Below are 144,179 nucleotides of genomic sequence, written 5' to 3' on the forward strand. Positions count from 1 at the left end.
TGCCTTCCGACCTGAGGGGCTCATCTTCCAGCGTCATATCTTTCTGCCTTTTGTACTGTCCATAGGATTTTCATGGCAAAGATACTGGAGTGGGTTGCCATTTCCTTCTCCAGTGGATCACGTTTTGTTCGAACTCTCTGCTATGACCTTTCCGTCTTGGGTGGCCCTGCACGGCATAGCTCATAGCTTCATTGAATTATGCAAGCCCCTTCGCCACGACAAGGCAGTAATCTATGAAGGGGAGGGCAGGAATAGGTCCTTTTAAACATATTGGCTGCCATCTAGTGGCCAGCAGTATAAGTAGCTGTGTAGAAGCCTTGGTTTCTAGTTCTGTTCCTGTTCTACAATAAAGCAATGTTCCTGTTTGAACCCTCTCATCTCGCCTCCTGCTTGCAAGAACTCCAGTACACAACAGATATGATAACTGAAAAAGGACTAAAAGGGTGGTTGAAGGATTTTTTTTTAAACTAAAGAAGCAAGTTGGATAATAAGTTTGTTAATTTCTATTGTAAAGAAGGTTGGAAATCTTCTCTATTTCTGACTTTTGTTCTCTCGGTTATTTTTCTTTTTTCTATTTCTTTCTTTTGTTCTTGTTTCTTGTACTTTTTCCTCTACTCTTTATTTCTTATTCTTCTATTTTGAAATTTTGGATTTGTCTTTTATTATTTGAAAAAAAAATCTTTAATAAAAATATTATAAGCTATCATATTTTGGTCTGGCTCACCAATCAGCAGACATGCACCCATTGATTTGTATTAAAGAGTAGGCTAAAATACCTTTCCTTCCCCAACCTTATCTTGTTGCTTCTTCCTTTCCACATCTTGGGGTGTGTGTGAAAGCCCTAACAAGCAGGCATATACATAGAATGAAGGCTACTGCTAAGCTTGTAAGCCGCCCTGAGTCTTCGGAGAAGGGCGGGATATAAATGTAATAAAAATAAAAAATAAATAAAAAAATCTAGGTCTACTAACTAAAAGGAGAAATGGGCTTAAAATGACTAACCAACACATATTTTGCTTTTTGCTCTTGGATGTTCCTTTCTGTAAAATTTGCCCAAGCCAATGATAACTTCAACATAACAACAGTTGGATGTAGTTTTGTCTATTAATTGTAATGTTAAGTGTTGGTGCTAAATTTTAATGTTAAGATAATGTTAAGGATCTATGGAAGCATATGTAGCTGACATGTATGTGTTTGTAAGGATCTATGGAAGCATATGTAGCTGACATGTATGTGTTTGTATGCAGACCCTCTCTTATTCTGCTGCAACATGTGGATGTGATTAAGGATGCATTCCCAGCCTGGTATGTTAGACCTCATGTTTACTTGGAAATAAAACAGGCAGTTATTCTCTATAAAAGGAAAGAAGGTTCTTTGTGGTATTAACAGAATGAACTGAAAAGTTCCTTTCCCTTCCTTTCTCAGATCCAAACAAAAAGAAGCCAGACCAGGTTTTTCAGAAAAAAAAATATTTTGTGGCCTTGATCTTTCATAATGCTTTTTAACATGGTCATATGCCAAACTCTGTTTGTATTTTGTTCATTCACTGAGCAGTTTGTAAATAAAAAGGTAACTTAAATCCTATTAAGGCTTGGGCATTTTCCTTTAACAATACCGACTGTTTGGCATTGTAAATAGTCACTGCTCAGATATGATGTTTGAGTAACTTTGTATTATTCCTTTTATGTTGTCCATGAGTAAAAGAGGGGTTTTTTTATACTACCAAATCCCCAACTTGTTTGTACAAAAGAAGAACAAAGTTAAAAGCAAACAAACAGAAACCACTGAGTCTTTTGTCAGGGAATTCCTAAGAGAAAGATCTACTTAGAGTCCTAGCTATGAAAAGAAGACGAGACCACAGATATATTCTTCAGGTTATATGTCAACATATATAACCACTCACAAGGAGGGATGAGCAGCCCTTCCAGCAACAATCTTAAAGGAAGTTAAAAAAAACCCCAAACATCACAATGTTCACTGTGACTGTGTAAACCAGGGTTTCCCAGCCTTGGCAGCTTTAAGATGCTTCAACTCCCAGAATTTGCCAACCGCTAAAGTTGGGAAACCCTGGTGTAATCAAAACTCACCTCTTTTAAAATGTGCTTTGCAGTGGACATTAAAAAAAAAAGAAGCAGAGCTTTGATCATACTTTTAATCATACTTGATCTTAACTTTTTTGACCACCCAGGCAGATATCTTTGCAGCTGTTCCCCTTTCCAAGTCAAGTTGAGCATGCCAGTATGGAGATTGCTGCTTCATTGACATCAGCACTTCCCCTTGTAATAGAGAGCAGCTGCTTCTTGCTCCTGTAAATATGCTCAGAAAGGCTTTGAAAGATCAACCTGTATGTGCAGGTCTTCCTAGGTTATATTTCCCTGATCAACAAATGTACTCTACTCTTATTTTTTCAAAAGCAACATATGAAAGTGCATCCATCCCGGCTAAAGACCTGAAGGTTCACTTTGAATGCATACGTAATCAATCAACTATACAAGGAGTAGGCCACCTTGGCTCTTTTATGACTCGTAGCCTTCAACTCCCAGAGTTCCTGAGCCAGCCATGCTGGCTCAGGAATTCTGGGAGTTGAAGTCCACGAGTCATAAAAGAGCCAAGGTGGCCTACCCCTGAACTATACTGTTTACTGCTGTTATCGGTAGCATTTTATTATTTTGATTATGTGCCATCAAATTGCTTTCAATGCTTAGTGATCACATAGACTGATTGCATGAAAACCTGTCCTAACCTGGTCCATCAGATCTTAAGATAGTATATTCCTTGAGGTTGAAGGTTCATTCTCCGAGCTTGTGGGTTGGTTTCCAAATATTTTGTTACCAGGCTAAGTAACATCTTCAGTGGTTGTTGAGGAGATGTCTTCTGTTTATAAGGGCTTCAGGTGTGGGTGTGTCAGTGAGGGACTTGTGATGGGTCAGGTGATAAAACACATCACAAGACCCTCACTCGACACACCCACACCTGAAGCCCTTATAAATAGAACAACACTGACACTGACATCCCCTAAACTCCGCTGAAGTTGTTACCTAGCTTGGTAACGAAATGTTTGGAAACCAACCCACAAGTTTGGAGAACGAACCTTCACCCTCATTTTACACTTGAGCTACAAATATTTGCCACTATTGCAAAGTATATTCATTGCCACTGTAGCCGAGTCTCTCCATCTTGCTGCTAGTCATCCTCTTTCCTTTCCTTCCATGCTTCTTGAGAGAGATAGTTCTTTATATAATACGTCTGAAGTAGCATAATTTGAGTCTGATCATTTGTAGTTTGACTGAAAAATCTGGGTTGATTTGCTCAATAGCTTGTTTTATTTATTGCCCATGGTATCGTCAACATTTGAAAGTGCTGATAGTCCTATTCTGCTTCTTCAAAGTCCAACTTTCTTTCCATAGAGTGCCACAGGGAAAACCAAGGCTTGTATGATTCCGATCTTATTGGATTATTGTTTCCTCATTAGAGCCAGTATTGTAATGCTTTGTGCTGTTAGCTGTTTTGAGCTTGGGAGAGGTAGATTATCGTGAGCATATGCCTTTGCTTTCACATCTCAGCTGCCTTAATGCCACTTTTTCTGTGATAGAATTTGATCTTAATGGTCCATTGTCTCCCCAGATTTCCCAGGTGAATGCTTCAATAATGCCTGTTCTTCATTGTAATGAAATCAAATGGCCGGAGTTTTATTTATTTATGGTGGCAGCATTTATAACCTTACCTCCTTAGACCAAGCTCAGCTATCAAAATATTAGTTTAGGTTTTTTTTCAATTCAAATAGATTCCTTTGTGCATGAAACTAACTAAAAATAGGAAACCCTCTTCAGGGTGTACTGATAAATCCAGGGCTTTTTTTCTCATAGAACGCTCAGAACGGAGTTCCGGCACCTTTTTTGGATGGAACCTTGTAGGGTAGGCAAGGCAGGTTGTATGTCACGTGTGAGTTCCGGCACCTTTTTCTTTTACAAAAAAAGCACTGGATAAATCAAAAAATTCTCTTCCACCTCCCATTTCAACAGCTGGTCCAAAGGACAGGAGTAAGTGTGATTTGAAGAAGCAGGCAGGGGAAATACATTTTGGGTATTTTATATAAATATGTAAACATATTTGTGTATGTTATTTATTCATTTTTTTTGTTCATGTTTTCTTTTTACCAGTTTCTACTATTTCCTAGCACAGTTAACACTTTCTGTTATACAAGTTACTGGTGGAAATTAGGCTCTTAACAGTTAAGAGATATTATGGAAGAAGAATAGTTTAACAGGTGTTATAAAATATTGCTGGTGAGAAAAAGACATAAAAGTTCAATTTTTTAGAAGGAGGCACTTACCAGTATCATTGTATTCTACTTTTTTTTTTAAAATCCCATTTATATCCCGCCCTTCTCCGAAGACTCAGGGCGGCTTACAATCTAAAGCACAATGTGCTTAGCAATAGCCTTCATTCTATGTATATACCTGCTTATTAGGGCTTTCGGGGGCCTCCAGTGGCATTTTTACAAAGTCAGCTTATTGCCCCCAACAATCTGGGTCCTCATTTTACCTACCTCGGAAGGATGGAAGGCTGAGTCAACCTTGAGCCTGGTGGGACTCGAACCTGCACTAATTGCAGGCAGCTGGTGTTACTTAAGGAGGCATTAGCCCACTGCTCCACCAAGGCTCTAAAGATGGTATTGACATACTTAAAGATGGTACTGACATGGTGTAGGCATTGTTGCATATATCTCTGCATTATTAATATTTTTCAACTGTTGGCAATGTGCTGAACAAGCCTGAGGGCAGATAAACATTCCCCCATTTCCTCAAGTCAAGTTGGACTTTGGAAATAACAAAGAAAATTAAAGAGGTGGAAAAAACCAGGAAAATAGAAAAGGAGATAGGAAATGGATGGATCTTGGGAAAGATAGAAGGATGTACATATTGTGGAGAAGAAGCAAAAGTACAAGAAGCTACAATCTACATCACAATATTGTGCTGGGTTTATCTAAAAGACTAAGAGGGTTATGTCCCTCTGGAACCTTTGTCTTAGATTCAGCGAGAAGAAAGTGACAAAGGCAGATGATGGCTTCATTTTTCTTAAAAGGAATATTTTTAAAAGTTGCATTGGTATGTACAGTGTTAGAATCATACTTATCAATCAGTTTTATAGGTCTTGTGTTTTTTTAGATATTTTGACAAGAAATTAAAAGAAATCAGGATAGATTATATGAGGTAATCCTGAGAATAATAGCATTGCACAGAGTACTCCTGTCTACCCCTGCAAATTAAAAAAAAATCGTGTGCATCTCTAAACTTAAGCTCAATATTTTAGAGAAAAGGTACATTTGCTGATGTTCCTTAGGATCAGCTGTGGTTTGCTACTTTCTCTTTATCTCTGAGATTCTGTCTCCTCCTTCCATTTTACAAATTAAAGGAAAAAAATATTTTACAACCTGTTACCCCTAAATGTATTACATTTCAACTGTCCCAAAGGAGCTTTTCAAGAGGCAACTGAACTTTCTTGTTTTCCTTTGACGATGTTTTGCTTCTCATCCAAGAAGCTTCGTCAGTTCTGAAGAAAAACAAGAAAGTCCAGTTGCCTCCTGAAAAAGCACCTTTGGGACAACCATGACCTGGATGACTGAGAATCACCACAGACATCTACTCAATATAGGATGAGTAGAATGGAATAGTTGAAATCTTTGGAGAATGCCTGGGAAGGTTGCTTTAGCCTATATTGATATTTAAGTTATCCACTGAAATGTTACAAAGGAGAAGAGGATGTGGTGATATTTGCAAGTCTTGCCTACTACTGAAAAGGACAATTTTCTTCCCGTAGAAAGTAGCGAGCAATCATCTGCATTAACAATAATCTGCAATCAGGTTGCATTAACAGAGGGATAGAATCAAGATCACATGAAGTATTATTATTAATACTACTTTACAATGCCTTGGTAGGAGTTGGAATATTGCAGTTGGAATACTGCACCCAGTTTTGGTCACCACGATGTAAAAAAGATGTTGAGACTCTAGCAAGAGTACAATGAAGAGCAACAAAGATTTTCAGGGGGCTGGAAGCTAAAACATATAAGGAACGGTGGCTGGAATTGGGTATGTATAGTTCAGACATGTCAAACACAAGGCCCGGGGGCCGGATCCGGCCCACCAAAGTGGTTTCATGTGGCCTGCGAAGCCATTCTGGAAACAGTGAGGGAATGGCCCCCACTGCCTTGGCCCTGGCCCAGAGACCCTCCTTCTGCCAGAGACCCTCAGATCTGTCCCACTCCTGCCCAGGCCCCCATAGGCACCCTTGATGTGAACATTGTAGAGCTGGCCATGCCCACCCAGTAGGCCATACGCACTCTAGCCACGCCCACCCAGTAGGCCACGCCCACCCTGGCCATACCCACCTGGCCCCTTGAGGGCAACCACAATGCTGATGCGGCCCTCAATGAAGGTGGGTATGGCCAGGGTGGGCGTGGCCTACTGGGTGGGCGTGGTATAGTTTAATGAAGAGAAGGACTAGGGGTGACATGATAGCAAGTGTTCCAATATCTCAGGAGTTGCCACAAAGAAGAGAGAGTCAACCTATTCTCCAAAGTGCCTGAAGCAACAGATGGAAACTAATCAAGGAGAGTAGCAACCTAGAACCAAGGAGAAACTTCCTGACAGTTAGAACAATTAACCAGTGGAACAACCTGCCTCCAGAAGCAGTGAATGTTCCAACACTGGAAGTTTTTAAGAAGAGATTGGACAGCCATTTGTCTGAAATGGTATAGGGTTTCCTGCCTGAGTAGGGGTTTGGACTAGATGACCTCCAAGATCCCTTCCAACATTATTAATTATTATTATTATTATTATTATTATTATTATTATTATTATTATTATTATTATTATTATTATTATCATCATCATCATCATCATCATCATCATCATCATCATCATCATCATCTTGTGGATGATACTCAAAGAGTGGGATCTTGGCAGTAATGCTTTCTTTGGAAGCTTTTCCCATTGCCATTTTCCAGATTGCTGGTTACTCTTGGACTGAATTGGGTTCCAGTCTTTGAGCTGTAAGCAAATTAGCACTTGAACCCCCAAACCTGAAGAAAGCCCTACAATGCCAACAATATTTGTGCTGTAAATTCAGGTGAGGACAGGGGGACAACTGGCATTTTTGAACATAGGTTTAGATGTCAATATTGTACAAATGGCACAAATTACATGTCATGATTTGACTAATGTAACTTGCATGGTTTGAGCTAGTGATCTTTGAACAGTGAAATATACACAGCTGTGTCTGGAAAAAGCAACAGAATCAGATGTAAACTAATTTTTTGCATGGTTTCTGCTTGTATTATATGGCAGATCAATTTTCTTAAAAGCAACCATTAGCCCTAGTATTAAATGGCAGGAAGCACACAAACTCTCCTCTGTCTCTGGAAGGGTGGGAACAGCTGGCATGTTATGGCAACACACATGTGTCAATAGTTTTTGTCTCATAATTGCCTTTCTCCATGTGTGTGCCATTAGGTATCAGATTGTTTGGACATACTCCATTTCGATTGACTGGGACCACCATGTCTTTTCTTAAAACAAAAACCCTTGTCTCCTTTTCTTTTAAATTCACAGCAGTACAATAACAATCTCCAGATGTCTGGAGAAAGACAAGTGCACTGGGTCATTTAATGTCCTCCACCCTGTACTTGAATGAATTAAAGGAAACATCCCAGTGGAAGGGAGCAAACATTAGCCTGATGTCTCTTCTAGTGCCATAAAAGCTGGCAATAGTTTTATGAGCCTGCCTCTGACAGTGCTGTATGAGAAGTAATGCATGGGAACTGTCATAATATGAGACTGAAGGAATCTAAGTGATTTCATTCCATAGTTGTATAAGGAGTATTTCCTGTTTCACAGAGATATAGAGCTGTTAATGCACCCTCATCAAGCTTTTGGTAATTATGAATCCCCCCCTACCTCTCTTTATTAATAAGTAGTTAGTGCCTAAACTTCAGAACTCTCCATTGCTGCTACATCCAGCATTTCTTTAGACGAGTGGTGATGTTCAAGTGGTCAGTGATCAAATGCAATTACCTTTTCTTCAGCTGGATAAAGCATTAAAGAGGGGATGCAGGAAATAAAATCCCCTTCAACTTAAGCTTAACTGGTGATTACATAGCTCTTCCTTGCCACAGTTTTCTTCTGGAATGTTTGTCAACCTCAAGCCTAGCCTACAGCCCTTGGGGCTTCCCAGTGATTTTATATCTGAGTACTAGCCAACTTATTTTTTTCATCATGTGGCAGGGTGAACGATGTGGCAGCATAGGGTAGGGTTTCTTAATGAAAGAAAGAGCTTATAAAGGAGAATATTTGTAGCTCAGCATTGACATGGTGTTCTCTGAGCTTGCTTGTTTTCTTGCAGATGTTTCATTAACCAAACTAGGTAACATCATCATTGCTAATAAGGAGTGCAGTTTACTGTCAGTTTATGTTCTGGGGCACAGGTGTCAAACTTGATCAGGTCACATGATGTATCATGATGTATTGTGATGTTTTTTTCCTTAGCAGAGCTGGGATGGGCATGGCCTGAAGCAATATTCTTTTTGATACGTTTTAGTATCAGATCTTGCTTGACCTCAAGATGCTACAAAACCCAATCCAGAACATTCCTTTTATAAAAAATATTTGGAGATTCCTAAAACCATGAAAAAGTTTCCAAACACTTATGACCTCCGTTTTAATACCCAATGTATTTAACATCTGTTATAGAAAGTGAAACAGAGCGAGAGTTATATATTGGCTGTAAAAGGTTAGGCATTTGATGAAATGTACACTGATTTCTGTTTCTAGAGTTCATGTTTCTTTTGTTTTAAAAAATATGAAATAAAATGCAAGTTTCTCTTTGTTATTTGTAAATGTCTAGCCAGAGGGGAGAAAAATTCCTCAGAGACTGTGCTTGTCTTTTTACATTTGTTTCTAGCTTTTAGTTATCAGCAAAGTATACGGGCAGACAAAGTGATATATTGAATGTTAGGGATAATCTCATTTTCTGCCATAGAATGACAGAACCACTAGAGATTGTAAAATGAAGTCACTCCAGGGAGAATATCACTATTTGCTTCCATTTTTTTTCATCTCTCTCTACCATGAGTTCATTTATTCACTGATGCTTCTGATCTCAATCAGATGTTCTTTTTCCTTAAACACCAACCACCTAATCACCCCAAAGGTAGCTGGAATATGGGCCAAAAAATGAAGAACAGGTAGTCCTCAGCTTACAACCATTTTTTAGCTACTGTTTTGAAGTTACAATGGCACTGAAACAAAATGACTTACAACTCACAATTACAACCATCGTCGCATCCCTACGTGTGATCATGATTTGGGCTCTTGGCAACCCAGGTCATGTGATCGCCTTTTGTAGCCCTCTCAGCTGGCTTCCAGCAATGAAGTAGGCTGGATTTCCCTAATGACTGCATGTCTCACTTAAGAACTGCAGTGATTTGTTTAACAACCATGGCAGAAAAGAGTTGTAAAATAAGGTGTGACTCACTTAACAACCGTCTTGCTTAGCAATAGAAATTCTGGTCTCAATTGTGGTTTTAAACCTAGGCCTATTTTTTATTATTATTTTTTAATTATTATTTTAATTCCATTTATATCCCGCCCTTCTCCGAAGACTCAGGGCGGCTTACAAGCTTAGCAGTAGCCTTCATTCTATGTATATGCCTGCTTATTAGGGCTTTCACACACACCCCAAGCGGCATTATTACAAAGTCAGCTTAATTGCCCCCAACAATCTGGGTCCTCATTTTACCTACCTGGGAAGGATGGAAGGCTGAGTCAACCTTGAGCCTGGTGGGATGCGAACCTGCACTAATTGCAGGCAGCTGGTGTTACTTAAGGAGGCATTAGCCCACTGCTCCACCAAGGCTCTTGCTGCTGGTTGAAGTTTGCTGCTTTAAATGGGTCTGAATGGATAAGTCAAGTGGCTATTCCATTGTTACTGCTACCTTTTGCATAGAGTGTCACAATATATGTTGTCTAGGTCAGAATCCAATTAGCGTATGTTGGGGAGCACCTCTGGGCAACAATTTGATGGGCTATTTTCAGTTGGAAGAGATAGCTTTAGCTCATACAGAAACTCAAACAGGGTGTTTGAAGATAAGGAGTAAGACCACCAGCTTGCTTTGCAAATATATAAAAGAAAAACAGCTGGAGGACCTGGGTTTGGCTAGTCTAAAGAAAAGAAGAAATACAGGAGACATGATAGCAGTATCCCAGTATTTGAGGAGCTGCTACAAAGAAGAGGGGGCCACGTTATTCTCCCAAGCACCAGAGGGCAGGACAAGAAACAATGGTTGGAAACTGATCAGAGAGAGAAGCAACCTGGAATTAAGGAGAACCTTCCTAACAGTGAGGACAATTAACCAGTGGAATAGCTTGCCCCCAGAAATCGTGGGCGTTCCATCACTGGAGGTTTTTAAGAAGAGACTGAACAATCACTTATCTGAAATGGTATAGATTCTCCTGCTTGAGCAGGGGGCTGCACTAGAAGACATCCAAGGTCCCTTCCAGCTCTATTCTATTCTATTCTATTCTATTCTATTCTATTCTATTCTATTCTATTCTATTCTATTCTATTCTATTCTATTCTATTCTATTCTATTCTATTCTATTCTATTCTATTCTATTCTATTCTATTCTATTCTATTCTATTCTATTCATTTTAGCAATAGCTCATGAGCATGGCCTATGAGAGATATGTTGGCTAATGAATGTGCCAATTCTTACACTTCCAGAAATAATATTACAGCCATCTTTTTACTAGCTGCTGAATTAAATAGGGTCAAAACTGTGAATATCTATACCTAATTAACAGTTTTTTTAAAAAAAAAATATTAAAACACTATTCTTTTCCAAATTAATATTTGTTTTCCAGAATCTTTGTTTTGGAATCTGCTTTACAGACATGATTCCAGGTGATGGGATGTAGAAAAAGGATGCTGGAAAACTTCATATTAAGATACTACTCATAAAATGGGTCTATAAAATCATGTTCAAGGTGTTCAAGACCTGCTTGAATGAATACTTTCATTCTAATCCATAAGCTGCCTTGCCTGTCTTTTATGAAAATACAAGGAAGTTTTTAAATTTTATTTTTCTCTCTGTATGTTTTGAAGGGAAATATTTGTTGCAACATAAACTTTCACTTTTCTAATAAAATACCCTGAATGGCACAATTAAAGAATTAGTGTTTCTGAAATATTGCCTGCGTACCATACACGAAAACATTTAGCACATGTAACTACTGCACTAGTTGATCTGCAAAGCAAATTGACATTCTTGGATAATAGATCTCTATTAGAGCTTTAATTGTAGCCAGAAAAATCTGGAAAAAACTTAACATAAATTTAAAGAATGAAACAATTGAGAATTAGGATATATTTGCATATTCATCTATCAGACATGAGAGGACAATTCATATTGTGAATTTATTTTAATGTAATATCATTGCTCCAAGTATCATTTTAAGTAACTGATCTACTACTACCTTTGCTATGCAGCTGCCTGCAATTAGTGCAGGTTCGCATCCCACCAGGCTCAAGGTTGACTCAGCCTTCCACCCTTCCGAGGTAGGTAAAATGAGGACCCAGATTGTTGGGGGCAATAAGCTGACTTTGTAATAATGCTGCTTGGGGGGGGGGTGAAAGCCCTAATAAAGCAGACATATACATAGAATGAAGGCTATTGCTAAGCACATTGATTTGTGCTTAGATTGTAAGCCGCCCTGAGTCTTCGGAGAAGGGCGGGATATAAATGGGATTAAAAAAAAATAAAAAAATCCCAAGGCGGCATACAATATATAGCCGTGGGCCGGCAGTTTGACCCCCCCCCCCCTGGGCTAGAGGTTCTGGCTTACTCCTATAAGTTTCTCCTATTCTCATCTTTAATAAGATTAGATTTCTCTAGATAGTATAAATAAGGTGCCCCTGACTTTGAGGACTACCAGTATCCCAGCTTTGCAAGGATACTACTTCACCCAAGATGCTAGTGTCCAAAGGAAGAATGGATATTTCCTCATCAGGAACAATGGTTCTTTTTACCTATTCCAAAAGGCAACTCTGAATGAAACTTCAGTCTGCAGTGGTCAATATGAAACAGATGTAGCATTTATATCTTTGCTATTGATTGAATTCTGCTATGCCAATTAGTTAATTTGGCCCAAGAACAATTTACCCTGCAGGCTGCAGTTCTATGGAATAAATCTGTTGTTGGATTAGAATATTTACTTAGTGTTTTCCTTCTATGCTGTGAAGAATGAAATTTCAGGAGCCTAAGATCCCCATTGAACATTAGCTAAAACAGGCATGTCAAACTTGCGATGTCACGTGATGTCGCATGACGTATCGTGACTTTTTCCCCATTGCCGGCAATGGGGAGGGTGCGGTTTCGTCGTGATGCATCCGGCCCATGGGCCAGCAGTTTGACATGCCTGAGCTAAAACAACCCAAGAGTGTGATAAGTGATCTGCGCTGACCTTGTGTGTACTGAATAACAAGCAGATGGCATGCTTTTAAAACTCTGCCTATCTCTAAGTCATGGATTTAAGAAAATAGGAAATTGCTTTCTGTTAAGGCATCTTTGTTTACTGAGGTTAATACAGATTGGCAATGGCAAATCAGAGTTTGGGTATGATTCTTCCAGCCTTGGAATTGAACTTAGAACTTTTTGTAAGTAAAAAAATGTGCTCTGACACTGGGTTAGATATAGATGTCTTCCAAACCACACATGAATGGAGGAAAAAACCCTAACAATTGTTTGATGAGGTAGCACAATAGAACATTTCTTCACACACTTTCATCCTAATTTTCTCCTATCATCATACACATAGCCTACTAGGTTTATATGAGGAAAGGTTATAGTCTAGAATTTCAACTATTGTTGCTTTCTCTCATCTCAAATATGAGTGCAACCATACATTGTACTCAGTCTTAAGTAGTTTAGCTACCATTTAGTATGTTATGTGAACCCATCTTCTGTTATGGCTTAACAATATAGTATTGTGCCAATTGAGCCAAATGTACCTTATTCAAATCACCATTAAGAAAATTTGATTTACCACAAAGTGCAATCCAAATCAACAAGTAAGATACTGTAACTCTTAATGTGCTGCAAACAGAGTGAGAATATGTTGGTGAAACTGAATTTAACCACTTTTACAGATATTTTAACTCTCCAGCAGCTCTTGGAAAAGGGAGAAGGGAGCGGAAGAGAATTCACCCTCTTCAGGTATAAAGCACGACATTTTACAATATAAGACGATATTTAAGGTAGCAAGGTAAAGTACATGTTAGCTTCTTCATTATATGGTAATTTGTACTCAGATTTATACAATTCAGCAACAGATTATGAAACTAATATGTGTGTGCTTGCCTTCAAGTTCTCACTTACAGTGGGATGAATAACATTTTTTAATAAATATGTAAGGAATGCTTATGTTAATGTTGGATGTATGATGGCTGGGGAACTGGATGTATATGCCCTTTTTTAGTCAGATGATGTGCTGATGGTTGAGATCATTTATGATTTGCAGGAAGCATTAGGTTATATGATTCAGTGAGAGGTATGGATCATAACAATCTACCAGATCAAGGTGATTGTGACAAGGAAATGAATGACTGCAAGTTATATATAAGTGGTGAAAGAGTAGAGCATCTAGATAAAATGTTTGTTTACCTTGGTATAAATTTTACTAAATATGAAAAAATTTAAATTGTGCAAATATTGGTAGAATGCGTAGCACGTGAGAAGAAGAAATCTTTGTTAAAATGTGGAGACAATGCATACATGCGCATGCTGCTTCAACTTACGACAATTCATTTATGACTGCCTCAGAAAAAAAAATGACTTGCAACTCATGCTCAAATTTACAACTATAGTACAACCCCTACAGCCATGTGTTCACAGTTTGGGTGCTTAAAAACCAGCTTGCATTTTCAATGGTTGCAGTATCTTGTGATCACATCATTGCAATTGGTGACCTTCCCAGCCAGCTTCCAACCAGAAAAGTCAATCGGAGAAGCCAGTTACTTAACAATAATGTGATTCACTTAATGACCACATGAAATGGTCATAAAATCATGACCAGTTAGGACAGGCATGTCAAACTGCCAGGCCGCAGGCCAGATGCATCATACTGAAACTGTGCCTACCCCATTGCCGGCAATGGGGAAAAAGTCACAATACGTCATGTGACGTTATGTGATGTCGCGAGTTTGACATGCCTGAATTAGGATGAATCGCTTGATGACTGCATCACTTACAGATCGAAATTCTGGTTTTAAGTTGAGGACTTCCTGTAGTTTGTTACCTGAAAGTGAGTGATACATGTGGGGAAACATAAAGCGAAATTGAAAATGAAATGGGAATAGGGTTTTAAGTAGGTGGAGTAAAAATGTATAGCAAGGTTCAAGAATGAATAGGTGATGACTGAATGTAGATTTTAAAAAGTGAGTGACTCGTATGAACAAGGCATGTAACAATATTATCTAACAGCAAAGTCAGAGTGTAAAGGGAAATTTAAAGTACCTCACTCATTAAGAAGTTATTTAATTACAATTTACTATACTCACTTTTGTTCTATCCACTGGAGCTTTCTTAGGAATAACTGGCAACATTTCAAACAACTTTCATTTTAATTTTTTATTGAACACTTTATACTGAAGCATTTAGATACATTTCCATGGCTTGTCAGTTAATTTTTTGGGAAAAAAAATATTAGATACATTAAGCTCTATAGTTTAGACAATACAAAGTACACACATACACACACACACACACACACACACACCCATATGTAAATGCAGAAGCAACAAGCCAACTCCGAGTCTCATTCTATTTGCATTTCCCAGTGAAAGAAAAAAAAATGAGAGCCCTGTGTTCCATTACTGATAAACCTGAAATGACATCAAAGATGCATAATCAGGTTGCTTCTGGCATCATGGACCTTAACATCTCTTGCATATAGCCACAATGCTATGGAGTGCAATTCCTAGAACATGATGCCAGAGCAACCTTTGTGATCTGCCTCAATCCACTTTAGAAAAGCCATTTATTTACTTTTAAAACCTGCAGTGATGCAAAAAGATTAGCAGATGACTTTAATGAAGTTTCCTTGGCATGAACGTTGCAACCTGCTGGTCATAACACAGATGAGTGTGCCCTGTGTGCTTCTTTGTTCTCATTCTGTCTTAAACAATGGCTTGCAAATTCTTTGTATTTCGATTGATAGACCTTCCATATCCATGAGAACCATAACTGGAAGAAAATTGCATAGGCGTAAGGAGGAATGCCAGTCAGTGGATACCAACAACTGGGTGGAAGGTAGAAATCCAATGAGTATTATACTAATCCTATTCCCTTTGGAAATTAATCACAAATGTACTTTCTGACCTGTGATTGAAGAAAAGCTCATTCCTCTAAACACACACAGCTGCAAAGTTCCCCTGCCACAAATACTTAAACTTCCGAAAATTTATTATAGAACTTATATCTCATCAATATACAAAAGCTATTAGGCACAGTCCAGAATGCATTTAGTATTTCACCAAAATAAAAAGCCACATAATTATCCAGTTCCCAGCATCCCACTGACAATTAGATAAAAAAAATCCATAAAGTTTAATAGCAATCTTTTCAACTGTAATATTTTACAATTGCATTGGACTATTAATCCCTGTTATCCCCATTGACCTTGTTGGTTGGGGACAAGGAGAAATATAATTTTAGTACTTCCAGAGACATCCTGTTGGAATAGATAAATTACAAACACTAAAACTAGGGGAAATGATAGTCTGGCTGATCCTTACAGGATATAGGAAGGCAACCTGTTGTGGTCTCCACTCTCACAAATCACCAATATGACCAATGATCAGAAGTAGAACAGCTGCATATCAACTAAATTATACATTAAGTTACCTAAAGTAAAACACAGAAGAAATAAAGAAGAATCATAATCAGATTCTCCTGTATATTGAGATTCATTTTACTAGCCACTAATGGCAGTCAATGACTATTAATAATGCTCCATGATAAACAGCACTTCAAAAAACATGGTATGTACCTGAACAATGGCCTCTTTTGTAGGAAAGGAAGGTCAAATTGGTTTAAGCTACTTCTGCTTAACTGATTTAGCATTCAGATTTTTCTACCTAAGGATAGACTTCTGCAGGACTTTTTTTCAAATGCCCATCGCTCATAGGCCTTCTCTTCCAATTTACAGGAATACACTAAAGTTAGCTTTTTGCAGATGATCCTACCACATTAACACCCATGTTAGTTACTTACTGCCCCGAGTGTCAAATATAGATTTAAGAGACATTGAGATGCAGTTCTGTTAACATGTATGAGATGCCTACATAACTGAACTGAACACACTTTCTTAAAGAGACACACACTTCATAAATGCCCACGGAGTTCTGTTGTATATACTGTGTACATTGAAAGACACAAAAGTTTTGTATCTGCAAGAGGTGTCTTCACTAATTTTTTGGAGATGCTTATATTAGGTGAACAGTATAGGACAAACAGGACAAATCTCTAATTCCCATAAAAGGTTTAAGTTCTGATTTGTTTTCAAACACACAAAAATGTTAATATATGTGTCTAAAACCAAACAGATATTTTCCAGTTTTCTATCTTAATTCCTTTTATCGCATTAAAGATTTCTATGAATTGTCATTACTAATTGAGCAAATCTAATGTTATTTAACAAACAAATGCTTTTCTGTTTGCTAATGAAGTATCCATTATTTATAGTAAAGGGCCTTAGTATTAGTTGAAACAGCAAACCTAGCCAATATAAACTTGTTGCTAATCCTAGTAGAATTAATTGGCTAGCTTTTAGAATTTCAAAGTATTCTTACCAAGAAACCCAATATTTTTTTTGCATGCACTCACTTGCTATAAATATAGCCCATTACTATTTTGTTTTCTGAAAAGTTCTTACTGTTAAAGCCAAAAAAGCCCTATTACAAATATTAGGAAGAACGAGTTTTACTGCCCATTTCAAAATCTATGATGGGATGCAGCAATTGAAAATTTAATATTAATATTCTCTACATACATGTTAAATTCTCTTCTCCTTCCAGATGTAATACAAACACAACTACTCTCATTGTTGACCATTAGGTGGCTGGGGTGGCAATAGCAAAATTCAATCCCATTGGGAAGGTTTCAAGCAATTTTATTTAGGGGCTACACAAAACAATGCTGATATTCATGTGTTTAATGGTGACCTGTGTGAACCGATCCTATTGCCACAACTGTTCGACAATGGGGTAGGGAGAAGTTGTCAAGAATATCTAAGCTGATTTTATGTGATTACTTGTTCCTAGTCTATGAAAGCAATGTTGTGTACTCAATGCCTCCAGAGCACTAATATGCTGAGATTTATTAGCCTTTACTCCCGCTGTGTGGCTGTTGTCAAAAAGACCACTCCACATAGGAGTTTTCTAAATGGACTAAAGTGAAGTATTTTCATCTGTTTGCTGTCCCCAATGAGAAAAAAAAATGGTGGGACAGAAAAAAAAATCATGAAAACACTGAATGCATGTATAACCCAGAAAGCTCATCAAAGATATATTTTGCTTTAATTCTACTTCTAGATAGCATTTTTTAAAGAAAAATAATCCATTATAACCTATATTTTTTTCAGTGATCCTTCACAAGCTATTCTGCTTTCAGCTTCTTTAAGCTGTCAAACCACTTCTTATATAATCTATTTTTCAAACAGTAATCATGTTTCTTGGAGGCAATGTGTTATAACACAGAGAGAAGGGAAATCCTTCTCTTGCAGATATTGGTGGTTCTGTTTCCCCACTATATCATTCAATCTATATTTTTAAAACTACTCATTTGTGGGCAATGATTTTGTGATATTCAGTTTAGAAATATAGTCCTTTGGTTACAAAAAAGAAGCAGCAAAACCTAGCAGCACAATGATAATTGTGTGTGTGTGTGTGTGTGTGTGTGTACCTCCTGGAGTAGTTGTCTTTGTAATATACCAAAGTTGAAATAATTTAACATAATGGGGCCTAGTTTTTTGTACGTTTAATGTCTTTCCTGAAAGGCCTAGAACATTCCATTCCTCTATTCTTCTCCTATTGCATTATCATTTCCCATCTCATTTCCTGTAACTACTTGATTGCAATTAACCTTAGTGATATAAATCCTTAGGATGCAACTTCTTTGGCTTAAAACCTCCCCACCAATGAGTCTGTTCCAAGTCAGAACACACAAAAACATCAGCATTGAAATGACACCCAGTTTAAGGGAGCTTGTTTTTACTGCAAGAGGTACACCACACGCTGGCTGCATCCAGGATGAAGGGTTTGCCAGCCAGCAAGGTCTCACATTCCAGGCAGATGAAATGCTGTTTGTGCCAGGTAAGGCCTTCAGTTTGCAGGTAGTCATCAGAAAATATCATCTGTAAAAGTAAACAAGTCCATTTATCATTCCTTTCCTGAATGTCTTCATTATGAAAACATACAGAGAGATACAAACACAATGCTGTTGACAAGCCAACAGTGTAAAGAGTGCACCCATGCTACTTAGCTTTGCACAGAAAATAAATATTTACACATTCCTATAAAGAGCAGAGTTCTGGTCCAACCAAGCTGCAGAGCAAGTTTACATTTATTTCTAAGCATTGTTTAAAACAAATGCTTGAAAAATACCTTTCGCTAGGAGACTTTTTGAATTCACTGAAATATATTGTGTTCTTTATATAATATGTATCTCAAGCAGGAATTAAGTCCCAGGAAAACCAAGTTTGCTAATCTATTCTCACATGTATTTTATGCCTTTTCCAAATTCTATTTCCTTCTCTTTACAGCAGTCCATTGCTCACTACACAGAGTTCCTTTTTGAAATAGTAGCTACTATACCATAATTCAGGAAGCTCAGTATGCTGTATATTGTTCTTCCTATAGAAGCCTACAAAGGAGCTGTTAGTGAGCTTTACAGCATGATAAGAATAAAGCCAAATCTCTCTGATCATAGTTAACATTAAACGTTACCCAACTCTTAACTATCACAGTGCAATGGTGAACATGTAAAAAATTGGCTAGGCCAAAGCTAGTCTCAGGCATATATACTATACGGGTGTCAAGAATGTCCAAAGAAAAAGGAACCATTTCATCAGCTGCTGTGAGAGAGAAAAAAATATATGAACAAACACAGCCAAGGACTGCTTATTGTACTGAGCAGATATCTGATTGATTTTCAAGATCCTTTCAACTCTACAATGGGTCAACCGGCAGAGGAAATAGGGTGCAGAAAGGATATTTTTAAAAGATACAAATTTACCTTTTTGTAGCTAGGTTTTTTTAAAAAAAATCCCCTACAATCTAGCATGTGGGATTTAGCATTTATTTAGTAATATGAAATATGTTCAATTTGTTTATTTTTTTTCTTATTTCCCATATCTCACTTTACGTCATATAATTCTGGCTCTGAAAATAGATGTCATGATTGTGAGCTCTGGCAAAAATTAAGCTTGGATTCTGGATGGCTATTCCTTTATAGAAAAGCAGGACTCCTCAGAGATTTTCAAAGAATGAGAAACCGAGCCCCATTTGCAAGCCTAGATTTTGATAAATTATTTTAAAAAGAAACATGGAGATGGAAGAACTATAAACTCAGGTAGATCAGCTGGGGCATTTTCTGAAGGATGCATTTATGTGATAAATAACATTTATGATGACAGATTTGAGAGGTACAAGAATGCTTATTGGAAATATATTGCTGTAAAACATTTAACTGTATATGTACTTCATATCAGGCTCAAGGGACCAATTTGGAAGGAATAAAAAAAAATTATCCCTGGAGTCGCTTTAGTAAGATCAATACAAACTAAATAGTCTATGTCCACATATTAGTTTTAAGGGGACGGAGGAGGAGAAAGTAAGCTAATTCTACCACAAGCTTAGAGCAGTTCTTTTAGAAATAGGATAAGACAGGAATAGAAGGCAAACAGCATGGAGTTGTCGGTTTGCTACCTCTAACTTGGCTGCAGCTCCTGGGGTAACTTACTTCTGAATGGCAGCAGATTACAGAATCTCTCTACCCTCCCTCCTTGTAAAAATGAAACCTGTTTTAGCCTTTTTAAGCTTAACTTCAAACAAAATACATGTATTTGGCATCATGGTATAAAATAAACATGCCGGGAAATTCACTTATAATCCAAACATTTCCCAGAAGAAATGAGCAAAAGATCATCCCATTGATCACCAGATATAAAAACACTCTGCACACTTTTAATTCCTTTTTGGCAAATCAACACGGGTCCTGCTTAAAAGGGAAAGGAGAGAAAAGATGTTGGATAAATGTCTGACTCCTTGCAGCTGTTTAGACCATCTCACAATAGGGTCCAAGGCAGACAAGAGATGGATACCCATTTTCACAGTAATTGTACCTCATCACAAGCTGCACAGCGTGGCTTTATACTGTCACAGTAATGGCGTCCACACCAGATGGCTCCATTGTTCCAGAAGTAGATCAAGTCAACAAGTGGTTCAGAGCACTTAGAGCACACAAAACATGCTGGATGCCACTGGTGATTGTAGCCCGCTCGGTCTGCGTACACTACTGGAAACTCAGCAGGTAACAGCTGCTTGCAGAAGTCACAGCACTAGGAAAGAAATCAAAGTCACATAATAATGAATCTCTCTCAATCAGCTTACAGCCAAACACACCACCATTTGCTCTTCTCCAGAGATTTTCCATTCAGGTGGCTAGAAAAGCCCAACAGAGGCTTCACTTTCTTAGGGTCTTGCGGAAGAACAGGGTAGAACAACAGCTAATGACCCTCTTTTACCGGTCTACTATAGAGAGCGTCCTCTCGTATGGTATTGTGGTTTGGTATGCTGGTCTGACAGCCACGGACAGGAAAGTATTACAGAGGGTAGTGAGCACAGCACAAGACATTGTGGGCTGTTCCCTGACACCACTGGATGACATCGCCAGGGCTCGTTGCCTTGGAAGAGTGAGGAAGATTCTCAGGGATGGCTCACACCCTGGACGGTATCTCTTTATACCGTCTATAGGAATATAGCCAGCTGTACCAACAGGCTGAAAAATAGCTTTTATCCGTGGGCTGTTAGGCTTTTAAATGGGACATAATCTTATGCAGAATTGACTTGGGAGGCCGGTGTGTGGTGTAGCTGGTTCACATGGTGTGGTAGGATGGAGGGTTTGTTGTCACTGTGTGTTGGGGGGAGAGAGCACGGGGGGGGAGGCTCAGCTAATCTCAATGTACACACATGTTGTACTTTGACAATAAAGGTTTATTATGTGTAGGTGTAGCATTTATAAGGTTGCCCAACTAAAAAATAAATCTACTTTATATCATTAAAAAAAACCAGCCCAATACAGAAAATGGTGAAGCAAATATAATAATTTAAAATGAAAAGGGAATTCTGCTGAGCTGGGCTCAAACACTCAGGAAACATTCTCTTCTGTTTAACTTTTAGAACTGAATACATTAATATACCCAAAGTGGAACATTCACAAGCCAGCCTCAGTATATAAATGTGCTAAATGTGTCAGTTTAATATGTAAACCTGTCATCGGTTGCTAGGCATATTAATCGCTCAGTGGTATTAAAGGTGATCAGCAACAGTGCAGACATTGTCCTTGAAGTTTTTCAATGCTGATATAACCCCCAGCAACCTCAACAGGTATGGCTAATGGCAGAGGCTGTTTGGAGAGGTAATTCAGCAGCATGTGAAAGGCTATAGATTCTTCCTGTTATACATAGTATATTTTGAGTGATTTCCCTAGTAGATGACAGCATGGTGGCCTGCCCCATGATAACAAGTAAAAGGTCTCTCTCTCTCTTTTTTTAGTTTTAAACACAAATGAAAACAAAATAAACATCCATTCAGTGAAATGGACTTCTCCCTTATATCATTTTTGTGGAAACATTCTGAGATGCTCTGCAAAAACATATGGTTCTGATGTTCAGAAATGAGTTTCCTAAGTAAAAATAAAATAGTTGTGAAATCATCTCTGATAATATTGGATTTAGCAAAAAAAGAAATATAAATGGATAGCTACTTTAGAGCAGCATAATGAATGGCATAGGAAAGATATAGTAACTATAGCTCACATTTCTCTTTAATACCAGAAGTAACAATAATTTTACTCTGTTGGCTTTCTATACATTGATTTACGATTTTGGTAAAAGGCACAGTAAACTATAACATGCCAGATACTAAGTGAAATGAGCCACATATCAATTTCTTACATAAGTGATTCAGAATGATTTATCTGTATTAAGTCACAGGGAAACAAAAGATTATGTGGTTTTATTTCCTTTTGGACAGGGCTTATATAATGCATCACAGTTTTTACTTCATGTGTGCATTTTGGAGTCTTGATAATCTATAACTATTCTATGACAGCCTAAAAATGCATTTGATTTCAGTGCCCCAAATTCCCTTCAGTTTCTTAACTTTGTCAACTTTAAGATGTATGGACTTCAGTTCCCAGAATTCCCCTAACCAGCCACGTCTTAAAGTTGCTAAGTTTGAGAAACACTGAGCTAGAGTGTGATTTTCTTACCATGGCAATCTTTCAGCACAGATATACCTCTGGGAGCAACAGAACCATAGTTTACAGTAGTTATGGCAGGCAGATTTAGCAGCAGCACCTCACAGCCCTTACGTTCTCTCTCTGCTATTCCTTTTCTTGCTCATTCTCCATTCTGACATTCCCTTTTCATCCTTTCCCTTGCTGTCCTCCAAGCTGGTTTGAAGCAGCTTTCGGGGGGAGCTGCATGAAATTAGACTAAGGACCACAAATTGCCCACTCCTTGTTTGCCAGGGCCCAATCTAAACTTCTCATAAGGCCTCAAGAAAGGCCACATATTTTAAATATTTCCATACAATTAAACTCTTTTGCTTTAGGACAGCTACTAAGAATGGAAAATCATGGTTGCTAAAGGAGAAAGGACTAGATCAGATGTTGTGAAGGCTTAGCTAAGGAAAATACTTCCTTCCTAGGCTAAAGATCAAGTCAAAGTAAGCTTGGATCAAAACTGTACAGGAAGGCTGTACTGTTCTCTTTACCTGCCAACTCCTTAGTCAATAGATGCAGACAACCCAAACTCATCCCAAACAGCCTGTGCCTATCTCCAACAGTGAAGGGACACAGAAAACATCCTGCAGCCAAGAAGGCTCCACACAATTTGCACTACTCAGGTGACCCTAAGGACACAGGTAATACCTCCAAATGGCCTCATTGACTCTTTAAAACACAGGTGTCAAACTTGATTGTGTTCACATGATGTATTGTGATGTATTGCAACGTTTTTTGCTTTTGCGGAGCTGAGGTGGGCATAGCCTGTACATGGCGCATCCGGCCCGCAGGCCACCAGCCCTACTCTAAAAGAATGGAGGTGACTGGCTGTCTGCAAGGAATATAAATCCTTCCATTCCCCACCATCCAGTCAGAGCTGAAGAAGCTTCTTGGATGAGAAGCGAAATGTCTTCAAAGAAAAACAAGAAAGTCTAGTTGCCTCCTGGAAAAGCACCTTTGGGACAACCATGATCTGGATGACTGAGAATCTCAGTAGTCCTTGGTCAGTACTGACAAGACTTTCATTTTGTTTCAGAGGAAATGAAAATATTTTCTTCAGAAAAATCTTCTGCCCACAACATCCTCTTTTCATAGGAAGTTAAACTTGGCCTATGATGGAGTGTCTCAGTCAATTTGTTGTTCTTTTTGCTGTTAAAGCCCAGAGTAAATTTCTCCAGAAAAATACCAGGGTGGCCAATACATGTCTTTCCTTAAACCATTAGAAGCCTGCAATCAACAGCAAGGCTTCTTGTAATGGTTTGGATTGTTACTACTTCAGGAAAAAACAACAACAACTTTAAAATAAATGAGAAAGATTTATCCAGTCAGTGAACAAATGGTGACAAGAGATATAAAAGTTATTTGGACATTTTATCTCCTTGCAGTGTTAAATCAAGATCCACATTCCAAGAAGATTAATGGAGTCACATGGCTTATGGTCCCAGACTCCATGTACTCACCTCTCAGCTTTATCCCCAGAGTCCCACTAATATTTTCTACTAAATTCTAATTCTAAACACAAGAAAATGGAAAAGTACAATAACAGAACAATTACAAGGAAAGAAAGAAAAGAAGGGAGGGAGGGAGCGAGGGAGGGAGCGAGGGAGAGATAAATAAATAAATAAATAAATAAATAAATAAATAAATAAATAAATAAATAAATAAATAAATAAATAAATAAATAAATAAATAAATAAATTTTTGGAGTGCATAACGTCAGGTCATAATCACTAAAAAGTAGGCAATTGCTGGAGGCCCGCTCGATTACCTTTTTGTCATGTTAGAAAGGAAATACTTGAACATTATACTGTAAGTTATCAAATATAAACACAATATAAACACAAGGTGGAGAACCACTTAGCAGACAACAATCCGAGGCAAGTGTGGCAGGGACTGCAGCACTTAACGAACTACAAGGGCAGTACGAGGAGCATGGTTAACACTGATGCCTCGTTGGCTGAGGAGCTGAATATTTTCTTCGCTCGCTACAAAGTGAAAAGACCAGATCCCGTAGCCTCTGCTGGCCGGCCTTCTGATTTTCAGCAACTCACCCTATCTGAAGACCAAGTGACAACTGTATTGAAGGCTGTGAATCCCAGCAAAGCCACAGGCCCAGATGGGGTGCTGGGGATAGTGGTCAGGAATTGTGCCAATCAATTAGCAGGGGTCCTGACAAGGATTTTTAACATCTCCTTGCAAACAGCATGTGTACCATCATGCTTGAAAGCAGCTACTATTGTCCCAGTCTGCAAGAAAACTGCAGTTGAGTGCCTGAATGACTACAGACCTGTTGCATTAATGTCTGTAGTCATGAAATGCTTCAAAAGACTGGTTCTCCAACATCTCAGGACATGCCTCCCATTGGATTTCGATAAACATCAATTTGCCTATAGGGGGAACAGGTCGACAGACGATGCCATAGCTACTGCTTTACACTCTGTAGCAAGTCATCTTGAGAAACCTAGAAGCTATGTCAGGATGCTTTTTGTTGATTATAGCTCGGCTTTCAACACCATTTTGCCGGGAATTCTCATCAAGAAGCTGACTGACTTGAAATTTTCCCCCTCCATCTGCAATTGCTTTCAAGACTTTCTTAGGGACCAGTTACAAACAGTGAGGGTCGGGTCTGCTTTGTCCACTCCCCTGAAGCTTTGCACTGGCTCGCCACAGGGCTGTGTGCTTAGCCCCTACCTGTACTCTTTGTACACATATGACTGTGTATCATCCGATCCATCTACTGCAATAATTAAGTTCGCAGATGATACTACTGTGGTGGGTCTTATTACAGGTGAGGATGAGACAGCATACAGGGCAGAGGTACAAAAACTATCCATATGGTGTTGTAACAACAACTTGCACCTGAACATCGGCAAGATGAAGAAGATGGTGCTAGACTTCTGGAGGAAAAAGGAGGAACCTGCCCCAGTTTACATCGGGGAGGACTGTGTGGAGAGAGTTTCCTCCTTTAAATTTCTGGGAGTCTACCTCTGCGAAGATCTGACCTGGAAAGTTAATACAACCCAGGTGGCCAGAAAGGCCTAACAGAGACTTCAATTTCTCAGGGTCTTGTGGAAGGGTAGAACAACGGCTTATAACCCTCTTTTACCGGTCTACTATAGAGAGCGTCCTTTCATATGGTATTGTGGTTTGGTATGCTGGTCTGACAGCCGTGGATAGGAAAGTATTACAGAGGGTGGTGAGCACAGCACAAGACATTGTGGGCTGTCCCCTGACACCACTGGATGACATCGCCAGGGCTCGCTCCCTTGGAAGAGTGAGGAAGATTCTCATGGATGACTCACACCCTGGACGGTATCTCTTTACTCTCCTACCATTGGGTAGGAGATATAGGAGTATAGCCAGCCGTACCAACAAGCTGAAGAACAGCTTTTATCCATGGGCTGTTAGGCTTTTGAATGGGAAATAATTTTATAAACTTTATGCATAATTGACTTGCAAAGCCAGTGTGTTGTGCAATTAGCTCACATGGTGTAATAAGATGGAGGGTTTGTGTCACTGTAAGTTGGGGGTGGGGGCATGAAGAGAGGCTCAGCCAATCTCAGTGTATACATGGTTGTACTTTGACAATAAAGGTTCATTCAAAAAGGTTTAACCTGATTGACTAAGGTATATTTCAAAGCTTCCATTTTAAAGACTATGAAAGACTATGATTTGTTTTTTAAGAGACATGCAGACAAGTACAACCTATGATTTCAAGATCTGGCATTAGGATTTGCATTTACTTTGTTATGCCAGGAAAACTTAAGCCATTGTGGTTAAACAAGTGCTGACATGTTTAGTTACTTTTTACTGGATGGCTCTTGGCTTAAAAGTGCACTGGAATAAGAAGAAACACCAGTTAGTTGCTTAGTACTGAATATACTATTTATTCAAGACAATAATGATTAAACTTCATGTTTTTGCCAAATAACTGAATCAAGATAATTTTTAATGTCTAGCTGATTGTATATCCCAAAATGCACTCTGCATGGGAGCTGTTTGTCACCTTTAAGCCTGGGGCCTGCATCTAGGTTATTTGAAAGAACATCTTTTCCAAGTTATATCTACCTGACCCACCAGAGTGGAGAGGCAGGGTATGCTACTGGTTCCCTCTCTTAAAAAGGTCCATCCGGTAGAACCAATAAGGGCCTTTTCCACAATGACTCCCTTCCCGTGGAACATCATACTTGCCAAAATAAGATTGGCCCCCACTTTGACACTCTTTTGAAACCTTTAAGACATACTATAGCTTTGCCAATGAGCCAGGGGATACCAGGGTGATATGGAGCCCATCAAGTGGTTGGTTTGATTGTTGTTACCAGGGGGACGGTGATTTATTGGGGTTTGTATTGAGCTTTTATTCTTGTAAGTTGCTTGGAGTCACTTTGACTTAGATAGCAGCAATAGCAATAGCCCTTAGAGTTATGTACCACTTCACAGTGCTTTCCAGCCCTCTCTAAGTGGTTTACAGAGTCAGCCTGGTGCCCCCAACAACTTGGGTCCTCATTTTACTGACCTCGGAAGGATGGAAGGCTGAGTCAACCATGAGCCTGGTGAGATTCAAACTGCCAAATTGCAGGCAGCCAGCAGTCAGTACTGCATGGTAACCACTGTGCCACCACGGCTCATAATTGGCCATATACATTTTCTAAATAGATCAATAAAAGATGAAATCATCCCAAGTAGCTCAGTTTATGTCCAGGAAGTTTCAGGAGCTGGTTCCTCTTATATCAGCCTCTTTGCTCCCTAAGAACTGATGGAAAGTCTTTCCTTTGGGCTCGTCATACGTGTTTAGCACACAACAGAAAGAGACATTTGATGTCTTCCCCACTTGGAAGAGCTTTCTCAGTGTTGGCATTCAAAGCTGAACTTCCCTGACTTAGGAGGTCACATTTACACCATCTCAGTGGCTTTTCTGCCAACAAGTGACTTTCCTCCAAAGGCAGCACAACTGTTAGAAAATATAATGTGCTGCTTCTGACTGCTTTATAATTTGCATAAGGAAATTTTTTGTTTGATTTTTTGTTTTGTTTTTTATACATTTTAATTTGGGTATTATTTTAAATACTGGAAAGCTGCCCTGAGTAATCCTTAAAGCATTTGATAGGAAAAAATAGAAATCTTTTTAAGTATGCATGGAATGTACGTATATATGAACATATAAACAAACAGCCTTAGTATATGGCTTAAAAGCAAGCTTTTACCTCAACCTATGCTCTAACAGTTATTGGAAATCTAGAGGAGATTGGCAGACAACTATCAAGTCCAGACTTGTAGGCTAGACTGGGGAGTTGAAAAAACAACAACTTGGAACAGGAATAGCCAAATGCTTCTGTATCGTTGCCAAGAAAGTTGCACTAAAGTCATCAAGAGTTGAGCTCAGATTGAAGGAGGCTTTACTTTTATCTTCCATATTACTGTATTGGAGCAGGGCAGAAAAAGAGTTCCCTTGGCCAAACTAGAAAGCTAAGAATTTTGGGTTGCTTAAATTTAAGCATTAATAGAATTCTATTCCTCACTTTGGGAACCCAGTCTATTTTGCTTCTTCAGCAACAATAATTACTTGTTATTTACATATACAGTAGTTAACTGATAAATTTTGACTAGGAACCGCCCAGAGATGGTTATAAAAGGGGTGGCTATACAAATGTTTTAAACAAATGAATTAGAAAATCCTGGTCTTACTTCAAGAGTTACCCTTGAAATTCCTTATCTATCAAAAAAAAAAGAACATTGTGTAGAATTTATGTGATGCCCTACACTGAGGTTAAAATCCAGAAGATAGCAAGGGCTTCATTAAGGATGTTTTGGAATGTAAAACCCGTTTCATCAAAAACAAGAACTATTTTGTCTGTAGCTTTAGACGGCTGTTCAGCAATAACATAACTTTGTGCTATAAAATGTTGGCACTTCTCACAAAATTCCAGCATTGTTCTGATAGATAAAGAGTATCCGAATGAGAAGTATAAACAAGTCTAAGAAAATGATGGAAAGTTTAATACAGTGTTGATTTCTACTAAGAATTTCAAAAGTTTTAAAAAATTACAAAAATATAAGGATCCCTGTAGAATTGGGCTGGAATTTATAAATCAGATTATACTTTGATATAGTAATAAAGATGTATAAATGAATGCCAATAAAAATACACACAGCCTTAAATGTCTAAATGAATGCATGAGACAAGTCTCAAAATGCTTAATGTTGTTTTCTTAGAATGCAAAAACTCTTCAGTGGAAGCTGTACAATTACTTTTTAAATGAAGTTAGGCTTTCCACTGATGTTTGTAGAATACTAAGTAAAGTTTTAAATCTCCTAGAAAGTAAACACCCGCAGATACATATTTACTTGAGGGATGATTTTGTAGTCAGAATTATTTCATCATGCCATGATGGTATTCACAAACACTTTTAATAAAAGCCTCTGCCACTAGTAAGTTTTTATTTCCTGAGGTGATGCAGCCTTTCCTAAAACTGAGCTGCTGCTATAACAACATGTAATGTAGACTAAGAAAAATATGTTTCTCCAAACCAACCAGCAAGCAAGCCCAAACCTCTCTTTGTGCTCTGGGGAAGAGCAATGCCAAAACCTATGCAGCAGATTACAATCATGTATTTCCTATCTGTCTCTCTGCTCATAGCTTTTCTATTTGAATAAAATGTATATTGTAGGTTTTTCTGGATTCCTTTCTCTCCATAGGTCTTGAATACATAATTCTTCTATCCTTTTTGAGAACGCTTTAGGTAGTATTATTTCCTCCTTTTCTCCCTTGCTTATGGCTTTTGTCGTCCAAAGTCGCATCTGCTATTGCATTAAAGTCTCCCATTATACAAAGATTTTGGTAATTTAAGTCCAGTATTTTCTTGTGTAGTTGTGTCTCTCTGCTCATAGCTTTTAAATCACGTTGGGAGAATTCTGGGAGATGAAGTCCACATATATTAAAGTTGCTGAGGTTGAAATACTGATTTAAATGACAAGGGGAAAAAAGAATCCTCTTATAGACTGCTGTTTTTGGAAATGGCTATTTTGAAAGTGGTACCTAACTCAGGGGTAGGCAACCTTGGCTCTTTTATGACTCGTGGACTTCTGGGAGTTGACACTTGGAAGATCAAAAAGCAGTTCAGATGATCTCTGTATTATTTCCATCTACCAAAGTGCTTCAGGGATATTCTCTCTCTCTCTCTCTCTCTCTCTCTCTCTCTCTCTCTCTCTCTCTCTCTCTCTCTCTCTCTCTCTCTCTCTCTCTCTCTCTCTTCTCTCTCTTCTCTCTCTCTCTTCCTCTTCTCTCTCTCTCTCTCTCTTCCATTCATTTTATATGCCTGCCCAAAATGTGACTCTAAGTGGGTACAATAGCAATAATAAAATAGCAATATAAAATATCTATGATTAAAAGAATTAATATTAGGTTTAGAAAGCTAAGAGAAAGCATTAGATATTACAAACAGTGGAAACTCTCCATCATCTCACCGTTCCCTTAATATTCCCTGGCCTATTAACACAGCAAAGTTTTGACGGAGTTGAGGAAGTTTGATAGGGATGAGGTCAATCTCACACTGCAGGAGGGGGGGAGTTGATGTTCCACAGGGTGGGTTCAAGGCAGAAGAGGACCCATAACATTGCTCTTCTGCCAGACCTGAGCAGGAAAAGGCAGTCCTCCAAATAACCAGGCTCTGTGCCAGGAAGGGATTTTATAGAATGTCTTTCTAAGGCTGAACTCTACAATATTTTTGCTTTGTTTATTTCAGCACCTCTTCTAGCAGTCACTTCATGTCTAATATGTCTGCTGTTGGATTTTTACCATTTGTACTGGCAGCATTATTGTCTTCATTGTTCATGACTAATATGTTTGTGAACTAATTAGGCTTAAACTTTGGGTGCAATTACATGTATCTAAAAGAATTTGGTAGCAGCTCTGTAGCATACCTGAATCCACATACCTTCTGTATTCCCTAAACTAAGTGAGGGTTGCTTCCCCGCCGTCTTGAAAGAGGCGGTGGTGAGGCCTCTCCTCAAGAAGCCTGCCTTGGACCCAGCTGTATTAAACAACTTTCGTCCTGTCTCCAACCTTCGCTTTCTTGCGAAGGTTGTTGAGAGTGTGGTGGCGCATCAGCTCCCTCTGGTCCTGGATGAAGCGGATTATCTAGACCCGTACCAATCGGGTTTCAGGCCCGGGCACAGCACGGAGACGGCATTGGTCGCGCTGGTGAATGATCTCTGGAGGGCTCGGGACAGGGGATATTCCTCTGTTCTAGTCCTATTAGACCTCTCGGCGGCTTTCGATACCATCGACCATGGTATCTTGCTGCGGCGTCTCAGGGGATTGGGAGTGGGAGGCACAGTTTTACAGTGGTTCTCCTCCTATCTCCGGGGACGTTCGCAGTCGGTGTTGGCAGGAGGGCAGAGGTCGACCGCGAGGTCTCTCATTTGTGGAGTTCCTCAGGGGTCGGTCCTCTCGCCTCTCCTGTTCAACATCTACATGAAACCGCTGGGTGAGATCATTCGTGGCTTTGGAGTTGGGTATCATCAGTACGCTGATGATACCCAACTTTTCCTTTCGACCCCAAACCACCCCAGTGATGCCCTCAACGTGATGTCCCGGTGCCTGGAGGCGGTTCGGGTCTGGATGGGGAGGAACAGACTCCAGCTCAACCCCGACAAGACTGAGTGGCTCTGCATACCTTCATCCCGGGTTTATTCGGATGTTCCACCTCTGGCTATGGGGGGTGAACTATTACCCCCCGTAGATAGGGCTCGCAACTTGGGAGTCCTCCTAGATTCACGGCTCACCCTGGAAGACCATATAGGAGCTGTGACTAGGGGGGCCTTCGCCCAGGTTCGCCTGGTGCGCCAGTTGCGGCCCTATCTTAGCCGGGATGATTTGTGCACGGTCACTCATGCGCTCGTGTCCTCTCGTCTAGACTACTGCAACGCTCTCTACATGGGGCTGCCCTTGAGGACCACCCGGAAGCTCCAACTGGTACAGAATGCAGCCGCAAGAGTTGTGTTGGGAGTCTCCCGATACTCCCACGTTACACCGCTGCTCCGTGAGCTGCATTGGTTGCCAGTTGTCTTCCGGGTGAGATTCAAGGTACTGGTAACAGTGTTTAAAGCCCTTCATGGCATGGGGCCGGAGTACCTTAGGGAACATCTGCTGCCGGCATCAAGCTCCCTGCGCCCTGTGCGTTCCCACAGAGAGGGCCTCCTCAGGGTGCCACCGATCAGAGAATGTCGATTGGTGGTCCCCAGGGGGAGATCCTTCTCTGTGGGCGCTCCGGAGCTGTGGAATCAGCTACCGGTAGAGCTCCGGATGGCGCCCGATCTTCGCTCCTTTCGTCGCGATCTCAAGACGTTTCTGTTTGTTCAAGCCGGCCTAGCCTGATGGGGATTGGTGGGGTTTTTAGTCTTGTGTTTTAATTTTAACTTGGTGTTTTAGAACTTGATTCCAACTGTTTTAATATGGGCAATTATTTAATCTTGTTTTAACGTTTGTATTTAGTATTTTATTCTGCCCTGTGAACCGCCCTGAGTCCTCAGGGAGAAGGGCGGTATATAAATATTATTAAATTAAATTAAATTAAAGCTATTTGCGGCCTTTGTATCTACCCCTGTTCACCATCTTTCAATAAAGTAAGATTTGATAGGATTTTATGTATTTCATATTTGAATATCCATGCTACATCCATTAATTATATACTTTTTTTTTTAAAAAAAGCATTTTCCCCAAACTCTGAAACACTGTGTTGAGGACTTACCAAGTCCTGCCCTTTTGATAGATGGCCCAATGTGCCATTGGTTGAAGCTGCTTCCTTACTTGCTGGAGTATTTTTATCAGATGGCTTTCCTTCTTCTTTGGTAGCTCCCCCTTGACCCAGCAGTGCAACTTCTCCAACTCCAAGAGCATTGTCTTTATACTGCTTAATAAACTCTTCCATCAACTTGATTTCATTCTCCGAAAGGCCCCGACAATGGGAAGGGTCCTGATCATAAAGAGGAAGTTGCCTCATCAACCTTCTACGACGGTAAAAAGCACCTTCTGTGCCAGCCACGGGTTGCATTTCCTTTGAAATCAAACTCATATATTGGGTTGCCTGAAGAAATTGGAGAAATACAAATTCAGGATAAAGAGGCACACAATTACAGCCTTGAAAAAGCAGAGCAAGCCTTTACCCTCTAGGGTTGAGTGCAAAGTCATTGCATCTCCGCTGTGGTTTGAGCAGCCATTTTCTGTTCAGCAGCCCAAATACCTGGAGTTTCTTCCCTTCTGTCCAACCGCCGGGACATTAAGTACTCTGTTCACGCGTATTCAGAACAGAAACAATAGGAGGGTGGTTTTTTATGAAGACAACTGGGTTAACAATGCAGTTAATACTTTCAGCATAAATACTCTAACATCTAGACATAATAAAACATGCAACAGGTAGTCCTCTACCTAAGCTTGTAAGCCGCCCTGAGTCTTCGGAGAAGGGCGGGATATAAATGTAATAAAAATAAATAAATAAAATAAAAACTGACCCCGAAATTTGCATTGCTAAGCAGGACAGTTACTAAGTGAAGTTTGGTCCATTTTACCATCTTTCTTGCCACAGTTGATAGATGAATCACTGTAGCTGTTAAGTTAGTATCACAGTTGTTAAGTGAATCTTGACTTTGCTTGACAGAAGGTCACAAAAGGTCACATGACCATGGGGATGTTGCAATGATCCTACATGTGAAAAAGTCATAAGCCCCCTTTTTTTCCCCAGTGCTGCTATAACTTGAAACCGTCACTAAATAAATGGTTGTAAGAGGAACCACCTGTATAATGAATATTATATACTGAGTCTAGGTATTTGGGCAAGTGAAGGTAAAAGAAGGCTTGGCATATCCTTTGTTACCTTGCCACAAGGAATCAAATACTTTGATACAGATCCCGTTAGGAAAATGTTGAATAAGACCGAATTTCCTCTTTTCAACTAAAGCAGAGGTAGAATCATGGAATGAGTTGGATTCAGATGCAGGGACCACAGAATCTGGGAAACCAAGCTTTGGCTACCAGGAAACTTAAGCTAACTGTTTCCATGAGAGTGAATTTTATATTTATAATCAAACTCAAATATTTAAATTTTAATAAGCTTTTTAGTGGCTGTTTACCAAAAGCAATCAAAACCTGTATGTTTGATGTGGTCTGCATGTGTCATATTTTTCTGGAATGAAATAGAAACATGGACCACAACCATTTTTAAGGCTACCTCTCTTGCTATTCTCCATCTGAGGGTAACATACCATTCTCCTGCCAGTTGTTGAAAATGCAAATAGTTTGGCTCTGCCTTAGCATGACATTCTACAAAGACAACACATTTTTGAAAGGCCCAGTACTAAAAAAATGGGGAAAAAATAGTAAAAATTTCAGTCTCTCTGACTTTTTTTTTTGAATCTCTAGTGTCTAGCAAATATTAATTATGAGCCTGGGGACATGCTTCCTATTTATGATAGATTACTTTCGAATGGTTGCCAACATTTAGCTGGCTAAAAGCCATTAAAAGCAAGTTTGCTCTAATAGTTAATCACCAGCTGCCCTGCCTTATAAATTCCCTGTGGTGCACAAATAATACTGGTGAGATATTAATGGTTATCACTTAATACTCAGAATTCTGGGAAATGAAGTCCCAGCACATCTGAAGAGGGTTAAATTAGAAAAGGCTACTTCATCTTTGCTTCTCCAGCACCTTCCTTTTTTAATGCAAATTAATGGAAAACTTGATGGCTACCAACAATAAAGGACAATTATTATTTTTAATTCAAGTACTTAGTCCAATGCTATAAGAGAAACAGATATTAATATTTGATTTGGATACTCTTTTTCTATCGCAACAAGAACAGTTTATCAGTAAACATGAATTATTTAGTTGGTTATTTATAGTGCCACCTATCTTACCTAAGTGACTTTGGATGGCTTACATAATTAAAACAATAATTAGGAATAAAGCAAAATAAATCCCATTTAAACCAATTAAAGCAGTTAATTAAAAAAATAAATTACTAACAGTGCAACCAACCAGCATCGCTGGATCTCCAAGTCTTAAGAGACTTCCTGAGGGCCAGCAACATTTAGGTTAATCTAATCTCATGTATATGTTTGGTGTATGTGCATGTGTGTGCAAGTCTGAAACCTGATTGAAAGGGGTCCAGATAATCTGCTTCATCCAGGATTCTTTGAAGCTGTTGCATGACCACCTTTTCAACAACCTTCCCTAAAATGGGAAGGCTGGATATTGGATCAAAGTTGCTGAATACAGCTGGAGCCAGTGAGGGCTTCCTTGAGAGGCAGAGGAACAACCCCACCTCAAAGCTAGGATCCATCTGAATGTCATCTCCTGGGAGGCCTTTATCAACCGGGAGGGGCATGGATCTCAACACCATGAACAGATGGCTAAATGCAGAGTCATGAGGACCGGTCCATTTTATCAGGCCCAACAGTCCTCCCAGATAACAAACAAGGCAATTCTCCATGAATGTCCATAGGACTTGCACCAAGACTGGTGTCCAATTGAGAGTGAATACAAGCAATTTTATCAAATAGAAGCCCTGCTTTTTCTTCTGTGTGAACCTATAGATGAACCTCTTTATCCAAGGTGACTGAAATAATGGTGAAGAGATATTGACGTTTTGCCACCCTTACTGTCACAAAGTAGACTTGTTTAGTCAAGTTCTCTCCTTGTTGAACACCAGCATTGTTCTAACTGTCTTATAACCCTTTTCATTTCCCTCATTTTCTGGGAATTGTGAGATCCATGGAAAATAAAAAGCTGCATTGGCATAAACTAATCTAAAGCCACGGCCACCCTCCCATTCCAGAGTGGGTATCAACTAACCTTGGCTACACCATGTTACAGACCATCAGAAACAACCCCCACTTCTCTTGGACTCCATCTGTGTCCATCAGTTGCTGAGGGTGGAACAATTGAAAAGGTCCCACCTCTCTGCCATGAGGTGCAGTGCCAGACAATCTCATGGCTACCAGAGAGTAGCCTGACCATATCAGCAGAGCTACAGATAGCTCCCCTAATCCTACATGATCTTACCTTCACTTGAACAAGAGAACCAGATCAGGTGTGTGACCACTGTCATGAGTCAGGCCCTAAATGACCCAGGACAGGTCCATGGTGGTCATGAACTGTTCAGTAGCCTTAGACCAGGGGTCTTCAAACTTGGCCCTTTTATGACTTGTGGACTTCAACTCCCAGAATTCCTCACCAGGCACTCTCACTGAGGAATTCTGGGAGTTTAAGTCCACAAGTCATAAAGGGGCCAAGTTTAAAGACCCCTGCCTTAGACCTACAGAAGCCAGACTGAAGTCTTCTAGAACCATAAGCCTGAGAAACTCTATGGGCAACCCAGAAGTGGTGTCAAGGAGCTCAATCAGAGAAGTCGCTATGTAGCAGGAAGGTTACTAGCACCAATCTCAACTGATCCCTAGAGTCCAACTTAATAAATTATGTTTCACGTCTGGTGACCTGTGGAATAATATCTCTGAGAACCATACAAGATGGTAACCCTATTGCTAATCTCGAATCTTGATTGATGCCACACCTGAAACCCAGCTACATTTATAAGAGCCTTGGTGGAGCAGTGGGCTAATGCCTCCTTAAGTAACACCAGCTGCCTGCAATTAGTGCAGGTTCGCATCCCACCAGGCTCAAGGTTGACTCAGCCTTCCATCCTTCCGAGGTAGGTAAAATGAGGACCCAGATTGTTGGGGGCAATTAAGCTGACTTTGTAATAATGCCGCTTGGGGTGTGTGTGAAAGCCCTAATAAGCAGGCATATACATAGAATGAAGGCTACTGCTAAGCTTGTAAGCCGCCCTGAGTCTTCGGAGAAGGGCGGGATATAAATGGAATTAAAATAAAAAAAAATAAGAGGGAAACATCCCTTTCTGAACCAAGTGAGACATCAGTAGTACATGCCAAGTCAGCCCTCATCTGTGATGAAATTACAGATGAGAGACATCTTATTATAGTGTGACCTGGCATTCAGTAGCTACAACTGAATGACACTGCAGATTAATTCACAGAGATAACAGGGTAATTAATTCTAAATTAACATTTAGGAGAAGCTGTTGTTGGCACAGCTGATGGATCAGGATTGAAAAAACAGGGACATTTCTGTTTTTGCAGTGCAAATTATTCAGAGGCAGCCAGTTGGCCAGCCACTGTTTTTAGAAGAAAGGCTTCCAAATGTATTAATTCAATTTATTTCCATCTTGCTCAGCATCTGTCAATGAACTATAGAAAGATTTTTTTTAATATAAACCAGTACTTGCTTGAGGTTTCACTATATGTGGATTTCAAGCCTTTAAACCAGAGACCTGCTGCCCAAATATCAGTACAATATGCACACTATATAGCTACATCAACAAAAATAATTGTGGAAGAGTTCAACATGGATAAGGAAGCAATTTTTGTTCACTATATCTGGTAAGTTAATAGGAAAGAGTGATGGATTTCAATGCAGAAAACCTGAATCTACCAGCTTAGAGCAGGGATGGGCAATTAATTTTTCTAGGGGCCACATGAGAAACTAGGACTGTTATGGAAGGATGAACCAATGTTGCCTGATTTGATGTCCTCAGTCACCTCAATTCCTCAGGCTGCTCCAGGAGAGGGGTGAGCATTGCACAAGTGCAGAAAAGTGCTTTCTCTTTTCTCCTTCCTGTGGCTGCCAGCTGACTGAAGGAACATAGAGCTACTGTGCAGAACTGGACTCAATTTATCTTCTTCTCCTGCCCCTGGGGTGAACTTACTTGCATTTGATTTCTAATTTCCAACTGACCTCATGTGAGCCAGACACTGAGGGCCAAAGAGTCAGATGTAGCCAGGTCTTGCTTAGAGAGAAGTTAAGGCATCAGGCTGGAAACAAGGAGAATATGAGTTCTATCCGTAGGTATAAATCAGCTTGGTGACCTTCAGCTACTTTCTCTCAGCCCTAGAGTATGGAAGCAATGGCAAGTCACTTCCCAGACAATATTGCTAAGAAAATTACAGGAACTGGTCCAGGAAGTAATCAGGAATCGACACTGAATGGAAGGGGCCATACACACACACACACACACACACACACACACACACACACACACACACACACACGGGAATAGCTTAAAGCAGGGGTACCAAACCCCCGGTCCATGGATCAGTTCCAGGCTGCAGCATGCCAACAACCAGTCTGCACAAACAAGCAAAGCCCCATCCTCGAGATGCAGGCAGCACACAAAACCATGCCCCCTCTGGTCCTCTGGCTTAAAGCATTGTTGGAGGCCTTTGATAAGAAATACTTGTTCACAGTAGGAGTGCAGGGAGCACTTTCAGGGCCACACCCAGCATAGTAATGAAAGAAAGCCAAATTAGGGAGATTTCTCCCCTTCCCCCCACACCTGTGGTATCTGACCTTGATGCCGACAATAAAATTGAGGGACTTGTCCCTGTTTGGCACAGCATCTGCCACAAGCTTAGAAGACACACTTTCTCTCACATACAGCAGGGGTTATATCCAAGATAGTACCAGCACACCATCCACTGCCTCCATGATACATGAGGCATGCTATTCAGCTTTAAAACAATATTGTAATAAAAATCCCACAATTTCTATAGTGCTTTTGATAAAATGTTTAAAAAGTGTTCCCATGCAACTCAGTACTATCTGTGCATAAACACTGAGTGTTTTTTCCAGCAGTTTCAAGTACAATTGAAACTGTATGGTTCTGCATGTAATTGTATTTGTTGCGTATTCAGTTCTTTAGGCAGTAAGTGAGATGTTTCAAACAGGAACTGGTTTATTCAGAAGTTAACAAGAACAGAAGCAAAGCAATAGCTGCTGCGCAGCTATTTATGCAGTTGGCCACTAGTCGGCAGCCAATAGGTTTGAAGGAGGCATTCCCCACCTCAACCTACGGCTCCACCCTTGTAGATAGCCAGTCTGGCCCAGACAGTAACCGTTACCCCATACATACAATAAGGAGCAGCAGTGACATGATAGCAGTGTTCCAGTATCTCAGGGGCTATCACAAAGAAGAGGGAGTCAAGCTGTTCTCCAAAGCGCCTGAGAGCAGGACAAGAAGCAACGGATGGAAACTAGTCAAGGAGAGAAGCAACCTAGAACTAAGGAGAAACTTCCTGACAGTTAGAACAATTAACCAGTGGAACAACCTGCCTCCAGAGGTGGTGAATGCTCCAACACTGGAGGTTTTTAAGAAGAGACTGGACAGCCATTTGCCTGAAATGGTATAGGGTTTTCTGCCTGAGCAGGGGGTTGGACTAGATGACCTCCAAGGTCCCTTCCAACTTTATATTATTATTATTATTATTATTATTATTATTATTATTATTATTATTATTATTATTATTATTATTATTATTATTATTATTATTATTATTATTATTATATGTGAAATTAACCCAGCATTCAAGCCAATACATTACAGTATGGAACAAAACTTTTGAGGTTTAGTATGAAAAGGATATGCCTGACTCCAGTACAATTCCGCTATAAATGAAGGCTCTAGAATAAATAAAAAAATACTACTATAGTTAGACTTAGTTTTAAAATTTTGAAATTTTGGAGAAACTGCATACATATTTAGACTGGGTTCACAGAAAATGAAAACCATGACGATTTGAGTGCTTTCAGGTTATCATGGTGTGCAAGTCCAGCCATGGTACTTTTTAAACCATGGTTCAGAGTCAGCAGGTTCTGTACGTCTGTCCAGTTACATGCTAAGGCTTAGTGTGATTGTGACTATGGGCAAAAGCTTTTCCATTGTTGTTTAATCAGAAGATTATACTAATGAAAAGTTATTTTTAATGACAATTTGATCCTTACTAGCTCTATAGTTTACAATGTGCACTACACCAAGGTAGAAAGCCAATTGCCTGTTAGCTAGCATGGTTATGAAGCTTATGAAGATGTTGGGCACTATAATTTAGCAATATCTGGATATTTTCACTCCTGCCCTACAGGTTTGGAAAATGTTGTGAGGTTCACAGGGACTGATAGCTACATAGGAATGATCTCCCAGAATGTTCTGCAATAATTAGAAATTCTGGAAGTAGTCAAGTTAATCTGGATAAGGCCTCCACAAATCTGGACAAAGTTTTCTCTAAACTATGAAGGCCACAAATAACTAATTGTGTTGTTTTAGCTGTTAACTGCCTCAGTAGGAAACTTTTAAACAGATGTTGGCAAATCAAACACATCATTCCTGAATGAAACTCACTACAACAAATTATAATCTAGCCATTTTAGGTTGTGTGAAATCCTATAGCCTGCAAGCAAATGCACATGCACACCACACACTATTTCCATTGAAGACTTACCTTCCCATCAAAATCTAACACTAATACAAATCATTCCTAGCAGGCTCATTGTGCTATTTGGTACTTTTAGCAATGAGGAATGAGGAATAAACACTCATTGGGGCAATAAATACTTTATCTCTTTCCTTCACTAGAGGAAGGAATCATCATACCAAGCAAAATATTTAGTCTTTCCTTTCAATATTTAGTCAAACGTAATATTCTAATCCATATTTGAATAGTGAATGTCTATTTTCTGCCAATTAGAAAATGTTATAAACATATTTTAATTGGAATACTTATAAAGCATGTTTCACTAAAATGCTGTTTAGGAAGTTTTCTTTATGTAAGATTTCTATGTAATCAACTATTAAATAGGCTAGACCAGAATTTTTCACACTTTTTTCAAGCCATGGAATCTTTTAGCAAAAAGACAAAAATTCCTGAGTTGCCTCATCAAGAGACAAAACTTTAGCAATTGAAAATTGGAAAGGTTTGAGTAAACTTTTTAAATGTTTGCTCTCAGTTTCTCATAGAATCCCACCAAGTTCTTGCACTACTCAGAATTCCATGAAACAATTTGAAAAACCCTGGGCTATATGACAAAAACAACATATTATAACTCCTAAGACCAATTATTTGATCCAAGTACAGTAGCTACAACTTGGAAAAGGGATGTCTGTTGATTTTTATACTAAGTTGCATCGCACTTGAATCCTACTGAAAATATGGAACATAAAACATATTTTTCTTCTTAAACGTTGGCTTCCTCATGCATGAACAAACAGTTCTCTTTTATTGAACATATTTTTCTTCAGCTACTCTTGGAATATCAATTACTTGACTTGTAACACAGTTCATACAGAAACCTTATAGTTTATCTACTCTTGTCACTTTCACTTTGGCTGCACAATATATTACAGATCTTGTACAGATTTTTATTTCCAAGTATTATACTTGCAAATGTATTCTAACACTGATTTATTACCTTTAAATCTATGTGCTGTAGGCTGAATTCCTGCACAGATTTAGTTGACTTTGTGCACCATAAAATATAGGATTTACTTTTGAATATACTCATATTGCACTGCTTTGCTAGATACTCAAACCAAGAGCTACTTTACAGGTTGTAAAATCATTCTATGGTAAAAACAAATTTCTGTGCTATACTAATTCATTACGCAATACCTTTCACTGAAAGGTTGTAGACAAGAATGACAAAAAGGCAAAAATGATACCTGAAAAGTAAACTACTGTAGTCACTTTTTGGGTTGTTTGTTTTAATGTCCCTGTCATTTAGACAGCAATTTTTATAAATACAACCTTTGTTTCCTAATTTATGCCTGTTTATTTTGTGTTTACATTCTCAATACTGCCTTCCTTAGACATATTAATTACTACCTAGGGCAGTCTTTCCCATCCTGGTGCCTTCCAGATGTTCAACTACATTCCCATATTTCCTAGCCAGAATATTTACGAGACAGAACTTATAAGAGTCATGCTCCAACACATCTGGAGAACATTCAGTAGCAAAAGGCAGCTTCTCTCTTAATAATTAAAAAGGATTTCTAGTAAATTGTCTTATGACAAAGAAAGGAATACTTGTCCTGTTAAGCTCCCCTTTGATGGTATGGAAGACAGAGAGCTTCCTGGTCTGATGCACTTCAAACGAGTTGGATGTTAATTCTCACGCTCCCAAGCCACGAATAAAAATCCAAAGTACTGTAACTGAAAGACAGCAGGTTGGGAATACTGGAAAAAAATCGTCTTCCTCCCACCTCCATTTTTTCATTGCCATGAAATTTTAAAAAAATGTTATTTTCTGCTCTGTTAAAAACCAAGGCGTATGCTACTTTCTTACGAAATATTACAATAGCTAACGTAATTCAATGAAACCTTGAGAATGAAAAGTTTCATCAATGTACATAACAACTGCAGCGTTACTTGATTGTTGAAGTTCACTCACATGAGACTTGCAACATAAAAACCAATCTCCTCCCCAAATCAGTCTATTCAACAATGAATCTACTATTACAAGGGGAGAAAGATATGAGAAAAATGTTTATAATAAGCAGGAGACAATTAAAATTCTCACAAAATGCTGATGCACAGAAATGCATTCTAGAGATACAGAGACTTTATGGAAGTCTTTCAAAAAACCATTCCAACAGCTACTGGGAATACACTTTTCCAAATGGTCAGAAAGTGAGTTGCATCTGGAAGATTGAGTTTAGGCTTGGTAGTGAAGAATGAAAACTAAGGTGGTCAGGTCTGATATAAATATAAAGGCAGTAACCTATAGAATTTGCAAAAGATTTGTTTGCTACCAGAAAGAAAGGAAGGAAATGAAGCAGTAATTGAATATGTAACAGATATGTAATGTTGCTTTGGCACTCTGTAGTGGCCAATATAGCATTTTGAAAAGTGATGGTTTCAGTAGTACATACAGACCAGTTTCCAATGAATTCTAAATCCTCTCTTTTTAATTTCAAAAGAAAGCCTTGTAGCTAAATGACATGAGTCTCATTATTGTAAACAGACAGCTTTTGTGCTCGACAACAACTATTTTGCTTTTTAATTTTATTCTGAATCAGACACATGCTTTTATGCTTTTTAGAAAATATACATAATCAGACCTGAAAATGCACACCAGAATTATGCCAGTCAATATTTCAAGTAGATAACAAAAGCTGAAGCCTTGCATTAAACTTTCCAATTGTCTCTAATTGTATCACCACTACTCTATTTAAATTGGATGCTCACAAATAAGTATACAGGCATTTAAGCTCATTACTCCAAGGTACAAAGAATTGTTTTCTGTTGTTTTGTATCAACATTGTACATATAGTTTCATGACCTATGGTATGAATAAGACAAGATCAATATTATTAAACAGGTAATAAGACAATTATGAATGTTCTACAGTATTGTCAAATGACTTAATATTCATATATTTCTACTTATTTCATGTAGTACAGAGCCCCCCCTCCCCCCTGAATTACATTAGTTAAATCTTGGACTAATTTCACAATGCAATCTCATCCTTTTTTTCCTTCAAGTGTAATGGAAATACTTGGGATGGGGACATGCTACCAGAGGCTGACAGATATCTCAAGAATCCCAGTTTCATTCCTTTCCAGTGACAATGAACTTGCAGAGTTGAGATGAACTGTAATTTTATAAGGTCATCCAAAGCAACTCTAGAATAATCTTTCTTATATAAGTTGATGTTCTGTGATTGTCATCACTCTATATTGGTACTACAGCCCCTTGATATTACCCACTTAAAAAAACTGGTCATGGATAAGTTGTGTCTCCTTACTTCAAACTGGTGACTAAACAAAATATCATACTTTACTTCTAAATCACATTGTTCATTCAAGCAAAAAATCATAAAAACCACAGCTGTCTTAAGAGCCCAAGGAAGCTAAGTCCCCACTGTTCCTTCTCCTTTGAGATAGGACATTTTGAAATCCAAAATATAAATTTAAAGTAGGCCAATCCATGTAGTTTGCTAGATTTGGATTTTAGACTTCATTTTTTATTGCTTAAAGAAGCTGGATAAGGAGTCCTGAATGGTCCAATAGACCTGCTTTGAAATAGTATTCACTCTAGGTATACCAGCTTTCCCTTGTAGGAAACAAGAATCAGTCACAAATATCTTCCTGTAGTGGTCAATTTAATATAATAATATTAATATAAAAATGCTGTAAAAATATAACAGAAAGATGGAGGCTATGGAAAGAGGCACTGGAATTTAGTAAGCATAGTTCTATAGCTAAAATGGCAGGTATTGCACTCTAATAATAATAATTGGGAGAAAAGTTATCAGCCTTAGCATAATTTCCACTTTGTGGGTGTAATTCTCATAAAGGCATAAAGGTGACCAGGCTTGCACTGTGCTGTGTAATTTACAGACTGTAAATATAATACTAAGCATTTTCCTTGTTCTACAAATTACAAGGCACTGGTTACTTGATATCACTGCAGTAGGTGTTTATCTTTGTTCCAGTCTATTGCTGCTTACTGTGAGCACAATGGGCTTTGTAATAATAAAGGCCAAGTACTGCCATTTTAGAGTTATTTAATCTAGTCAGCACAATATGATGTGTAATATAATCCCTCTTTTAGTTCCTTAGGAAGGCTTTAGGCAGACGTAAGGGCAAGTTCAGACTTAATTTGCATCAACACAAGGTTAAAATCTATGGTTCAACTTATTTGTGTGAAAGTGGAGGAAAAAGAGTTTTTGTACTTTTTAGTGTTTGTGTTTGGATGAAGAAAATAAATAAAAAATAAACCACTGACTCCAGTTTTCATATAAATATAACTCTGTAAGTAAACATATTAACTGGTGTTTTCAAACAGGTGAACAATCTGCATGAATCATTTTTTCTTCAGAAAACTATGTTGCCAACTGTTTTTACTTTTTTATTTTTAGCATTATTCTTCAATAACAAGTTTAATTTACTGTAAGTTTATATTGTCTAAAGAAGCTTTCCTAAAGAATAGGGAAATTTACCACACTCAAATATGTTTGGTTTTACTTGGCTTTAGTGATATTAATAATGCATTCCTTTGGAAAAACTATTTAATTTCAAAGCAAACATATTTGGGTCTTTGAAAAGTCCTAATTATATGATACTAAATACCATTTTTCTTCCAAAATGGCCACGTTTGCATAACAAATTTGGCTTGGTTATTGAATTAACCCAATTCCTAGGCTTGTATAATATACTGGATCTTAAGGAAGCAAGCTGGATTCACTTAACATTCCAAGCAAAAGGAACCAAGGAAAAAGAAGAAAAGGAACTAAGGTTTAGCATGTAGCACAAATGCAGCTGCATTTGACTCGGTTTAGCTGGTTAAGGGTGTCGTGTGAATGAAACTTCATCAACCATACAAATTTAGCCTGTTGGGAAAGGCAGAGCCAATGTTAGCTTTTCTTTTTTTGTGACCTTCCGAAATTTGGTGGAGAAACAGAAAAATGCAGGGAGCTCTTTGATGGCCAATGAAGGGATGGGCTACGGCAGGGGTAGGCAACCTCGGCTCTTTTATGACTCATAGACGAGTTGAAGTCCATGAGTCATAAAAGAGCCGAGGTTGTCTACCCCTGGGCTAGGGGCCTCAGGAAGCCCCAGAGAACAGTGCCTCCCTATTTGCCTTCTGGCATCATCTCTTTGAATCGACTGCCTAGTGGCTATGCAACCTTGTTCTTTACTAACCCGTTACTCTATCTGAAAGGCATCACATTCTCTTCCCAGCCTTGAGCACATTTTCTTACCAGTTTCTGAGTCAATCCAGGTGGAGCCCATTCATACGTAACAGTGTCAAAAGTTGGATCTTTCCGAGATACTATAGGATTAGTGATAATCATGCGGTTCCTTTTATAGATGCGGATTCCATCGCCTCCTTTTACCCGAGCAGTGAGTGAAGAATATTTTGAATCAGCAAGCAAGCGGCCAATTTTCCGATCATCTTCTGCATCAGAGCTCAGGCTGTGATCTTCCTGGCTGCATTTGCATGACTTGCATATTTTCCTGTGGGAGACAAATGAGGTCATATTTTGATATAAGCCCTCACAGGTATGTGCTCTTTTGGTGGCTCAAGGGTGAACCTTAGAATAAACAGCCAAGGTTATAAATCAAAATGGATTATGACATAGAACAAAAGATCTTTCTGGTCAAATGCTATCCAGAAGGAAAAAGCTTTAATGAGGATGAACAGAATTTGCAATGGTGTAGAACATAAGACTATAAAAAGCCACACTGTCGAAGCCTTGGAGAAAGAGCCTTCAATGACCGAAGCTCCGAGATTTACACAATGGAAAGCATTCAGTGATTAATCAATAGCACGCATGTGCGGGGGAACCTTTACCTTTTTATATTAAACACTCAGTGGCACACAGGAAATATGGAAATGTAGAATTTTGTAGCATTCTAATTAAGTAAATAAAATGGGTGAGTTTCTTGTTTCCAATTATAAAAACAGATTGGTATGAATGGGCCCTTCTTGCAGTCTTAATGCCTACATCAGAGCATGCCAGCAGGGGAATTCTGGGAGTTGAAGTCCACACATCTTAAAATTAAGGTTGATAAACATTGGCCTACACAGAATCCTATGCTTTCAGCTATAACATTAATAAAAGCAAATGGGGCTTAAGTGGAGTGTCCACATAGTGAACATTCCAGTATTAAAATGCTATACAAATCAGGTCAATGGAAGTGTGAGAAATAACAAAGGTATAGAATTGTATTCATCATAAAGCAACAGGATATGTATTTTTGTTTTTTTGCAGCTGTCACCAGTTAAGGCACTATTCCTAGTCCCTAAAATTGGCTGCCAAGGGTTGCCCAGTAGTAGGTAGGGCTACTTCCGGATCTGTTTTGGCTTTGAAGAATACCTGGCAAAAATGTATTCACTCAAGTTGTCAGAGTTTATATTTTTCAACAGTACGAGCAAGATATCCAAATCCTAACAGGTGAATGGCAAAACCTAAATAAAGCCAAAGAAAAGTGCTTGATGCTGATTTCTAAAATAGGGAAGGTTACTTTGGGCCACAGCTAAAAATTTGGAGGCAAAACACAGTGATTCAACACTGATTTTTTTCATTGAGAGAAATAGTATGTACACTGAGCCTCTGCTAGGTTCATCATGTTTTTTCATTAATTATCCCCCCCAAATTAAATGTCATCTTTGCATTTCACTGCCATACCCTTTGCAGTACTCAGAAATCAATTTTTATTTTTCTTATATAGCCAGCAGCTGCAAAAGGTAGCTTGTATCAAAGCTCACAGTTCAACGAAAATATCTGACAAGTAAAACTTGACCAGACTAGTGCTGGTAAGAAATAGATATACAGCCAAACAATACAGAATATTGTGCATTGTGTAAAATAGTTTGTGATGCAACAAATGGGATGCCTACTTAGGAATGAGAAAAAACAAAAAGCATTATTTAAAACATAAACCCCATTTAATTTATATAGGTCAAAGGTCTTGAATTCAGGTTTTTTTTACTTCCTGAATAATTAAATCTGTTGCTTTCAACCTGCGTTTTTAGTGTGAGATAGCTAATGCCTCATAAAGAAGCAATGTGATGTCTATGTTTCTAAAAGAACCAAGATTTTGTTCATTAATACTTTATCCCAATTTCAGTTTACATGAACAATTATCATATTTTATTCAATTTTTATGTAAATAGGGGAATGGTGGACCTGTTAAGGTACAGAATGACTCCTCAGCTCTAAATAGTTCTAGATTTAGATCTAGCACAATACAGGCAGGGCTCATTTGAGAACATTCATGTTAAATATTTTATAGCAAGTGGCAGCTTCTGGCTGATTCTGTCTGAACTTGAAAGCTAAATAGCCTGGGGAAATTCTAGGAACTGAAATGTATACATCTTATAGATCTACACACGTTGCTGAAATTGAGAAACACTTATCCAGAGAATACTTAATTTGCTAATTTGGCTTATATACTGCTAAATCAGCAAATACTCCCAGGTGTTTACAACTATGAACAACTAAGGATACTACCAATAACCCTACAACAGAAAAAAATAAGGAAGGAAGAAACACTTAGCATAACAGCAACAATGTTTCTCAAAGACCTAACAAAGGTCTTCAGTCTTAACCATTGTCTGAAAATCACCAATGATGTTGATGATCTAATTTTAGGGGAGAAGCTATTACCTACGGGAGCACCTACTGCCAGCATCAACATCCCTCTGTCCTGTACGCTCCCACAGAGAGGGCCTCCTCAGGGTACCACCGGTCAGAGAATGTCGGCTGGTGACCCCCAGGGGGAGAGCATTCTCGGTGGGTGCACCAATCCTTTGGAACCGCTTACCAGCTGAACTCCGGATGGCCCCCGACCTTCGCTCCTTCTGGCGTGATCTAAAAACTTATCTATTCCAACAAGCCGGCCTGGCCTGATGGATTTGGGTTTTAAAATTATTTATCTAATGTATTCTTATTTTATTGCTCTGTACACCACCCTGAGTCCTCCGGGAGAAGGGCGGTATATAAATCAAATAAATAAATAAATAAATAAATAAATAAATTACACAGGTGTGGGCCACCATAGAAAATCATTGCCTCTGGGCACTATTCCACTAAACTTGCATAAACTATGGATTTGAAATACATCCCAGAGAGGACATGGTTTGATTTTATGTGAAAAAGATACTCCTGGAATTAGGCTAGTCTGAAATAATCTGGTTTTCCCCTCTAATTTTTGAGACCCAGAAGAAATAGCATCTTATTTTCTTTAGCTTGGTATGCTGTGTGAACACAACCACTGTTTCATGGGAACTTGGATAATTACAGCATACTCAGTATATATATATATTTAAAAATCATAGCTTATCAGAATGTATTAACCCAAAGAATATCAGTGATAAGAGTTTCCTGGTTCTATTAGGGATTGTTGAATTTTCTTAACAGCTGTGTATTTTTATTTGTTGTAGTTGTGATTGTAACTGTGTTAATTTTTACTTTAAATATAGTTCATTACCCAGATGAGATGGACAGCTGGCTACATAATTTGATTGATTGATTGATTGAGTATGCTTTAGAATGGAAGGGCTGTGTGTCCATTTTAGTTTCTGTTTTGTCTACTATGGCTTTCCAGGAAACCTAGTTGTAGACCACAGAATTATATCATCCCAAAAATAGTTAAGAAGCTATTAATTCTATCTCAAGCCTTGGGCAGAGTTATTTGCAACTCTAATTATTATATATATATATATATATATATATATATATATATATATATATATATATATATATATATATATATATATACTGTATATATAGTAAGGTAAAGGTAAAGGTTCCCCCGCACATGCGTGCTAGTCGTTTCCGACTCTAGGGGCCGGTGCTCATCTCCGTTTCATAGCCGAAGAGCCAGCGTTTGTCCGAAGACGTCTCCGTGGTCATGTGGCTGGCATGACTAGACGCCAAAGGCGCACGGAACGCTGTTACCTTCCCACCATAGTGGTCCCTATTTTTCTACTTGCATTTTTACGTGCTTTCGAACTGCTAGGTGGGCAGAAGCTGGGACGAGTAACAGGCGCTCACTCTGTTATGCGGCACTCGGGATTCGACCCGCCAAACTGCCGACCTTCTGATCGACAAGCTCAGCGTCCTAACCCACTGAGCCACCGCGTCCCATATATATATATATATATATATATATATATATATATATATATATATATATATATATATATATATATATATATATAATATTCATTGACCTCTCAGATACCCTGTAGCAAAATGTGTGGCCAATAAATTAGACAGACAGACAGACATACATACTTTTGGGAGGACTGACTCTATACCTAGGTGCTGAATGTTATTGTTCTAATCTACTCTGAGCTATGAGCATCTCAAAATAAAGTGTTTGAGAGTAAAACATATATTAAGCAGCAACAAATTTACAGAATACTCAGCATGCATTTGAGAAACTGAGATCCGCACAATGTTTTATAATCTTTTCAAAATTAGAAAGAGAAGACCATAACTTTTCAGATTTTGCACCTGGCAGTTCATTTAATTAACAGATGGTAATATCATTAAACATTATTTTGGGTTCATTATAACCATAACATTAGTGCTGCTGAACATGTGTTTTGCTATGGGAAGAATAATGTATTGGCAGTACAGCTAGCTGCATATGGAATCAACATGTCCAATGATTCCAATCTAGATTTTAGTTTCTTTAGAAGCTTTACTGAAACCATATTTTAGTACATATGGTTGGGAATGGGAATAATTTTATATGAAATGAAGCTCATCTTTTTTTCAATAATGGGCTCACAAGGAAGAAATTCAAATTTTAGGGTATTTTTTCATGATTTCTTGTTAGTTATAACTGAAATCTGGAGGAATCTGTATCCGAATAACTCTCACGGATAAAGAAGAATCATGATTCACATTGGATGAAAGGTTTTTTTAAATTTTATTAAAGATTATGTTAAACAGATAAAAGTAATAAAACTATGTAATACAGAAAAACTACAAAAAAAAAAGGAAAGAAAGAGGCCACTTGCAAATTTTCAAATTATTCCCGTGGGAGTGAAGGCTTCAGGGAATGTGACATTTTTAAAGATGACATCACCGCTGAAAGCCTGGCATCCTTTGACAGAACTATCTGAGCTCCTACCCACAATTGGAAATGCCAGAAGTCAGAGATACACAATTATATAAGCCAGCCTTTTGACAAAGAATGTAACAACTCAAGTGCAGTGAATGAAAAATTAGCAGCATAATGCTACTTATCTAGAAAATTGACAAAGGGCACAATGCAGTTTCGTAGCCCTGCTACATTGATCTGGAGTTCAATATACTGGGGAAAAAAAACCTATACTAGTTCCAGTCTGGTATACAGTGTATTAAAGTTAATAAGTCCATTAGTGGGGGAAAGTGGCAAGAAGGTGACAAGCAACAGGGAGAAAGCAGAACTATTTAACTCATTTTTTGCATCTGTCTTTACACAAAGGGGGGGGGGGAAACAGTCCAACCTATCAAAAACAGTGCCGTAAAAAAACAGAATAGAAACACAAGTTAAGATAGGCAAGAAAACGGTAAGTGAGCACCTGTCCAGCCTAGATGAGTTCAAATCATCAGGACCAGATGGATTACACCCCAAGGTTCCCAAGGAACTGGCAGATGTGATCTCAGAACCACTGAACTATATTTTTCAAAGATCCTGGAGCACTGGGAACTACTAGAGGACTGGAAAAGAGCTGATGTAGTTCCCATCTTCAAAGAAGGGAAAAAATAGATCCAGGAAACTACAGACCTATCAGCCTGACCTCAATACCTGGGAAGATTCTGGAAAAGATAATCAAACAATAAATCAGTGAACACCTAGAGGCAAACAAAGTCATTCCAAAAAGCCAACATGGATTTGTCGAAGACAGATCATGCCAGACAAATCTTATTGCATTCTTTGACCAAGTGACAAACTTAATGAACTAGAGGAATGCTGTGGATATAATTTACTTGGACTTCAGTAAGGCATTTGATAAAGTAGATCACAACCTACTGCTTGATAAGATAGAAAAATGTGGGTTAGACAGCATCACCAACAGATGGATTCGTAGCTGACTGACCAGCCATACTAAGTGTGTGGTTCTCAATGGAACTGCATCTACATGGAGGGAAGTGTGTAGTGTGGTGCCCCAGGGCTCTGTTCTGGGCCCAGTGCTCTTCAACATCTTCATCAATGATTTGGACGAGGGGATAGATGGGGAACTCATCAAATTTGCAGATGACAAAAAGCTCGTAGGAATAGCCAACACACCAGAAGACAGGCTTAAGATACAGGAGTATCTGGACAGACATGAACACTGGGCGCTATCTAACGAAATGAAATTCAGTGGTGAAAAAAGTAAGGTTCTACATTTAGGCAGGAAAAACCAAATGGTACCTTGCTCAATAGTAGTAACTATGAGAGGGATCTTGGAGTCCTAGTGGACACTCATTTAAATATGAGCCAGCAGTGTACTGCAGCTGCCAAAAGAATCAACACAGTGCTAGGCTGCATTAACAGAGGGATAGAATCAAGATCACGTGAAGTATTAATACCACTTTACAATGCCTTGGTAAGGCCACACTTGGAATACTGCATTCAGTTTTGGTCACCACGATGTAAAAAAGATGTTGAGAAAGAGTACAGAGAAGAGCAACAAAGATGATTAGGGGACTGGAGGCTAAAACATATAAGGAACGGTTGCTGGAATTGGGTATGTCTAGTTTAATGAAGAGAAGGGTGAGGGGTGACATGATAGCAGTGTTCCAATATCTCAGGGGCTGCCACAAAGAAGAGGGAGTCAAGCTATTCTCCAAAGCACCTGAAAGCAGGACAAGAAGCAATGGATGGAAACTAATCAAGGAGAGAAGCAACCTAGAACTAAGGAGAAACTTCCTGGCAGAACAATTAAGCAGTGGAACAACCTGCCTCCAGAAGCAGTGAATTCTCCAACACTGGAGGTTTTTAAGAAGAGACTGGACAGCCATTTGTCTGAAATGGTATAGGGTTTCCTGCCTGAGGAGGGTGTTGGACTAGATGACCTCCAAGGTCCCTTCCAACTTTTTATTATTATTATTATTATTATTATTATTATTATTATTATTATTATTATTATTATTATTATTATTATTATTATTATTGCAATGAAAGGTCATATCTCTAAATAAAGTGTGATTGTAGAAGTTTCCATTATCTGAATGGTGAAAGTAAAAGATTTCAATGCAAATTTGCATCTTGAATAGGGGCTGTTTTATTCTATTTCAGTGACTGAGAATAAAGACAGATGGATTATTGCCAGTTTTACAAGGAAATTTACACATACACTGTCTATATTGCTTCTAATAGGATTTTTTAAAAACTAGAGATTCTACTAGGCACTTATTGGTAATATGTGTCTAAGTATATTTCTCTAGTTTTGACTTAATGGAAGTGAAATCCAGTAGATTTGAATGTAGGCATGCATGATCTCAACTGTAAACATGGTATTCATATGTTCTTAATGTCTATATTATAACATGTCATGTTCTGCATTTGTGAGCAGGATGAAGACATTTAAGACATGCAATGTAGGGTGAATTCAATCATCCAATTCAAAATTTTAGAAAAGTAATGAATTAACCAGCCAAATTTTGACACCACTATTTTTACATTGCAAATCCATCTACCTACAAAAGCATTGAGATTACTAAAGCAAATTTGATAGAAAAGGAAAAGGCAAGCCAACAATACCCCTTTCTTTGATAGTAATGCATTCCACTAGTATTCTTGCTAACTTATAATCAGGAGTCACCTTTTTCAACTTTTAAATATTATCATAAAACATGCAGCTCACTCTATCAAATGCACATCCTTTTAATAAAATGTATTAGAGGGAAATGATTGTTGTCACAACAGACTAATACAAATCTCATCCCACAGTTTCTATCCTAAAGAGCAAATGATATTTGTTCATTTACAGTTGCCTTGAACACAAACTAAATGAGGACAGAAAATAAGAGCAAAAGTAGTAAAAATCTTTACCTCCAAGAATGTGGTTCAAAACCAGCACACTTTTCTCTGCATTTCAAACAAGGCACACCTCTTCCTGATGGTTGATGGGTAATTGAGACCTAAAGAGAAGAATATTTTTAAATTTATCTTTATTCACTTATACTAGGCTTAATACACATTACTACTAATACACACACAATATTAAAAACATAATGGAAAGAGCAGCTGTAACTGGTCTACTGAAGAGCAAGTTTAATTCAACATAATTAATCAGAGGTAGGCTCCATCCAGTATGGTGCTCTGACCAGACATGTCAAACACAAGGCCTGGGGGCCAGATCCGGCCCGTGAAGTGGTTTCATGCGGCCCGCGAAGCCATCCTGGAAACAGTGAGGGAACGGTCCCCACTGCTTTGGCCCTGGCCCAGAGACCCTCCTCCTGCCAGAGACCCTCAGTTCTGTCCCACTCCTGCCCAGGCCCCCATAGTCACCCTTGATGTGAACGATATAGAGCTGGCCATGCCCACCCAGTAGGCCATACACACTTTAGCCATGCCCACCCAGTAGGCCACGCCCACCCAGGCCACACCCACCCGGCCCCCTGAGGGCAACCGCAATGCTGACGCGGCCCTCAATGAAATTGAGTTTGACACCCCTGCTAGACAAATGACTGGCTTGATAGCTATACAGCAGGTTTCTGTAGCTACTTCACTCCTGGATGAGAAAAGGGGTGGCATGGAATCATCCTGAAGCTTCTTGGACAACATTTCTTGGCTTGGGGAAGGTGTGTATGTGAATATTTAGTGAATTTCTTCTCCCTGGTAAGTTTGCCGAAGAAGAGGATTCACATCATGGCCGCCCAACCGATGTTGTCCAAAGATGCCTCTATTTTAACTTCATGCTTTGCAATGTTTTTTCTTTTCTTTTCTTTTTACTTTTTACATGTTAATTGCTGGCTGTGTGATGGAATTTAAATACTTTCCCTCCTCATGGAGGCTAATCGATTTAATAACCCCAGAGGAGTATATTGAAATAAGGAGTACCTTTTCTGTATGGAAAAGACAAATGGCAACAAGGTGGTTTTTTTCAAATTACTGAGAAAATAAGTTACTGATTTAACTATACTGAACTTCTACCAAAAAGACTGTATACAGTTATTGACTTGAAAAAAAAACTTTATAACTTTATTCTATTTCTTATGCACTCTGCATTCAATTTGCAGCTTTCTACGTTAAAAGCTTAGAAACCTTCCCCCCCCCCCTCTGCTCTCTGAGTTTGTATACCAACACTATTTCTCTGCTTAGTTTTGCTTTTGGAACTGCTTATCTGACCTTGAAAATGGAACAATGCATTCTTGCCTGCTTTTCTGCTCCAGCAACCGGTTATAAGAGAGGATATTTGCAAAAATGCCTTCTAAGAAGGAACTGAAAGAATTAAAACATGACTCGGAGGAGCCCAGCACCAAATTCCTAATGGAAATGTTTGAGAAAAGGTTTTCTATGCTATATGACACAATAAAAGAGATGAATGAAAAATCCGATAAAAATTTTGAATTATTAGAATCAGAGTTAAAAAAAAAAACCTAAAGAAGATGTTAAAAACATACAGATGAGAATGGATGACACAGACACAAGACCTTCTTAACCAACATTACTTATAGGATTTGAAGCAGAAGATATTTTTTCTGTGCCTCAGAGGAATTCCTGAGCAAATTCGCAATTTAAGTGATGTAATTTAAACAGAAATGACTAAGAATTAGACAAGATTTACAGAATAAATTCAGCACATGCAGACAAAAGACAACTGCCAAGAGATGTTATGATCCAATCTATAAAAAAAAATCTATTAAAGAGCAAGTAATTCAGAAACATTACCACCAGAGATTTAACATTTCTGGAAAAGAGGGGCAAATATTCAGAGAAATTCCAATTACAATATTAAGGAAATGCAAAGAATATTTTTTCCTGACAGATCTCCTGAAACAAAATAATATTCCCTTTCGCTGGGATAAGCCGGAAGGGGTTATCATTACCTTTAGAAATCAATGGTATAGACTAAATTCAGTCCTTAAACCACAAGATCTTTTGGGGGAAAATGGATTGGAATACATTATTTTTCAAAAGATAAAGATAAGAAAGAAAAGGATAAAAAGAGGTTTTACATAGGCTGTGGTGATGGGGGCTTCAGCTGGAATCCCTGGATTTCCTCTTTGTAACAGATGGATTGCAAGATTTTGACATGAAATGTCAGTAGGGAAAATTCCCCACAATATTTCACTATTGGAAAAAAGTGAACCATGATATGTTTGCAAGAAACTCATATTAAAGAGACTGATAAAAAGTATTTAACAAATAACATCTTGGGTCTGGAATTTATTTCTGCTAACTCAAAAGAAAAAAAAATAATGGGAGAGTTTTGTATATAAAACCCCAACTACATACACATTTATTGTTTGCTGATGATCAAGGCAGGTATGTAATTGTGCAAATTGAATTACAGAGAATAAAATCTATTGTCTTGGGATTATACACCTCACATCAAGAAAAAGCCAAGTTTTTTTTAAACATCTGTCTGAACATTTACTTTCCTATTTATTTATTTTTTTGATACTGGTGTGTAATTGAAGACTACAACTCCACAACTGATAAAGGAATTAAACACAAGGGAAACTACCCCAATCTTCTTTTTTTGAGCTGACTGATACTTTACGTTTGGTTGATATTTGGGAATGTAAAAATGGACTAACAAAAGACTTTACCTTCTTTTCAGAAAGACACAAATCCTTTTCTAGAATTGATATGATTTGGATTACAAAACATCTGCTTTACAAAGCAACTAAAGCTATTATTCTTCCAAAAACTTTTGCTGACCATAATTCAGTGTCTTTGCATGTTAAATTTGGTCCTCAATCTTTTAAATGGAGATTAAATGAGTCTGTTTTGCAGAAACCACAGATTGTTAAAGAATGTAATCAAGTACTTCAGACTATTTTAATAATAATTTAGATAAGGGAACCAATTTGACAACAGTTTGGGATGCTTGTAAGACTGTGATATGAGGACATTTTATACGATGCAATACAGCAATTAAGAGGAAGATGGATGAAAAAAAATACCACCAGAGATTTAACATTTTTGGAAAGAGGGACAAATATTCATTCCAATTACAATATTAAGGAAACAAAAAATTAAAATGAAGGAGAGGGAACTCCAGAATTCACCAAAAGATCCTAACATACTTAATCAACTAAAATTATTGCAACAACAAATTTCTTTGTTGACTGTTTCAGATATTGGAAAGAAACTTAAATATACAAAACAACTTTTTTTGAACATATAAATAAACCAGGTAGGGGGTTGGCATACAAACTAAGAAAACAGTCAGAAAAGAAGATGATTAATCAAAGGTAGATGAACTGTTGCTGCTGGCCCATACACGTCCCTTAGCCTTATTTCAAAATTCTCTGTAAATGAAGAATTCAACTCTCTTGTAAATACTATATTTCCTTCCATGAAACCTGCTGGGTACATCTGGACAACAAATTTTGCTGTTTTGGCTGCTTAATGTAAACATGAATAAAACTTTACCTTGCAGTTTTCAATTCCTTCAGCATGGTGGATATGATGTCCTTAAGCATGATGTCTGAATCCAAGGCATATTGTAGGTGAACATGAGCCATGATCTGACATACATGATTTATTACAAAATTCCAGTTACTATTAGGTAGAAATGGAAATTGTTGTGGATTTGCATACCCTGCTTATCCACAAAACCATCAATAGTTTAAAGAGAGAAAAGTTTATGTAGATTTACTCTTAATCATTTCCATCACCTTTTCCATATAGAACTTTCACTGTAATATACTCAGTAAGCTTGTTCAAGGAAACTTTCCAATTCTGCAGGAAGAAAATGTGTTTCTTAATGGGCCATATACATATTGAGCACAGAGAAGGATTTATTAAAGTGTAGCAAAAGCTAAACAATTACTTTGGGTAGAGGGTAGGAATATTTTAGGGTTTCTGGATTTATGTTATCTTATATTTGAAACCCAAAATCAACAAGTTCCAAGTGAAAGAATAATTCTATATACCTTTATATTTAAAGTACAGAATGGCTTTGAAAAAAGTTCAGGCTAAGGGATGTTGTAGTACTATCTGAATGAATTGCCTAGCTTTTACTCTTGCATATGCCAGAAATATGTGTGTGTGTGTGTGTGTGTGTGTGTGTGTGTGTGTGTGTGTGTGAAGTATTTGTCAAGTCTTTTGAATACACCTTGCTAATTAAATCTTTCTTCCCTGTTTTGGCCTAACTCAAGGCTATCCACAGGATATAGTCACAACTTATGACAGCTCATTATTTGTGTAAATTATTCAAATTGCTAATAAAGAATTTAGGGAGTGTGTGTGTGTGTGTGTCTGTCTGTCTGTCTGTCTGTGTAAATTTTTTTTGGATTGCTAACAAAGAATTAAAGGGAGACTGATACGATCATTTCAAACTTATTTGTTCTCATCAGTCAGCCATACCCTTCTGAGATTCGAACCTGGGCCAACTGCATCTTAAGCAGTTGTTTTAACCCCTAGGCCACAGGTTCTCTCTCTCTCTTTGTTAGCTGAGAAGCAAGGGAGATATTTGTTAAATGTTTGTTAAGCATTCAGAATACACTTGCTTGGTCCCAGACACGGGACAAATCTTATTTCCTGTTTCAGCCTAGCCTAAGGTGATCTACAGGCAGTTGCCACAGCAGTGGCAGCTCATATTTGTGTAATTTTTTTGGCTTGCTAACAAAGATTTGTCCCGTGTCTGGGACCAAGCAAGTGTATTCTGAATGCTTAACAAACATTTAACACACACACACACACACACACTGTATATCTGTTTCTGCAATATAATTTGAATGGAGCAATTGTTCTGTAGCTGTTATTTTTTAAAACACTGATCAAAATTTCTTGCAATTCATGGAAAATATCTAGAGAGCTATCCCAAGAATCTAAATCTACCTAATATTCTCCCCTCCCTTGATTTTTCCCACAAGCTGTATCTGGAAATAGCAAAAACATGGGATATGCTCTAGCTTACAGTATTATCCCACACATTTTATGACAGAGAGTTCAAAAACCTAAAACCATTAAATGTCATATCAATGGTTATGGATTTTTTTTTCATTTGTAAAGTTTGAAACACATGATTGAAAATCCAAAAACCAAGCCATGATTTATATTAGTTTGAGTTATAAAAGTAGCAATGTCTAGTCTTGGAAACCCACACATAACAGATCCACAATATAACAAGTGCAATGTTAAAAACTTGATAAATGTCAAGTGTTCACATCCATACCCTGATTTCCTATCCTTTAAGATGTCCTAAAAGTTAGTTTTATAATACTGGTCTGGTTTTTCTTGATGGGATGATAGATGATTTGTCCTATAAAGAAACCTATAAAAGTTGAAATCAATTTTAACTTGTTGAAGAACAGAGGCCGCTTTGAGTTTATTTGGAGCAAGTGTTTTGACCATTGTCTCTAAACTGGAAGACATTCTTGCTTTTGATCATTTTCTGCAGATTAAGTGTGACAGTGTATTCAAAGAAAGGAAAAATGTACTGGGAGAGCCAAAAGTTGAGCTGTACCAAAAGGAAACACTGTAGAGAAAAGAATACCATAGAATAATCCCATAATTATCAGCCTTGTCATCACCTTATTCCCCACCCAAGGAATTTTTGTAGATGCCAAAAATCTAAAGATCAGATCTTCAGATCTGGCAAGTAACTCTGCTTGTTGAAGATCCTAATCAGAAAGGTTCCAGTTTAATGTTTTTTTTCTTTTCTTTCTATCCTTTATTTTTTTTGCTGTTTTTTAAAGAAAACCAGCAAAATAAGTACTATGCATTTATGCTTCTGTGGAGATTGCCAATATAGGTACCAGTCAGCATACACACCAAATACTCTACTACCATTCTGGTACTCCTAGCTCATTGTGGTGGAGACCCAACCAATGTTCACATTCCCAAGTGAGATTGTATTCTGCATGGATTTTGAATCTTAATCATGTATGGTTCTAAACAGCTTGCCATATGAGCACACTCTTCAGACCTTTTACTTGGTGCTCAGAAGATGCAGCCCAGGCTTTACAATGAAATGGTTTTATGTGTAGAGCTAAGTCAAGACTTATTTAACAATAGTTTGTCAAATAAATCACAGATAGCCGGGTTCATCCTTGTGACTTAACATAAAGTGGTTTATGTGCTTTTGATGTAGCACAAAAAAAGCAAATGCAACCATCTAGTTGCGGATACATGTTGGCAATATTTAAGACAATACTCTGATAACATTAGGAGGACAGGCTTTAAAATCTGTAGAACAATTCAACTATCTTGGTAAAAGCATCATGGATACAGATGGGGGAACAGAAGTGGATGTGAAATACTGAATAGGCAAAGCAACTGCTGTCTTCCAACAAATGTGCTCAGTATGGACCACCACAAACACAGCAATCAAGATCAGATTATTTAATGTCATTGTCATACTGACGGACATCTACACCGGTGAGATAACAAGAATTATTCATCAGATTAATGTTTTTCAACAATGTTCCCTTCGTATCTTATATCAGGGCCATGTCACAAATGAGGAAAGAAGTTATTCCCAGAGACTGTCTGAGATATTGACAAGAACAAAGAGTGTACTTTGCTGGACAAGTGTTCCGCATCAGTGAGCAATGTCCAGCAAAGATCATGATAAATTGGATACCACCAGATGGTCATAGAAAAAGAGGACGGCCAAAGAATATCTGGCACCAAACATTTCAGGAAAACTAAAAAAAAAACACATTAATCTTAAATGGAAGGATGCAGAGACTGTAGTTGTGGATTGAGAACTGTGGAGAACACTTGTAGCCCAACCTGCTTAGCACAGGATGTTAAAAAAAATCTAGTTTGATGACATTTGGACAGAAGAACAGAACTGGATGGAATTCTCATTACCATTTGAACTTAGCTCAGTGCTCTGTTATTTTTAATTTCCCATCATTACACAAAAATGAATTGTCCACAGGAATGTTAATATACACTGAGTTCAGTGTGTCAATCTAGTAATCATCTTGTTCTTTTCTAAGGATTCAGATCAGTAAATTCCTCCTTATTTCAAACTAGGCATTTCCTGATCATAAGAGTTTATTAAGTTGTGGAGGAGCCTCCTAGACCGAGTCATGGGTGCACCATCATTGGAGGTTTTCACACAAAGTTAGGACAACCATTTGTCTGGCATAGGATGAAAATTCCTGGCCTAGATAGGGAGTTGGAATAGAAGACTTCTAAGGTCCCTTCCAACCCTATGATTCTATGTTCTCCTGCTTATTATGAAGAATTATAAACATTTGTAACATAATTGGTAAAGATTGGGTAAACTAGAGATCAAACCCATTTTGCTTTCATATTATGGTTATGATTATGGTTTATTCATTACGGTTCATTCTACTGATATATTCTTTTTAATATTGTAGCTGTACAAGGACCTTCTGAAACATTTGTATAATGTAAGTAAACACTACTACTTTTCAGAAAATATTCCTTTGTTATATCTTTTGACAGCAGAGACATCACCTTGCCGACAGAGGTGTATATAGTCAAAGCTATGGTTTTCCCAGTAGTAATGTATAGCTATGAAAGTTGGACCATAAGGAAGGCTGAGCGGAGGAGATGAATTGATGCTTGTGAATTGTGATGCTGGATAAGACTTTTAAAGTCCCTTGGATTGCAAGGAGATCAAATTGGTCAATCTTAAAGGAAATCAACCCTGACTGCTCTTTGGAAGGAGAGTTATTAAAGCTGCAACTCAAATACATTGACCACCAAATGAGAAGAAAGGACTCATTGTAAAAGACCCCGATGTTAGGAAAGATTGAAGGCAAAAAGAGAAAGTTGAGAGGGTTCAATATTGTCATCAACACAGTAAGCTTGGGTATGAGCAGGTTCTGGGAGATTGATAGGGAAGACAGGGGAACCTGGCATGCTGTGATCCACGGGGCTGTGAAGAATCAGACATGTCTTGACAACTGAACAACAACAAACTATCTTTTGACATAGTATAGGAGACACTATATTAGACAAAAACATGTTCTTCCTTAGTATCTTGAATATGAATTTCAGAAAGTATTTTTTCACAGATGATAAATATTATCTTAACTGAGTGCTTGCACACCAAATACAGCAGAGGGGATGGTTTAAGGAGTTGGCAAAGGTTGCAAAACCTAGATTTAAAACCAACCCCTACTCTCAATGCTATCTGCCAAATATTCTCTTTGCAAACAAGTCCTTGTCTACATTCAGAATATTTTATAAAAACCTGCTGTGCAGAAATACAGATCTCTAAATTGTGTTCTGAAGTCTCATAATTGTTATTGGCAAACTTTAAGGAAATGAGGGAGTAACTGAAAAGATAAATTTGACCCAGGGAAAACACAATTCAGAAGACAAAGAAGAAATGGAGATTCTTATCCTTTGAGTTTTGCCAGTTCTGCCAACGTAAAAGTATTCATTGAGGTCTAACTGAATGAAATATCAAGTTTGGTTTTACGCACAAACTTATAATCCCCTTAGATAAATTTAGATATCTGGTACCTGGAGGATGAGAGGAAGACAAACAAATTGTAACATGAATTTTCCTTATTTTACAAATCAATATTTTATGTGCTATTTCTGCCAATATAGTCGTGACCAGATACACAAATATAGGCCAACCCTAGCTAAAACTACAGGCTATGTTGAATGGTAACTTTATGACCTAGAAAAGAAGTTAAAGGAACCAGCCATAACTCAGTGGTACACATCACTGGCATGCATAGTACATGAAACCTGCATGTTCAGGTATAGGTTGAGAACCTCATTGGTCAGAAAATGAACCCCTCGAGGTGAAATCAATGACAATACTTAGTTAGAGGGACATTGGTGTGGCAAAGATGGGTGGAACTGGCTCATCAGAGTCAACTGTTAAATTTTCTGGAATTTCACTGGTTTGATGAGAGCAAAGCTGAGCCACATTGCTGGGATGCCAATCAGCTGTTCAGATAACCATGCCAGCAGCACAGCATGGTGAGAGTAATGGAGTCAGCAGTGATAATAGTGAGATGTGAAAGCATTGCAATATGGGGTTTGGTTTTGGTGGTCAGCTGATAAATTATTATTAAACCTTTACCAGCACACGACTGTAGAGAGGTCACCACTTACTAGGTTTAGTGAATAGATCATTCCCCTTAGTGAATAAATACTTCGTTTAGCCACGGTTGCTTCTAATCATACATGTTTTGTTGGGTTTCTAATCTGTCTAAAACTTAAAAGTGCAATAGGCAGCCACACAAAATGCTTTTGACAGATGTGCTCATTTATGTGTAGCTCAGAAGTACAAAAAAGAGAAGATTTTGGTTGGGAATAAGATGATGAGAAAGTCAGGACATTATAAAAATGTCAAATTAAGCATGATGCAAAGCAAATGGAAAAGGAAAAAAAAATCCTGCTTTATTATGTTTGAACCCAGAGTCACCCAATGAAATTGAATGGTGGAAGAATCAGAACAAAAAGGGAATGCATTTTCGCACAACACATGTGGAATGTGTTGTTAGTGGTTCCAACTTGGCTGGCTTTTAAAAATATACCAGACAAAGTCCTGGAGGAGGGAAATTAATGAAGGATGAGGCTATCAGTGGCTATTAGCCAAGATGGCTGTATATTTCTGGGATGGAACACAAGCAAAAGAAAACTATTGCCCTCATGTAGTCCTTATGCACATGAATGCAGTTCATTGTAAATGTATCTCATTGGCCACTGGCAGTTGTTTCTTATTTTTAATTTGTTTAATTGTACATCAGAAGTGCAATCTAGAAGAAACATCTTCAATCTATGATTTTCCAATTATTTGAGGATTGCAACTTCCAGAATTTTATGCCATTCTGGCCAGGAATTCTTGGAACTGTCATTTCAATATATCTGGATAACATCAGACAGATAAGACTGCACAAGTCAATTTAAATGGTTCATTTGCAAATAAAAAATACAAGAGAAGGGAGGAAAAGCTGATTTAAACATAGCCTTCAAAACAATTTTAGAAAGAATAAGATCAAATTTCTTGTGGTTTTTTTTTTGTAGGTATTTTGATTCCAGACTATGAACAAATATGTTGGTTTGTGCTGCTAAATTGACATGCAGCTGTTAGGACTTCCATTTCTTAGAACTTAATTGCTAGCATAACAAATTGGACTCGTAATGTCAAAAGCAATGTAATAGTAGAGGTTTTTGCAGAATAAAGTTCTTTTTCAGATTTTTCAAAGAGTTACAGAGAGGTCTGAATTCTCTCATCTCCCAATTGCTGAACACATTAGCAGAAACTAACAGACCCCCCACAGACAGATACTCCACCCTTGTGGTAGTTTGAATGAATCAATACACTATTCCTAACATGAAGCAATCAACTTGAAACAGATTCAGAATGTGTTATTATAATCATGATTTTCTAGAATCTCTAAATCCAGTTGGTGTTTCTTTTGATGAATGGCTTGCCATAGTCAATTGCTAAACCTCTTGACTGAAAGGATTCCCAAGGCACGTATCAGAGACAGATGAATTCATTCCAAAGTCCACCATTATGCAGAGCACGTCCATCAAAATCCTGCTGACAGATTAAGGCAACTCAGGCATAAACTATAAGGGCAATAAAAGGAAAGTCAATCATTCATACAAGTTTGTGTGCTGTGGCTTTCCATAGCACAAGGAAAGACTTGGAAACAAGTGTTTTATTTTTCCCTTTGGCAACTGGACCATGGACATTTCTTTCAAGAGAATAAAACTCCAATTTACTTTTATGTGTAGCACTATTTGAAACTTGAATTTACCTACCGTCTCTTTTTCTAGCTACCCCAATAATAATAATAATAGATGCAATGCCCAATCAAGGTGTTGCTGATTCCACATTTTGGGTGCTCTTTATTGAACGTTAAATGGACTAAATTAAAGAAAGATAAATTAAAGATGGGGTGTGTGTGATGGCTCAATGGTTAAAGACACTGAGCTTGTCAGCTGGAAAGCTGATAGCTCAGGTTTGAGACTGTGCAACAGGGTGAGCTCCTGTTCCTTGCTCCAGCTCCTGCCCACGTAGCATGCGAATAAAAGTAGATTAATAAATACTACTTTGGTGGGAAGGTAGCAGCATTCTGTGCACCTTTGGCATATAGCCAAGCTGGTCACATGACCACAGAATATGTCTTCAGACAATGTGGCTCCCTTGGCCAAGAAACAGAGATGAGCACCGTGTCCTTCAGTGAGACACAACTGGACAGGGAAAACTTTACCTTTAAAAGGTACTTTTTCAAAAGGCAACTGGACCTGTTTTTTGTGTGTTTTTTTTTGCTTCCATTCTTCCATCCTCCACCATTCAGTCAGAACTGAAGAAGCTTCTTATATGAGAAGCAAAATGTCTTCAAGAAAAACCAAAGTCCAGCTGCCTTTTGAAAAAGCATCTTTGGGACAACCATGACCTGGATGACTGCGAATCTCCATAGACTCTACCTTTAAATACTGAACTTCCATCCAACATAAATACCAGCACTTCTGCTTATGCCATATCTATTGGCATTCTGGCTTTAATGCAAGGATTAAAGGCATAGTTTGGTGTAGTGGTGAAGGTGTTGGCCTAGAACCCAGGAAACTGTGAGTTCTAGTCCTGCCTTAAGTCTGAAAGTTGGCTGGGTGACTTTGGGCCCAACACACCTCACAGGGTTGTTTTGGGGAAAATGAGGAAGCCTAAGGTATGTTTTCTGCATTGGGTTACTTATAAAGCAATAAAGGCAGGATACAAAACTAGTAAATAAATACAATTAAATAAAAACAAATAGTTTATCCCCTTATTGCTGTACTCTTTATAGCAACTTGCTACATGTAAATAAAGAGGCTTCTTGGTTAACAAAGCTGCAATAGATTACAGTTGGCTTTTTTATAGTCTAAATTGTGTTACCCAGCATATTTCAGCAGATAAATTATACCGATTTTTTTTAAAAAAACAAAACATCAGTGATGAGCTGGCAGGATTAGGAAACTCACAAAATCAAATCTCTTAAGCAAAAGAAAAGTTACTAGACTTTCAATGACTCCATGGCAAATTAGAACATTCCTGAAACAGCTACCGTATGTCTGTTGTCCTAAAACAGGAGACCTTTGTCTACAGTCTATCCTTGCTTGAACCTCTCCCTGTATTAATGAATACAGGGCACAGTGCTACAGTTTGCTTTGATTCCAAGGTGAAAAATATGGCAGACCAAGTCTGGATAAAAAGTCAACAGCTTGCTCAAAGCTTCACTCACCGGGAGGAACAAAACCGGAGCAAATATTTGAGGTGCAAACAGTTTCACCATACAATAATTTCATTCACTCCTAGAGCTTCATTCTGGCAAAAACTGTAGAGAATATTGTGAATAGAGCTGAAAATGCTGTGGGAATACTGGAGGAAAAAAAACCAAACACCTCTTAGTATAACCCTCCTCTCTCTTTTCAACCCAGGAGAAAAACGTGTATAGTTTCCACAGAAGAAAGTTTTGCAAACAGAATTTTAAAATGCCGTTCTAAAATTTCCCATCCCATTGATAGGTATACACAGGAGATGGTACTGATGAGAGAGGGGAAGGGAGAAAGACAATCCAGACAAATGTTTGGAATTACAATAGTGTATGCTAAAAGATAGGACAGCAAAAAATGGGTTGGTAGGTATCGTTTCATAGACATACCGATTTTTGACACTTCTTCAATGTGTAAGACAACAAATCCCACACTGAGGAGTTTAACAACAGAAAGGTAGAACTTGATATCTTATCTCAGTAGGTTTTGAAATACTACATTTATGAATCTCATAGTGCTGAATGATTATTTGACACTTCTTCCAAGTTATTGCACAAAACAACTTATGCATACTAACTCTGCACATACTTACTAAGTAGTTGCCTTACTCTAAATATCAAATACCTAGTTTGGTCAGCATAATGTTTGCAGGTATGATGTATTAAGATCTTCTCTCCATGGTAGGATAGAATTAAGAAAACGTTTCAAATAATGAACCTTCTTTTGTTCACAGTAATCTATATTCCATAAGTATTTGTCAATGCTAGGAGTGGGCAATTTTTAAATTATTCAAATTAAATTAACTTTTAAAAATTAAATTACATTTAATTCCTAGAGCTCTAACAACCAGCACAATAGGTTTTGGTTCATGGTTCTTCTTGCAGTCCTTTGAAAATCTACCATTTATTATCTCAAGCCACTAAAACCTGCCCCAGTCTTTGCTATCCCTACCCAAGGAAAACAACTGATTTGATTCAATTATGTATTTTAAACTAAATCTTTTTATTTTGTTTAATACTCTCCATTTTGTTAATAACAGTTAAAAGTCCCATTACCAGAAACATTAAGAGCCTTGGTGGAGCAGTGGGCTAATGCCTCCTTAAGTAACACCAGCTGCCTGCAATTAGTGCAGGTTCGCATCCCACCAGGCTCAAGGTTGACTCAGCCTTCCATCCTCCCGAGGTAGGTAAAATGAGGACCCAGATTGTTGGGGGCAATGAAGCTGACTTTGTAATAATGCCACTGGGGGGGTGTATGAAAGCCCTAATAAGCAGGCATATACATAGAATGAAGGCTACTGCTAAGCTTGTAAGCCGCCCTGAGTCTTCGGAGAAGGGCGGGATATAAATGGATTTTTTAAAAAAAAATTATTTTGATACCAGAAGCATTTTATTTTTGATATAGTCAAATTCTTGCTATCTGCACTAATCAAATATCTTGTAAAATTCAATAGATTGATAAATTGAAATCTGTTAAATATGCTTAAGCAAATTCAAAACTTCTGACCTCTGATATTAAAATTGCAGATTAAATAGAAAACTTAAAATTATGAAATTACATTTTAACTCTACAATATGTGATATAAAACAGGCCAATACAAGTGAAACAAACCAACTTCTGGCATGTTATATTTGGTATGTTATAGCAATATTTACCCTGTACAATCCTCAAGAATTTTTTATGTATTGTTGATAAAGCAGTTCATTCCCAAGAATTAAATATAGTGCTTTCTTTTTCTTTGTGTGTATGCGCACAAGTCCACAATCTTAGCATATTGTTCCACAGCCTATTTTTGCTATGTGTTTAGAACTGCACACTGTACACAAAAACAGTTTGAAACTGAGAGCATAATGGATAAACTCCACTAAATTTTAAACATTTACACAAGTACCATAAATTTTCAGTACCAGTTCCTATAATTTTGTGGAGAATATATGAATGCTTAGATCACTTCTACTCCAGATTAATTTTTAGCCTGTTAAAATACGCCAGATAAGTGTTTATGCACTGACTACACCAATATTTCTCATTGTGAACAACTGGAAATTAAATTCACAGCTGATTCCTTAATAATGAATAAATGTAATGGGCTGATGTGATAGCTATGTTGCAGCAAACACTACAGAATACAAAAACAGATATTCCAACTGGAACAATTTTGTATAGAGATGCAAAATATGGTTCACTCCTATAAATATTGTTTAGGAGCATTTGATTCGTTAACAGTCTAGGAGGCAAAGCAAGCTACAATCTGGTCACCACAGTAATTCTGGCCACTCCTGCTCACTGCTAGCACAAGAAAACCAAAGCTCAGATAGCTGCCAAATGTCCTTCAATGTGACAAAGTCATAACAATGCAACAGTCTCTGCAAATACTGTAGTCTTCTAAGAGCAAATACTTGGCAGGATGCCCTTTCCAACTACAATGTGTGAATTCACGATAAGGGGGAAAAGCAGTTTTTAAAAATAGAGCTGGGAGAATTTTCCAGTAACTGGATTTAAATGGATATTTTGAAAAAAGGATCCTGGGCACTAATCAGAAAACAGAAAGTTAATACAGGATAGATTTTAACTTGCTGGTAGCAATTCATTTCTCAAGTGATATGTGCCGTTTTGAAAAAAAACTCCCCAGTTTTTCTGTGAACACTTCTATGCGTGCTGCAATCGGTTTTGCTTTTCTTAATACACTTCAGTGAGACAGGCATTGTTACTTTTGGGAATTCTAATTGGACAGAGTGAATGCTTTCTTTTTCTTGCTTGATAGCTGTAACTGCATTAACTTCTATTAGGAAATTCTACACTAATAACTTCTTTTGTTGCTGTATGTAGTATTTCAGGCCAGGGGACCCATTTAGAATTTTCAAAACATATTTCTGGCTTGTGATATGAGACAGTAAAAGAGTCGGATTGCTCACAACACCTCTTCTACCTTCTCAAGGTGATTTTATTTCTGACTTTTTCCCCCTTGAAGGCAGGTTCTGGCTGTAATGATTACTTAACAATGCCTAACTTACTAAGCGTAATGTATAACTAATACATTCCATAAAATGATAGTGTCAATGCTGCTAACATCAAATGTTATTGCTTGACATGAGATGAAGGAGTAGCTATTTTATATGTTAAACTAGTGTATTGCTTTAAGACCTGTGTATTGTTTTAGTTTAAAAAGGTGGGGGGAGGGAAGAGTAGAAATGCACTTTCAAGGCCACTTGACTCTCTAAAGAAGATAAGATTTGGCGGTTCTTCTAATGGAAGAGAAACTGATTCTTTAAATTATGGTAATTGGAGAATATGATTAATGACAGAATTAGAAAGGTGGAGAATTGTGTTTAATATATATATATATATATATATATATATATATATATATATATATATATATATATATATATATATATATATATATATATATATATATATATATATATATATGTGGATCTTTGGTTATTCGGGTTTTTCCCCGCGTAGAACTAAAGGTGTAGGGGCGACGTTTCGACGGAATCCCATCCGTCATCATCAGGCTGGTGGCTTCTGCTTCCTTCTTCTGGGGGAAGCATGTGGCTGTTTGTTCCTCTTTTTTAAACTGCCAGAGGGGGTGTGTTCTGTGGGTGGAGATGTGCTCTGATTGGGTGGGGGAGTGTGTTCTGATTGGGTGGGAGTGTGTTTTGAATGGTGGGTGTGTTCTGATTGGGTGGGTGTGTGTTTTGAGTGGATGGGCTGGTCTCAGCTGCCAGCCTGAGACCTGAGTTGGTGAGTTGTGCTGCTTTTGTTCGGCTTCGTGTTTGTGGTGGTGCCATGTTTTTATAGTGGGTGTCAGTTTGCTTATTGTGTGGTTTGGAGGGGTTTAAAGTGGCTGATGTTGCAGCTGTAGTTAGGTTTCTGTTTTGTGGTTGTGCCTTGTTATCATTGTGGGTTCGGATTTGCTTTTTGAATGGTTGTGTGGTGGTGATGTCATGTGGTGTTATCATGAGTTTGGGTCTATCATTCTTGGTGGTTGGGACTCGTCTGTCAATCAAGGCGGGTTTCCAAATGGTTGGTAGGCGAGAGGTATCATCTCGTTTGTTTATGCTGTGGGGGCGTTTTTCTATCTCAATGGCTTCTCTGATTATTCTGTTGTTAAAATGTTCAATTTTGGCGATAGTTTTGGTTTTTTTAAAATCAATTTCATGTCCCGTGGCTTCAAAGTGTTGGACCAGGGATGAAGTTTGTTCTCCTTTTCTGAGTGAGTTTTTGTGCTCTTCAATGCGTGCACTTATTCTTCTGTTGGTCTGTCCGATGTATGTGGTGGGGCAGGTGGTGCATGGGATTTTGTATACTCCTTGGTTTTCTAAGCCAATTATGTCCTTGGGGTTTCTTAGGATGGTGGATATTTTTCTGTCTGTGTAGAATGCTGTTTTGATGTTGTGTTTTTGGAGGACCTTGCTGATTCTGTCTGTGGTCCCTTTTAAGTATGGGAGGAGGGCTTTGCCATTTTCTTGTTCTCTGTCTTGGGTTTTTGTGGGTGTGTCTCTTCGGATTAAGTTGGTAATCATGTTTCTTTGGAATCCATTGGCTGTTAGTACATTAGTGAGAGTGTGTAGTTCGGTTTTTTGGTGTTGTTTGTCAGCTAGGTGTTTTGTTCTGGAGATGAGTGTCTTGGCTACGGAGTTGATCTGTGCTGGGTGGTGGTGTGAGAGTGCATTCAGATAGCGGTTTGTGTGTGTTTTTTTATGGTAGATAGTGTGTCCTAGGGAGCCGTTGGATTTCTTGTAGACTAAGACATCAAGGAAGGGAAGTTGATTGTTAGCTTCTGTTTCCATGGTGAATTGTATTTTGGGGTGTAGGCTATTGAGGTGTGTGAGGAAGTCATCCAGTTTTTCTTTGCTGTGTGGCCAGATTACGAAGGTGTCATCTACGTATCTGAGCCAGAGTTTGGGTTTGTGGTTGGATTTTTCTAGAGCGAGGGTTTCAAAGTGTTCCATGTAGAGGTTTGCGATGACAGGTGAAAGGGGTGATCCCATGGGTGCTCCTTCCATTTGTTTGTATCTTTGTCCATTGTAGATGAAGTATGTGTTAGATAGGCAGTGGTTGGGCAGATCTAGGATGTGTTTTGGGGGGTTGTATTTATTTAGGATAGCTGTCAAGGCTTCTTTGATTGGCACTTGGGTGAAGAGGGATACGACATCGAAGCTCACAAGTAGGTCACAGGGCTGTAAGTTTAGTTTACTTATGATCTCTATGAATTGGAATGAATCTTGTACGTGTGAGGTGATGGAATTTGCGTAAGGCTGTAGTTATTTGGCAAGAAATTTGGCTAGATTTTGTAGAGGTGAGCCTATGGAGCTGACTATGGGTCTGAGTGGGGTTCCTTCTTTGTGTATCTTGGGCAGACCATAGAGCTTAGGACATCTGGATGATTTTTCTCTGGGAATGATTGTTTTCTGGATCTCTTCACTGATGGGGGTGGCTTTTATTTTGGATTTTGTGGTTTTTTCCAGGTAGGTGGTGGGATCTGTCTTGAGGAGTTTGTATGTGGAGTCTCGGAGTAGGTTGGATAATTTGGTATGGTAGTCAGATGAGTTCATTACCACCGTGGCGTTGCCTTTGTCTGCTGGCAGAATGATTATGCTGGTGTCATTTTTTAGGTTAAGTAGTGCTGTCTGTTCCTCTTTGGGTAAGTTGCTTTTGGGTGGTTTGCTGGTGCAGAGGATGTTGGTAACTTCGAGTCTGATTTTGTTGGCGTCATCAGGGTTAATTTTGGTCAGGCTGGATTCGACTCCGCATATAATGGTTTCCGTGGGAATGTGTTTGGGAGCGACTGCAAAATTAAATCCTTTAGACAGGACGTTGGTTTCGGCTTTGGTGAGAATCCTATCTGAGATGTTGTGCACAGTTTGTTTCATGTGTTGCTGTGAGAGAGGAGGGGTTTGTTTCTGGCGTTCCTTTAGTCTTCGGAGTTTATTGGTGTGTGTGTCTGTTTTGTAGGCAGTCTCTGTTTCAGCTCTCCAGACAGCGATTTGTTTGAATTTGTCCCAAAGTGTGGGGTGGATCTTGTTGCTGAGTTTGAGGTGAAGTGTGAGGAGGTCTCTGTTGATTCGGTCCAGGAGGAATCTTTTTGTGTGGAGTTCATTTCTGATTAGGGCCAGTTCAGTTCTTATCAGGATGCGTTTGATGGCTGCAGAGTTGGAGTGGAATTTCAATTGGAAGGATGTGGGGATTAAATTTTGGTCTCGGCAGTTGCGTAGGAATGTGAGGTCACACAGAATGGAAGCTCTTCGTACTTCGAGTTTTTCATAGGTCCTAGTTAGCTGGTGGATTTCCTCCCCGTAGAGGTAAGATATTTGTTTTCTGAAATTTTCGCGGGTGTTCGTATGTGGATCTTTGGTTATTCGGGTTTTTCCCCGCGTAGAACTAAAGGTGTAGGGGCGACGTTTCGACGGAATCCCATCCGTCATCATCAGGCTGGTGGCTTCTGCTTCCTTCTTCTGGGAGAAGCATGTGGCTGTTTGTTCCTCTTTTTTAAACTGCCAGAGGGGGTGTGTTCTGTGGGTGGAGATGTGCTCTGATTGGGTGGGGGAGTAAGTGTGTTCTGATTGGGTGGGAGTGTGTTTTGAATGGTGGGTGTGTTCTCATTGGGTGGGGGTGTGTTTTGAGTGGATGGGCTGGTCTCAGCTGCCAGCCTGAGACCTGAGTTGGTGAGTTGTGCTGCTTTTGTTTGGCTTCGTGTTTGTGGTGGTGCCATGTTTTTATAGTGGGTGTCAGTTTGCTTATTGTGTGGTTTGGAGGGGTTTAAAGTGGCTGATGTTGCAGCTGTAGTTAGGTTTCTGTTTTGTGGTTGTGCCTTGTTATCATTGTGGGTTTGGATTTGCTTTTTGAATGGTTGTGTGGTGGTGATGTCATGTGGTGTTATCATGAGTTTGGGTCTATCATTCTTGGTGGTTGGGACTCGTCTGTCAATCAAGGCGGGTTTCCAAATGGTTGGTAGGCGAGAGGTATCATCTCGTTTGTTTATGCTGTGGGGGCGTTTTTCTATCTCAATGGCTTCTCTGATTATTCTGTTGTTAAAATGTTCAATTTTGGCGATAGTTTTGGTTTTTTTAAAATCAATTTCATGTCCCGTGGCTTCAAAGTGTTGGACCAGGGATGAAGTTTGTTCTCCTTTTCTGAGTGAGTTTTTGTGCTCTTCAATGCGTGCACTTATTCTTCTGTTGGTCTGTCCGATGTATGTGGTGGGGCAGGTGGTGCATGGGATTTCGTATACTCCTTGGTTTTCTAAGCCAATTATGTCCTTGGGGTTTCTTAGGATGGTGGATATTTTTCTGTCTGTGTAGAATGCTGTTTTGATGTTGTGTTTTTGGAGGACCTTTCTGATTCTGTCTGTGGTCCCTTTTAAGTATGGGAGGAGGGCTTTGCCATTTTCTTGTTCTCTGTCTTGGGTTTTTGTGGGTGTGTCTCTTCGGATTAAGTTGGTAATCATGTTTCTTTGGAATCCATTGGCGTCGCCCCTACACCTTTAGTTCTACGCGGGGAAAAACCCGAATAACCAAAGATCCACATACGAACACCCGCGAAAACCTCAGAAAACATATATATATATATATATATATATATATATATATATATATATATATATATATATATATATATATATATATATAATTCCATTTATATCCCGCCCTTCTCCGAAGACTCAGGGCAGCTTACAAGCTTATTGTGCAAGGGGAGGAGATTTCAGATTCCAGCTTCCTTCGAGCAAGCATTTGCCGGTGTATTAGGCTGAATAAAGGACTTTTAAGGTAAACAATGCCTCAGAGTCACTTGAAAAGCCCATAGGTCGGAAACTTGACAGATAGTTTTTAAAAGTCTGGCTGTGAAGGCTTTTTCTCCCAAGTTCAACTTATGTACCAGACTTTGGAGAAGGATATTATTATTTGTAGTTCTGTCTTCAACAAATTGCTTTACCTTGAATTTTGAATAACTCACCTGCATATAATGAAAAATTCAGCTGCTAAATAGATCTTTTAAAAAGAAGTGTTGTTTTACTGTGAACTATTAGTTCAATATATAGCATTCACCAACATGGTTTCCAGATGTATTAGATCTTTAATTTGCAGAACTTAAAGTGAACATATTGCCTGGGAATTCTATGAGTTGAACTTCAAAACAGCTGGAGAACATCAGGCCATTTTTAGTACAATGGTTCATGAAGGCCCTATACACCCAGACCGAAACCTCATTTTTCTATTCCACAGAAACTAGTATTTGGGGTGATTACCTGTCACCCAAATAAAGCATAGCTAGTATTATCATTTCAAGTGATAAGCAAATCCAAACATTTAATAGCTGGCCTTTTAATTTAGGATTAAAAACTTAGCACAACCCACTTTTTTGAAAAGGCAGAACGAAAAGCTCTATTTAATGCATTTTTCAGCAAATGCCACTTTCATCTGGCAACTGGAAGGAAGGTTTACTGGCAAGAAACCATTTTTTCCAAGTTTGTGGTCCTATAGTATAAAGCAAGGACATATTCTATTACTATATACTGATCACAAATATGTACTTTAAAATTTATATATTTTATTAAAAATGAAAAAAAAGCTAAAGGAGTCTCTGTGGATTTTACTTCATTAGTCATTGCTGTACTATACTACTAAAATACTATTAAACTATAATCTTTTGAGACTCTAGAAACAGTGCAGAGAAGAGCAACAAAGATGATTAGGGGACTGGAGGCTAAAAGATATAAAGAATGTTTGCTGAAATTGGGTATGTCTAGTTCAGGGGTAGGCAACCTTGGCTCTTTTATGACTCATGGACTTCAACTCCCAGAATTCCTGAGCCAGCCATACTCAAGTGTGTGGTTCTCAATGGAACTGCATCTACATGAAGGGAAGTGTGTAGTGGGATGCCCCAGGGCTCTGTTCTGGGCCCAGTGCTCTTCAACATCTTCATCAATGATTTGGATAAGACACCAAGCTGGCAAGAATAGCCAATACTCCAGAAGACAGGCTTAAGATACAGGAGGATCTGGACAGACATGAACAATGGGCGCTATCTAACAAAATGAAATTCAATGGTGAAAAAGTAAGGTTCTATATTTAGGCAGGAAAAACCAAATGGTACCTTGCTCAATAGTAGTAACTGTGAGAGGGATCTTGGAGTCCTAGTGGACACTCATTTAAATATGAGCCAGCAGTGTGCTGCAGCTGCCAAAAAAATCTACACAATGCTAGGCTGCATTAACAGAGGGATAGAATCAAGATCACGTGAAGTATTAACACCAATTTACAACGCCTTGGTAAGGCCACACTTGGAATACTGCATCCAGTTTTGGTCACCACAATGTCAAAAAGATGTTGAGACTCTAGAAATAATACAGAGAAGAGCAACAAAGATGATTGGGGGACTGGAGGCTAAAACATATAAGGAACGGTTGCTGGAATTGGGTATGTCTAGTTTAATGAAGAGATGGACAAGTGGGGACATGATAGCAGTGTTCCAAAATCTCAGGGGCTGCCACAAAGAAGAGAAAGTCAAGCTATTTTCCAAAGTGCCTGAAGGCAGGACAAGAAGCAACGGATGGAAATTAATCAAGGAGAGAAGCAACCTAGAACTAAGGAGAAACTTACTAACAGTGAGAACTATTAATCAGTGGAACAACTTGCCACCAGAAATTGTGAATGCTCCAACACTGGACGTTTTTAGGAAGAGAGTGGATAATCATAGGATTTCCTGCCTGAGCAGGGTTTGGACTAGAAGACCTCCAAGGTTCCTTCCAATTCTGTCATTCTATTCTGACATACAATAGAATAGAGCTGGAAGCTACTTTTGGGTCTTCTAGTCCAGCCACCTATACCATCCCAGACAAGTGACTGTCCAGGCTCTTCTTAAAAACCTCCAGTGATTGGCTTCTGGTTCCGGAATTTTGGTGCTCCCAGATGTGCAAGAGATTCGCTCCTCATGTCGCCTGGATTTCTTCATCGAGGGCCCCCTGTAAAGGAGTCAAAAGTTCCCTAGAGGGGCAATGAGCAGGGGAGAGGTCTCTCCACTTGGCGGTAGAAGGGTGGCAGCCCTCCTGTTGGCTTGGAACTACTCTCTGAACCTAAGAAGAAAAGATCAGCCACTCCCATGGTCCATCATTTAGCCATTTCCTGCCGAAGCCAAAAGCACAACAAAGCACTTGAAAGCACTTGAAAACTGGGTGAGGATTGCCTTCTTGTCTTCCTAATTGTCTACTTTCCCTGTCAAAAGCTTCTTGATTTTGCTTCCCCCTGCGAGGAGAGAGGGAAGGGATTTTTCCCCCCACCCTCCTTAAGAGCGGCCTTTGTCTACATTGGGAGAGAAAAGAAACAGCCTTCTACTAAATTATACTGATTTATTGGACTAACTGCCTTTCTACTTTTGGCCCAAAGTTCCTATATTTACAGAAATGGACTATTCTACCTATTAGTCTAAAAAAGAGGACAAAAAAAAGAAATAAATAAAAAGATACTGTCTTTTGAAGTACTCTGAGGATATCTAGTGAATACTATTGGCAAACAAACGTGCTCATATTTTTGACTGACCTTGGCATTAAGATAAAAACCTGAAACAGCTGGAGATGAATTTGGCTTAGACTTGTGGAGGTGGACTCTTACTGATTTTTGTTTGAAAAATAGCCTCCACCAAGGACTATTTATAATTATTACAAAATGGAGAAGGATCAGCCACTAACCTTGCTTGATTATAACCTCATACTTGAAACAATCTACAGAGTCACTGAGATGTCTATCTCCAGATTTAATAATTTACATGCCAACCTTAAGTCACAAATTGAAACCCAGACTGCATCTAAAGAATTTACACTTCAGAATATAATAAAATTGGAAGATATTACTATTGAGACAGAGGAATATAAGCAACAACTATCCAAAGAATCGACAACTTTAAAAGTACAAGAAACTATCACTATGGCAAATAGCCTTAAGGACCAACAACATACTATGGGAAAACCTGATGTCCAAGATAGTGATGTTAACATAGAGGACATGGAAGATCAACAAAGAACGTTTCCTGAAAGCCTGGATAGCCAAGCATTAATTTCAAAATTGGATAAGACTCTCTATTTAAAGCAGATGAACCCAGACGGAAGAGGAATCCAGACCGAACTGAAGATAAAGTTTTTAGAGCAAATACAGTCTAGAACTAATAGGGCAACAACATAATGATAACAAATGGTTTGGCTTTTCTGGACCACTGATGGCTAGATAGCCTCCTTTGATTCAAATAATATATATTGGAGCGAAGGGAGACCTATCTGGCAATTCAAAGGCCTTGGTTTGGAAACCTGATTGGCAAAAAATTAAGCCCGAGTTAGATTTAAAAAGTGAGTTCTTATAGAACCATTAAAGGTTATCCTTTTAGTAATCAGTGATCTATCAGGATCTAAAATAGAAAATGTTTATGTTTTAGATATTATGATTTGTGCACTGACATAATGGAAATTTGGTTTATAGATCCCACGTTTGATGTTAAAAGACATTTGATAATTCTGTTCAAAAATTAAGAATTAGCTAAAATTTAAAACAGAATCTGGTTGTGTATAAATAGTTCTAGATTGATAAACATAGGCTATGGTCCTATCAGTAACGTGTGATGTATTAGGATGTGAAACAGATGATGTTTATTAGGTAGAACATAGCTACTCAGCCACTGTGTACATGTTAGATGCTATAGTTTCCATTTAAATAATAATAATAAGTAAGTTGGAAGGGACCTTGGAGGTCATCTAGTCCGACCCCTTGCACAGGCAGGAAACCCTATACCATTTCAGGCAAATGGCTGTCCAGTCTCCTCTTAAAAACTTCCAGTGTTGGAGCATTCACCACTTCTGGAGGCAGGTTGTTCCACTAGTTAATAGTTCTGTCAGGAAGTTTCTCCTTAATTCTAGGTTGCTTCTCTCCTTGACTAGTTTCCATCCATTGCTCCTTGTCCTGCTTTCAGGTGCTTTGGAGAATAGCTTGACTCCCTCTTCTTTGTGGCAGCTCCTGAGATATTGGAACACTGCTATCATGTCACCCCTCACCCTTCTCTTTGTTAAACTACACATACCCAATTCCAGCAACCGTTCCCTATATGTTTTAGCCTCCAGTCCCCCAATCATCTTTGTTGCCCTTCTCTGCACCCTTTCTAGAGTCTTGACATCTTTTTTACATCATGGTGACCAAAACTGGATGCAGTATTCCAAGTGTGGCCTTACCAAGGCATTGTAAAGTGGTATTAGTACTTCATGTGATCTTGATTCTATCCCTCTGTTAATGCTGTAATGAAAAAAGGGAAATTTGGGTTGTGAATATTATTTGGGATGTTAAAGGCTAAATTTGAATAATATAATTAAAATTAAAAGTAGGTAAACTTTAATAACAGGACTTAGATATATCTCAATGAAATTGAATTGACAAATTTTTCAACTGACCATATTATTTCTAGAAATTTATTAGTTTAAACTGGTTGTATGAAATGTTAAGGGAAATTGAGAAGGATGTTTTGATAATGTAACCTGAATTATGTACTGAAAACTCTGTTACTGAATCTCTGATTACCCAGTCATCATGATGCTTTCTAAATATGTAGATTTTAACTGAAAAACCAATTAAACTTGTTTAAAAAACCTCCAGTGATGGAGATCCCATGATTTCGGAAGGCAAGCTGTTCCACTGGTTAATTGTCCTCACTGTTAGGAAGTCTCTCATTAATTCCAGGTTGGCTATCTCTTTGATCAGTTTCCAACCATAGTTTCTTGTCCTGCCCTCTGGTGATTTGGAGAATAATTTGACCCCCTCTTCTTTGTGGCAGCCCCTCAAATACTGGAATACTGCTATCCAGTATCTGAGGGGCTGCCACAAAGAAGAGGGGGTCAAATTATTCTATTCTACTATATATTTATTTATTTATTTATTTATTTATTTATTTATTTATTTATTTATTTATTTATTTGGTTTATATACCTCCCTATTCCCAAAGGACTCAGGGCGGTTTACAAGGCAAAATTTAAAAACAATCCAATATAAAATTAAAATAAATTAAATTAAGTCTAGCCACAAAAATTAAATCACAATTTAAAAACATTAAACCCCTCAGTCCAGACCAGACAGCTCAAAGAGTCAGGTTTTTAGGTCCCGGCGAAATGAATGAAGGTCGGGGGCAGTCCAGAGTTCCATTGGCAGTTGATTCCATAGGGCAGGTGCGCCCACAGAGAACGCCCTCCCCCTGTGGATCGCCCGTCGGCAATCCTTGACCGGCGGTACCCTGAGGCCCTCCCTGTGGGAGCGCACAGGATTGCAAATTGACACTGGCAGCAGGTGCTCCCTTAGATAATCCAGGCCCATGCCATTTAGGGCTTTATAGGTCATCACCAGCACCTTGAATCTCACCCGGAGGGCAACTGGAAGCCAATGCAGCTTGCGGAGAAGAGGTGTTACATGGGAGTATCGGGAGACTCCCATCACAACTCGCGCGGCTGCATTCTGCACCAGCTGAAGCCTCTGAGTGGTCCTCAGGGGCAGCCCCATGTAGAGAGCATTGCAGTAGTCTAGCCTGGAGGTCATGAGCACATGGGTGACTGTGCGTAGGGCATCTCGGTCCAGATAGGGCAGTAACTGGCACACCAGGCGAACCTGGGAAAAAGCCCCCCTGGCCACGGCTCCTATATGATCTTCCAAACTGAGCCATGAATCCAGGAGGACACCCAAGTTGTGGGCCCTATCAACGGGGGGTAACACCTCACCCCCCATAGTTAACGATGGAAAAGATTGGTTAGTCTGAGATGCCGGTATGCACAGCCACTCAGTCTTGGCAGGATTGAGTCGAAGCCTGTTTCTCCCCATCCAAACCCGGACCGCTTCCAGGCAATGGGACATCACGTCAAGGGCATCACTGGGTTGGTTCGGGGTGGAAAGAAAAAGCTGGGTATCATCAGCATACTGATGATACCCCACCCCGAAACACGAATGAGCTCACCCAGCGGCTTCATATAGATGTTGAACAAGAGGGGAGAGAGGACTGACCCCTGAGGAACTCTACAAACGAGAGGCCTCGGGGCGGACCTCTGCCCTCCTGTCAACACTGACTGCGAGCGATCCAGGAGGTAGGAGGAGAACCACTGTAAAACAGTGCCCCCCACTCCCAACCCGAGACGCTGCAGTAGGATACCATGGTCGATGGTATCAAAAGCCACTGAGAGATCTAATAGGACTAGGACAGAGGAACAACCCCTGTCCCAAGCCCGGCAGAGATCATTCACCAGCACAACCAATGCCATCTCCGTGCTGTACCCGGTCCTGAAACCCGATTGGTATGGGTCCAGATAATCAGTTTCCTCCAGGAACAGAGGGAGCTGAAGTGCCACCACGCTCTCAACCACCTTCGCAAGAAAGCGAAGGTTGGAGACCGGACAATAGTTGTTCAAAATAGCTGGGTCCAGGGCAGGCTTCTTGAGGAGGGGCCTCACCACCGCCTCCTTCAAGGCGGTAGGGAAGGTACCCTCCCTCAAGGAAGCAGTTATTACTGCCTCGTGTCTCCTCCCGGGCTGCATATACCAGCCAGGAGGGGCACGGGTCCAATAAACATGTGGCAGAACTCAATCTCCTCATGATCCTGTCCACCTTATCTGGGGTCACAGGATCGAATTCACTCCAGGTAACATTCTATAGACCGCTCGATTCCTCCCCGTCAGTCTCTGCCCAGTCAGAATCCAAACCAGCTCGAATCTGAGTGATTTTGTCCGTCAGATGATAGCTAAACTCCTCGGCTCACCCCTGCAAGGGCTCCTCCTTCACCTCCTGATTAAGGAGGGAGCGAGTCACCCTAAACAGGGCGGCCGGGCAATTATCTGCGGATGCGATGAGGGCAGCGAAGTAATTAGACTTCGCTGTTCTCATTGCCGCGAGATAAGACCTTGTAAAGGTTCTTAACCGCAACCGGTCAGACTCAGACCGGCTGGATCTCCAACAGCTCTCTAGACCTATAATCTATATGATTATATACTATACTATATTATACTATATATGATTATATTGTTACCGATAAATTTTATGCATTGCACTGCCATTTAGCAGCTATGTTGTACTTTAGCAATTTAACTTTTTAAAATTACAATTTGTTCAACTCTGTACACTTTAAGGAAAAAAGGCAACATTTTACTTTTTTTTAAATCCAGTTTTGAAACCAATTGTCTTGAGTTTTGCTTAAGAAGAAAAAAACATAATTCCCCTGAAGAAGCCAACAAATGTTGGATTCTGTTTTAAGGCTCTTTGATTTTTAAATTAGATCAGTCTAGTATTAAGAATCCTATTATATCCATTTGTTTTACTTACAAAATATTCTTTCTGCTTAAATATCAACAATGTTTAAGCCTAAAAATGAGCAAACAATAGAAACATAAGGACCCTGAAAATAGTCTGAATTCCAGATTCTGCATGCACAGGTTTTCCCAAACACCTGTGTGGCACTAAGCAAAATTTCGAACTGCTAACTGACTCATTAATTAGCTGCAATCAAGGTTGCATAGAAACAAATTTATTGCGCTAGAATTCTTTTCTGAAATGCTTTTATCAGAGTAAGAACATATAGATTTTACATTCTAAGAAAAATAATATATATGTGTATTTTAGGTTCCCAGTGTCTCTGGGAAACCCAGACTATTTGTGTATTTCAGAAACAAAAGTGAACGAAACAAAAATGAGAAAACAAACTGACAAAAGAAGAAGAAAGAAATTCACAACAAAAGAAGCAGTAAGAAATTCACCTAATGCTGGTAGGATAGGAAAGCTTTTCAGTCTCACAATATTTTCAAGTCTATGGACACAGGAAAGTACGAATAGAGAAGACAATGCTGTTCCCTTTTTCACCATTAAGAAAGATCAGATCTTGTATACCAATGATATTTTTCTTTCATAATATAGTTAGAGAAAAAAGCAGGCCATTTTAATTGCCCTATTATTCTGAATGCGTAGGTCATGTACATTGTTGAAAGAAAAATCTTCATCAGGGTCCAGTCCAAGCTGGGAATAAACAAAATGGAAACTACTTTAGAAAGAAGGTTGTAGTTTATTGAAGAGCAGAGCCAGACAGAAATGTGGCTCTGGGAAAGCTGACCACATGTTGTTGGGAGTGGTAGGATTTTATACTTCCTTGGGCTTTTGTGTTTGGAGTTGTTCCTATGGCATGAACTTTGACCTGAGGTTCAGTGTGCCCTCCTGGTATTCTAATGGTGGTGGGTTAATCCTATTATGTCCTAAAGGTCATTTCCTAATTCCCTGGGGCTGTGGCTGATGGCTATGTCCTGTGTTGGATTTTGGGGGTGAGAGGTTGTTGGTTCTGGGAATCTTTGTCTTTTGAATCCCATCAGCTCTAAACTTCCTGGTGCCAGTCTTTCTGAAAAGATTATCAGATCTGCATTCTACAGAGCTGGTTTCTGCTTGGGGCAGAGAGACTTGGGAGTGGTGGTTTCTGCCTTTAAGAACCTTTGGGGAAATACAATATCCTGCCTTTTTAATATTTCCCAAAATATTTCCTTCTCTGGGGGGTGCTGTCTTCCCACAACATAAACACCACCTTTATTTTTGCCCAGAAATAATAGCTAAGAATATTACAATATGATACCACTATCTCCCTCTTTGCTTCCCTTCTCCCAAATTTTGGTTTGAAAACAAACCAAAGTGAGAGGAGGAGGATCAGCAAATCACCCTGTATATTCTCTACATAATCTTTGACATTCAGTAGGAAGGATGTTTAAGTCTCCCCCCCCCCAAAAAAAAAATCATTACCTACACATTTGAACAGGGAGAAGGTTGTGTTTCATTTGTTGAGTCTAGAGTAATAGGAAGTTGAAATGAAGCAAATGGGCAGGGACTGCAAATAATAAAAGCAAACAGAAAGCAGACCTCTATGATGGATAAAATAATAATAATAATAATAATAATAATAATAATAATAATAATAATAATAATAATAATAAGAAGAAGAAGAAGAAGAAGAAGAAGAAGAAGAAGAAGAAGAAGAAGAAGAAGAAGAAGAAGAAGAAGAAGAAGAAGAAGAAGAAGAAGAAGAAGAAGAAGAAGAAGAAGTAGTTGGAATGGACCTTGGAGGTCATCTAGTCCAAACCCCTGCTAAGGCAGGAAACCCTATACCATTTCAGACAAATGGCTGGCCAGTCTCTTCTTAAAAACTTCCAGTGTTGGAGCATTCACCACTTCTGGAGGCAGGTTGTTCCACTGGTTAGTTGTTCTAACTGTCAGGAAATATCTCCTTAGTTCTAGGTTGCTTCTCTCCTTGACTAGTTTCCATCCATTGCTTCTTGTCCTGCTTTCAGGTGCTTTGGAGAATAGCTTGGCTCCCTCTTCTTTGTGGCAGCCCCTGAGATATTGGAACACTGCTATCATGTCTCCCCTCACCCTTCTCTTCATTAAACTACACATACCCAATTCCAGCAACCGTTCCCTATATGTTTTAGCCTCCAGTCCCCCAATGGTGGTTTAAACATTCTAGCCTTCTTTTTTATGTTGCCTTTCATTTTATAATTATTTGCATAGCTAGTCTCTAGTCAATGGAAATTCTACATATGAATGGAAAATCAGAATCCCTGATTACGGAGTCTCTCCTAGGACAGAGAAAGAAGAAACATCTTGGTTCCCCAAAGATTTCTTTCCTGATTTCCAGCCAATTTACATTTGAGGAAGCAGCCATTTCTTAGCCAAATTAATCATACCTACCTGGGATAATAAGCATGAACTACATTAGGCTTCACTGTAGAATAAGTATATATAAGTGCACACTTGCTGAATACAACCTCTCTCTGTGTGTATACACATACTGTATCTTTGCCTATGTAAGGGAGTACTTTCATGTAAAACAGAATGGTTGCATCTATATACCCATATGGAGAGATCAAATGGTTTTATAAAAGGATGTCTTAACTTCAAGGCAGTTTATTTTAATCAGTGGTTAGAACTATTAATTATTTTATTCCCTTCCAAGCCAACAGAATCTTGGAAAGAAATAATATAGACTTTGTCAATTAGTCTGGATGTAACTCTTTGAAAACTGAACAGAACAAAATTTATTACAGGAGGGAAGAAACACTGACTTGAAAATTGGGCCAGATGTGTCTGGAGTCTGCAGATGTAAAAACAAAAAAATCCCAATGCATTCCTATTTAGAGTACCTTATTTCTTTGGTCCTGTGGATTTTTTTTTAATATAACCCTGGGTTAATCTTGACTCCTGCAATTGAGGAGTCAAAAATCATGCAATATTCTTAGCAGTATTAATGAAATGGTTTGCACTGTCTTCATCCAGAATGGGTATTTGACTTTCCAATGTAGCCAACAACCTCAGCTAATAAGCACATATGAGACAAGACACTCAATTTTGATGATTAAACTATCTATAACATAAATATGCATAAATGCACATGATTCTATCTTGCATACAATTTAGTGGCAGTAAACAACCCCTAGATGAAAAAAAGGAAGTTGACAGCATAAGGGATTTTTGTGTTTATGATCTTATTTGATCTTGTTCTTTTGGAGAGAAGTAGTCTCAAAATTCAAAGTTTACTTCTTTTTAATAGCAGGTACTAAAATAATCAATTTCAGATTTTTATCAGAGATTGATTTTTCATAATTAAAACTAAGCAAAACAAATGCTTGCCTTAAGCAGAAGTCAACCAGTATGAGGATTTTCCCTTCCCCAAATGTATACAAAGGCTGGGAATTGCTTGACTTCACTGAATGCTCAAATTAGGAATAGCAGGTTATTTTAAATTTTCTCACTGATCTGGGTGTTTTTGAAGTAGTGAAGCGGTAATCCCACAAGCACTAAGGAAATCAAAGCAACAAACAACAGCACTTAAAGTCTTCTAAAACTGAGGTACAGGAGAACAAAATGCTGCAAAATATCTTGGAATTACTTAGCACAGCTGACTAGAGCAATACTACAAGAATAAACTTCACCTAAACTAAACTATTTTTCCAAACTTAAAAAAAATATCCTTAGAAATGTGCTAAATCTGAAAACTGCTCAACCCATACGAACATTGAAATAAAACATAACTTCTTGGCCTCTGCACATCTCTAACACCTACCCAAACATTATTTGCCTGTAGAAGTTTAAGGCACATATGGCCAAATATATATTTTTTTGCTTCCATTTGTAGTTCAGTCTTCTCTTACTGGGTTAGCTAAATTTAAACATTGCTATGTAACTTGACAAAGGGGCTGTTACACGTGGACTTCAAATTGCGCTTTATTTTACTCCAGGGTGAAGAAAAGAGTCCACAAGGGGGAAAAAGGCAATTAGTACCTGGTGGGGGACAAAGGAAACCCCAAATGTCTTTGAAATAATGCAGTTCCATCTACCAATCCGGAATTGAGCATCATGTTTATATAGATGACACCTAACCCCAACTTTATTCCTGACCATAACTGTTGGTGCTCAGTCTATGTGAGAACTATTATGTTTGAGGAACATTTACCTGAAAGGACTATCACCTTCCTCAATTTAAGAATCTTCCCTCCCAAGAAGAGTAAGCAAAAAAAAAAAAAAGTTCAAGCACTAAGACTAGAATGGGATGGTGCTGGCAGTGATGGAGGAAGCAGACAGAATTTAAAATTCTCTTGAAGGCTGAAGAGATCTCTGTTGTTCTTCTTCCTTCTCATAATCCAGGTCTTAGATATGAAATTTCTGTCAACCATCTCTATTAAAACGTCAGGTGTCATATTGGCTTTGGAACTCTCCATATCTGTGTGTCTCAGTCATTGCGGTGAAGTCCACATTATTTTACTCTATCTCCTGTCTTAAAAAACTTATTTGTAGTGCTTAATGTTCTTCAGATCTCTAAAAAAAAGGTAAAAAACACTCTCAAGTTAATCTTGACTCCTGCAATTGAGGAGTCAAAAAATCATGCAATATTCTTAGCAGTATTAATGAAATGGTTTGCACTGTCTTCATCCAGAATGGGTATTTGACTTTCCAATGTAGCCAACAACCTCAGCTAATAAGCACATATGAGACAAGACACTCAATTTTGATGATTAAACTAACCACTCCAGAGAGCTTTGCAGCAAAGCCAACTTTTATTACATTTGATTCACACAGAAAATTTCACCATTAAAGTTGGCATGTCTCTCAGTGCCTGCTTTAGCAGACTATATAGCTGGAAGCTGCCATTGATAGCATTCCTCTGTAGCTATTCCTGCAGTAACAATTTAAGAAGCCCCAATCTCTTGTTACTGAATAACAGAACAACAGTGTTGGAAGGGACCTTGGAGATCTTCTAGTCCAATCTCCTGCTCAAGCAAGAGACCCTATACCATACCAGACACATAGAATCAGTATCTACTGATTCACACCAACTCTGTTTTAAGATGCAAACAGGGTACAGGCAGGGTATAGTTGCAAGCTATTTTATATTCCTAGGGAATATAAATTGATAGTGGTGCAATAATCAGCATTAGAATGAAGTAAAAGGATTGACAGGGAAGATGAGCATCTGATTTTTCCATTCTAGGACATACATATTAATGTTCCTGTGCTGGAACAGGCCAACCTTTCTGGCACTAAATGTATCCATAAAGTTATGTTGACATGAGAAACAGCCATGCAATTAGCCTATTCCAAAAGCTAGCTGCATAGAGGTCACATCACATTATCCTTGAAAGTATTACAAACTCATAAACTGAGTTCAAAATTCTGTTTGCACAACAGGCTAATCAGCGTTAGCTACTCCTGGTTCACTGAATTACCCTAATTGCATGGTTCTATACAACACATTGAGTCACAAACTGGCCATTTTAGTTCACTGTGTTATACAAACCCAGCCACAGCCTGAATTTATGAGTCCAAGATGCAACACAAGACCAGCTGTGTAACTGATCTTATGGCACAATCATTTCAAGTCTGACTATTAGGATAGTGGGTTTAGAACTCCCTATGACAAGTTTATTGAGCCAACTCTCACCATGCTCATCATTCCATTATGGTGGAGTCCAGGTTATTTTAACTCAACACTACGAGTACTCCCATTACTGTTTTCTAGCCATTTGATGTTTAGGATGCCTCTCATTTTACTTGGATAAAGAAGGTTGTACACTCCTATTACATTTACATTCTAGACAGTATTTTACGGCATCATCACCATCTCTTTGGAAGCAAAATTCCAACTTAGCTTCCACTTTGGTTACATTAGTTCTATTTTCCGCACTGATGAACTTGTATTGTCCCTCTCTAAATGTCAGATATATAAGATGCCCACTTTCCAGAACAGTGCTAGACAAATGTAAAAAGCTCTATCAATGGAAGAAATATGAAATTCTGTTATTAAAACCAAGGACTTAAACTCTTCATGTATAGTTGCTATATAGATATGCCATCTAAGTTACATCTTCTCCAAATATCAACACTTTTTATACTCTATGTAAATTTGCTAAGTTACATAATGTGCAAACATCAATGCTTGACTTACAACCAGTTGCATATGATCATTTGAAGTTATGACAGACTGAAAAAATAGTTACAGCTTGTCCTTGAAGTTACAACTACCATACCACCCCCATGGTCATGTGACTGCTTTTTGGACACTTGACAACTAGATTACATTTATGACTCAAGATCATGTGATCATGTTTTATGACTATTTTGCTGCTTGCTGGCAAAAACACCCATTGGATAAGCTGGATGTGGACTTATGACTATGTGATTCAGTTAACAACCATTGTAAAAATGGCTGTAGAATAGAATCCAGGGATATGGTGATTTGGTGTACAATCATTACGATTTATCACCAAAATTACAGGTTTAGTTATGAGATCATAAGTAGAGGTCTTCCTATATAAAAGGGCAGGTTCCAAGGACAAAAAGGCTTTGAGGGAAAATGAAAGAGAAACTAAGGCTTCCTTGGAAGGAGAGGAGAAGAAGAAATGGAACAGGGTGCCTACATTTTGAATCCTTGAACTCGGATCCATGTTTTTGTTTCCCTTTCTTGTTCAGCCACTTTCAACACATAAAGTGACTTCTTTTTTGTGGGTGCTGGAAGGAAAGTATTACAAACGTTGTTTTCTTATGCAGACCAATGGCTGCCTGAGTGGACTCCTTTTAATTCGAGGCCAGAACTCCTTCTCATAGCTCTACAGCCAATCAGATGAGTGGGTCTAACTTTTTCAGCCGATGACAAGCAAATCATTCCCTCAGGTCCTTAGGCTTGCTTTAACCTTCTGAGCGGGTGGCAGGATCATGTATGTTCCAGATGGGGAACACATTTACTGTATCTGCCTTCTAGAGTTATTTTGTCAGTGAGATGGGTGGCATAGAACTTTAATAAATAAAATCTGTCTCACATGGTGTCTGAACATGGAGATTGAAACTCCCACATCCCTATTTCACCTTTCACAGCATGGCTGATAAATGTGCTGAAACAGCCAAGTTCATTCATTAAGACCAAGGGGAAGGGGGTGGATGGGGAGCCGGAAACATTATATCTTTGGCTCAAAAAATAAATTACTATCTGGGTGGAACAGATGAAGTCATTGCCTTAATCAAGTGTTTTATCCAATTAAAAAAAATGAAACCATGGTAACATTTCTTGGGTTTCCTCCAGAAGAGAAAAGAACCAGAGGTGGAAACTGGAGGAACTAGCATGACTAAACCTAGTTTGGCTAAGGATGATCTATGATTGGTGAAATCATTAAAATACTTGGCCAGAATTATGCCCATAAGTGTAGCTATGCTTAGACAGTTGTGCCAAAAATTTAAAAACGGTCCTGTAGTCACTGAAGGTTTTACAGACCTAGCAATACAAGTGGCGTAAGGCTTGTAAAACAAATAAAAAATATAATAAATGTGAAATCACACTGAGAAAACGCAGAACTCAATCCAAACAATACAGAATAAGGCTTTCTATTATGAAATCAAAACATGTTTTTCGAAGACCTTTAAAGGTAGATCAGGATGATGACCCTATTTTCCTTTTCTCTACCCTATGAATTAATCATGTTTATATGAAAAGGCTTAAATCAAACCATTAAAATGCTTTCAGATTTTAATACAGGGTTTTGTCTTTTTCAAATTTCTTTCAGGTGTTGATGAGAGGGGGAAAAAAGTATGAAACCGATTTGGTACCTAGTTCTTTTTTCTCAAAACTGTAAATTACTATTTAAAATCAATGCATGAGTTTATTCCTTTTATTACAGAGGGGGGGTAGTTTGGACATCAGTCTTCTCATCCTCTCTTGTTTCTTTTTCCTCTCTCTTTTCAGCTATTCTGGTCATTATGGCAGCTGTTTTTATTACAGGAGCTTCTTTCCACTTAGCAACTTCCAGCAGGCTATGAAGTCAGTATTTATTACTATAGTAAATTCCCAGGGAATTTGGATGAGGGGATAGATGGGGAACTCATCAAATTTGCACACGACACCAAGCTGGCAGGAATAGCCAATACTCCAGAAGATAGGCTTAAAATACAGGACGATCTGGACAGACTCGAACACTGAGCACTATCTAACAAAATGAAATTCAATGGTGAAAAAAGTAAGGTTCTACATTTAGGCAGGAAAAATCAAATGCACAGGTATAGTATAGGTGGTACCTTGCTCAATAGCAGTAACTATGAGAGAGATCTCGGAGTCCTAGTGGACAATCACTTAAATATGAGCCAGCAGTGTGCTGCAGCTGCCAAAAAAGCCAACACAGTGCTAGGCAGGATTAACAGAGGGATAGAATCAATATCATGTGAAGTACTAATACCACTTTACAATGCCTTGGTAAGGCCACACCTGGAATACTGCATCCAGTTTTGGTCACCACGATGTAAAAAAGATGTCAAAACTCTAGAAAGAGTACAGAGAAGAGCAACAAAGATGATTGGGGGACTGGAGGCTAAAACATATAGGGAACAGTTGCTGGAATTGGGTATGTGTAGTTTAATGAAGAGAAGGGTGAGGGGTGACATGATAGCAGTGTTCCAATATCTCAGGGGTTGCCACAAAGAAGAGGGAGTCAAGCTATTCTCCAAAGTGCCCGAAGGCAGGACAAGAAGCAATGGATGGAAACTGATCAAGAACAGAAGCAACCTGGAACTAAGGAGAAACTTCCTGACAGTTAGAACAACTAACCAGTGGAACAACCTGCCTCCAGAAGTGGTGAATGCTCCAACACTGGAAGTTTTTAAGAAGAGACTGGACAGCCATTTGTCTGAAATGGTATAGGGTTTCCTGTTGTGATTCAGGGTCAGCCTGTGGGTTCGGCAGTTGGGTCGGACGACTCAGAGGAGGAGGGGGGTGTTGAAGACCTTGCTGAAGGGGTTGAAGATCTTGCTGATGATAGCCCTCAGCCAGGCTCCTCCCACTTGGTCACCACGGAGACCCAGCTGTGTGAGCCTGACAGCGTGGATGAAGATGACCCACAGCTGGCCCTGTTCAAGGATGCCCGACGCAGGAGGCAGTCAATTAGGAGTAGACAGAGGAAGGCAATGGGGCTTCTCGGAAGGAGGCAGAGAGAAGCCACGCCCTGAACTCTATATAAGGGGAATGTGTGGGGAGGGCTGGTTTGCTGAAGGCATCCGCTTGGATAGTTCGTGTTTCTTAAAGCTCCGGTTTCTTGGTTCATGTCTTGTTTGTTTTTGTAGTAATAAATTTGGCAGGCGTAATTCCAACCTCTTGCCTTATTGTAAAAGGGGTTGTCCCTGCCTTTTCTGCAGGGCCGGTAGCAGGCTGGTACAGAACATTTCCTGCCTTAGCAGGGGGTTGGACTAGATGACCTCCAAGGTCCCTTCCAACTTATTATTATTATTATTATTATTAATTTGGATAGCTCTGTCGTTATGATTCTCTGACTTGAACCCTTACCTCTACTGTGGCCTTCATTGGTGAACAGCTCCTTTCCTAGAGGAGTGTTGTTGTTTTTTCTCACCCCGAGGACAAAAGAGCATCTCCTATAGTCCCTGGGTCAAAAAGTCATTTCACTTCCTCCCCATTAATTGTCACATATTATACTAGACTCTCTTCCACACTGATGGTTTCAGGAGAACCACTGGAAAGTGGCTACGGGAGTTGTAGATTTCATCAGGTGGTTTTCTTCTCCATATTGCATCAGGAGTTATCCCCTGCTGAAATCTAGACTTTGCTGTCCGTGGTAGGAATCTTCTTTTTCTGAGCTAGAATACCCCTTTTGGTTTCACTAGAATTTTCTGCCCCCTCCATTTGTACCTGCTTAGCTTTCCCAGCAGTAAATCATCCTCAGCTACTGTAAGGAAACTACTGGAAACTACTTCTGTATCTGTTTGGGGGTGATGTTTTTGCATTCACAAGTATACTGGACCTGGCAGTATTTGTGTAAACTATTCTTCTACAGCCTTCTTCTGGGTGCCTTTACCTGGCTTCAGCCATTTTTTCCATAGGTCTGAGAGTTAAACCCATTCACTCTTCTTCCTGTGAGTTGTAGATATAATCTTGAAAAAACTGTTGATTTAATATTTTATTATTTCATAAACTCTTATTTTCTCCACCCCTTACAGTTATGGATAACAAATGCAAAGGGACTGATGCATATTGTCATCCTTCAAACAGGGAGTTATATGAGCATAGCCAGAGTATTTTAGCCAGTTACAGGATGAAATCACCCTTTTGATTATTATAAATAATGCTTCTAAATTTGTGGACTCCTGGGAAGAAATGGCAGACTGAAGACAGTTCTACAAAGAGAAGAGCCAATGACTGCAGAATAAAGAGCAGACAAGTAGGCTGGCTTCCTGATAACCCTTCTCAGGACAAGGAGATAACTTGAGATTGCCCACAAATGTTCCATCCAGCTGCTTGTGAGGAAATTGCAAAATAATGGTCTCTAATGGGTTATCTTAGAACTTTTTTTTAATAAACAGAGAAATGATTAAAACTTTTGATTTTAGAAAGTTATAAATTGATGAAAAGTCAAAATAAATTTTAAATAAGATTTTGGAATTAATCATTCCTGCGGAGAAAATGCATTTAAAAAAAAAGAAAAAGATTTTAACAAATAGTTCACTAGAAAGAACAAAAGATTACAATTACAGAGAACCGTTGCATTCACAATTACAGAATGAAGTAAAATATTTTAATATTGGACATATTAAAGGATGTTTTTGATCAATGGATCCAGAAATTAATTTTAGAAATGTCTGCCTTTATATATAGCCTGTGTCTAAAAGATGTTATGGAAGAAAAGCAAGTTCTGACAAGACAGACTGAGTTGAAAGGAGTTTGCTACATGAATGACAAGGAAAAATGTCTTATATAGGACATAAAAAAGAAAACTGGCTGATGTTTTAATAATTAAAAGGCACAATTTAAATAACAAATCAAAAGAGTAGCCTGGATAATTTTCCTATATTGCATTTACAAATGCAGCTTGCTGAAGTTTAAAAAATGGAAAGAAATCAAGTTCTACAATATTATTTGAAGTGACTAAAATTTAAGATTAACAGAAAAAGGAATACAAAGTTGGTTTATTTGATCAAGTTTAAAATAGATATGTTATTTGTGGTAACTCTTAATGGACTTTTTGTTGACATCACTGATGATGAATGCTTTAGGAATTTGTTTATTCATAAGAGACATGGTAAGAAGACATCATTTGTTCTATTTTAAGAAAAGGTGATAAGTTACTAAAATTTAACCTTGTTTATATTTGTATAAAGTGTATGAAAGATACTGCATCCTTATTTTTTCTTTCTGTTCTATTTCTCCACTTTCCTTTTTTTCTTGTTCTGCACCTTTTATTCTTCCTTCTTGTATTAGTTTGTGGTAATTATATTTAATAAGAATATTGTAAATAATGCTTGTACATATTTTTCACTATTTTAGGAACCTTTATTCTGTATTTTTCCCAACTAAAGTGATGAAATGCTACTTCTTCTGGTAGACCGAGTTCCTTTTTTTCCTGCACACATTCCTATTCTTAATAGTAACACCATTTGCAAGAACTCTGTTGAGTTGGCACAAACCACAGAGACAAAGTTTATTGCATTTGCTCTGTTTTATTATATCAGGAGGAGTCTTGGATTTAGCAAGGAAACTCGCTTCTTCTATTGTATTGGCTAGTTCCATCTTTATCCACATCTATCACTATAAGCCTAAGCCTAACTCTACATCTTTATTTACTTTACCTTCACAAGTTTGTATTCTGGACTTCCGTTACTGCCTTTGAGTGCAAGCTCTATATTTCTGGACTGAAATCTGGGGGAAATTATTTGCAATGGCTTGCAAAGTTGGGACTCCTCTGAGTACCAAATTCACTCTTTTTTTTCCTCCATTGGAGCAATGGTAAAAGTTGGCAGGCTTTTCCCCAGTCATTTTGCTTTGGGAGTAAGTTTTTAAAAAGCAGACTTACTTGGAAGTAAATTCCTCTTTTTCAGTGACTTTTTAAACTCCTGGTAGAAAAGTGTTCAGCTGGATTGACTTTTACAGTCTGCTTGAGATTTTCAAAAGTTACAGTTCATTCTCAGTTTTGGTCTATTTAGTGCCAGCTTCTGCATGCTTAAACACCTTCCAGAGAGCAGGCTAGACAAAACAGCCTATTGTCTATTTTGGGCTGTTGGCTAAAACGTCCCTTGTTTGATCATTACATTGCCATTGTTCACTATCCACCCTCTTATTTCTCTCACCAAACATCCTATTCAACTACTGGATTTGACCTCATACCAGTCATTCCACTCTTCCAATTCTACCTCCTCATTTAACTTCCTTTCACCACCCATCGCTTCACTTTCTCCCATTCCCACACTCTTTTCTGTCCCTCTCCCACAGCTTTAGATTTGGGTGTGGCTACAAAAAGTGAATTGTGGGGTCAAGGCACTCTGACTCCTCATACAGAATAGGGAATAGAATAGAATAACTTTATTCCCTTTAAATGTACACTAATCAGCATACCTTAACATGAAATGTCATTGCATACAGCTCTCAAAGGGTCACCAACTCCAACATACACTACATAAATATGACAAAAGAACTGCATATATCCACATATATTCTATGACACAGAAACACAGTCTACATATCAACTGTGTTAAATGAACAGCTTCTCAGGAAAAGGAAGTAGGAAGCACAAGCAGTGGAGATGTATATCCTTTCATATGTTTCAAAATGATCCTGTGTAAAACTTAAATCCTGTGTTTGCATTTCCTGGAAATTAAGCCATAATTAGCATAGCAAGACCAAAGGTCTGAGGTTTACTTAAAAGGCATACAGGACAGCAGCCCATTCCTGCAAAATTTCCCTACAGATTATTGCATAAAGGGAAAGTAAAGTGACTATATGGGTGCATATAATTGTGCCATATGTTTAATTCATGGCTTCCTATTCCCCTGATAAGTAATAAAGGAAAACAGACTATAAAATGTTGAAATAATCCAAAGTCCTTGTTAGCGTGATGCAGTCTGTAACCCTCTTTGCACTCTGGGAGTCCAGGAACCAGGTCTTCATAGTTAACGAGACTAGCAATCTCCATCTACTCATGGGCTACATTATGACATTAACAAACTTAGGCAGTTCCTTTAAAGACACAACTCGAAGAAAAGACTGGCAGCGTACACACCAGCTGCTGCGGTTACCTACGTTGAATCTCCTAGATAAAATCTAAGGCATTAGCCTACCTACAAGATTATCCAAACCGCCACAACGGAAAGGACTCTTTAGACCTCTCACGTCAGATAACAGCAGCAGCTCCCAGGATAGGTCCAGCTGCGCCGTTTTACAGATGCCGGCTCAAAAAAGAATGCCCATTGAGCGCAATGAGGTTTTCCTGCACTTGAACAGGTACTCCTATATATATATATAAAGGCAGCTTCCCCTGGTCGAGACCTGCTTTAAAAACTTTGAGGGAGAACGAAAGAGAAACTAAGGCTCCTCCTGGAGAGGGGGAGGAAGAGAAGAAACGGGGCAAGGTACCTACCTTTTGAATCCCTGAACTCAGGTCCATGTTTCCGCTTCTTTTCCTTCCTCGAGCCGAATCCGACCGCCGCCAGCAAAAGCACCTCGCTGCAGCGATTAACTGGGAGCAACGCGAAGCGACTTCTCTGTTGCGGGTGTCAGGAGGAATCGGGATTCAGCAAGTACCACGAATTCCACTTTCTGATCCGGAGCGCTAATCTCCTCGCCCGCCTGAGCGCAGTCCCTTTATAATTGGAGCCCACAACTCCTTCTTACAGCGCCGCAGCCAATCGGGCGAGCGGCTCTAACTTTTTCAGCCAATGAGAAGCGAATCATTCGCCTCAGGTCCTTAGGCTTGCTTGAACCCTCTGAGCAAAGGGCGGGGTGGTGCTGCGTTCCAGCTGGGGTTGGCGTCTGTCACATCTGTTTCACGTGGGGTCTGAACACGGAGGCCGAAAGTCCCGCATCCCTATTTCGCCTTTCCCGGGGAAGGCCGGGAGGCGTTGTGCTGAAGCAACCACGTTCATTCATTCATTCATTCAGAGCAAAGGGATGGGGGCGGAGGGGAGCTGGCGATATTATTAGCTCCTTAAATCCAAAAATAAATTCCTATCTCGACGGAACTGATGAAGTCATTGCATTAATCAAACGTTTTATCTAATCCAAAAATATTTTCAAGCCATGGTAACATTTTTTTTTCTGTAAACAAAATGCAAGAGAAAAAGAAAACACTAGAAGTGGGAACTAGAGGAACCAGCCTGGGGAAAGCTTGTTTGGGTAAGGATGATGTATGATTTGGGGAAATAATTACTTGCTCAGGAATTATGCCATAAGTGGAGCTATGTTTTGACTGTTGCAGCAAAAATAGAAAAGGGCCCTTTGGCTCTTGAAGGATTAAGAGATACTGTGGTACGAGGTACAGATTATACATCCTATTTCACCCCGTGCATGGTGTGATTTTCATCTAGTAAATCTCTACATGGTTACGGATAAAATATTTAGACTAAAGTCTAAATATTTTTCAAATATTTCAGCCAAGTGAATTTGGCATAGAAGTTATCATTCAGATAAAATATCCTCGTGCTGCAGTTAGGCTTTATGTAATGATCCCAGTATTTAGGGCAGCTGAGGCAAGGGAGATTGACAGTAATAAACCATTTCTATTGAGAATAAAGGTCTAATTTATTTATTTAATAGTTGCCCACCTCACAGAACAAGCAACTCTGAGCAGCTTGCAAGTTAATACTTAAAAACCATTTAACAATTAAAACATGAAAAACTGCAGGTAGTCCTGGACTTACTACCACAAATGAGTCCAAAATTTCTGTTGCCTAAGCAAGATATTTCTTAAGTGAGTTTTGTTCCATTTTGCAACTTTTTCTGCCAGAGTTGAAAAGTGAATCACTGCACTTGTTAAATTAGCAACATACTTGTTAAGTGAATGTGACTTCCACATTGACTTTGCTTGTTAGAAGGTCGCAAAAGGTGTTCACATGACTCCAGAACACTGTAACCATCATAAATATGAGCCAGTTGCCAAGCATCTGAATTCTGATCACAAGGATGCTGCAGTGGTCATAAGTGTGAAAAATGGTCATAACTCACTTTTTTCCATGGTCACTAAAGTCAAGGACTACCTGTATTAAAAACTGAGCTAAACTAAAAAAGATGGTGAAGATATGTTAATATAACAGAGCCACTTCACTAGCTCACCCATTGTCTGGGGTACTCAGGCCTACCAACACAACCAGGTCTTGAGGGACTTCTACAAGCTTGGAAGTGATGAAGCTAACCTCCATTCAGTAGAGAAGAGGTTCCATCACTCTACCACTGCAGACGTCTGCAGCTACCTAGGACCTACCAACCTGCATCAGGCCTGCTTAGCTGGATCCTGTGGGACAGGCAGATGAATCTGGGGAAATGCAGTCCTTCAAATATCTCAGTCCCGTGCCATGAAGTGATTTTAATACCAACACCTTGAATTTTGACTCAGAAGCAAATTGGTAAATGCAGCTTGCAAACCAGAGATAGAGTACAGTGTGTAAAATGTTACATTAGATTTATAGAACTGTTTAATAAATAAATCTACAGGATCATTTACCACTGAGATTTCATGCAGTTCACTAATGGGGATGAAGAGAAGCTTTCTAGAACTTTCCATGAGCCAAGAATGAGAAATGAGGTGGATACTGATGATCAGAGTTCTTAAACTAGAATTGGAAGAAGATAATACAGTAGACTTTCAAATTAGGGTTTGCTGTGTGATCTAATAGTTTCAGACTGCAATCAGGATCACCACAGGGAGTGTTGTAATCATTTCCAGACTCTGAATTCAAACCCACATATAAACCCTTGGGGAAATGAAGTACAGTAGTCATTTGGTAGGTAGAAAATGTAGTGGAAGCTAGCCAGTCTACCTATTTACTTAACAAAGCTGTAATTGATCTAAGCGATCAGCTAGGTTTTGAAAAGGGTTAGGGAAATCACTGGAAATCAAACTTCATGACATTTGCTGAGAATAAAGACTCAGCTTCAGATGGAAAAGATCTTTTTTTTTTCTTTGCGGAGCAGCTGTTTCTAAATATTTTCAGACATGCCCCTGCCCCCAAATAGCTCTGTGGATTATAAGAAAAATCATTTGTCTATCTATCTATCTATTATCTATCTATCTATCTATCTATCTATCTATCTATCTATCTATCTATCCATCTATCCATCTATCTATCTATCTAGATGTTATCCATCAATCATATCCAACTTTGGCGATTTTATGAGCCAGGTCTCTACATCTTTTGATCTTGCACTGCTTGAGTTTCTCTACGCTCTGGCTGATGTCAGCTTTGATGGTGTCCTGCCATTATGTTTTTTGGTGGTCTGGATTCCTTTTACTGCTACCTCTTCCCAACAAAACTTGCTTTCTCCAGTGAATTCCCCTGCATGACATGGCCAAGATAAGTGAGACACTTATCCATCTATCCATCTATCCATCTATCTATCTATCTGTCTATCTATCTAGATGTTATCCATCAATCATATTCAACTTTGGCGATTTTATGAGCCAGGTCTCTACATCTTTTGATCTTGCACTGCTTGAGTTTCTCTACGCTCTGGCTGATGTCAGCTTTGATGGTGTCCTGCCATTATGTTTTTTGGTGGTCTGGATTCCTTTTACTGCTACCTCTTCCCAACAAAACTTGCTTTCTCCAGTGAATTCCCCTGCATGACATGGCCAAGATAAGTGAGACACAGTTTTGTCCTTCCAGTGAACATATTTGGGGTAATGCACTCCAGTGCTTACTTATGGGTCACCTTTGCTGTCCAAGGAATCTGTCTATATCACATAGAAGTAAAAACAATTAAAAACATAATTCAAATTAGTAAGATAAAAGATTAAAAAAGCTGTATGGCAGGAACACATATAAGAAAGTATGTTCAATTAACTATCCTAAAACCATCTAGTACTGTGGTGGTGAACCTATGGCACGCGTGCCACAGGTGACACGCAGAGCCCTCTCTGTGGGCATGTGCACTGTTGCCCCAGTCCTAGGTCTTCAGCTGGGTTTTATAAAACCTTTTCACTTTAGGCCGCTGTCTGCACAAAAAAAAAGTTTCAATCAATCAATCAATTTCAACTTCTCACAGGAAAAAAAGATCTCGCAAAGTTGGAATTGATTGATTGAACTTTTTAATCCCACTCAGCCAAGACCACCATAGCCACACCCACCCAATGCCATGCCCACCCAATGGGCCACGCCTACCCGGCACCCAACAATACATAAGTGGGTTTTGGGTTGCAGTTTGGGCACTCGGTCTCTAAAAGGTTCACCATCACTGATCTAGTAGGTTCCTCCATCAAGGGTCCTTCAAACCAGATATAGAACCATTTTTTTAAGGATCTTCTGGAAGGCCAACATATTGCATTAGAGTCTATATTGGCAGAATATAGCTGTTCAGATTGATTTAAACCTTACAAAACACAGGAAGAATTGGAAAAAAGATTTGATTTTGAACTCATTAGTTTGTATGGTTGTGCTCCTAAAAGTCAGAGGAGACTGTAGATATTTATATTAACTCCTGCTGAGTGATGTTTTAATGTTATAACCAAGACCACAAATTGACTTTTTTGTTTCTTTTTGTTTAAATAAACAATTCCCCTTCCCAATTATCTCTGATGGAAAAAATAAGTCAAAACATATTTTTCTAAGAATTTTAAAGGTGGGACACAATCCAGGATAACAAATTCATTTTCCTAATCTCTAGCCTATGTATTAATGTTTTTAAGGAAAGGCCTTAATTCAAACCCACTATTTTTTTCTTTTTAGTACATGGTTTGGTCATGCTCAAATTTCTTTCACATGTTGATGAGAAAAACATAAGAGACCAATTTTGGGCCTGGCTCCTTTTTTCTCTTCTAGTTGTTTAAATAGCTTCATAAAAGGTGGCATTTTGTTCCTCAGCCTGTTTTAAATAAGTTTCTAGGAAACAGTCCAAAAGATATAGATTCTAATGAAGTATATACAAAAACTTGAATACTATTTCCAGTTTTGTGGAAATGATTTCATTTTATCTGATCTTGCAGCAACCTAGCAAGCCACAGGATCTTTTTTTCCCCAGATTCAGTTAGACCTGGGGAGGGACTAGTCACTAGCCAGATCAATCCAAAAAGTTGTTAAAATGGGATGCAGTGATATATTGGCTGCCCCTCAAAAGTGGATTGTGGTGGCAGTAGCAGTGCTTCCCTCCATTCAGAAATTTACAGTAATTATAAATTGGTTGTACATATGAGGGGTCCTTGATGCTGTCCAAATTTGGTTGTTTTCTTGCAATCGTCCCATTACCCAAAACTAGCTACCATCATCAATATTAGTATTTTCCTCTAATAACAGGGTGTTTGGAAGGGTGGCAGCAGCACAGCTGTGCATGATCTCAGAGACGATTAAGGCCATTTCAGTTCAGTGTTCAGTCTTATCTTTGACACAGAATCAGCTTTAATCCATATGACAGCAAATCTTAATTTAGAGCAGGAGATGACTGCATGTGGTATCTCAAAACAAAACAAAACAAAAAATACCTATAGGTTTGGAAGGAACCCTTAGAAGTCATATAGCCCAACTCACTGCTTAATGAAGGATTCGCTAAATCATTTTTGACAGATGACCTCTGTTTGAAGACCTCAGGGAAGAGAAATGTATAATTTCATGTGGTAGTATATGCCATTGACTGACAGCTAATATAACCAGGAAGTTCCTCCTGACATCAAGCTAAACGTCTTTCCTTATAATTTCAATACAGTGGTTCAAATCCTCCTCTGGGACAATCAAAAATAATCCCACTCTCTCTTCTTTATCCAAAGGACAATTATATTTATAAATGAAGGTTTCTATCACATTCTATCACATTTCCTCTCAGTTGTGTTAATCTCTACCTAAACTACTTGAGTTGTGTGAAACTCCTTAAGTAATCTCTATCTAAACTTCTTGAACAAACAATTCTTTCTGAGTTTATTAAGAAGAAAGGGCTGAATCTATGATTACAGCAACTGATATTTTTCCAAACATACAGCCAATTTATCCAAACATTCATTTTCTCAGTTTCTATTTTTTTCCCCTTTTCTGTTCTCTGAACCAGCAAAATGACAGGTCTTTTCACTGATAACAAAGACATGTTCATATGGCTATTTATAAAATAATCTCCTGGGACCCCCTCATTCTGGGAATGGACTGTACTTGGTTAGTATAACAGGAACAATGTTATTTTCAATATCTCTAGTGCTATTCAATACTGGAATGAATAGGTTGTGGTCTACTAACATGCTTCAGAAGGTTTAATCCTCTCCTGATGATTGTTGTTGTTAGTTGCGAAGTCGTGTCCGACCCATCGCGACCCTATGGACAACGTTCCTCCAGGCCTTCCTGTCCTCTACCATCTTCTGGAGTCCATTTAAGCTCACGCCTACTGCTTCAGTAACTCCATCCAGCCACCTCATTCTCTGTTGTCCCCTTCTTCTATTGCCCTCAATCTTTCCCAGCATTAGGCTCTTCTCCAGTGTCCTGATGATTAGATACTGATTTTAACCTGACTGAGGAAAAAAAGAAGATAGTGACAGCAAAAAACAGCTCAATTCTCATTGGATGATGTAGAGTTTTATTAGCTATGTAAAGCCTTTGTGTGCTCTTTAGAAGAGTTGGAGGAATTGCTCACAATACACTGATGAAACTCAGCTCACTCAAGTATGAGAGAACAGTATTAGGATCAGTGCCAAAAACAATAGCACATTGATTGAAGATAGTTACATTGAACTGGGATATTGGTGAATATTACAGTTCTGCAGATAGATGGTCCTGGGATCTGGGAATCAGATGACAGCATTCTACATGTGTTATGAATAAGTGTGCAACATGGAGATATTGATAAGATGGATTACTAGAAGCCTAAGTGACCTTTGGAGGTTAGAATAGAATAGAATAATAATAGAGATGGAAGGGACCTTGGAGGTCTTCTAGCCCAATACCCTGCTGAAATAGGAGACCCCATATCTTTTCTGACAAATGGTTGTCCAATTTCTTTTTGAAAGCCTTCAGTGATGGAGCACCAACAACTTCTGAAAACAAGTTATCCCGTTAGTTAATTACTCTCATCATTAGGAAATTTCTCCTTAGTTCTAGGTTTCTTCTCTTCTTGGTTGGTTGCCTGTTGGTGGTTTGGAAAATAGTTTGACACCCCCCTTGTCTTTTTAGGAGCCCCTCAAATATTGAAACAGTGCTATCATATTTCAATATTTGAGGGGCTCCTACAAAGTCAAGGGGGGGTCAAACTATTTTCCAAAACGGAGGATTATTATTTTAAACAGGGATTGCCTTTCCGGAGTGATCTATATATTAGAAACCTAAAGGCTGGTAACTATAAGATGATTTGAACACTGCTGCTTTACAAAGTAACTCCAATGTTATAGCTATCAAAAGATGAAGCATTTGGATTGCTCAATGATGCACATACAATACCTACGTTGGAATCCCTGTAATGTCTAATTAGCCACCGAACCATGATCAAGATATTGTGGTTGGTTTATGAAGCCATAAGCAGCAAATTGTTTGAAAAAATGTAAATTTTTCTAATCAGATCTATTGAGTCTTTGTGATCTGCGAAGAGGACCAGCTTGCTTCTCATGCCAGAAGCTTCTGATGTCCACACAAAAGTAACACAGAGTGGGGTATTTTCCATTATGGCATCTACACCTTCAATGGGATGATTTTGAGATTACTGTAGGAATTCATACTGTGGAGCATTGCCACCAAGAATTAAAGAGTTGATCATTTGTTAAGTCTCTGGCTGTTATATAGCCAGCTACCTCCAAAATGCTTTTTTCCTTAAAAAAAAGTTTGATCTTGTTATTTTTTATTTTTATTTTTATTTAAAAAAACATATTTGTATACAGTTGGCAGTTTTATTGTAAGCAATTTAACAATGGGGAAAGCATTAAATCAATGTTTTAATAAATAAGCTGTGATCATAAACACACAGTGAAGTACATTTTGTTCAACACATTGTGATCTGTTTCCAAGAAACATGCAATGGATTGTGCTAAGTGTCTCATTACAATTAGAAGATTTTAGTTTTGACTAAACACAATTAAACTGCAATTTCCTACTGTGCACAGTCTTCAACTGGCTGTGGTTTCTTTATTTGTTTGAATAACAGATCCAGAAGACCTTTCACTTATGAGTGTGAAGTATCTTTTAAAATAATCTATGCAGTCCTAATCTCTAACCACTGAAAGATTCAAGTTAGGGTCCAGTGCTAAGGAAGTATTCATCCATCCATCCATTTATTATTATTATTATTATTATTATTATTATTATTATTATTATTATTATTATTATTATTTATTATTTAAACTTGTATACCGCCCTATTCCCGTATGACTCAGGGTGGTTTACAGGGAAAAATTAAAAATACATAACATACAAAGTTAAAATCGATTAAAACTAAGATTAAATTAAGTCCCTGAATTTAAACTAAAACCCCATTAATAAATAATTAAAACCCCTCAGTCTGGGCCAGACAGCTCAAAAAACCAGGTTTTCAAGTCCCTGCGAAATGAACGAAGGTTGGGGGCAGTCCTAAGCTCTGTGGGAAGTTGGTTCCAAAGGGCCGGCGCGCCCACAGAGAACGCCCTTCCCCTGGGAATAACCCGCCGGCATTCCTTGACCGGCGGTACCCTAAGAAGGCTCTCCCTGTGGGAGCGCACAGGACGATGGGAAGTTGATGCCGGCAGCAGGTGTTCCCTTAGGTAATCCGGGCCCAAGCCATTTAGAACTTTATAGGTCATTACCAGCACCTTGAATCACACCCGGAGGGCAACCGGAAGCCAATGCAGCTCACGGAGAAGAGGTGTTACACTGGAGTATCGGGAAGCTCCCATAACAACAATTTATTCATCCATTTAAATTATTTCTAGGTCACTTTATTCTAGACTGGGTCTGAACAGTTTACAGGAAACTGTTTACAGGAAAACATAATACATTTTTAAAAAGGGAGGACAAAAAATATAATAATGGTCTGGTCAACAAGCTTGCTCAATTTCAAACACACTGTACATTTTAAGCAAAATTAATTGGTGTTTGCTGGGAAGACCAAGTACTTTGATTTGATAATAATACATTTAATAAATTAATTAAATATTTTAAACCAAGTATAGATTTTAGCTCAAAATGGCTATCAGGTTTGTAAAATGGAAAAGTATTACTTTGAAAATAAAATTACACATGAATTATAGTGCTGTGAAATAAATCTTATTCTTTTGTTTAAGATACTGTCATCAATCAACATGTGATGACCACTTCAAATAACCAAGCTATCATGTGCTTTCTACACTCAGTGTAGTCTCCTCTGTGTTTCCAGATATGGTCATTTGTAAGATCCAGAGCAATAAATTTCAAATATTTGAGCTTGCTTGGATTATATTGCTAATCCCTTAGAATTGTACTCATTCAGCATGTCGTCACAACTAACTTGAACTGCATGATTTATTTTTATGACATGTGTTTGTACACGATTGTTGTGTTCTACAGTTTCCAAAAAAGAATAAAATACTGAGCCGGGATCTGTATAAGTATGCTTCACGAAGGGCTGTAGTGGCATTTAGCTATTTGTGTTTTAGGGGAGTAAAATTTAGACTATAAAAATGACTAACTTCATAATTTCAAACATAGGAAAGCTGTAGGATGACTTCTAGTTTTTATTTTCCCCACCCCTATGATCAACCTGGAAGCATAATGTACTTTTTTTGGCCTTTTGTTAAATTTAACTCTTCCAGAAATAAAATTAAAATCAGACCTAGGAAAGAACTGTGAAATGAAACCCAAAGCTTTCTGTGTCTGTCTAATGCCATCTGGGGATCGTCTGTATTTTTGCAATCCAGATCTGATAGCCATAATATCGCCAAACTGTAGCTGAACACCAAAAAGCAAAGCAGATGACAAAGATTGACATAAATATTTAAACTGGAAATTCTGAAGTCATTAAACTAGAAGAAATTCAAATATTCAATTTGTGTAGAGGCTGGGGAGAATTCCAAAAGATGGGGTTGTTTTTTTTTCTGATGACCTCTGACTAATGCATTTATACTGTACGTGATTCTGCTTACATATTATTCAGGATTCACACAATTATTTTACTAAATACAGATCTATTTATGTGCCAGACATATTTTGCAACCTTCCTGGGAAGTCTGATGAAGGGCAAAAGGATCTTAATTTTTGGAAAATCAGGGAGATCACTTCCTGTATGTTTCACAAATCCACTGTTCTTCATGAGTATTCATGAATTAGTAAAGCATATTTAAGTCTGCTATGACCATGAAAGATTTATAATTCAGTAGTAGAAACTTGGAATTAGCAGAGTCATTATAACTAAACAGAATTCCTTTCTTACAATGACAAAAATCTTAGGAAAGAAAATCCTAGACTTTGTGTCTCTTTCATGTCCTTTTATAGTTGTTTGCAATGAATTGCTGAAGTAAAAGATGCAGGATATTGCTCAATGCCACTCAGATCTCTGTTTCATAGCAAATGAGCCTCTAAGGTTAGGCAGGCACTCATCAGCTCTACCACCTGGTCACATCCTAGTAACTCCATGGCTCTTGAGTCACTGAAGTTAAATGCAGTTAGAAAAAACCTTTTTTACTGTTTAAAATCTCTCCCCCTTTTAGAAATTTGATAATACCTGGATTTACAAAAATTCGGCCCCAGCATGTGGATGACAAAGGTTGAACTTGGATAAGAAGAATGATTATTGAGTAAATGAAAAAGGGCATGTTCCTGAATTTTTTAAATAACCCACATTTGCTTTAATCAAGTTCTGAAATGGAAAACACATTTCTTAGGAATAATACGTGGCCTTTCAATAGGGTGCTGAACATCACATCCCAAATCGTGGATTGGGCTACAAACACAGGTGAATTTAATTTACCCTAATAATTATTCACATTATCATTTTACTGCCCTTAATTAAAAGTAGCAACAAAGGATTTCCATATCATATGTAATACTTTCCCTCCCTTAAAATTATGTTTTGGAGGCAATTTCTGGATGTGCTCCAGAGACTGCACTCAAGTCAGAATAATAATATTAAGAAGTATTGTGAGTAGAGATGAACTAATTTTGTCATCTCTAGAAAACATGGAAATAAATTAGGGCAATGGCTACAACATGATAATAAAATGGTGTGTCTCTGTGTACAGCATTTAATTATATTCAGAGGTCAATTCTAGTAATGGTTGTCAGTAAAGCAAAGAGAGATTTCTTCATATGTCAATTTTAGTTGCAATTATTTGTTTGTAGTTATATTTCCTAGGTAGAAAGGCAGTATTACTGCAACTGCGGAAGATGAATTCTAGTCTCCCCCCACAGGGTCACTGGATGCTACTGAGTCACTGAGTGAAAATATGTCTTATAATTTGGTAAAAAAAAAGTGTATGTGAAAGCTGTGATAATTCCTTTAACGTCTTTCCATATTTGGTTACCTCACACCTTGAATGTCAGAGAAATGGAATGCTTTGTCTATTCACACGAGTAATTCTTCAACAAAAATCATTACACAATGTAAAGTTGAAGTTTTATGGATGGGTGTCTGTTTCTTCTTAATGATGTCTTGTGCGATGATTAGCAAGTACACATTAGGGATGGCTAAGATTGAAAGCATTGAGTGGTACACTTGAACATTACAGAACCTATCTCCAATCTGTCCATATTGAGCAATTATAGGTCTTGGAATTTATGCATTTTCTCAATTTTCTTCTGCTCTTAGTTTCTTATAGACATCAATTAACCTTTAAACCCATTATACCATACCCTGTTCACCAAGACATAGCTTCTATTATATTTACTGTACAGCCATGTTTTTTTTCCCTATGTGAATGGGATAACATTTGTTACTACAAACAGGAATATGTATTGCTGACTGTGGAGCAACCACTGTTTATGTGTCTACTTCAGGGGTAAATGCAACTTCTGCTACAGTTGAACCCCTAGTTACATCTGTTGCAAAACAGATGTAACTATAGGTAAAGGTAAAGGTTCCCCCGCGCATGCATGCTAGTCGTTTCCGACTCTAGGGGCTGGTGCTCATCTCTGTTTCAAAGCTCAAGAGCCAGCGCTTGTCTGAGGACGTCTCCGTGGTCATGTGGCCGGTATGACTAGATGCCAAAGGCGCACGGAATGCTGTTACCTTCCCACCGTAGTGGTCCCTATTTTTCTACTTGCATTTTTACATGCTTTCAAACTGCTAGGTTGGCAGAAGCTGGGACGAGTAACAGGTGCTCACTCTGCTACGCGACACTCAGGATTCGACCCACCAAACTGCCGACCATCTGATCGACAAGCTCAGTATCCTAACCCACTGAGCCACCGCGTCCCTATAGATGTAACTATAGATTTTCTAATTGCATACATCATGTTTAATGAAAAAGAGGACTGGGGTGACATGATAGCAATATTCCAATATCTCAGGGACTGCCACAAAGAAGAGGGGGGTCAACCTTTTCTTCAAAGCACCTGAAGGCAGAACAAGAAATAATGGATGGAAACTAGTCAAGGAGAGGACCAACCTAGGAATACTTCCTGACAGTTAGAACAATTAATGTGTGGAATGCTTGGCTTCAGAAGTTGTGGGTGCTCCATCACTGGAGATTTTTAAAAGAGATTGGACAACTTGTCTGAAACTTGTCTCGTGCTTGAGGAGGGGGTTGGACTGGAAGACCTCCAAGACTTGTTCCAGCTGTCATTCTGTTAACTTATAGGTCTTTCAGCACTCAAGCTCTCTGCTTGGATGACATGATGACTCTAAATCTTTATATAATATGACTGCTCCAATGGGAATAACTTTTCTCAAGTGCAAGTTGTTTATTGTAACTCTGACAGCCTTAGTTTGGCATCTCCCAATTGTTGCTGAAATTTATGCAACGATACTATGAAACGCAGAGCCAATTTGGTGTATTACTTAAGGCAATGGGGTAGAAACTGAAAAAAAGTGTGAGTTCTGGTCCTGCCTGGGGCATGAAACCAGCTGGGTGACTTTTGTCCACTTCCTTTCTCTCAGCCCTACAAAGGAGGCAATGGCAAACCATTTCTGAAAAACTTTGCCAAGAAAATAGGTACTTGTCCAGGCAATTTCCAAGAATTGGACACAATTGAATGGGGAAAAAATGGATACAGCAGAACCAGTCTTCAGTTATATAGTATGGTTTTGCCATTTTATTTTGATATGAGCCAGACTGCTGATCTCATTTTACTTATTTCCTGGTAAATAATCCTGTGCTCATTATCCCACTTGTACTTTTCCTAAAGAACAAAGAGAAGATACCTGAAATCAGGAGTAAGTACTGTACAGTATCTTTCAGTTGCTTGCTTTATTGAAAATTCTAGAAGAATAAAGGCCAATGAATCTGCAAGAATGACAGCGAATACTAGCAGCCAAAGGTAAATAAGGGGTAATATAAGATCACAGGCATACTTAATTAACCAATTACAATAAGATCCAATAGATTAATATTTCTGCACAAATTCGATCTATATATCAGGAACTGATCATTTTCATGTCCAGAAAATATGTCCATAATTTTTACTCAGTCCATAATTGTTCATATTGCAAATACATTGTGGTCGAACTGTTAACTTAATTGGTAGAATAAAACCATCATATATTATCTTGACCACTCACAATCTGAGTTTGGTTGTACTGTACCTGTACTGTACCTGACAGTACAGGTGAAACTCGAAAAATTAGAATATCATGCAAAAGTTCACTTATTTCAGTAATGCAACTTAAAAGGGGAAACTAATATATGAGATAGACTCATTACATGCAAAGCAGGGTAGTTCAAGCCGTGATTTGTCATAATTGTGATGATTATGGCGTACCGCTCATGAAAACCCCAAATCCACAATCTCAGAAAATTAGAATATTACATGCAATCAATAAAACAAGGAGTGTACATAGAACAATATCGGACCTCTGAAAAGTATAAGTATGCATATGTACTCAGTGCTTGGTTTGGGCCCCTTTTGCAGCAATTACTGCCTCAATGCGGCGTGGCATGGAAGCTATCAGCCTGTGGCACTGCTGAGGTGTTATGGAAGACCAGGATGCTTCAATAGCGGCCTTCAGCTCTTCTGCATTGTTCGGTCTCATGTCTCTCATCTTTCTCTTGGCAATGCCCCATAGATTCTCTATGGTCAGGTCAGGCAAGTTTGCTGGCCAATCAAGCACAGTAATCCCATGGTCATTGAACCAGGTTTTGGTGCTTTTGGCAGTGTGGGCAAGTGCCATGTCCTGCTGGAAAATGAAGTCAGCATCCCCATAAAGCTCATCTGCGGAAGGAAGCATGAAGTGCTCCAAAATCTCCTGGTAGACGGCTGCGTTGACCCTGGACTTAATGAAGCACAACAGACCAACACCAGCAGATGACATGGCTCCCCAAATCAACAAAGACTGTGGAAACTTCACACTGGACTTCAAGCATCTTGTAGTGTGTGCCTCTCCATTCTTCCTCCAGACTCTGGGTCCTTGGTTTCCAAATGAGATGCAAAAGTTGCTCTCATCAGAAAAGAGGACTTTGGACCACTGAGCAACAGACCAGGTCTGTTTTTCTTTAGCCCAGGTAAGACGCTTCTGATGTTGTTTGTTGTTCAGGAGCGGCTTGACAAGAGGAATATGACATTTGAAGCCCATGTCCAGGATCCATCTGTGTGTGGTGGCTCTTGATGCACTGACTCCAGCCTCAGTCCACTCCTTGTGAAAGTCCCCAACACTTTTGAATGGCCTTTTCCTGACAATCCTCTCCAGGCTGCGGTCATCCCTGCTGCTTGTGCACCTTTTTCTTCCATACTTTTCCCTTCCACATAACTTTCTATTAATGTGCTTTGATACAGCACTTTGGGAACATCAAACTTCTTTTGCAATTACCTTTTGAGGCTTTCCCTCCTTATGGAGGGTGTCAATGATGGTTTTCTGCACAACTGTCAGGTCAGCAGTCTTCCCCATGATTGTGATTCCTACTGAACCAGACTGAGAGACCATTTAAAGGCTCAGGAACCCTTTGCAGGTGTTATGGCCTAATTAGCTGATTAGAGTGGGACACTTTGAGCCTAGAATATTGCACCTTTTCACAATATTCTAATTTACTGACATTGTGGATTTGGGGTTTTCATGAGCTGTAAGCCATAATCGTGACAATTATGACAAATCACAGCTTGAACTATCTTGCTTTGCATGTAATGAGTCTATCTCATATATTACTTTCCCCTTTTAAGTTGCATTACTGAAATAAATGAACTTTTGCACGATATTCTATTTTTTTGAGTTTCACCTGTAAGTATTCTTTTAATTAGTTTAATTTCTAAATGCCACACTTAAACTGTTATTTCCTCATGATAAATATTAATCACCAACTTCTAAGAAAAGTGAATTGGTTGATAATGTAAGCAAATCTCGCATTACCTAAAGTTCATTTTGCTTCTTCACAGACATAAGAATAAATGGTGTTTATATGCTATGGTATTTTAGAAGATAAATACTCTAAGGTCTTGTAGTAAATCTTTCTCATTTAATTGTTAGATTAAGGAAACAATTACAGGTTTATACAAAAGTGGCTTCCTTCACAGAGCTTGTTAACAAAATGATCTTTGTTAAGATTAAAACATGCCTCACTGGGCATGAAACGTTATACTCTGTTTATTTTTGAGATTGGAGAAAGCTGTGTCTGTATTCTTATTTTTGAATGCAGTAAAGCAAGAAAAATATTTTTTTGTAGGGAGACAGAATTAAAACCACATCCAGGTGCCATTCAATAAAATCACAAATTGCAAGAGAAGCAACCTTTACAGCAACAACATTGACAGGTCTGATCAAGTGGGAATGATACAATACGATACGATAATCTTTTATTGTCATTGTCCCATACAGAACAACGAAATTGAAAAATCCACAACAACCCCACAAAACCCAACAAAAAACAACAAAATACATATCAACATACCACCCACCCCACATATACACATTTAACCCCTAGAAACACTCTAACACTCTAAAAACTAAATACAGAAGTTCTCTCAGAAACTGCATTCTGCTGCATTCAAAGCCAAAACCGCTTTTGGATAAAAAGTATTTCTCAAGTGGCTGGTCCTGGCACTACTATAAACTTGTTTAAAGTGATTCAAGCTTTCACACTTTCAGGCCACTTGTTACCTCCTTTTTCTTATTTACAATGTATGTAAACAATATTCCATGGAAACATTTAAAAAGCAAAAGAAATACCACCGAGTGTAATTTACACCAGTACCATTCAATATATCATTGCACACTTTTCTATGGTTTTCACCGTATCCATAGATCACTTTATACATTGCCTTTATACATTGTTTTAAAGCTTTCACATTACTCTTTTTCTGGTTTTCACCAGCTCCATCCAACCACAACTTTCCCTTCCTCTGGACCCATTTACTTTTCCTTCATATAATTCTTTTGAATTTTACTCATTTATTTTCTCTGCATGTCCAGATCAATCAATGTACTTCTTTTGTCTTGGTCACTCACTTTGGATCAATTCTCTATGCATTCAGCCCACATTAATTCTTAATCCTATTTCTTTTTGTTTCATGTTTCATATACTTCGTAAATAACTTTTCCCACTGAATTCAAGTTACATTTATCTTTCCATGCTTAGTTCCCCATAGTAAAGGAGAACCACAGTCTTACACATAGGCATTTCACTTGCTTTGATGAACATGTTAATCCCATGTTTTCACTGTGTTCCTTGACTTCTACTACAAGAGTTTGCAGATCCTTCACATTTTCAACTGTTAGAGTAGTATCATCAGCATCATGCAGGTTATTAATGTTTCTTCCTTTAATTTTAAAACCACAATCTTCTTCCAATATAGCTTTCCTCAATGTACATTCAATATATAAGTTGAATGTATAAGTAAAGACTATATAGCCTTATTTCACTCCTTTGTAAACCTAGAACCCTTCTGCTTTACCAGGGTCTTCAAACCTGGTCCTTTTCTGACATGCTGGCTGAGGAATTCTGGGAGTTGAAGTCCACAAGTCAGAAAAGGGCCAAGTGCTTTACCATATTTGTATTGTAGGTTCTTGACCTGAATATATGTTTCACATGGAGAAATGAGATGTTTCTAAGCACCCTGACATGATCAAAACAAAGGCCTTTTCACACAGTAATCAATGAAACACATATTGGTTTCTTTTTCTTTTTTGTATGATTTGGCTTTCTCAAGTATTCAATGTACATCAACAACAATATTTCACGGTTCTCTGCCTTTTTAATAATCATCTTCAGCATCTGGAACCCGGAACTTGCACATGAGAGATTTATGATCTGTTCCACAGTCAGCGTCTGGCTATGTCTTTGATGCCATAATTGAGTTCCTCCATCTCATTTTTGCAATAATATATTCAATTTGATTTCTATGTGCTCCATCTGTTAATGTCTATATACACAGGCATCATTTTGGTTGTTAGATGACAAAGTTAGCAATAAAAAAATGATTGGAGTAGTAGAAATGTACAAGTCATTTTCCTGCCTTAGTTCAGATTCCTAAGCCAGTGTAGTAGTTAAAGGGAGCAGACTAGGAACCAGGAGACTGTGAGTTCTAGTCCTGCCTCATATATAAAGCTGGCTGGGTGACCTTAGGCCAGTGATTCACTCTCAGCCTTAGGAAGAGGACAATGGCAACCACTTCTGAAATCTTGCTAAGAAAACTACAGGAATTAGTCCAGGCAATTGCCTGGAGTTAACATTGACTTGAAGGCACCCAAAAAGAGAAAAAAAAACTTACTACATTTTCATCTTTAATATTTCCAACTTTAGCATTCCAGTCTCCAGGGCTTTTTTTGTCATAGAACGCCCAGAACGGAGTTCCGGCACCTTTTTTGGATGGAACCTTGTAGGCTAGACAAGGTGGGTTGTATGACGTGTGTGAGTTCCGGCACCTTTTTTTTTCTTCAAAAAAGGCACTGCCAGTCTCCAACTACAAACAACACTTGTATGTTCTGTTAATTTTACATTGAACTTGGTCATAAAAAGCATCAATCTTCTTCTGCATCAATGGATGGAGCAAAAACATGAATAGTTGTCATAGTAAAGGTTTGTACACAAAGTTTATTGGATATTATTTAGTAATTGATTGTACTGTAGGATGTTCTTCCCACACTATAAAAGCAACATTGCTCCTTCTTTATTGTACATATCCTGAGTAATTAACAGTTTGGTCTTCTGACTTGCGGTGTCTAATCCCAGTCTGTCTCAATTTGCTAATGCCTAAAGTATCAATATGTAGTCATTTCATCTTTCACTGTGTTCAGCTTTCCCCTGCTCATGCTTCTTATGTTTCATATTCTCACTGTAATTCTGTTTTGGCAGCTTCAGATTTTCTTTTTCTTTATGACAGCATCAGCAACAAGATATCCTGAAGGCTTTAATCTAGCCACATCATAAACATCAATAATACTCTGAAAGATTCTCAGCTCTTCCTCAGTACCATGTTGAATGCCATCTGACCTGAGGGGCCTATCATCTGGCACTATATCATCAATCATTTTATATTTTCTATCCATGTGGCTTTTTTCTTTTTTTTTATTGAAAATTTTTATTGAAGTTACAATATTATCCCCTCCCCAACCCGCCCCAAAGCCCCTCCCCCTCCCCCACTTCCCAAAGCTGAATACAGGGTTACAAATACAAAATAATCATAATATATCTAACATTAACCAACTATGTAAATAACCAAATACACAATGCACTTTAACCCATCTATAACATCATTACAAACAAACTACAAGTATCCAATTTATACTAATACAATAACAATACCATATGATATATACATTATTGTAACTAATAATAATATTAAAAAAGACTTAAAATATAGCAATCTTATTCATAGGCTAAATGGAACTTTTTGGTCTCATACTTTTTCTGAATATAGTCTATCCATCTTCTCCAAACCAAAATGTATCGTTCTTGTGAGTGATCCTTCAAGTAAGCCGAGATCTTAGCCATTTCTGCTAAGTTGGGCACCTTAAGCATCCATTCTTCTATAGTCGGCAGGCTGACCTTCTTCCAATATTGCCCTACCAATAACCTCGCTGCTGTTATGAGGTTCAACATTTTTTGATTTTTTTATTTTAATTCCATTTATATCCCGCCCTTCTCCGAAGACTCAGGGCGGCTTACAAGCTTAGCAGTAGCCTTCATTCTATGTATAAAGCCTGCTTGTTAGGGCTTTCACACACACCCCAAGCGGCATTATTACAAAGTCAGCTTATTGCCCCCAACAATCTGGGTCCTCATTTTACCTACCTCGGAAGGATGGAAGGCTGAGTCAACCTTGAGCCTGGTGGGACTCGAACCTGCACTAATGGCAGGCAGCTGGTGTTACTTAAGGAGGCATTAGCCCACTGCTCCACCAAGAAATTAATTTCTTTAATGTCACCATCTGTAATAACACCCAGTAAAAATAATTGTGGGGTAAACTTTATCTTTCTCTTAAAAATCTTTTGCATGTTCCACCAAATTTTGATCCAAAAAGCTTTAATGTTTCTACAAGTCCACCAAATATGAAAGTAGGTAGCATCCAAACTACCACATCTCCAACATTTGGGCTGTAGATTAGGATACATGCAAGACAGCTTCTTGGGGTCCAAATGCCATCTATAGAACATTTTGTAGAAGTTTTCTCTTAAATTTTGGGCTTGAGTAAATTTCACATTTCTAACCCAAATTACCTTCCACACATCCAATGGGATCGGCTCTTGAATACTTTGAGCCCATTTCACCATGCAATCTTTGACCAATTCCGTTTCTGAATCTAATTCTATTAAGGCATTATAAATTCTTTTTATATGCGCTCGTGTTTGATCTTTAATCTGTTTTACCAAATTTTCATCCATCAGCGTCAAACCAACCTTCTGGTCTAATTTCCACCTGGCTTGCAATTGAGTGTACTGAAACCAGGATTGTACAATATTTTCTTGTTTTAGCTCAGCTAGCGACCTTAATTGCCAGTCGCTCCCTTCCAATCTAAGTAGTTGCTTGTAAGAAATCACATCCAGATTCACACCCATAGATATCCCCTCTATTGCGTGTCCAGGAATCCCCCAAATTGGTATTTTATAATTTAACTTGTAATAATACTTTTTCCAAACACGCAATATAGCACTTCTTAAAATGTGGGATTTAAAAGTCTTTTTTCTTGATAAAAATACAGAAGTGGTTTTCCCTTGCCTTCTCTCATGCAGTATGACTTTCTGCCTTTGCCATTGTTACTAAATTGATTGTCTGCTTCTGGCAGTTCCTATATCTCTATTGTCCAATGTAGATGCCTGCTTGCTTTAACTGGGCAGCTAGGGGTGACCTTCACACCTTGGGTGACCCTGCTTTTGCCATACTCACACCATTCTTCATCTATTCCTCCCAAAAGCAGCTGCTCTCTTGTCACAATATGGCAGCACAGCAGGACTCGTGAAGTGGAAGTGGGGACACAAGAGATATTAAGTGATCAAAATCACTCGTGCAGCCTCAAGGTTCAAATGGTGAACCTTGAATTTTCTGTTCTCAGCTCAGGATCTTAACTCTAATTTGGTTCCATGGTTCTAAGTAGTAAATAAAATGAAATATACCCCATTGTAAAATACTTTATCTTAACATGCTGTGATGTGAAACATTTTAGTGTGAAGGTTTATTTTATTATTAGTTCACATGTTGCAAGCCAACTACTAAGAGCTGAAGAAGTTGATTCTAAAATGCATTATTTCACACAATATGGTGACCATCCTGTGTATTATGGTGAAGATTACCTTCCTGATTTTGTATCTTCCTGTGTGTGTAAATTATGCATAATGGCCTATGGCTATATATTTAATAAATATACTCATCTTAATCCCAGACCATCCAAATTTTATTTTTATAGCCTGTGTTTTAAAGTTTGTTTACTTACAGACATCTGGTTAAAGCATATCTAGATATAAATTTTAGGCTCACCGGTCTCATCTGAACATCTGCATTGCAAGAAAGAGCAAACACACATGAGTGCATTCTTTTCAATCTACATAGTCAAAATTTTATAGGCTTGAACTTTGTCACTGGAAACTCAATCTCTTGTATTTCTTTTAATGCTGTCTGGGACTTTGTTAGTAATAATTTAATTCAAACTATATCATATTGTATTTCACACTAAGATTTTTGCCAGAAAACTGCTTTACAAAAAACACCTGCAGGGATGGTATATATGAAATACTCAGTTGCTTTCAGTGACAAGTACCTTGCAGATTTCAACAAGCCCTAAATTTCACCCAGTGGATTTATCTCTATTCATCCATTTAAGTTAATTCTAGGCTTGTTCATTACCTTGTTGATACTCTTTTTTTCTTTTAAAGTCAACCCATTCATCTTACAGTGTCTCCCACTCAGGAGCTGTCTGCTAATTTGATTTAAGACCCCACAACGCTTTAATTCTGTCACTTTAAAATATTTCCTCTCTCAGTTCAGCAACAGTTAGAGAAGCACTTTGTCTGATCTGACATCAGGATAGAGGGATTATTACAACACATCTCTTGGAAAGGAGTGCCTGGTTAGAAAGCACTTGAAAACCACAGGCTTCTGACTTGCCTATACTTGCTATGTTGGTTTTAAATAAATGCATCAACACTGAACCAGCTGAATTAGGGACAGACAAGGCAAAGAACTCAATGTCTTCCATAATATGTTTATCTTAGACATATTCTTAAGACAGCAAGTCTCAGGATGAAGGCGCAATCAGAATGTGCTTTGTTCTGAGACTCTGAAACTGCCTAATGATATAGTGACCATGTAGTGGACAACCTATTGCTGTTATTATTTTAAAATAACAGCTGTGCTTAGATCCTGTAGCAGTTCCCTGAGATTTCTTACAGGTAGGAAGTACCTGAATCTTCAAAATGATACAGTGGGTCACAATATATAGTAGCATTATCATAAAAGGTAAACAAAATGGTTAATCCCTGCTTGACAAAAACAGGAAGGTGAGGTAATTGCTAGGGATGTAGTGTATACAAAAATAAGGGTAAAATTGAGAAGCAGATATCTTGAAGGAAACCCATCCCTTTTTCTACTCTTCTTATTTTATAAGTGATGGCTTCAGTCCTGATATCATGGGCTTTGTGAGAGAGTGAAATAGGTGAATAACAGGAAGGACTAACAGTATGAAATTTGCTGGGATATTGACCAGAAATGATAAATTTCAGTATGACTGGCTCCATTTGTGGTGCTGCCTGAAACTTATTCACTGAATGAATGCTCTAACTGTGGTTGGAATTTGATCATGCTTACCACTCTGTGGGAACAAGTTCAGAACCACAACGCTGTTGAATACCACAGCTTCAGTTGAACTCAATGGGAGTTAGCAGGCTGTGTAGGAATGCAGCCAATATTTGCGATCTTTAATGAGTAGGCAACTGTTCGAAAAAAACAAAACATGCTGTGTGTTAGGTTAGAGCTGCCTAGGGTTTGCAGCCTACAGTTTTATAGGCCTATTTCATTCCAGCAATTCACAAACTTAGCAGTTCCTGTAGAAACTGCTTTTTCATTACTTATAAAGACATAATGTATATTTTATAGGCAGTATGGTCAATTAGTACTCTGATTTTTTTTTAAAGATTCCATTTTCTCCGAGACATCTTTTTATAAGCTTTCTATTAAACATAGGATATGAGCTGCAGATTCTAATCTGTAGGGCCAGTTTATTTCATGTTTTTTAAAGTTATTGTGCTTCCTCTCAGCCCCTTCCCTTTTTTATCATTATCAGGGATACGTATGAGGCAATTCTATCTCCATGTAATCATTAAAATAAAATAAATCACTAGGCTCCTATTTTCTGGGGCAGGGGAAAAGGTAGTGGAAGAAAACAAACCACAAACTCACAATGTCTGTGAAGATATTAGGAAAAGAGATAATATTAGAACAAGCCCAAACAGGAGAATGAGACTTTTAACTGAGACTTTTATGTGTTGGTTGAGTCTGTGACAGAGCTTTATGGAACAATATCAGTTAAGTGGCAATTTGTTTTCAGGGTAAAAATTGCCAGGAGATCTTAAAAGCACATCTGTCTGATTATGTTTTTGTAAATTATTATCGTTTAGGGCAAATTGCCAAAACAGACAAGAAACCAATTTAACTATTCTCTGCACCAGTTCCCCCACACCTGCCCCAGGCTATATAATCCAGGCAAATAAAATTCCCAGACCACAAAGGGCTGCCTTATAGCATGGCAGACTATTTTGTCTAACTAGCCCAGGAGTGTTAACTGCCAAGGTCAGAGGAAAACATCTTTCATGTCATGACTTACTACTTGATCCTTTGTTTTCTTAACCAGAAAAGCCAAAAATTAAACATAAAATCTTCTACCTGCAAGGCTATACTCTGTTTATTTAATATATTTTTTATATTGGCTTCTCTAAAGATGGGACAGGGATAGTCTAACAAATTAAAATGCATTAATTAAAAATAAATCTATATTAGAAAAACCCAGTGCCATGAAGAGGTTGACTGCTTCTTTTTGTACCATTGTCAAGTGAAAGAGAATTTGTTTCTGAAATTCCTTTCAGAGAGCACAGCTTTGAGGGCAGCATGATATTCTGGTATTATTTGTTAGCAAGATCTTTCACTGTATAATAATCTTAGTTTCCTTAGCTTTAGTTAAATCCCAAGGAAACACACCATAGACATAATTTTCCCATTGCCTTTTCAGATTAGAGAATGTTCATGATCAAGGCAGCTTCAAATAACAGAAGATGCATAAAAAAATCACAACAAAAGCATCAGTAACACCCTTCACCATCTCCAATAGTAAAAGAAACTAAAACATTCCTAATTAGAAATTTGAAATAATTTTTCAGTCACCATAGGACTATGGATGAATAGGGAAGTCTCTTTTTGCAGGGATATTTCTGAAAAACTGCAAAGCAATTTTTGCACAGCAGTAAGACAAATAATATAAAAATGGGGTAAAACAATATACAGCTAAACCTTGCTCTTATTTCTAAACTATTTTTCTCCCCAAGTTTCAAATACTGAGCTTTCTCCAAATATACCAAAACTCTGTATGATGTGCTCTGTTTCCCCTCTTGGAACTGAATTCTTAGTTCAATATATCTTTTTTTTTGTCCTTGTCCAAAACTATAAAATGAATATTACTGATTCTGGAACTCTGTGTGATACTGAACCAAAAGCCAAAAATAAAATAACAATTCTGTGGGTTTTTAAACTTTTTTTTTATCTAGGCGGCTAGGCCTGATGAAAAATTGAAGTTTTTGTATATCCACATAAACATGTTTCTATAACTAGAGTAATCACAGTGGCTCATTAGAGAACTCATCTCTATTATGTTTTTGAAAAGCTTGTTTTTAAAATAAGTTTTGTGTTATCTCTACAATTATTCATGTTAATATAAAATGTGATATTTGGGTTCATTCCAGTTTAATGGATCAGGTCTTTAATATGTTTTTGCAAAACTATCATAATGGGATGAATTTAGTTTCCTTCTAAAATATTCATATGATTGCTTCTTTTTGTTTGTTTGTTTTTAAATGAATGTGCAATATAAGTTAATTATATCACACTCTATACAGCAGAAATGCAGACTATGCTTTACATGTATTTTGAAAACAAGAAGGAAGAAATGAAGACCTGTCCTAAGATAGAGAATAATTAAAGGAATTACTAAACCAGTTGCCAGTTACCATTTTGCTTTTGGGTACAATACATAGTAGCTCTGTCTTCTTCTCCCAATCAGCTCCTCATACCTGATCTTATCACATAGAAATGTCCTCCCTCTGGCTCCTCTCTCTAATGGAATGTCATCTGCAAGGACTTCACAGCTGGATCTTTTCAGATGCTGCCCCCACCCCCCTTTCATAGAACAGCATCCCCTGAATATCTGTATGGCCCCAATAAATGACTATTAAAACTTGGTTTTTCCAATAGGGTCTGTATTTTGAATTTTGTAGCTTGAGGTTTTATTTAAATAGTATTGGGGTATTGTTATTTGTAGGTGATTTGTATTTTGTGTAACCATATTTATGGAAAAGGATAAGAAAACTACTCAAAATCAAGTATGACTGAAGTGGAACATTAGTCCAGTAAAATAATAACATAAACTGAATTCCCACATTTAAATCAAATTCCTTTTAGTATCTTTGCTTTTATTGGGCCATTCTCTAGCTTGATTTCTTTTAATGCATCACATATTAGGTTTTTCATTAGCTATTGTTTTGACCAAGTCATGCATTTTTGAATGGTAATCTTATAAGAGCACAGCATGTGAGAATGCACAAGTAAACTCACCAAAGGAGTGAATGGGAGATGTTACCGTTCATTTTTCCACAACATCCTGGATGATGACATGAGGCTAACCCTCACATTACCAGGCCAAAGTTTATCACATTCATTTTGCCTTTTGTCTGTTTCCCTTATTTTCACTTAGGTCTATTTGTCATCCTGGGGATGAGAGAGAACTAAAGCTGTATCCTGCCAAGATAAATAAAAACCTGAGAGAGAGAGAGAGAGAGAGAGAGAGAGAGAGAGAGAGAGAGAGAGAGAGAGAGAGAGAGAGAGAGAGAGAGAGAGAGAGAGAGAGAGAGAGAGAGAGAGAGAGAGAGAGAGAGAGAGAGATCTGAGCTCTCTTCCTTTTATTCAAAAATGTCACTGGTTTAAATATTGAAAATAAAGTATTAAGGACTCTGTAAGTGTAAAATGACATTACTGATGGCACACTTCTAACCTGGGTTAAGAAGGGGCCTTTCACTTGGAATAATATATATCTTTGAATGTATAAGGATTTATTTTTTTAAAAAAAATATGTACTCTTCCTTCCCTCCTGAGGTGATTTTATTGAACTTATTGTAGATGGTGTGTCAATAAACAAAACTTTGCATCAGTGAATCATGCTTAAAACATTTGTGGACCTTTCGTAATTTCTCTTAGTCCAGCCCAGATGTATTCAGTGATCCGGTGAGAGTCTGGTCTCACCACCCAATAAATCATTAGAATAGTAATGCTCTTGTTTGCTGATAACTAGCAGAAGACAACTGAAGCAGCAGCTTCATCAGCTGTGGGACATCTGTCCCTGTTTTGAGCTGGATTGGGGCTTTAATCAAACTAGACTCTTGACAAATAAGAACACAAACTCTAATTATCTGGATGCTGGGGGAGACAGTTTGTCTTTTAAATGGTACTATAGATTTAAAACTGCAAGAGGGCTTAAGCCACCCTCCCTCCCTCTTTTCTTGTTCATCAGTTGTTGTTGTGTGTATATTTGAATTAGACCTGGGAACAGAAATGGGAAATTTTGGACCAGATGATCCAAAAACCCTGATGGGAAATGCTTCAAAGAAATATATTGATGGAATACTTTGCTTAAAAAGAGTAGATTTAGTGGAGCAACTCACAACAGTGGGAACAACTCACAACAGTGTTCATAATTAGAAATTGAACAATACTCTTGAAAATGATTTTCTTCTATTCAGCACTCTTCCCTAAAAAAATTCTTTGTGAAATTCACCTTTGGTGAAAGTCTCTTGCAATCCTGAAAGATAAGCAGTTTGGAACATGTTTGTCACAGTCTTAAAATACTAATATTCTGTTCAGGATATTTTGTGGAGTGGTGAGTTGTTAAAGCTCAGTTTTTGGAACATTCCATTTCCTTTCACAGGTGTACTTTGATAAAGTGAGAAATATAAGTCCAGTTACTATAGTATTCACAAAGGAAATACATTCTATGATTGATTCCTTGAAAACAAAAATGTGTAGTTTGTTATGTAACTACAGATGCATAATTTTTATGTAATGGATTTGCTGAATAATTGATGGAACTGAATAATATATGTGCCTATGAGGCACACTATCTGTGTAATTGCTAGGAATCAAAAATGACTTGATGGCATATAATCAATCAATCATATGAAGTGCATAGATTTAATTCACACAGATTTATTTTTATCCCTAGTTTCAACTCAATTTTCTTACTTCATGTCCTATAATATATTGTGCAGTCTTCCCACCATTACATTGATTTGTACATGTAGTATTTGATTTACAACCACAAATGAGCCCAAAATTTTTGTTGCTATACTAAATGGCTGTTAAGTGAGTTTTGCTCCATTTTATGACCTTTCTTGTCACAGTTATTGAGTGAGTCAGCACAGTTGTTAAGCACATTGCTAAGTGAATCTGGCTACCCCAGTGTGATGTCTCTTATGGACAATTCCCCAGATACCTCCTCAGATGTCAACTCAGGGGAGGATGAGTCAATTTGTTGCGTAGTGGGTTCTGGAGAGCAGAAAGGATGCTGAGGCGATGAGTACAGCATAACCGCTCTTTATTAGGCGAAGGGACTGTACTGGGGGAATAGGGGTTACCTGTGCCCTTTATATACCTGGTCAGGTACACATTCAACCAATCAGGGTGAACCTCTGTTTCCCACCGAAAACTGATCCCGGCCACAACAGTTTTGGTTCAGCGCCACCTGGTGGTATCTGTTATGCCAGCGCTCACAGTGTTCCCTTAAGCCCAATACATAACACAATTCCTGGCACATCAGGAACTGAGTTGATTGATGGCTCTGAATGGCCCTCTGTGAGGGATTTGGCTGAGGCTTCAGGTGGGGAAAAAAGCATGCAGCTGCAGCCAGTCAGTGAGGTGGAACTGCCTTCTGCATCTAATCTGAGAACACAAAGGGCAGAGAAACGGCAGGAGAAGAAAAGATCAGCCAGACTATTGGAGAGGAGAGGGTGCCACCTGTCTTTTTGGGCTGCACCAGAAGCTAGTTATCATAGCAGACAAATGGAGGTGTGGCTGGGAAGAATATGTTTGTTTCCCAGCTGTGCGTTTGGTCATCGTGATTCCTGCTTCAGTCTGGATTGATACCTTGTTTAGAACTGAATTGTGCCTTGGAGACTCTGAACCTTTCTTGCCTCATGAGCTCTCTTGTTTGTGGATTTAAGTTTTGCTCAGTGGATTAAAGTTTGTCTGGTGAAGTTATTCTGTTGGAGCAACTTTCAAGTGCTTTGTGGACTATTGGGCCATTGCTCTGTGGACTAACATGGGTCTGCTCATGGCTGGACCTGAATAGGACAGTTCTGGGTATTTTGGTGAATTGCTGGGGAATATTAATAAACTCACTAGACCACAGTTACCTGAGTATGTGAGTGAGTGGGACAGCACACCCAGTGACTTTGCTTGTCCAAAGGTGATCACATGACCACAGGATACCACCCTAAATGAAGAGCCTTGGTGGAGCAGTGGGCTAATGCCTCCTTAAGTAACACCAGCTGCCTGCAATTAGTGCAGGTTCGCATCCCACCAGGCTCAAGGTTGACTCAGCCTTCCATCCTTCCGAGGTAGGTAAAATGAGGACCCAGATTGTTGGGGGCAATTAAGCTGACTTTGTAATAATGCCGCTTGGGTGTGTGTGTGAAAGCCATAATAAGCAGGCATATACATAGAATGAAGGCTACTGCTAAGCTTGTAAGCCGCCCTGAGTCTTCGGAGAAGGGCGGGATATAAATGGAATTTAAAAAAAATACATGCCAGTCGTCAAGCATTCAAATTTTGTTCATGTGACCATGGGGATGCTGCAACAGTCATAAATATGAAAAAAGGTTACAAGTCACTTTTTCCAGTGCCATTGTAACTTCAAACGGTCCCTAAATGAAAGGTTGTAAGTTGAAGATTACCTGCAGTCGGTTCTGATAATGTTCAAAGACTGAAGAAACAGAGGCATAACACTTATATTTGGAAGTACTAATCCCCCCTCCCATTGAGTAGAATTCCATGAGGGAGGAGGGATAAGATCACTAGCTTTGCCTCCACATCAATATTGTTATCAGAGTTGGAGAGGAAACATCTTAAATCACAAGGCTGCTGCAAATATCTAAACACCCTGCACTATTTAGAGCTTTGGGAGATCTGGGGCCGGGTGTGTGTGGGGGGTGTGTGTGGGGGGGTCAAAGCACATTAGAAAATTGTGTATTTTGTTCCCCATTCCTTTTCATGTAAGAATGTTATGAGAAATTAGAAGGCTTATTTCTATATCACTGGAAAGTGAAATAGTAAGATGAATTGTCAAAATGTTATTGGTGAAGAATATTGCTCTCATAATGATGAAGAACCAGTAAGTGGCTTTTTCAGTTTAGAATAATATATAGTAGAATAGTGTGGACAAAAATATGGACAAAAATATCCCAACTTTCCATTCTTTATCTTAAGATAGCACTTGTCTCTTAGAACTTTTAGTTGTATTAAGGAATGCTGCCATCTAGAGAATTTAGCAAGAATTTTCCAAACAGACATATGTGCCCACACACTCAGATGAATAAATCATTCATAAGCCTCAATAGAAGATTTATTTAGTTCTGTTGTTTATAAAGCTGTCCCCAACATAATTGCTAATGATGCTCCTTTCCTGTTTCTGCAAAACTCCTTTTGATAACAGCTATCCCATACCAATATTGAACCGGGTCATTTCATTTCACTTTTTAAGTGACTGGTTTCCCTACAATTAAGCATGGGAAAGTTGCAGGAATTTGAAAACAATTTACATTAGATTGTAGAAAAGTGCAGGCATTATGATGTTGCAAGATTAATTGTCTCCCATGCCATACAGTTTTTCTTCATAGCTACACTTTGGTTTATTAGACTGAAATCTTCACTGTCACCAAGAAATGCACAATGTTCTGATTCTACTACTTAGCATTTATAGAGTATAATTTGCCTTCAAGGAGACAGGTCATCTCTGAAATTACTTGCATCTTAGTAGGGTTGGATGTCTTTGATCTTTATTTGACTGTTTCTTACATGTCCTAGAACACCAGGGAGATATCATTGATATATGACCCGTTAGTTCCTAGTTCCAGAACTTTGATCTTATTATAATGTCTTCAACTTTAGAGTTTCATTCATTTTCTGTTTCAAAGCTATGTATCTTTATATCCACTGAGAGCTCAGAAAATGTTAAAACATGCCTATTTGGGTTTATGGTACTGTACAGTACCATCTGGAATTTTAGGGGAAATTATTTCAATATTTAATATAGTACTAAATCATAATTTAGTACTATAGAAATCTAGAAATGTGGTTAAACAATCCCATTGTACTGAGCAGATGTGGCAACTGGCATTACAGCGAAATACAAATGGTCACAAGCTGTGCTTAGCAGCATCTTTTCTATGCCATTACAGTTCCTGTTTGGTTATGGGAGTGATTATCAGTCTTTATTCTATTGTATCCCATTCCTCCAGATGGTTCTTCTCCTTTCATTCTCTAAAAGGCTGGGTGTGATTATCATTGAACAAGGAAAGGAGGTATGTGGTTTAGGCAGAATTGAGATTTATCCCTGTTTTTGTACTTTTTGTGAACAAGTTCAACATAGTCACATTTCAAGAGGAAGGAACCATGAAGAGAATAGTGAAAAGAAAGTTGAAAGGGAAAATCAACCAGGTCAGTTCTCTTCACATAGAGTATATCTCTATGTGAATCTCTATATATCTGGGGTGAGAAAAGGTATCACAGATTCTAAAATGGCAGTAGGGTATCAATGAGAAGGATGGGGTATGCTGTAAATTAGAAAAATTCTTTCTTCAAAACCCAGAAATCTTGCCAAAATAAAAATAAATAAATAAATACAAGAAACATTCTGAGAAAAGAATTCCAAAAAAGTCAAAATAAACATGTACAAATCCTTTAAAACCATGATTTTAAGGAGCAACATGACAAAGAACATCAAGACAAGCAACAAACAAGTCTTTGATATATTTGGAATAGGAAGCTGATCTTTCAGGATGCTGGAGATTGGTGTGATAGAGGAAGATGGAGAAATAATGGAGCAATTGAATTAATCCTTTGCTTCTGTCTTCACTAGTGAGAAGACAGGGAATACATGTCTATGTTTGAGGAAGATTGGACTGAGACATAAATGAGAGATGGGGTTATAAGCTAAACTGACAACTAAAATAAATAAATTCAAGGGTCCAGAATGTATCTATCATACATTGTTAAAGAACCTGAATATGAAACTGAAATATGAAATATTTACAAATATGTGCAGTTTCTCTGAACATCTGCAATTATTCCTGAGAACTAGAAAATGACAATGTGGACCTAGATTTAAAAAGGGATGATAAAAGAAACTGCAGGGCAATTAGCTAAAGATCATAAAATGTAGGAAATGATTATTAAAGAGAAAAACAATGAAACTCATAGAATGAGCCTTCTTAAGAGGAAACAACTTGACTACTACAATGGATTGTCAATTGATGAGATAAGCTGGGAATCATCATTCTAAAGTAGATCTGTGAGTTACAGTATATCAACTCAGGGTTAAGGCCACGAAGCACAAAACAAACAGTCTATTGAAACAGGGGAAAAGTAGGAAGCAGCAGCAATGATTTTAAACTGTTGTAGATCTAAGAAGAGAATTTCACCAATATGCTGACAGAGAGCAATTAATAGTCCAATGAGGCTTCATTTTGATTTACAATAAAGATACTTTAATTAAGCAATGTTTTTGCCTGATTGATTTCAAACAAGGCGAAGCCATGCCACCTAGTTAAACCTAATAAAATTGATGGACTGGTGGACTGAGGGACATCAAGTCCTGGTCTAGATAGTCTGACAATTGACTAAAAAAAGGAAATGGAGAGTAGGAATAAGTGGGCAAAAGTCATCTTACTAAGATGTACAAAAAAATCAGTGTGGTGTTCCTTCCTTTACTCACTCACTCACTCACTCACTCACTCACTCACTCACTCCATCCATCCATCCATTCTTTCTTTCATTCTTTTTATATGGCTGCTCATCTCTCCAGGCATGCTAGGCAACAAACACACACATTTTCCAATGCTATGTTCAAGATAACTTTATAGACAACCATGTTTATGTTCAATTTATAGATACATATTATTAAGAATATCAGAACAGAATAGAATAACAGAGTTGGAAGGGACCTTGGAGGTCTTCTAGTCCAAACTCCTGCTCAGGCAGAAAGCCCTATACCATTCCAGACAAATGGTTGTCCAATCTCTTCTTAAAAACTTCCAGTGTTGGAACATTCACAATTTCTGGAGGCAAGTTGCTCCACTGATTAATTCTTCTAATGGTCAGGAAATGTCTCCTCTAGTCCAGCTTGCTTCTTTCCTTGTTTAGTATCCATCCATTGCTTCTTGTCCTGCCTTCAGGTGCTTTGGAAAATAGGTTGACTCCCTCTACTTTCTGGCAATCTTATTTGAAAATGCCAACTGGATGATAATATTCCTTCCAACATAATTCAGGGATGTACAAAAGTTCAGTCCAGAGCCATTTAATGAAGGGATATGATCTCCTCTGTCAGCACATGTCCCCTAGATGTAAACACTGAATATATTTGAAAGAATCTAATATGCCACATGAAAGCTTACTGTGAGGTAATTTTGTTTCTGATCAAGATATAATAAAATGTTATACTGTATATCACTTTGGTAGAGAACATTGTATACAAAATATTGTGTACAAAACATATACAGATTTTCTTTAATTTTTATTTTAAAAAATTGCATAAAATATAGATTTAAATAATAAATGAATAAATACCTCAGTGATAATCTTTCTAAACAGAGGATTGATATCTTCCAGGGATACACATTTGTAGAAAAAAAATAATCAGCCTGACATTGGTAAACTATTGCAAGCCACAGTACGTAAATAAAAATGATCTGTGTAGTTTTATATAGACTAATATTAGCACCTTGAACTGATCCTGAAAATAAATACCATTGCATTTTTAATAATTTCTAAGCTATACCCTCATCTCTTTTTGATACATCAATAAATTCCATTGATAAAGATCACCATATAGCCAATTATATTATGGAGTCATCATATATGGTGGTATATGGCTCAATAATAGTATCTGCAAGAAGGATCTTGGAGTCCTAGTAAACAATCACCTTTAAATTATTATTATTATTATTATTATTATTATTATTATTATTATTATTATTATTATTATTATTATTATTATTATTATTATTATTATTGTTGTTGTTGTTGTTGTTGTTGTTGTTGTTGTTGTTGTTGTTGTTGTTGTTCTATTTTAAAAATTATTTTTTCCTCTAAAACAGGGGTGTCAAACTTGCAACGTCACTTGATGTGTCGCAATGTATCGTGACTTTTTTTCTATTGCTGGCAACAGGGTGGGTGCAGTTTCGGCATGATGCATCCGACCCGCTGGCTGGCAGTTTGACACCCCTGCTGGTGCTGGTGATGACCTATAAAGCCCTAAATGGCGAGGGTCCGGGATATCTGAGGGAACACCTGCTGCGGGCATCAAGCTCCCTTTGTCCAGTGCGCTCCCACAGGGACGGTCTTCTCAGGGTGCCGCCGGTAAAAGATTGCCAGCGGATAACACCCAGGGGGAGGGCCTTCTCAGTGGGTGCGCCTGCCCTTTGGAACCAGCTGCCAGTGGAGCTTAGGACTGCCCCCGACCTCCGTTCATTCCGCCGGGACCTGAAGACCTGGCTCTTCGAGCTCTCTGGCCCAGACTGAGAATTTTAATTTTAATTTTAACTGGGGTTTTTATTTGTTCAGGGATTGATATAATTTTTTTAATTGTTTTTAACTTTTGTATTTTTCGTTTTAATCACCCTGTAAACCGCCCTGAGTCCTTCGGGAAAGGGCGGTATATAAGTATAATAAAATAAATAAATAAAAGGTTTCAGTTTGTTTTTCAATGGAATTGTACAGCTTATGTGCTATATTAAAAGTGGAAAAAATTCTGAAGTAGTGTGATTTTTTATATATATCTCAAAAACCTGGTATTTTAACAGAGGTGTGTAGATTTTTCTATATCCATTGCATGTCCTAAGTTTCTGCATAAAAAGAACAAGAAAGAACACTGGATATGTTTTTTTTAAATCATCTTATGTATGAAACTAGAATTGGTACAAAAGAAAACCATGAAAAAATACAAAGATGAAGCAAATTATCTTGTTTCTGGAATTAATTCTAGAAATTTCTTTGATTAAATGAAGAAAATTATTTTCATTGAAGTTTATAGCCATCAGAAACTCAAACTATGTGAGGCTTCTGGTTTGCGCATGCGATGCTTGCAGACGTGCAGGAAGAGCCCTCTCCCTGCCGTCCAATCTTTCTTTCTTGGAGCACACTGAAAAGGGTCAAAAGTCTCCCTGGAGAGGCAACCACTGTAAGGAGGCTCTCCCTGTGATCGTGGACGGGCGACAGCCCTCCGCTCAATCCGGAGCAGCTCCTTTGGCCTGAAGAAGAAGAGATTGGCCATTAAGATGGCTGATCATTAAGCCGTTCCGTGCCAAAAGCCCAAAGCACAGTGAAGGAATTTGGAGGTCCTGGGTGAGACCTTACCTTTCTTATTCCCCAACTACTTTCCTATGGGACCTTTTTGAAAATTTTCTCCCCCTCTTTTGAAAGACCAGTGACTGCATACTTGGGGAATAAACTTTAAAGCCTTAAAGCCTTAAAAGAAATCAAATGTCTTAGCTAAAAAATTAAGCATCCTTATTTGTACCTATTAAAAAGCTCTTATTTTTGTGGGGATCTACTACCCTATTTTCTGCTTAAGCTGTGAAAGAAGGGAAAAAGAAAAAATGGACTAATTGGATAAAAGCCTCATATTAGTCTAGAAAAAAGATTTTACATCTTATATATGCTATTGATGACATCATGTGGCGAAACTTGGTATAGCAAGTAAACCTTTTTTATTGTGAGAGCTGACTGAATAACAGAGCTGTCCTTGACATTATCTTCAAAGATAAGAATTGGAACACCTGGCACTGAAAACAATCTTTAGGAATACTGGAGGTGGACAATCATTGACTCTTATTAAAACAGCCTCCACGAAAGACCTATTTGTAAACATCAAAGAAATGGAGGATTATATTCCACCACTTAACTATAAACTGATACTTGAAACAATCTTGGGAATGACTGAGCAGATCAAAGCCAGACTGCAAGATAAATCTGACAGCTTAAAGCTACCAAATCAAACTTTGACTTTAAATAATGAATTGACAATCCAAAAACAAACAGAAGAAGTGGAAACTAACATTAAAATAGGAGACTCTAAAGAACAACAAACACAATTTATTGAGAAACTTGAAGCCCAAACCTCAACTTTAACTATAAAATCTAGAACTCAAAAAAAAATAGTAGCTGAAGAAAGCAACACTAAGATGGAAGATATTAAAGGTGTTCAAATACAGTATGTTGAGAACCCAGCCAATCAAATAATAACCATAACACCAGTTATTACCTCTTACCTAAGCCAGATGGAATCAGAAGAAGAAAAAGGCCAGACTGAACTAATGACAACTATATCACACCAAACATTGAGAATTGAGCCATTAAAGCAACACTTCAATGATTACAAAGGTGACACTTTCTTTGCAAAACTGACATTTGGATGGTCTCCTTGGATTCAAACAATAGGAAGAAAGGGAGATACATTTGAAAATCTAAAGGCACCGATATGGAAGCCTGATTGGCACTAAAAGAAGGTGAGAGTTAGACTTAAAAATTGGATTTGTCTTTTTGTTGGGATTTGTAATGATAGAGCTTAAAATTTCTTTTAATGGGCCCTAAGGGAACTCTTTAAAAAATATCAACTGATTTTATACTTAGGGTTTAGATTTTTAAGGGAAAACAAAATTAAGCTATTAGAACATAACTCTGAACTATGTTATAGAATTTGGAATGATATAATAAAAGACATTATTTTAATAATTGATGAACTATTAAGATGATATATAGAATATATTTGTTCTAATGATATAGATATAAATTGATTTTATATTCAACTTTTAGATGTCTAAGGGAAAGGAAAGTTAGCTATTAGAATTGATTTATATTATAGAATTTGGAAGGATATAACAAAAGATATTTTTTAATAATTGGTGTACTATTAAGATGATAAACAGAATATACTTGCAAAAAATAAGAATGTATTCAAATGAACAATGTACATACTGTAGACAGGATAATTACTTTTTAATGAAATAGGGAAATGTGGGTTACCTGAAAATTTAAGTTTTCTTTCATATATTATAGGCTATTCTGGAATATTTTATTGCAATTAGGTAAAACTTAAAAACAGGACATGGATATGTATCAATGAAAATATATTGAAAATTCTTCTAATTGATTATTGCACAATTAGAAAAGTATTAATTTGATTAATTATGTTATAACTAAGGGAATCGGAGAGGGAATCTTTGTTGATGTAACTTGAGCTATTTACAAATAATTTATTATTTGCTATTGTTTACTTTTGACTACCCAACCACTGTATTGCTTCATAAATACCTGAATGTAAAATTTAAAAAATAATAAAACTTGTACAAAAAAAGAAACTCAAAATAAGCAACAGTCTAAAATGATATATAAACAATCAAAACTCATTCAAACAATTAAAATAACCAGTACTCCAGCTGAGAATTAGAATACTTTCTCTTTAAACTTTCTGCTTAAAGTTAGGATGGTTAAGATGATTAAGGAGTGGTTGTTAGATTCCTTTAATCTTTCCAGTGGCAGATATTAGAATACAATATAGTCTGAATTATAAATCAGAATTAGGATGGACAATAAAGTATCTGCTCAGACAGCAGATGCTGTGGGATGAAGAAAACTGCAGCATACATTGGAAGATCAGCTCTCTGTCACATCACTCCTGATGGTCCATAGTTAGATTATTGTCACATAGTTCACACAGTACACATACTATGTTTTCCCGAAAATAAGACCCTGTCTTATTTATTTATTTTTGCCTCCAAAGGAGGCACCAGGTCTTATTTTCAGGAGGGGGTGTTTGTGTCTTTTCCACTCACTTCATGGCAGCAGCACCGACAGCCCCATCCAGCTGGCCCACTTCTTCTGTGGCCGAAGGAGCAGATTCATTCTGCAGCTGAGAATGGAACTTGGGCCTGCATTGCCCAGTCAGAGGCCTTTCCGGAAGGCCTGTGCAGCCAAGAACTGAGCTTCGTAGCTCCGTTCTCAGCTGCAGAATGAAGCTGCTTCTTCGGCCACGGAAGAAGTGGGCCGGTGAGGCAAGTGTCATTCCATGGGAGGCCTGGCTGCAATGGTAAGCTCCACCCCCACCAAGCTTGATTTAAGATGTGCACCTCACCCCAAAACCAGGGCTTATTTTGTGGGTAGGGCTTATATTAGTCCCACCCCAAAATCAAGCTAGGACTTATTTTCGGGGTAGGTCTTACTTTCAGGGGACACACGGTAGTAAGATATCTGTCAAGTTTCTGATGTATGGGCTTTTCAAGTGACTCTGAGGCATTGTTTACCTTAAAAGTCCTTTATTTAGCCTAATACACCAGCAAATGCTTGCTTGAAGGAAGCTGGAATCTGAAATCTCTGCCCCCTTGCACAATATATTAAACACAATTCTCTACCTTTCTAATTTTGTCATTAATCATATTCTCCAATTAATTTAAATAATCAGTTTCCCTTCCACTAGACAACCTGCCAAGTTCTTATCTTCTTCAGTTTCATACGGCCTAGAGTTACAATCTTCCTCTTCCCTCCTCCCAGCCTTAACCCTATCTCTTAAAGCAATACACAAGTTTAACATATGAAATAGCTGCTTCTTCATCTCTTGTCAAGCAAGAATATTCGATGTTAGCAGTGTTGACAATTCCGCTGTCTATCTTGTCAGCTTTCCATATATAAAACGGGAGAGTCTGCCATTTTTATTTATTTATTTTATTTATTTTTATTCTATGCCACCCATCTCACTGATACAGCAACTTTGGGCTGCATTTTGTTTCTTAGAAAAAGGTGTCCCGATCCAATTAGTTACTTATTTTTTAAAAAAAAATTAAGATACAAATAGTCCTTGACTTACAACCATTCATTTAGTGAACATTCGAAGTTACAAAAAAGTGACTTATGATTGTTTTTCACATTTACAACTGTTGCAGCATCCCTGTGGTCATATGATCAAAATTTGGATGCTTGGCAACTGACAGGTATCCATGATGATTAATGTGATTCCAGGGTCCTTTTGCGACCTTCTGACAAACAAAGTTAATGGGGAAGCCAGATTCACTTAACAACCACGTTAGTAATTTTACAATTGCTGATTCACTTAACAACTGTCACAAGAAAGTTCATAAAATGGGGCAAAACTCATTTAACAATTCTCTTGCTTAGCAATGAAAATTTTGGGTTCAGTTATGGTCGCAAGTTGAGGATGAGCTGTATTTATGTTTCACCTGTCCCACAATTGGATTCAAGGTGGTACACAAGATAAAGAATATGACTGAATACACAGCAGTAATATAAAAATAATTGAAACTCAGTAATAAATTACATAACTTTACAATCTGTACAATTTAATTGGCTATGTTATCATGGACTAGATTAGTATAGTTAATAACTAGGGGGCTATTCTGAACTCACGTACAGGGTAACATCGTGGATTTTACTTTATTTAAAGAGATTAAACTTGCAATAGATTATTAGAGCAAGTATAATAAATTCTTTGAAAGTAATTCATTCCTCATTCATTTTCCTGAGTCTGTTTCTGGTCTCCCAAGTATATTAATTAATACAGGCCTTAAGCTCATTTAACATCTTGTCAAGCTTCATGCCAATTAACTGGTAGAGCCAGAATTTACATTTGGGAATAAATCAGTCTCAAGGAATAACGAAGCAGATCCAAGAGACAGAGGCCTTCCCTGACAATCAGAAGGGAAGTAGAACTTTTTAGGTGTTTGGAGAGATTTATGCAATTTGATATTAAGCTTCAGTCCTCTTTTCTCTGCTTGTCATGGCCTAACTAGAACTCCAAATAATTAAATTGTCACTGCTTTACAAATTGCACCAATTATCCTTCCATGTCAATTTGCTGCTGCTGTTAAGACCGCCCATTATTAATGATATCCCAAATGTTTCATTTCTAAATGGAGTAAAGGATCTCTTTACCACTAAGGTCATTCCATTCTGTCAGATTTCATTAATTTTAATTAAATGTGCTTTGCTGGCAGACCATGGTATTCTGGGTGTGAGGAATTTCTGTTGTAGCTGGAGATGCTGTGCCAGCATAATCAAGTCTTTGATAGGGAGAGAGATGTATGATGATTGTACAGGTAGTTCTTGACTTACAACAGTTCATTTGGTGACCGTTTGAAGTTACAACATCATCCGGGTTACTTACGGGAGCACCTGCTGCCGGCATCAACTTCCCTTCGTCCAGTGCGCTCCCACAGAGAGGGCCTCCTTAGGGTGCCGTCGGTCAAAGAGTGTCGACTGGCAGCCCCCAGGGGGAGGGCGTTCTCTGTGGGTGCGCCAGACCTTTGGAACCGTCTACCGGTTGATCTCCGGATGGCTCCCGACCTTCGCTCCTTCCGATGGGACCTAAAACACATTTATTTGAACAAGCCGGCCTGGTCTGATGGGTTTAGGGGTATTTTATAGTTTTGTATTAATTTATTGAATAGGGCTGTAGTATTTAATATTTTTTTAATTTTTGTATATTGTATTTTATTGCAGTGCCCTGTACACCGCCCTGAGTCCTTCGGGAGAAGGGCGGTATATAAATTAAATTAAATAAAATTAAAAAACATAAATTGAAAAAAGTGACTTGTGACTATGTTTTACACTTATGACTGCTGCAGCATCCCCATGGACATGTGATCAAAATTCACTGATTCATATATATACCATATATACTTGAGTATAAGCCGAATTTTTCAGCCCACTTTTTGGGCTGAAAAATTCCACTTCGGCTTATACTCCAGTCAACAAAAAAACTTACCGAGGACTTGTGCGCGGCCGAGGCTTTGGTGCTTCCGGGATCGCGCGCACCTCTCCCAAGCCACCGCCGTCGGCAGGTCTCCGGACCTCCGTGCCCTGCCTGCCTGCTTCTTTCCGTTGCGGAAAGAAGCAGGCAGGCAGGGCGCGGAGGTCTGCTTCTTTCCGCAGCGGAAAGAAGCAGGCAAGCAGGGCACGGAGGTCTGCTTCTTTCCGCAGCGGAAAGAAGCAGGCAAGCAGGGCGCGGAGGTCTGCTTCTTTCCGCAGCGGAGGTCTGCTTCTTTCCGCAGCGGAAAGAAGCAGGCAAGCAGGGCACGGAGGTCTGCTTCTTTCCGCAGCGGAGGTCTGCTTCTTTCCGCAGCGGAATGAAGCAGGCAAGCAGGGCGCGGAGGTCTGCTTCTTTCCGCAGCGGAGGTCTGCTTCTTTCCGCAGCGGAGGTCTGCTTCTTTCCGCAGCGGAAAGAAGCAGGCAAGCAGGGCACGGAGGTCTGCTTCTTTCCGCAGCGGAAAGAAGCAGGCAAGCAGGGCGCGGAGGTCTGCTTCTTTCTGCAGCGGAAAGAAGCAGGCAGGCAGGGCGCGGAGGTCTGCTTCTTTCCGCAGCGGAAAGAAGCAGACCTCCGTGCCCTGCCTGCCCTGCTTCTTTCCGCTGCGGAAAGAAGCAGACCTCCGTGCCCTGCCTGCCTGCTTCTTTCCGCTGCGGAAAGAAGCAGACCTCCGTGCCCTGCCTGCCTGCTTCTTTCCGCTGCGGAAAGAAGCAGACCTCCGTGCCCTGCCTGCCTGCTTCTTTCCGCTGCGGAAAGAAGCAGGCAGGCAGGGCGCGGAGGTCTGCTTCTTTCCGCAGCGGAAAGAAGCAGGCAGGCTGGGCACGGAGGTCCGGAGACCTGCCGACGTTTGGGGAGGTTTGGGGAGGTGCGCGCGCACCTCCCCAAACCTCCCCAAACTTCGGCAGGTCTCCGGACGGCGGCGGCTTGGGAGAGGTGCGCGCGATCCTGGAAGCACCGAAGCAAGTCCTCGGTAAGCTCCGGGCGGTCACTTGCTTCGCGTCTCCTGAGGGAAAAGGGGGCGACTGGAGCGGGCGTGTTTCCTCGCCTGCTGGGCGCCGCGATTTGCCCGGGGAACGCGCGGGCCCCGAATGGCAGCGTGGAGCGAGGAAGCGGACAGCCAGGGCTTCCCCGAGAGCCGCGGCCACACAGGGTATTCCTGTGTATTCAGGCTTGCAAAATGGCGGATCGAGCCTCTGCTGGCGGCAGAGGCTTGCAGAGCGCGGATCCAGCCTCCGCCGGCGGCGGAGGCTTGCAGAACGGCGGATCGGCTTATACTCGAGTCAACAACTTTTTCCAGTTTTTGGGGGTGAAATTGGGGGTCTCGGCTTATACTCGAGTCGGCTTATACTCAAGTATATACGATATATATATATATATATATATATATGTCAAATACTTGTTAACTATTTAGATTACCTTGCTAGGCCCCAAACATGGGGCAAATCTTTATTTCCTGTTTCAGCCTATCTTGAAGGCCATCAAACAGGCAGTAGTCACACCGGACAGCTCATATATTTATGTAAATTACTAACAAAGAATTAAGGGAGACTGAAATGCATTTCAAACTTATTAGTTTTCATCAGTCAGCCATACCCTTCTGAGATTCGAACCTGGGCTGATTGCACATTAGGCAGTTGTTTTTACCTCTTGAGCCACAGGATCTCTCTCGCTTTGTTAGCTTCTGCAAGGGGAGATATGTGTCAAATACTTGTTAACTATTTAGATTACCTTGCTAGGCCCCAAACATGGGGCAAACCTTTATTTCCTGTTTCAGCCTATCTTGAAGGCCATCGAACAGGCAGTAGTCACACCGGACAGCTCATATATTTATGTAAATTACTAACAAAGAATTAAGGGAGACTGAAATGCATTTCAAACTTATTAGTTTTCATCAGTCAGCCATACCCTTCTGAGATTCGAACCTGGGCTGATTGCACATTAGGCAGTTGTTTTTACCTCTTGAGCCACAGGATCTCTCTTGCTTTGTTAGCTTCTGCAAGGGGAGATATGTGTCAAATACTTGTTAACTATTTAGATTACCTTGCTAGGCCCCAAACATGGGGCAAATCTTTATTTCCTGTTTCAGCCTATCTTGAAGGCCATCGAACAGGCAGTAGTCACACCGGACAGCTCATATATTTATGTAAATTACTAACAAAGAATTAAGGGAGACTGAAACAAAGCCTAACGTGCAATCAGCCCAGGTGCGAATCTCAGAAGGGTATGACTGACTGATGAAGACTAATGAGTCAGAAATGCATCTCAGCCTCCCTAAATTCTTTGTTAGTAATTACACACACACACACACACACACACACACACACACACACACACACACACACATATATATATATATATATATATATATATATATATATATATATATATATATATATATATATATATATATATATATATATATATATATATATATATATATATATATATATAATCCCATTTATATCCCGCCCTTCTCCGAAGACTCAGGGCGGCTTACAATTTAAGCACAAACCAATGTGCTTAGCAATAGCCTTCATTCTATGTATATGCCTGCTTATTAGGGCTTTCGCCCCCCCCAAGCGGCATTATTGCAAAGTCAGCTTATTGCCCCCAACAGTCTGGGTCCTCATTTTACCTACCTATGAAGGATGGAAGGCTGAGTCAACCGTGAGCCTGGTGGGATGCGAGCCTGCACTAATTGCCCTGCAGCTGGTGTTACGTAAGTAGGCATTAGCCCACTGCTCCACCAAGGCTCCTTATTTATGATGGATGCAGTGTCCTGAGGTCATGTGATTACCTTTTGCAACTTTATATGAAGCCGCTGGGTGAGATCGAGATGCCCTATGCATGGTCACCCACGCCCTTGTCACTTCTCACCTGGATTGCTGCAACACTCTCTACATGGGGTTGCCCTTGAAGTGCACCCGGAGGCTTCAGCTGGTGCAAAATGTGGCCATGCGGGTACTTATGGGAGTTTCTCGATACTCCCATGTTATACCACTCCTGCGCGAGCTGCACTGGCTTCCGGTTGTCCTCCGGGTGTGATTCAAGGTGCTGGTAATCACTTTTAAAGCCCTACATGGCTTAGGCCCGGGGTACTTGGAAGACCACCTGCTGCCATTATCAACCTCCCATCGCCTGGTTCACTTCCACAGAGTCGGCCTCCTCAGGGTGCCGTCAACTAAGCAATGCCGGCTGGTGACACCCAGGGGGAGAGCCTTCTCTGTGGGCACACCGACCCTCTGGAATGAACTGCCCCTGGAGCTGAGGATGGCCCCTGACCTTTGGTCCTTCCGCTGTGACCTGAAGACATGGATGTTCCAACAATCGGGCCTGGACTGACTGTAGTTTTAAATTTGGTTTTACTGGGTCTATTGTTATGTATTTACTTCATTGTTTCTTTTTTAAATTTTGTATTTTATGTTTTTAACTTTTTATTGTTGTGAGCTGCCCTGACTCCTTAGGGAGAAGGGCGGCATATAAATTTAATAAATTCAAATTCAAATTCAAACTTTCTGACAAGCAAAGATAATGGGGAATCCAGGTTCACTTTAAACCATGTTACTAATTTAACAAGTACAGTGTTTCACTTAACGACTATGGCAAGAAAGGTTATAAAATGGGGCAAAACAAATGTCTCACTTAACAACCAAAATTTTGGGCTCAATTGTGGTCATAAGTCAAGGACTAGCTGTAATGTGTGAATATATTTTTCCCCCTAGGGTAATGTTGTTTGTTTTCAGGAAATAAAAATTCTTGAACTTCATTCAAGTTCCTAATAATTAAAAGGGAAACATAGACAGGAAGTTTATTATTATTATTATTATTATTATTATTATTATTATTATTATTATTATTATTATTATTATTATTATTATTATTATTATTATTATTATTATTATTTGTATACCGCCCTTCTCCCGAAGGACTCAGGGCAGTGAACAGGGCAATACATATTAAAAAACAAGATACAAAAATTAAAAACGATTAAACAAATGCCCATGAATAAGTTAAAACACATTAAAAAATAGATTAAAACAGATTAATAAAACCCAACCTCATCCTATCAGGCCAGGCCAGCTTGTTCAAAAAGGTAGGTTTTGAGATCGCGCCAGAAGGAGCGGAGGTCAGGCGCCATCCGGAGCTCGACCGGAAGATAGTTCCATAAATCCAGCGCGCCCACAGAGAACGCCCTCCCCCTGGGGGCCACCAGTCGACATTCTTTGACCGGTGGCACCCTGAGGAGGCCCTCTCTGTGGGAGCGTACTGGGCGGAGGGAAGTTGATGCCGGCCGCAGGTGCTCCCCAAGGTATTCCGGACCCATGCCATGTAGGGCTTTGTAGGTCATTACCAACACCTTGAATCTCACCCGGAAGACAACTGGAAGCCAATGCAGCTCGCGGAGCAGAGGTGTAACATGGGAGTGTCGGGAAACTCCCAACACAACTCTCGCGGCTGCATTCTGTACCAGCTGGAGCCTCTGAGTGGTCTTCAAGGGTAGCCCCATGTAGAGAGCATTGCAGTAGTCCAGACGAGAGGTCACGAGGGCGTGAGTGACCGTACGTAAGGCATCCCGGTCTAGATAGGGCCACAACTGGCGCACCAGGTGAACCTGGGCGAAGGCCCCCCTAGTCACAGCTACTATATGGTCTTCTAGAGAAAGCTGTGAATCTAGGAGGACTCCCAAGTTGCGAGCCCTATCTACGGGGGATAATAACTCACCCCCCATAGAGAGAGATGGGATATCCTGAATATCCTGAGATGCTGGTACGCACAGCCACTCAGTCTTGTCAGGGTTGAGTCGAAGCCTGTTCCTCCCCATCCAGACCCGAACCGCCTCCAGGCAGCGGGACATCACATCGAGGGCATCACTGGGGTGGTTTGGGGTCAAAATGAAAAGCTGGGTATCATCAGCATACTGATGATACCCAACTCCAAAACCACGAATGATCTCACCCAGCGGTTTCATGTAGATGTTGAACAGGAGAGGCGAGAGGACCGACCACTGAGGAACTCCACAAGCGAGAGGCCTCGAGGTCGACCTCTGCCCCCCTGCCAACACCGACTGCGAGCATCCCAGGAGATAGGAGGAGAAGCACTGAAGGACCGTGCCTCCCACTCCCAATCCCCTGAGACGCCACAGCAAGATACCATGGTTGATGGTATCGAAAGCCGCTGAGAGGTCTAATAGGACTAGGACAGAGGAATATCCCCTGTCCCAAGCCCTCCAGAGATCATTCACCAGAGCGACCAATGCCGTCTCCGTGCTGTACCCGGGCCTGACGCCCAATGCATGCTCTATCTACACAGGCATCCCCAGTCTTAATTTTTATACACATTGTACAAGGATTTGCTGATTTTATGTGCAGTTTTCTAAAACATACTGTAGGTTGTTTTGTAAGCAAACTTCACAAGAATGCACAGGTCTTTTTCTGAGAAACTATCTAGGCAAAAAAAGACACACTTGTTTCTGTATTATGGCTGAGTTCATATACAGTAGATGGATTATAAGAGCATTTTGTATAAAAAACAAATTGATGACAATTTTTTTATACATTCCTAATTTGTACTTGTCATCTTACAAGGTCTGATTTCCTCCTTGTAAAGACCAATTGGCATTTAAAACAATGGTGTAGTGGTTAAGATGTTCAGCTGAATTAAGAGAGGTCCAGGTTCAAATCCCCTGTAAGCCATGAGACCTGGCTGAGTGACTTTGGGTCAGTTACCCATTCTCAGCAAAATGACCTCACAAAATTGGTGTGGGGAAAACAAAACATGAGAGAGTACCATGTCCAGGAACTTCAATTTCTAGAGGAAAAGTTGGCTATGAATTTAGAACACTTGTGAAAAATGCTACAAGTGGGGGCCTGCTATTTGTTTACTTAATTCAAACATCCAAAATAAATACATACAACAGCCGGAATACTTGGTCAGTTAGCAAAGTTATATAATGGGGCCCTTGACACATTTAGTGCTCCAGCCATGGGAACACAACCAGCTTTTTAAAAGCCTTAAGAAAGGCTAACAGGATGGGGCCATTTTAATCTTTGAGGGGATTACTTGAATGTTTCCCCTTTTGATCAAAGTCATCTTTGTTTAACTCACCACCTGGAGGGAAAATGTATCTTTTCTCTTCTTCCTCTGCCTAAACATTTCTCTTGATAGTGCTAACTTTTGACTTTATAGAGATTTTTCTTTATCAAGTTAATACAGCCAATTCTACCAGTTGACCATTCAAATAACAGTCTGCACTATATAGAAACCTGGACATTTTCATTGCAAGTATAGAAACACAAACAGTTACGCACATAAATACACACTAACCTGCTTGAAGATTTGCAGCCACATTTGCTCTCATTGTGGATCTCTCTCCTTTTTTTTGGCAACTTAGAAACTGTGATTAAGAATCTTTTCCTTTCCCTTGCCCCTTCGTCTGATGTTGGTGGAGGGGGCTGACTAGAGAGAAAACCTTTCCCTCTTCTGTATTATGGGATACTCCTTTTATTCTCACCAAATGTAAGGATGTGAGGCAGAAAAATGTGCATGGAAGTCTTGTCATCCTCTCTTCAAATCACCAGAGGGAAGATCAGAATGCTTTCAGACAGAATGTGAAAGACAGAGCCAAGAAGAATGAGAATTGCCTTCTTTAAATTCTTCTTCCTCTGAAAGGCAAGAAACCACACTGCTGATTGTGGTTTTCACACTCCTGAAATTTAGCAGTGGAATCTATAGGTTGCAAAAAGGGGGGGGGATTTGGGGGACCCACAATGTCTTGTGATTTTGAAAGAAACCATATGTTTAAAAAATGGTGCAAATGATATTTTGAACCCCCCCCCCAAATGTGTGAAAAGAGTAAAATATTCTCTGTATTACTCCAGGGGAAGGAGATATTAGCCCATTTCTCCCTTGCTGGTCATGATGACACCTCTACTGTAAAGGCCACACCAAAAGAGGGCAGTTCTGTCAAGATTGAATGGAATCATGAAATGTGAAGGAGGTGGCAAACCACAACTAAAGAAATACAAAAGCCTCTCATTCCCACCCTTGAGACTTCCTCAGAAATCCTCTTCTTTGAAAGGATTTCTAAAGCAGATTTTCCTTCATAAAAAGGGCAGAAAATTTACAGGAGTATTCCTCTGCCAAGTTCTCAAGACGTGTTTTTTTTGGTGATACGTTCATGTCTGTTCCATTTGCAATCGGTATTGCTTCATGAAACACAAGAAGCAGTTTTTAAACGCAGTCATGAATCTGGTATTACTGGTCACTTAAAGTCAGTATTTTCTGGCTGGAAAATCCTCAATGCAGAAATTGGTATAAGTTGGAATAGATTTCTTACTTGATTTAAAATTCACTGACTTAATAAGAGAGCTCAGATCAGTTCAAGTTTTGCTTTAGACCAGGAGTGGACAACTATACTCCCTTTATATCCTGTGGACTTCAACTCCCAGAATTCCTGAGCTAGCCATACTCAGGATACCACAAAATGCATCTCAGGTGGCTTTTATTTCAATTGACAAACATTTAAATACAATTTGATGAGTACCTGATAATTGGCTTTAATATATTGCTGTGAACTGAGCATTTTGCAATAGGATTTTGGGACTCAAGTCTTGTAGGCAGTTCAGAAGCAGCAAAATCCATTTCTTCTACACTCCATCGCCAATTCTCTCTTATGCTCTAAAATGACAACTTCTCAAGAGAGGATGAAGAATGTTTCTTTACTGAAATTCTGCAATTAACATTCTGGTCAAGAATAAATTGTAATGTATGGAAACAGACTGAGGTTTACCATCACACCAAATGCATTCTTAAAATACAGTATATGTATTTTTTTATTTTTAAAATTTATTAAATTTGTTTGCCTCAGGGTCTCTTTCTCTCTGTATGTGTATGTGTGTGTGTATACACACACATACATACATATACATACATGCCTCAGGGTGACTGATACAGACACATATATGACTAAATGACCTCATGTGCAAAATATGCAGAATTCAGATGCCTTCTAGCTGTATTAATGGTAATCAGTGCTTTTTTTGTAAAATAAAAAGGTGCCGGAACTCCGCCTTGCCTACCCTACAAGGTTCCATCCAAAAAAGGTGCCGGAACTCCATTCTGAGCGTTCTATGAGAAAAAAAGCCCTGATGGTAATAAAAACATATATGTCCTAATTCTGAAAACACTGTATGGAAATAGGCTTGGTACGCTTAAGCCTTCCCTACAGCTTCTTTTTTGGAGAGAGAATCTTCTCCACCAGTATCTTCTGGCATTAATGTAGGATATGTTTTTAAATATATGTAAAAAACCCACTGCATACAGAAGAATTTTTCAAAGCAAATGGCTGGGGATGAGTCAGAAGCTGGTGAGGCAGGAATTAGGATCTGGCAGAACTGTTGTGTAAACAGTAGTTAACCTTCAAGTTTTGGAAAATAATAGCTGAAATCCACTGGTAGGAAAATGTGAGATTAAAACAGAAAATTTAACCCTTAGGTCCCAACACATATGGTTTGATTCCTATGATCTCCATTGGGCTGACCTTCTGCAATTTTATTGCATGACTTCCTTCATTTCTAACCTCTTATTTAGCCTATTTATTTACCAATGCCTTGTCCTTGAAGTTGTGGATAACAATTCAGAAGAAATGGAATTGTATGGTGTTTGAGAAAGGGCATATTCACCCATCTCCCTAATTTTGGCTTGACTACATCAACTGTTTTTGTTTTTTTAAAAACACATTGCATTATGCAACGGCAAGTTAGTTCTCACCATCACTAAACAAGAAAATAACAAATCTGATGGTCGCCAAAACAAGTATTAATCCCCATAAGCTGGCCAAGATCAAAGAAGAACTGCATAGATTTCAGGAAGATATCTCTAAAGCTAGGTCTCGGCTAAACACGAGATCTTGGAAACAGCTAAAAGAATTTCCAGCCCTCATTTATAGTGAGTTCATTAAGGTAGAATCCCTTTTTATTATTTGAAATGCTTCTTTCCAGTTGCTTGTACCTGTACTTGTTTTCTCTATCTTGTTCTCTCTCTTTCCATTACTTTTCAAGCCTCCCCACAATACCTTATAACAAGAGACTGATGGAAACAGGCCAGCAATGAACGGATACGATACTAGGGGAAGAGGACAAGTACCAATATTGCTAAAGATATTGACAGACCAGAATTTCCATGGTGTGACCTGTCAGAAATTTCCTGGTTGACCTCTTTATGTAGCAATCACTATATATCAAGGAACATTACTCCTGTCAACACTGACAGGCAAGCTACTAATATAGAAAATAAAAAACAAACACCACTTCCTTCTAGTACTGATGATGTTACCTAGTTTGGTAATGAAACATCTGCAAAAACAAAAACAAATTCAGAGTGCACCAGGGATCCCACAATTTAACCCTGAGCTACAAATATTCTCACCATTTTAGTAATATCAGATAAACCAGAAACTCTCTGGTTGCTAAAACGGCACCAAGATTGCAAGAAAATACATTAGACCAGGACCTCTAAAGCAATCTGCATGCCCATCTGTATATGGATCTGAAATATTACACCATGATTGCTGTAATAGCACTTACATTTAAACATTCTGATTGATTGATTATGTGTCCTCAAATTGGTGTTGATTTTTAGTGACCCCATAGATTTTCTCTAGGGTGATCTGCCCTTAACCTGGTTCTTCAGAACTGCCAGCAGTGCATGAATTGCTACTGTAACTAAATCTATCCACCTGCTGATCATTCTCCTTTTCTTCTTTTCTCCCTCTCCCTTTTCCAGCATTGGAGCCTTCTCCAGAGAGCCGGGTATAATAGAATTTAGACTTATATACCACTTCATAGTGCTTTACAGCCCTCTGTAAGTGGTTTATATAGTCAGCATATTGCCCCCAACAATCTGAGTCCTCATTTTACCAATCTCGGAAGGTTGAGTCAACCTTGAGCCGATCAGGATCGAGCTGCTGGCATTTGGCAGAATTAACCTGCAATACTGCATTCTAACCACTGCGCCATCATGGCTCTTTCATGTATCTGAATTAAAATAATCTGAGTCTGGTCATTTGTGCCTTGAGGGAAAATTCTGAACTGATATGTTTGATGATCCATTTATTTGTTTTCCAGGCTGTCCGTGGGATTCATTCACACCACCATAAGATTTGGACAGATGGTTAAATCTGCCACTTCAGTGTTTTGTCAAAACCTGCTCCCCCTTCAGTCCCACTGGATGCTTTCTGAACTGGTGGAGGAGTCTACCAATTAGTGCACCATAACTTGCCATGCAGGAAGCTGTTAGGACACTACTAACAGGCATTATTACAGAAGTATTTTGGAGAGGGTCTACTAGACAAAACAAATTATGCCAGCATACCTTTGTGTCATCTTATAGGGTGGAAGAAAACACCTTAATCCATCTGCTTGAATGAACCCAAAGTCTGACAGTCTAGAGTAGCAGGTTAAGTTTAAGATGATGTACTTGTTTTGTATTGTGCTTTTAT

General features: G+C 38.7%; 1 protein-coding gene across 1 annotated transcript; it reads right to left on the reverse strand.

Moving 5' to 3' along the window:
* Positions 1-14,698: 14,698 nt before the first annotated feature.
* On the reverse strand, positions 14,699-94,516 carry LMCD1 (LIM and cysteine rich domains 1). The gene is made up of 6 exons (XM_081316472.1): positions 94,285-94,516; positions 53,013-53,101; positions 45,230-45,485; positions 32,375-32,710; positions 20,461-20,676; positions 14,699-18,471 (listed from the first exon to the last, which is right to left on the reverse strand). Exons 1-6 carry the CDS (start codon positions 94,309-94,311, stop codon positions 18,313-18,315), a joined length of 1,083 nt encoding a protein of 360 aa, XP_081172598.1. The 5' UTR covers positions 94,312-94,516; the 3' UTR covers positions 14,699-18,312.
* Positions 94,517-144,179: the final 49,663 nt, after the last annotated feature.

This window comes from Vipera berus (genome assembly GCF_964194415.1).
Source record: "Vipera berus genome assembly, chromosome: 2".
NCBI classification, from domain to species: Eukaryota; Metazoa; Chordata; class Lepidosauria; order Squamata; family Viperidae; genus Vipera; species Vipera berus.

Bases quoted from the DNA above. Each gene is read 5' to 3' on its own strand.
- LMCD1 (XM_081316472.1), bottom strand. From the start codon at position 94,311: ATGGACCTGAGTTCAGGGATTCAAAAG. The intron at 53,102-94,284 runs GTAGGTACCTTG...TCTTCTCTTTAG, and splicing joins TGAGTTCAGGGATTCAAAAG to GTCTCAATTACCCATCAACC. The intron at 18,472-20,460 runs GTACAATTACTG...TTACTTTTACAG, and splicing joins GCTGTGCAGCTTGTGATGAG to ATGATATTTTCTGATGACTA.